We start from the raw sequence: 144,179 nt of genomic DNA on the forward strand, positions 1-144,179 counted from the left end.
ACCTGCTGTGTCTGACAAGCCTCCTGTCACCCTAGCATTCTACCCCTCACAACGTCGTCAGTATGTGTTCTTTGAGCCCTTTTCAACACACAGTCACCATTAGCATGTCTGAAAACGTCTGCACACTTACTCGCTGCACCGTACTCTGATATGCACCAACACACGTCTGCATATGTGAACTGCTGCCAGCGCCACCGTACGGCGACCGCAGGTGAAATGCACCGCATGGTCATACCCCGAGATGATTTAAACCTGCAAACCGCCCAGCAGAGCTTTATTTCATCATGTATCAGCACTATCCTTAATTTATGAGCATGAGTGTATTTCGTCGTAAAGATACAATATTCCAGCTGCAACACCAGAGGAGAAAGAAATTATGATGTGGTACTTTCCTATCCTCTCTCGTAAAAACATTGGGGCCGGGAGACAGTTAAGTCAATAAAATGAAAATACAGGAAAATAAAGCGAAAATGACGTGCGGTAGGACTTGGCACAAAGCGCTAATTCCTTTTTCAACAAATTTTCAGTGAAATTTTAATTGTTATAGTTGTCAGGTTTCATGTTTTGTCCACACGTGTACTGTGTTTGAGAATGCAAATGACGCTATGAGCACGATGTTACTAACGCTATGCAGAGCCCTACCTGGCGCTTTGTGAGCTCAGTGTTTCTTGCCGCGCTTCTCCTCCGGGTAGAGCAGCTTCTCGTTCATGATGCGCGCGCCCGTCGCGCTGACGCCGTCCTGGTACTCCGTCCTGCCCGTCACGACGCGAGCCGGCAGCTCTGACGCACACAAGCAAACACATGCCATGACGTTAGGCACAAAAACACTGTGTTGGCGGCACTTTGGTGTACCGCACTAAGCAGAAGTAATTTGTTTGGAGTTGCATTTAAAGGATATTCAGCTCGAGGAGATAATGTGATTATACGAGGTGATTTTTTCCACTGTCTACAAACTTTAGGAATTGATCGATGAGAGGGTACGGAAAAAAAGGTCTAATGAACATATCCGGAAATGTATGGTTTCCATGCTAAAGACGATTTATTCACTCATACTTTGTTACAAAATGTTGTTGTTGTTGTGGTCTTCAGTCCTGAGACTGGTTTGATGCAGCTCTCCATGCTACTCTATCCTGTGCAAGCTTCTTCATCTCCCAGTACCTACTGCAACCTACATCCTTCTGAATCTGCTTAGTGTATTGATCTCTTGGTCTCCCTCTACGATTTTTACCCTCCACGCTGCCCTCCAATGCTAAATTTGTGATCCCTCGATGCCTCAGAACATGTCCTACCAACCGATCCCTTCTTCTAGTCAAGTTGTGCCACAAACTTCTCTTCTCCCCAATCCTATTCAATACCTCCTCATTAGTTACGTGATCTACCCACCTTATCTTCAGCATTCTTCTGTAGCACCACATTTCGAAAGCTTCTATTCTCTTCTTGTCCAAACTAGTTATCGTCCATGTCTCACTTCCATACATGGCTACACTCCATACAAATACTTTCAGAAATGACTTCCTGACACCTAAATCTATATTCGATGTTAAAAAATTTCTCTTCTTGAGAAACGCTTTCCTTGCCATTGCCAGTCTACATTTTATATCCTCTCTACTTCGACCATCATCGGTTATTTTACTCCCTAAATAGCAAAACTCCTTTACTACTTTAAGTGTCTCATTTCCTAATCTAATTCCCTCAGCATCACCCGACTTAATTTGACTACATTCCATTATCCTCGTTTTGCTTTTGTTGATGTTCATCTTATATCCTCCTTTCAAGATACTGTACATTCCGTTCAACTGCTCTTCCAAGTCCTTTGCTGTCTCTGACAGAATTACAATGTCATCGGCGAACCTCAAAGTTTTTACTTCTTCTCCATGAATTTTAATACCTACTCCGAATTTTTCTTTTGTTTCCTTCACTGCTTGCTCAATATACAGATTGAATAACATCGGGGAGAGGCTACAACCCTGTCTCACTCCTTTCCCAACCACTGCTTCCCTTTCATGCCCCTCGACTCTTATAACTGCCATCTGGTTTCTGTACAAATTGTAAATAGCCTTTCGCTCCCTGTATTTTACCCCTGACACCTTCAGAATTTGAAAGAGAGTATTCCAGTCAACATTGTCAAAAGCTTTCTCTAAGTCTACAAATGCTAGAAACGTAGGTTTGCCTTTTCTTAATCTTTCTTCCAAGATAAGTCGTAAGGTCAGTATTGCCTCACGTGTTCCAACATTTCTACGGAATCCAAACTGATCTTCCCCGAGGTCGGCTTCTACCTTTTTCCATTCGTCTGTAAAGAATTCGCGTTAGTATTTTGCAGCTGTGACTTATTAAACTGATAGTTCGGTAACTTTCACATCTGTCAACACCTGCTTTCTTTGGGATTGGAATTATTATATTCTTCTTAAAGTCTGAGGGTATTTCGCCTGTCTCATACATCTTGCTCACCAGATGGTAGAGTTTTGTCATGACTGGCTCTCCTGAGGCCATCAGTAGTTCTAACGGAATGTTGTCTACTCCCGGGGCCTTGTTTTGACTCAGGTCTTTCAGTGCTCTGTCAAACTCTTCACGCAGTATCTTATCTCCCATTTCATCTTCATCTACATCCTCTTCCATTTCCATAATATTGTCCTCAAGTACATCGCCCTTGTATAAACCCTCTATATACTCCTTCCACGTTTCTGCTTTCCCTTCTTTGCTTAGAACTGGGTTGCCATCTGAGCTCTTGATATTCATACAAGTGGTTCTCTTCTCTCCAAAGGTCTCTTTAATTTTCCTGTACGCAGTATCTATCTTACCCCTAGTGAGACAAGCCTCTACATCCTTACATTTGTCCTCTAGCCATCCCTGCTTAGCCATTTTGCACTTCCTGTCGATTTCATTTTTGAGACGTTTATATTCCTTTTTGCCTGCTTCATTTACTGCATTTTTATATTTTCTCCTTTCATCAATTAAATTCAATATTTCTTCTGTTACCCAAGGATTTCTATTAGCCCACGTCTTTTTACCTACTTGATCGTCTGCTGCCTTCACCACTACATCCCTCAGAGCTACCCATTCTTCTTCTACTGTATTTCTTTCCCCCATTCCTGTCAATTGTTCCCTAATGCTCTCCCTGAAACTCTCTACAACCTCTGGTTCTTTCAGTTTATCCAGGTCCCATCTCCTTAAATTCCCACCTTTTTGCAGTTTCTTCAGTTTCAATCTGCAGTTCATAACCAATAGATTGTGGTCAGAATCTACATCTGCCCCAGGAAATGTCTTACAATTTAATACCTGGTTCCTAAATCTCTGTCTTACCATTATATAATCTATCTGAAACCTGTCAGTATCTCCAGGCTTCTTCCATGTATACAGCCTCCTTTCATGATTCTTGAACCAAGTGTTAGCTATGATTAAGTTATGCTCTGTGCAAAATTCTACAAGGTGGCTTCCTCTTTCATTCCTTCCCCCCAATCCATATTCACCTACTATGTTTCCTTCTCTCCCTTTTCCTACTGACGAATTCCAGTCACCCATCACTATTAAATTTTCGTCTCCCTTCACTACCTGAATAATTTCTTTTATCTCGTCATACATTTCATCTATTTCTTCATCATCTGCAGAGCTAGTTGGCATATAAACTTGTACTACTGTAGTAGGCATGGGCTTTGTGTCTATCTTGGCCACAATAATGCGTTCACTATGCTGTTTGTAGTAGCTAACCCGCACTCCTATTTTTTATTCATTATTAAACCTACTCCTGCATTACCCCTATTTGATTTTGTATTTATAACCCTGTAATCACCTGACCAAAAGTCTTGTTCCTCCTGCCAACGAACTTCACTAATTCCCACTATATCTAACTTTAACCTATCCATCTCCCTTTTTAAATTTTCTAACCTACCTGCCCGATTAAGGGATCTGACATTCCACGCTCCGATCCGTAGAACGCCAGTTTTCTTTCTCCTGATAACGACGTCCTCTTGAGTAGTCCCCGCCCGGAGATCCGAATGGGGGACTATTTTACCTCCGGAATATTTTACCCAAGAGGACGCCATCATCATTTAATCATACAGTAGAGCTGCATGTCCTCGGGAAAAATTACGGCTGTAGTTTCCCCTTGCTTTCAGCCGTTCGCAGTACCAGCACAGCAAGGCCGTTTTGGTAAATGTTACAAGGCCAGATCAGTCAATCATCCAGACTGTTGCCCCTGCAACTACTGAAAAGGCTGCTGCCCCTCTTCAGGAACCACATGTTTGTCTGGCCTCTCAACAGATACCCCTCCGTTGTGGTTGCACCTACGGTACGGCCATCTGTATCGCTGAGGCACGCAAGCCTCCCCACCAACGGCAAGGTCCATGGTTCATGGGGGGGTGTTACAAAATACTAACGCGAATTCTTTACACACGAATGGAAAAACTAGTAGAAGCCGACCTTGGGGAAGATCAGTTTAGATTCCGTAGAAATATTGGAACACGTGAGGCAATACTGACCCTACGGCTTATCTTAGAAGCTAAATTAAGGAAAGGCAAACCTACTTTTCTAGCATTTGTAGACTTAGATAAAGCTTTTGACAATGTTGACTGGAATATTCTCTTTCAAATTCTAAAGGTGGCAGGGGTAAAATAAAGGTAGCGAAAGGTTATTTACAATTTGTATAGAAACCAAATGGCAGTTATAAGAGTTGAGGGGCATGAAAGGGAAGCATTGTTTGGGAAGGGAGTGAGACAGGGTTGTAGCCTCTCCCGATGTTATTCAATCTGTATATTGAGCAAGCAGTGAAGGAAACAAAAGAAAAATTCGGAGTAGGTATTAAAATCCATGGAGAAGAAATAAAGCTTTGAGGTTCGCCGATGACATTGTAATTCTGTCAGAGACAGCAAAGGACTTGGAAGAGCAGTTGAACGGAATGGATAGTGTCTTGAAGGGAAGATATAAGATCAACATCAACAAAAGCAAAACGAGGATAATGGAATGTAGTCGAATTAAGTCGGGTGATGTTGAGGGTATTAGATTGGGAAATGAGGCACTTAAAGTAGTAAAGGAGTTTTGCTATTTGGGGAGCAAAATAACTGATCATGGTCGAAATAGAGAGGATATAAAATGTAGACTGGCAATGGGAAGGAAAGCGTTTCTCAAGAAGAGAAATTTGTTAACATCGACTATAGATTTAAGTGTCAGGAAGTCGTTTCTGAAAGTATTTGTATGGAGTGTAGCCATGTATGGAAGTGAAACATGGGCGATAAATAGTTTAGACAAGAAGAGTATAGAAGCTTTCGAAATATGGTACTACAGAAGAATGCTGAAGATTAGATGGGTAGAACACATAACTAATGAGGAGGTGTTGAATAGGATTGGGGAAAAAAATGGTTCAAATGGCTCTGAGCACTATGGGACTTAACATCTATGGTCATCAGTCCCCTAGAACTTAGAACTACTTAAACCTAACTAACCTAAGGACAGTACACAACACCCAGCCATCACGAGGCAGAGGAAATCCCTGACCCCGCCGGGAATCGATCCCGGGAACCCGGGCGTGGGAAGCGAGAACGCTACAGCACGACCACGAGATGCGGGCAGGGATTGGGGAGAAGAGAAGTTTGTGGCACAACTTGACCAGAAGATGGGATCGGTTGGTAGAACATGATCTGAGGCATCAAGGGATTACCAATTTAGTACTGGAGGGCAGCGTGGAGGGTAAAAATCGTAGAGAGAGACCAAGAGATGAATACACCAAGCAGATTCAGAAGGATGTAGGTTACAGTAGGTACTGGGAGATAAAGAATCTTGCACAGGATAGAGTTCATGGAGAGCTGCATCAAACCGGTCTGAGGACTGAAGACCACAACAACAACAACTTTGTTACAGAGACTGTGGTCTAATACGCGCTGTTACAGTATGCATGGTGTCCGCTCCCGGTATCTGTGTGGTCAGCGCGACAGAGTGTCAATCCTAAGGGCCCAGGTTCGATTTCCGGCTGGGTCGGAGATTTTCTCCGCTCGGGGATTGGATGTTGTGTTGCCCTAATGATCATCGTTTCATCCCCATCGACGAGCAAGTCGCCTAAGTGGCGTCAAATCGAAAGACCTGCGCCTGGCGAACAGTCTCCCCGACGGGAGGCCCAAGTCACGCGACATTTACATTTTGTATACATGGTTTCCTCCTAGAGGGTGCTATGGCTACAGCGAATCATCAGTATCGGTGCAGCCGGAATGTGTGGGCCAGGATAACTGGCGATAGTATTTTGGGACCAGTCTCCTTTCCACGTTGCCTAACAGGGTTCTTGCCGGTGACTTTGCCATTGATGATTCGAAGGGTTATGTGGCTGCTACATGATAGTGCTCCAACACACTTCGACCTCAACATCCGGGTGCATCTCAATCGTGTCTTCCCTGGTCGATGTATGTGATGAAATGGTACAGTTGCATAGCATGCTCGTTCACCGGATCTCAATTCGTAAGATTTCTGGTTATGGGGCCATCTCGAAAGTATCGTGTTTGCAGAGCCCATTCCAAATTTGGAGACACTGCCTCTCACCCGTCACGGTAGCAGTATTGCTGTGCAGCGCCATCTGTCGGACATTTTGTGAACTTTGTTGTTTTTTTGTTGTAATAAAACTTCATGTCATTGCAAGCACGTGTGTCAATTTTTACCTCTCTATCTACATTATTCCGTGGTTTATTAAGTTTTCAAATTTACACTGACATTTTGATCACCCGGTACTTGCAACGCCACCTTCGTCCAGCGCTCAGCCGAAAGCGGCGACATTTCATGGAACAGCAGCCCATCGTCCTGCATGAAAATGCACGATGCAGAATCGCTCGGAGATACCGGTCTACAAAATATTAAAAGGGGCCGATATAAAGTATAGAGGATGTCGTTAAATATGAATGGATGTGTAGTAGTTACCGACGAGGAGTCTGAGGATAGGTGAGAGTTTTGACCAGGGTAGTATGTGCTTTGAGCTCGCTGCTGTCAAGCAGAGCAGGTAGTGTGCAGTGTCGACTCACAAGACGCGTGGGCAGAGAGCGAGGGCGTGCCGCGGTCGGCAGTGAAGGTCAGGCGGCAAGCAGGGCGCCGAGTCAGCCGGATTCCACGGCAGTGTCACGCTGAGGTCAACAGGCCAGCCACCGAACACGAGCACCACAGCCAGTACGTTACATATGGCGGGCGTGGCCGCTCTAGTAATGAAACATAGCCATCACTGTCTAACACAACACCACTTAAACACTATACATGTATATAGTTTTCCATTTTTGTTAGCCGGCCGCTGTGGCCGAGCGGTTCTAGGCGATTCAGTCCGGAACTGCGCTGCTGCTACGGTCGCAGGTTCGAATCCTGCCTCGGGCGTGGATATGTGTGATGTCCTTGGGTTAGTTAGGTTTTAGTAAATGAATCGAGTTCATTTACTTCCGGTACGATGGACGTGGAAGAATTATGGGTAAATTTTAAACACATCGTAAATCACGCATTGGACAAATATGTGCCGAAAAATTGGGTTGCGGACGGAAAAGACCCACCGTGGTTTAACAGCGCAATTCGGAGAATGCTCAGGAAGCAAAAGCAGTTGCACTCGCGGTACAAGAGAGATCGGGAGAATGAGGACAGGAAAAAGTTAGTAGAGATTCGTACTGCTGTAAAAAGAGCGATGCTCGAAGCATACAACCACTACCACCGTCATACCTTAGCAAAAGATCTTGCTGAAAACCCAAGGAAATTCTGGTCTTATGTAAAATCGATAAGCGGGTCGAAAGCTTCCATCCAGTCACTCACTGATCAGTCTGGCCTGGCAACGGAAGACAGTAAAAAGAAAGCTGAAATTTTAAATTTAGCATTTGAGAAATCTTTCACGCAGGAGGATCGTACAAACATACCGCCGTTTGAGTCTCGTACAGATTCCCGTATGGAGGACATAGTGATAGACATCCCTGGGGTTGTGAAGCAGCTGAATGGGTTGAAAATAATTAAATCTCCAGCTCCTGATGGGATTCGAATTCGGTTTTACAGAGAGTACTCTACTGCATTGGCTACTTACTTAGCTTGCATTTATCGCGGATCTCTTTCCCAAACGTTAAGTCCCGGGCGACTGGATAAAAGCGCAGGTGACGTCTGTATATAAGAAGGGTAGACGGACGGACCCTCAAAATTACCGACCAATATCCGTAACATCGGTTTGTTGATGGATTCTCGAACATATTCTCAGTTCGAATATAATGAATTTCCTTGAGACAGAGAAGTTGCTGTCCATGCATCAGCACGGCTTTAGAAAGCATCGCTCCTGCGAAACGCAACTCACCCTTTTTTCACATGATATGTTGCAAACCATGAATGAAGAGTATCAGACGGATGCCATATTCCTTGACTTCCGGAAAGCGTTTGATTCGGTGCCCCACTGCAGACTCCTAACTAAGGTACGAGGATATGGGATTGGTTCCCAAGTATGTGAGTGGCTCGAAGACTTCTTAAGTAATAGAACCCAGTACGTTGTCCTCGATGGTAAGTGTTCATCGGAGGTGAGGGTATCATCTGGAGTGCCCCACGGAAGTGTGGTAGGTCCGCTGTTGTTTTCTATCTACATAAATGATCTTTTGGATAGGGTGGATAGCAATGTGCGGCTGTTTGCTGATGATGCTGTGGTGTACGGAAAGGTGTCGTCGTTGAGTGATTGTAGGAGGATACAAGATGACTTGGACAGGATTTGTGATTGGTGTAAAGAATGGCAGCTAACTCTAAATATAGATAAATGTAAATTAATGCAGATAAATGGGAAAAAGAATCCTGTAATGTTTGAATACTCCATTAGTAGTGTAGCGCTTGACACAGTCACATATTTGGGCGTTGTAGTGCGAAATGAAGTGGGACAAGCATATAATGGCAGGTGTGGGGAAGGCGGATGTTCGTCTTCGGTTCATTGGTAGAATTTTGGGAAGATGTGGTTCATCTGTAAATGAGACCGCGTATAGAACGCTGGTGCGACCTATTCTTGAGTACTGTTCTAGCGTTTGGGATCCCTATCAGGTCAGATTGATGGAGGACATAGAAGCAATTCAGAGGCGGGCTGCTAGATTTGTTACTGGTAGGTTTGATCATCACGCGAGTGTTACGGAAGTGCTTCAGGAACTCGGGTGGGAGTCTCAAGAGGAAAAGAGGCGTTCTTTTCGTGAATCGCTACTGAGGAAATTTAGAGAACTAGCATTTGAGGCTGACTGCAGTACAGTTTTACTGCCGCCAACTTACATTTCGTGGAAAGACCACAAAGATAAGAGAGATTAGGGCGCGTACAGAGGCATATAGGCAGTCATTTTTCCCTCATTCTGTTTGGGAGTGGAACAGGGAGAGAAGGTGCTAGTTGTGGAACGAGGTACCCTCCGCCACGCACCGTATGGTGATTGCGGAGTATGTATGTAGATGTAGATGTAGATGTAGAAGTAGTTCTAAGTCAAGGGGACTGATGACCTCAGATGTTAAGTTCCATAGTGTTTAGAGCCATTTCAACCATATTTTCTTTTTTGTTTTGCTTTGTTTCGACTGGTACTTCAAGAAGAAGCAGTAAATGGTCATTCCGAGTCTGCTCCGTCTACACATTTTTATGACTGCTTCACGTGCCTGCAACGCCAACAGACGGCATCCAACGTCGCGGTGAGCTGTGGCCGTAATGTCTTGGTTTACCGCTGTACAAACACCGACATATAGGCAACGGAGTCAGGTGGCATTCGAGTCTCCTCAACATTTGTGCAGAAAATGTGGGGACTTGGACTATGTCGACATTATTACGACATGCTTCCAAAATGGACCAACGTCCTCTTAATCTTTTCTTGGTTGTCGAAGGACAAACACCGGTAGACATCCATCGGGGAATGACGCTACACCGAGGGTATCCACTTGGGACATGCCCTACTTTACTTTCTTTTCTGTGGAACATTTGTCGTCCAGTATAAAGTACTGGGTTCGATTAGTCAAATATTCCTCGAGACAATCAGCACAGCCATTCTCCGACATTAACCTAAATTCAATTATTATAAAATGCTATAAAATATAAATAGACTAGAAAACATTACAATTTAAATAGTGCAAGATAAGATTAAAAAAAATGTAAATGTCGTGGGACTAGGGTCTCCCGTCAGGTTGACCGTTCACCAGGTGCAAGTCTTTCGCTTTGACGCCACGTCGGCGACTTCCGCGTCGATGGGGATGAAATGATGAAAATTAGGACAACACAACACCTAGTCCCTGAGCGGAGAAAATCTCCGCCCCAACCGTGAATAGAACCCGGGCCCTTTGGATTGACGTTCTATCGTGCTGACCACTCTGCTAACTGGGGCATCCGATTGACAACGATTTTCAGAAGTTACGAGTGCTATAGGCCATAGCCAGCGGCGGAGAGAGAAGTGTTTGCTCATAAGAAATGGACATCAGGGAAAGGAAAGGTGCATCAAACCTCAAGAGTCAAGTGAAAGGAAACTTGCAGCCAGATTCGGCATGAAAGTGTCACCCCTGATGTAGACAGACAAACAGCAAAAAGCTAAAGAGACTAGCGTAGCAACAAGCAGGAATGGTTGTTCAACATCTCCCTGCATGAATTATCCTAATCTCCCTAATTGCAATGTATATCGTAAGTCATGCATTAAACAACTCCAGGAATAAATGTCACAGCAACAGCTTTATTAGTGATGCTCTGCATTGCCGTAATAATCCATTATTATTCAGTGGCTGACTGACATGTATATTCGCCCACCTTGCTGCGCTGCTGAATACATTTTAGATGAGATAATTATTTTCTCCGTATCGTCACTCTTACTGGCACTTGAACATTAAGAGTTGCCACAGATTCTGCAGCACTTTTTAAATTACATTAGTCAGTTAAAGGGCTGCTGTTTTTTAGGTATTGCAACAGTTAATTAAGCAAAGAGCAACGTGTTTTCGTCCTTGTGGGAATTATTTAATTATTCGCACTACTTTAAAATTGGTATGCTTTATTGTATTTTATATCAATTACATTTAACGTCACAGTCAAATGGTTATTTCGTTTCTTCTTATTGTGTAAATATTGCGTAAGGGAAGCTATTGTAACTAGTTGTGAAAACAGTAAATTAATGGACAGCGACAGAGGTCGAGGAACTCATCATTTCTTATTCTGTGGCGGCCAGAAACCATCAGCACCCCTCCCTTAAGATACAGAAGACTCCATGAGATTTTTAAAGACGTTTTGGTGTTGTGGACGACCAATGTTTGGAAATATCGTCGGTAATCTACGTTTAGCAAAGTGGTTGCCATTGGAATTCTTACACTACCACTGGAGTGTCTACCCAGATTGAAGCTATGTACAAGTGATTTTTTTTTTTTTTTGGTAGAGCTAATTGACTAGAAAATCATCGAAAGCACACTGCACTTTGCAGTTTCTCACAGTCTCCAGAAAATGTAATTCTTGACTATAAAAAACGATACGGCCAGTGATAATGTTAATTTGTATTTAGTGAAATGTTTCCAATTTCAGAATGTTGTAGTCAGAAAGTGTGGATTGCAAGAAGCTGTAGTGTCGTGGAATCAACTGCCACAGTGGAAACGCTACTGACGTGCTGCCCTACACCCAAAGAATCCGGCAGACAATGCCTATTGGCTGGGGTAGTTTAAGGGCAAGTCCAGCAGCAGAAGCAACATTCTGTTGTTTAGATGTGTTTCTTGCGCAAGAAAACGATTAACCTAATAAACGAACACAAAGAGAAGTTTGCCGACGAAGCAGAAGTACCAACATGAGTTGCTTGGGCATTCCCGAGGGACTAGTCATAGAAATGGTTGGCGAGACGTCAAGATGTCGTTTTGAAATCCCCACAATATTTTATCGGCACAGATGAGCGACATGTTCACGTTCGACGGACACACTGATGAGCTACAAATGAAGCCTCCCTTTCATGCCTGTCTAATAAGCACGCATGGGTCGACAGCAGCCCGCTCTTATTCCGAACTTTATGAAACTAATTCAGGTCTTCCTATACCCGTACGGGGAGGAGATGGTGAAAGAAGTGAATACTTTCAATAAATTTCGGAATAAGACGAGCAGACTGCACTATTCACTTAGATATCGGTCAGCTGCGCCGATGAAATATTGTGGGGGTTTCATGATGATATGCGTCGTCTCGCTGGTGAACCATTTCTATAATAGTACTAATGGTTGAATGACTGGCTATGGTGTCAGAAGTGGTCTTGTAGGGCAGAAAGTAGTTTTCTTTTTTCTATTTCCTTGTTGTGATATTAGGTTTTATTCATTGTAGTACTATCATAAGATCAATGACTTTCATTGCAATTTTTAAAGTGTCAGGTAATAAGAATTATTATACAATCGTTTTTATTAGATTATCATCTAAGGCTAAATCCCAAAAACACGAAGGCGGGCGCATTTTACTTAAGGAACATTTACATCTACATCTACATGGCTACTCTGCAATTCACACGTAAGTGCCTGGCAGAGGGTTCATCGAACCATTTCCATACTACTACTCTATCATTCCACTTTCGAAAGGCGCGTGGGAAAAAGGAACACCTAAATCTTTCCGTTAGAGCTCTGGGTGGGTGACAACAAAATATTTTCGCATTCGGAAGAAGAAAGTTGGTGATTGAAATTTCGTAAATAGATCTCGCCGCAAAGATAACCGCCTTTGCTTCAGTGACTGCCACCCCAACTCGCGTATCATATCATATCAGTGACACTCTCACCCCTATTGCGCGATAACAAGAAACGAGTTGCCCTTCTTTGCACTTTTTCGATGTCCTCCGTCAATCCTACCTGGTAACGATCCCATACCGCGCAGCAACATTCCACCAGAGGCCGGACAATAATGTAGGCTGTCTCTTTAGTGGGTATGTCGCATCTTCTAAGTGTTCTGCCAACAAAGCGCAATCTTTGTTTCGCCTTCCCCACAATATTATCTATGTGGTCTTTCGAATTTAAGTTGCTCGTAATTGTAATTCCTAGGTATTTAGTCGAATTCACAGCTCTTAGATGTGTGCGATTTATCGTATACCCAAAATTTATCGGATTTCTTTTAATACCCATGTGGATGACCTCGCACTTTTTTTGGTTTAGTGACAATTGCCACTCTCCAAGAGGAAATCACGAATCCAGCCACACAACTGGGACGATAGTCCATATGCACGCAATTTGGTTAATAGTCGCTTGTGAGAAACGGTATCAAAAGCCTTCTGGAAATCTAGGAACATGGAATCGATCTGAGATCCCTTGTCGACAGCACTCATTACTTCATGGGAATAACGAGCTAGCTGTGTTGCACAAGAACGATATTTTCTGAATCTGTGTTGGTTACGTATTAATAAGTCATTTTCTTCAAGGTAATTCATGATGTTAGAGTACAGTATATGTTCCAAAATCCTACTGCAAATTGATGTCAGTGATATGAGTCTGTAATTCAATCGGCTACTCCTATTTCCTTTCTTGAATATTGATGTGACAACGGAGAAGCTCGGTAGGAACTGGACGTCACGTGGCAAGACAAAAGGCTTCAACGTTGCGCAACACTTGTGTGTATGCGAATTACTCTTGACCGTACACTGTCCTTCAAGAAACATTCCCATAATACCAGGCAGAATATCAATGCAAGGGTCAATATTTTGAGGAAGCTAACAGACATCACCTGGGGAGCTAAACCTCACAGCCTCACAACTTCTGCTCTTGCATTGAGAGTTTCCGCTGCAGATTACGCCTCGTGTGCGTGGAATGTATCTACAGACACCAAGCAGGCTGTCACTGCAGTCATTGAGACAGTCGCTATGCAAGAATCCAACTGTAGTCGACAAGTCCTTCCACATTCCGTCACTGCCGATGCAGAGAGGGCAAAGCACACCAATGATCCCTGTTGTCCACTACACGATCATCATGCTGTAGATTGCTGACTGAAATCCAGAAAGAACTTTATCTCTAGGACTGGAGGTAACACGGGCGTCCAACCAGACGTAAACCCGTCGGCACACGGACCGTGCCTCCGAACGTTGAGCGTTGAGCGTGCCGAGTTTCTGACGTCATAGCGTGGAATAGCACGCTCGGGAGTCTTTCCGAACGTGCAGAGCAGTATCTGGCGTGTCAGATATTCTGAGCCCGCGTCTGAGCGTTGACCAATGAGATAGCACAACGCCACCTACGTCACAAGCACGCCGTCTCCCTTCAGTACAGAGTTGTGAGGCGCCATATTGGCATTCGTTTCAAGCCTGTATGTATATATGCTGTTTCTGAGCACCAGCAAATCGAAAATCACTGAAAACCCGTTGTTAAGTGTGTGATTCGTTCCAATAAAATAATGAGGAACATCATATTCGCGGCAAAAGAATTATTGTAACTTCCGTCTTATGAGAGTAAGAGTATTTGAAGACAGCGAGACACTAAAGATCCACCCAAAACGCATTGGTGCAATTTGTTATAATTAAATTTAAATTAGTAACATATCTACGATTAAGGTTTTCAGCAACACGTAACACAATTTGATTAGATACAGCAGGTACGATGTTTGTTTAGCGAAGTAGCCGGCACGGTAGCTCAGCGTGTTCGGTCAGAGGGTAATGTGCCCTCTGTAATAAAAAAAAAGAAAAAAAACTGAGTTAACAGATCAACAACGAACTTAAATGGATATCTTACGACGTCCGCCCCGAGCAGATGCAACGAACAAAAGCGAACAAAATGAAAATTTAAAAAAAAATTAAAAAAAGGGAGTAGCGTCACTGTCCCGTATGAAGTTGTTTGTTGGGGCGGTGGTTCGCGTCTTGACACTTCGAAATTTTTTTCCTAACATTCGCGTTTTTATTAGGTTCTGATACTTTATTATTAGTTTAATATAAGTATATACTATAATATTTGATGTTATGTAAACCTTTTTTGAGGGGTGACTTTGTTCGATTGGCTTAATCTACAGGACAGCTTCCGCTACTTGTATAAAGATATTTTTCTCCTTTTTCTTTTACGCATTTACAAACATTCTGCTACTGGGGAGGAACAGTGATCAAGTAAGAATGACCTTGGGGTTTTACCAAAAAGGAGGAAATCATGGTTCAAAAATGGTTCAAATGGCTCTGAGCACTATGGGACTTAACAGCTATGGTCATCAGTCCCCTTAGAACTTAGAACTACTTAAACCTAACTAACCTAAGGACATCACACAACACCCAGTCATCACGAGGCAGAGAAAATCCCTGACCCCGCCGGGAATCGAACCCGGGAACCCGGGCGTGGGAAGCGAGGAAATCATGAAAAAATGTTTATCTTATGCGGAGAAGTACTCCAAATTTGTAACACTCTGTTTGCAATGCAACTTTTATAAGCCTGTGTCCTTATTTATTGGACTGGTACTTCCCTTTTCGTGAACGATGGAATAAATGTGCGTTTTAATAGAGCTAACGTGGGAATTTTACGCGCACCCGTTGAGTAAACAGTGTGATTTACGAGCTAGAAACATCCCTCAACTGCCGCTGGAGTGCGTTGCGATCGCGTATATCACGTTGTACCGTATGCACAAGTCGCATCGTTCCTGAGCGTTCAGCAGCACGTTGAACTTTGCACAGTCAACCTTAACGTTCGACAGCACGGTCCGTGTACCGACAGCTTAAGAGTAAGCTGCCGCCAGATATCCCTGCAGATGAAGCTGTAGCCCCAAAAACGAGCTGCTCTATCCTGTTTGGAGATCACTCAGACGTCTTAGGTGGCGTGCCCAGCTGTAAGACCAACATCAAAAATGATGCACTCTTCCAGCTGATGAAGACATGTCCTGCGAGTGCGGGACCACAGAAGATGCGGGCCACTTGCTCGTGCTATTGGAACAATCACGCACGACAGAGAAAAATAACGGGACCATCAGATTTAGTACGTGCTCGAAATGCTAACCGGTCAGGGAAGAATTGAATTAGGCAGTGAAATGTCGGTCGTGCTCCCCGCCCGCTGCCGCGCCTGTATTCCCACGTCCCACCCGGTCTCCATCTCTCCACCCTCCTTACCCTCTCCCGAGGTGGCTTCCGCCAGCTCCCCCTCCCTGATGATGTCCTCCTCCCTTCCATTTACCCCTCCTATCAACTTTGATCCTCCCCCCCATTCCCTGTTTCCTTTCCTTTAGGCACCGTCCCTCCCTTCTCTTTCCTTTTTCCCCCGTCCCCCGTCCTCCACCCCTCTTCCCCCGGGCTTCCCCTCCCCCTTCCTCCCTCCCCCACTCTCCCCTGCCCATGGCATCTCTGCTCTCCCCTCTCCCTCTCCCACTCCCCTTCCTCCTCCTCCTCTCTTGGCAGGTCCCCGGACTCGCACACACTCAGTGAACATTCGCGCGCCGGAGGTCATCGCCATTAGTGTCTCGTGTGTGTGCCTTCGTTTGTGTTTAGTGTTTGTTCGCCGAAACGCCGCCACTGTTCACGTGTACCGTCGCCATCATCCCTGTTTTGTGCGCCGTGTCCACTAGTGTCAGTGATGTTTTCTCGTCAGGCGTGAACGGCTCCGTGTTTTTTTGTTTTTTGGTGTCTACATTGTTTTGCCCACCATTTTTGATTGTATTCTCTGTGTCCCCTCTATTTATTACTTTTTGTAAATCTCAAGGCTGAAGAGCGGCGTACTCAGTTGCTGACAGCCCGCCTTGTGAAAGGTGATAAAAATTACAATAAAGAAAAAAAAAAAGTCGGCCGTGCGACATGTGTCGGCTTCCTTACCGCCACCCTCCTTCTTCTCCGTGGTGTGCGGCTGCTTGGAGACGGTGGCGGCGCGCGCCGCGAGGCACGAGGGCGCCTTCATGCGGGGGCGGCACTCGTCGCCGGGCAGCGACGCGCCCTGCGCGGCCGGCGGCGCCACGCCCCCCGCGGCGGGGGCGGCGGCCACCACGGCCGCGTACTGCTCCGGAGGCAGGTCGCCGTCGCGGCAGTAGTCGGCCTGGTAGGTGGTGCGCAGCCGGTCGCGGTACACGCGTGCGATCAGGTCCTCCGGCGGCAGCCGCTCCAGCACTTGGAACAGGAACGGGTACTTCTCCTGCAGCTGTGGGCACACCGCGACACAACCGCGCAGCGTCACTCAGGGGCAGAGAACACACTGATTAGCTAGAACATTATCACCTGCTATCAGTATAAACCAAGTAGGGACTGCAGCGACAAAACCTACTTGGCCAGCCCAGTGCAACGGGCACGCTCACTACGATTAGCTCGGTGAGCAGGCCACAACAGTAGGTTTATATATGAACTGGCACAACTGTAATCACTGCAGAGTAGATTAGATTAGAATTAGAATAGATTAATAAAATAGATTAACCTTGCTCATAGTTATGCCAGTTTAAGAAAATTATTGTAACAATGCTTCTGTTTCATGTTGTATCATATATAGACCCACTAATTAGTAAAGGTGATGGGTTTTGTTGTGTCATTATATTGTATTGTATTGTGTTAATAAAGATTTTTTTCTTTTTTTCTTTACCCCTAAGGTAAGTCTTTCCGCTCCCGGGATTGGAATGACTCCTTACCCTCTCCCTTAAAACCCACATCCTTTCGTCTTTCCCTCTCCTTCCCTCTTTCCTGACGAAGCAACCGTTTGTTGCGAAAGCTTGAATTTTGTGTGTATGTTTGTGTTTGTTTGTGTGTCTACCGACCTGCCAGCGCTTTTGTTTGGTAAGTCTCATCATCTTTCTTTTTAGATATATTTTTCCCACGTGGAATGTTTCCCTCTATAATATTCATATATATATATATATATATATATATATATATATATATATATATATATATATATATATATATATGGACTCGCATTCAGGAGAGCGACGGTTCAAATCCGCCATCCTAATTTAGGTTTCCCGTGATTTCCCTAATTCCTTCAGGCAAATGCCGGGATGGTTCCTTTGAAAGAGCACGGACGATTTCCTTCGCCATCCTTTCCTAATCTGATGGGACAGATGATTTCGCTGTTTGCGCCACTCCCGCAAACCAGCCAAAATCTGTACTGCGCCGCGGAGAAAGGCTGGCGGCAGCTCCATTATACTCTGTGGAACACGGATATGCACATCCATGGGTCCATAACAGCTCGTACAAGTCACCATGATGCCCAAGTAGTATCGTATACTTGTTGCAGACCACGACACCCCTTCATGACGATCAAGTTTCACAATGGCAGTGGCATTTTTCAACAAGGTAAAGCACCATGACACAAGACCAGGAGTGTGATGCAGTGATTCGAGGAACACACTGGCTGGTTCAAATTGACGTGGCCAGATCTGAACCCAGTCGAGCACATCTGGGGTGGGACTGAACTTGGCTTCAGAGCTCATTGCCTCCTTCCCGGAATTTATGAGAATTAGGTGACTTGTGCGTCCAGATGTGATGACAACTCCCTCCAGCGACCTACCAAGGGCCTCATTGCTTCAGTGCCACGAGGCGTCGCCACTGTTACTCGTGCCAGAGGTGGACATACCGGCCATTAGATATGTGGCTATAATGTTCTGGCTGATTAGGCTGATTAGTGTATACACACAGGGTGATTCTTATTAACGTGTAAAAACCTCTGAAGCAACGAAGATGACTCTGAGACAAGTAATTCAATAAACGACACATGGGGCCTTAGTTGGTAGGAAATAACCAAAATGTGGGTAAGAAATGTTGAAGATGTGACGTACAGCGGTGGAGCTTGTCAACATGTTGCATCTGGTCATCCCAATCTAAGCCAAGTATTCATGTCGTAGTGGCTCCGGGCCTAAGTGCGCGGCAATAGCGCGTGGGGCTCAGGGTTCGAGTCTGGCGGGCAGTATTTTTTTCGCTCAGTTGGACAATTAAGCGTTTGCATTGAGGTAAGATTTAATATTCTATTTATCGTCTCGCAGACTCCGTTGGTTTATTGCAATGTACTGTGCAATAAAAATCTACAGTACTGCGTCACAAGTAAGTGAGTGTAAGCTTCCGAAATGCGTTGTTACCAGTAAATGACCTATGTTTTCTTTACTAAATAATGTCTGCAAACAAAAAATAGAAGGGACAAAAGGAAAGAAATACAAAGCAAGAGTAGCTTTTCCTTGGTCACACCAAGGAAACAATGTCGTAACTTCTATCTTCACAACACATCGGCGTTGAAATCTGCACCATTTGTCCGAATGAAAGTACTCCATCGCTCAATCATCCCCTTCATGCGCAAGCCCAACCGCTGCATTTGCGGCCAAGTACGTTATCTGCTGAAGTCACGTGTGTAACATTTCTCATCCACTTTTGCGGTATTTCCCGACGTTTGCGGCCCAATGTGACTCATATTAAATTACTTGTCTTAGCAATATCTGTGTCGCTTCAGAGGTTTTTAAACGTTCATAAGAATCACAATGTATAATTACATATAATGGCAATATATAGAAAAATGCATCGATGTTTCCTAAACATCGATTGTTCCTTGCAAATGACATTGTTTCCGAAAGAAACTTTTTACACTGTCTATAGTATCACCAACATCGAGTCACTGAACTCAATAATAGACTGGAAAGATTTTGTAGACGAAACCAAACCATGACTCGTGATGACACGACAGCCATGTTAAGTCGGGGCATGCTTCTGGGAAGAGCTAGTTTCACTCTCGGCTTACTGTTAAGTGACATCAGAACGATGTTTCCAGAATGAGATTTTCACTCTGCAGCGGAGTGTGCGCTGATATGAAACTTCCTGGCAGATTAAAACTGTGTGCCGGACCGAGACTCGAACTCGGGATCTTTGCCATTTGCGGGCAAGTGCTCTACCAACTGAGCTACCCAAGCACGACTCCCGCCCCGTCCTCACAGCTTTACTTCCGCCAGTACCTCGTCTCGTACCTTCCAAACTTTACAGAAGCTCACCTGCGAACCTTGCAGAACTAGCACTCCTGAAAGAAAGGATATTGCGGAGACATGGCTTAGCCACAGCCTGGGGGATGTTTCCAGAATGAGATTTTCACTCTGCAGCGAAGTGTGCGCTAAGGCCGTGGCTAAGCCATGTCTCCGCAATATCCTTTCTTTCAGGAGTGCTAGTTCTGCAAGGTTCGCAGTTCGAGTCTCGGTCCAGCACACAGTTTTAATCTGCCAGGAAGTTTCATCAGAACGATGTGTCACTAGATTCACTCTGTCACTAGACCTTGTGAATCGTGACATATTCGGAAATAAATGTCCAAATAATTGTGAGAAGCAACCATACAAATGTCACTGCTGCTCATCTCACTTACGGAAATGTAATACACTCCTGGAAATGGAAAAAAGAACACATTGACACCGGTGTGTCAGACCCACCATACTTGCTCCGGACACTGCGAGAGGGCTGTACAAGCAATGATCACACGCACGGCACAGCGGACACACCAGGAACCGCGGTGTTGGCCGTCGAATGGCGCTAGCTGCGCAGCATTTGTGCACCGCCGCCGTCAGTGTCAGCCAGTTTGCCGTGGCATACGGAGCTCCATCGCAGTCTTTAACACTGGTAGCATGCCGCGACAGCGTGGACGTGAACCGTATGTGCAGTTGACGGACTTTGAGCGAGGGCGTATAGTGGGCATGCGGGAGGCCGGGTGGACGTACCGCCGAATTGCTCAACACGTGGGGCGTGAGGTCTCCACAGTACATCGATGTTGTCGCCAGTGGTCGGCGGAAGGTGCACGTGCCCGTCGACCTGGGACCGGACCGCAGCGACGCACGGATGCACGCCAAGACCGTAGGATCCTACGCAGTGCCGTAGGGGACCGCACCGCCACTTCCCAGCAAATTAGGGACACTGTTGCTCCTGGGCTATCGGCGAGGACCATTCGCAACCGTCTCCATGAAGCTGGCCTACGGTCCCCCACACCGTTAGGCCGTCTTCCGCTCACGCCCCAACATCGTGCAGCCCGCCTCCAGTGGTGTCGCGACAGGCGTGAATGGAGGGACGAATGGAGACGTGTCGTCTTCAGCGATGAGAGTTGCTTCTGCCTTGGTGCCAATGATGGTCGTATGCGTGTTTGGCGCCGTGCAGGTGAGCGCCACAATCAGGACTGCATACGACCGAGGCACACAGGGCCAACACCCGGCATCGTGGTGTGGGGAGCGATCTCCTACACTGGCCGTACACCACTGGTGATCGTCGAGGGGACACTGAATAGTGCACGGTACATCCAAACCGTCATCGAACCTATCGTTCTACCGTTCCTAGACCGGCAAGGGAACTTGCTGTTCCAACAGGACAATGCACGTCCGCATGTATCCCGTGCCACCCAACGTGCTCTAGAAGGTGTAAGTCAACTACCCTGGCCAGCAAGATCTCCGGATCTGTCCCCCATTGAGCATGTTTGGGACTGGATGAAGCGTCGTCTCACGCGGTCTGCACGTCCAGCACGAACGCTGGTCCAACTGAGGCGCCAGGTGGAAATGGCATGGCAAGCCGTTCCACAGGACTACATCCAGCATCTCTACGATTGTCTCCATGGGAGAATAGCAGCCTGCATTGCTGCGAAAGGTGGATATACACTGTACTAGTGCCGACATTGTGCATGCTCTGTTGCCTGTGTCTATGTGCCTGTGGTTCTGTCAGTGTGATCATGTGATGTATCTGACCCCAGGAATGTGTCAATAAAGTTTCCCCTTCCTGGGACAATGAATTCACGGTGTTCTTATTTCAATTTCCAGGAGTGTATATCGTTTTTTTTATCAGATGGAAGTCACAAAATTGAACAATCTCAGTCCTGAGAAAAGAGCGCTCTTATGTATAAGTAACATCGAATATTGGTAAACAATTTGTATATTGTGTATTAAATAGGGGACCTACAAACGACGGAGCGGCTTCGTCCCAGCATAACCCTCAGTGGTTCACAACCCCTCAACAGGCCACAGCAGTACACCCCACCCTATCGCCGCCGCACACCAAACCCAGGGTTATTGTGCGGTTCGGCCCCCAGTGGACCCCCCTCTCATACCAGGCGAGCGTAGCCCCAAATGTTTGCGTGTAGAGTAATTATGGTGTACACACATGTGGAGACAGTGTTTGCGCAGCAATCGCCGACATAGTGTAACTGAGGCGGAATCAGGGGAACCAGCCCGCATTCACCGAGGTAGATAGAAAAGTGCCTTAAAAACCATCCACAGACTGGCCGGCACACCGGACCTCGACACTAATACGCCGGGCGGATTCGTGCTGGGGACCGGCACGCCTTCCCGCTGGGGAAGCAGCACGTTAGACCGCGCGGCTAGCCGGGCGGGCTTTTCCAAACATACTTCTATTGCATTAATAAGAAAGCTTCAAAATGTTATACAAATGCAAAAGTATACAAAAAAAGTATTATAACACAGCACGGCGCAAACCTACTTCTTACACTTCTGTAACTCCCCGTCTCTAACCATTTTTTTTCTTCTTTTTCTTTATTGGAATCCAATTTCCTCCACCCCCAGAGGGGTGTGGCGGGCTGGCAGCAGCGTAATATGCTGCTCTACAGCCTACAGAAATATTAAAAAATATAATGAGAATAGGAACAAACAAGAAAAACAGGCGATAAAATGGTGACATAGTAAAAAACTGTGAAATGGTAGATAGTTGTGGAATTTAAAATATAAAAACACTGCGATGACGATGCGGTTGAAGACACACAAGTAGTAGACAGGCAAAATTAAAAAAAAAAAAACATGGCGACAGTCTAGTTTCTGTTCGCACGAGATAAAAAACACAACTAGCGACATTATGGCAGCTGTTCGCAACACTGGCAGGGGACGCACATCACTAAACACTCATTCATACCAGCACTACATAGGTGACACGGCGGCAGACGGGGGGGGGGGGGGGAGGACCTGGACCTATGAAGGGGAAAAAGGGGGGAGGAAAGGGAAAACCAAAAAGGGGAAGCTGATGGAGGGAGGGGACATAGAAAAGGGGGGGCTGGGCGGACACGAGAAGGAGTGGGAAAAGCAGTGGAGGGGAGAGAGAAAAGACTCGACAGAGAGAAGGGAGGCAGAAGGAGGGTAGGCAGGGAAAAAACGGGATGGATGGGGGAGAAGAGGGAGCCTGGAAAGGACAGAGGATAGGACGGGGAGATGAGGATCCGAGTTGATAGGAGGGATAAATGGAGGGAGAGAGAGCGCATCATCCAGGAGGGGGAGTCGATTGAAGCCACCTTGGAAAAGGAGATGAAGGGTGTAGAGGTGAAGGGTACGGGAGGCACAACAGTGAGGGGGCGGCAGAGGGCGGGGGTTGGAGCAACTAGGGGATGAGGGGGATCAAGGCGACGGGAGGTGTAGAGGATTCGGATATGTTCGAGGAAAAGGAGCAGATGGGGGAAAGGAATCAGGTTGTACAGGATCCACGTGGAGGACGGGAGGTGTATACAGAAGGTGAGGCAGAGTGCATGGACCCATAGGATCTGGAGGGACTTATAGAATTTGGGGGGGGGCGGATATCCAGGTGGGACTGGCATAACAGAGGATAGGACGGATTAAGGATTTGTAGGTGTGGAGGATGGTAGAGGGGTTCAACCACCATGTCCGGCCAGAGATATGTTTGAGGAGTCGGAGGAAGTTATGGGCTTTGGAATGGATAGTGCGGAGATGAGGGATCCAGGTGAGGTGATGGCCGATAGTGAGGCCAAGGTAGGTGAGGGTGGGGGATAGGCGGACAGGACGGGTGCAGATGGTAAGGGAGAAATCCAGGAGCCGGAAGGAGCGAATGGTACGACCTACGATGATTTCCGGGGTCTCGGAAGGATTGATTTCCAGGAGCCACTGATTACACCATGCGGCAAAAAGGTCAAGGTGATGCTGGAGAATGTGTCAAGACCGTTGAAAGGTAGGAGCGAGGGCAAGGAAGGTGGTGTCATAGGCATACTGCAGGAGGTGTACTGGAGGGGGTGTTGGGGCATATCTGCTGTGTACAGGAAGTAATGGAGAGGGGAGAGGACAGAGCCCTGGGGCACACCTGTGGAGGGATAGCTCTAACCATACGACTTTCAGCAACAGTGTATTTCATATTAGGATCTGCTGAAAGCTTTTACTGCCAATTGGTCATTATCTGACATTTAATTATAACAAATCGTATTGTCGTATCACGTATCGATACCGTGCCATGGGCGTCTTACTTTGGTGACGGAATGGCAAAGATTATTTTCGACACTGACTAATCGCGCGGGGTCGGGCAGACCCAATGGTGCACACCCGATAAGCCACACCTCCAGCGGCTCCGTACCACAAGCGCCTCCTGCTGCCACTATATAGGACCGTCGGCGGCAGCCGCTCCACTCACTTGCACCATTACGCTACGACACTTTCGTTTGTGATTAGGACAGCGAGTCTCTTCCTAGTTTCTATGGTATGATCTAGAATCCAGTTCGTGCTAATTATTTGTAATGAATCATCGTTCACTTGGAGAAACACAAGTTACATAATTCTTTTGTTTGTTGTGTTATCTTGTTCGCTAATCGTTTCTGCTCCTGTTCAGCGTTCCTACGACAACTGCTTGCACTCTGCAGCCCACCTCTCCTTACCCTTGTGAACTAAGTCGAAAACAACATGTACCAAACAAAGGAAGTAGGTTACAGTACGCTTGTTCGCCCACTGCTTGAATACTGCTCGCCGGTGTGGGATCCGTACCAGATAGGGTTGATAGCAGAGATAGAGAAGATCCAACGGAGAGCAGCGCGCTTCGTTACACGATCATTCAGTAATCGCGAAAGCGTTACGGAGATGATAGATAAACTCCAGTGGAAGACTCTGCAGGAGAGACACTCAGTAGCTCGGTACGGGTTGTAAGTAGGCTGTTTATGTTTTCTTTATGTAAGTAGGCTGTTTATGTTTTCTTATTGGCAACGTTACGTAGCGCTCTATATGAAAATCACTGGCTGTGCTGTGTGCAGTCTGTGGCTAGTTTGCATTGTTGTCTGCCATTGTAGTGTTGGGCAGCGGCAGCTGGATGTGAACAGCGCATAGCGTTGCGCAGTTGGAGGTGAGCCGCCAGCAGTGGTGGATGTGGGGAGAGAAATGGCGGAGTTTTGATATTTGTAAGAATGGATGTTATGAACTGCTATATATATTATGACTATTAAGGTAAATACAATGTTTGTTCTCTATTAAAATCTTTCATTTGCTAACTATGCCTACTAGTAGTTAGTGCTTTCCGTAGTTTGAATCTGTTATTTAGCTGGCAGTAGTGGCGCTCGCTGTATTGCAGTAGTTCGAGTAACGGAGATTTTTGGTGAGGTAAGTGATTTGTGAAAGGTATAGATTAATGTTAGTCAGGGCCATTCTTTTGTAGGGATTTTTGAAAGTCAGATTGCGTTGCGCTAAAAAAAAAATATTGTGTGTCTGTTTAAGCACAGTCTTGTATAATTGTTGAAAGGGGACGTTTCATATGTCGACCCTTAGCGGAGGATACCTCACTGGAATCTTCTGATTTTTTCTTGTAGTTTGTGTAATTAGTGTAGATTTTGTTTATTGCTAGCATGTAATTGTAGAGAGAATTTCCTTTGTAGTTGTAGTTTTTCATTCTTGTACATTAAAACAGTTGTGTCATGCATGTAGATTTGCACCAAGTATTTCGCAGCTGCGCTTGCAATTAATTAGATATTATTTTCAGTGCTATGTTAATGTGTTCCCCTATTTTGGCTCTTCAAATTGTGTTTTTCTGTGTTGTCGTGTGAAATATTGTGACAATAATGGCGTAATACTAGGCTCCAAAGTAAACTGAGAAATGACAGTGAAGACGAAAGCAGTGTGTTAGCGCCACCGTGTAATGAATTAACTAATGTTCAACATAGTAATTTGGTAATTGTGCATAGGGAAATGGAGCAGGCGGCAAACAATGGCGTAGGCAGTGAAACAATTAGTGAACAGGGAAGCATTATCGATCGATCGCTCGGCAACAGCTCGCCTCAGGAATCCGAAATGACAGGACACAGTTTTACAAATACTGTAGATTCAGGTTTTGCGTCCTCACCGTTTTCTCAAATAAGTCAAGACACATTTTCTGCTTCTCAAAATGTGAATGCTGCTGGTGCAAATGCACTGCCGAAAAGCGTAGAGGAACAGATTCCAGACACTAATGCATTGTTATTACAATTAATGCAACAAATGGGAAAAAGTCTTCAAAAGTTAGACACAATGGAACAAAATCAGAGACAAACACAGCAAAAGCTCCAAAAGTTAGACACAATGGAACAAAATCTTCAAAAGTTAGACACAATGGAACAAAATCTTCGGAAGTTAGACACCACACTTGAACAAACACGTGAAGATTTAACTACTGAGTTACATAACATTGAATCGAAATGTCAAAAAGTCTGTAATGACGTAAAAACACAAATTTGTGAGCATTTTCAACCTATTTTTTCGCGGCATGAAAATGCATTACAGAATCACGAAGCACCCATAAAAGAACTGCAAACCATTGTTCATGAGAATCATGAGACCTTGTGGGCTAAAATTGACTCAGTTGCATCTACCGACTGGTTACGCAACTTGCAAAAACTCATGAAAACTTAAAGGACACAGTAGATTCGATTTCAACACAAATGGACACATTGAAACTTGGTTCAGAAAAACACACTGAGGAAATGTGTTCACTATCGGAGAAAGTAGCCGAACTTTCGGATCAGGTCACTAACTTATCTACAAAGGTATATGATGATCTGAATGACACAAGACCTGTAGCCATCACTGACACAGCAGAGTGCGAACAAATTAGGAAATTCAAACAAAATCAGAATCAAATTAATACGCAACACCAAAGAGAAATCCGGGAAGTAGAAGATCAGCTGACACAGGTAATACAAGAATTACGTATTTCAGAGGCCACTCGCGCTCCAATACGGGAAGAGGGACATAGAAATACGGAACAGCCACAAAATAATAACTCAGGGCACTTTGGAAATTATGAAAGAAATTGGCAAGGTACACCGAATTTTGAGATGGAACCGCCGACACGACGTAACAATGACCGATATGCTACTCGCCGACACGATGATTTTGACTATAAGCTGTTGATTACTACACGTAAATTTAAAACGTTTAAGAATTCTGGCAACGACATTCATCCACAAGCGTGGCTCCATCAATTCTCTCATTGTTTTCCTCCCAACTGGTCATTAGAGCACAGATTAGAATTTATGTGTGGCTACATGGAGAATGAACCAGCTGTAAGAATGCGATCGGTCATTCACGATTGTCACAGTGAAGGAGAATTTTACCATGCGTTCCTCTCAGCATATTGGTCTCAAGCTACACAAGACCGAGTAAAACATAGCATCATACTGATGAAACATTTCGAACAATCTGAATTTTCCAGTCTTGTGAAATATTTTGAAGACATGTTGCACAAGAATCAGTACCTGTCAAACCCATACAGCCCCTCAGAACTCATCCGCATTTGCTTAATCAAACTGCCTGAACATTTACGACATATTATTATAGCAGGACGTTGGAAAGACGACATTGAAGCTTTTCAGGGACTGTTACAAGAACTGGAAATTGACACTGACAATCGCGGAACGCAAAAACAGAAGCACAACAATTACAGATCACATCCGTCACAATTCCGTGACGACAGAAACAATAACTGGACACGACAATTCTATTCTTACAACGTAAATCGTGACCAAAAGAGACACCACCCGTATGACAACCACTGGCAGAGTAATAGTTACAGAGAGAGATCGCATTTCCGTAGTAATGAATATGACAGAAACACTCATAGAAACAGACAATTTGGCAACCAGAACAATTATTATCACAGGAGACAGAATAACTTCAGATGCAATGGTCCACCGTGCAGTGATAATTCAGGGAGAAATTCTCCACCACTTAACCGACAAGAAAGAAACTACAGGAACTACCGACATGACGACAGACGATGTGATCGTAACGACAGACGTGAATTTCATCAGAACTGGCGGGATTTAAACAGGGCTGGGCCCTCTCGGCAAGGCGAATTTGTAGAAGTTAGGTCTCCTAATCCCAATAATGACGCGCGCCAACAAAGAAACAGACAATGACTCGCACCGCAGACAGCCACTTGCGCCTGCTGGCTCAGGGAAAAATAACATTGACGCTAACCTTGAGCAAAATTCCAGTATTCTTTACGTACGAATACTGCATGATAATTGCATTCAAGTTGAAACTCTGCGTACTGAGAAGAGCAAAGGGTTACACCACATCTCACATGTAAAACCGTTTATTGAAAGATAATCTGCTTTTTACCTTTGTCTTTGCCATAAAACGTTTCACTTCACGTTACTAGTATGCTTTAGAAACTGTTACCTTGCAACAATGTTTGAAGTATCCAGTCAAGAACCAAGAGAACTTATTTAAACAGAAATTATGAATGCATTGTTATTGCGAACAGCCGACACAGTGTTATTGTGTGTGTACATTCTCGCTTGTTAGTTGCACGATTACGTAACGACTATTAGGCTCATATACTTAGAACATTTACCAGTACTGCTAATGAGATTTTAATGCAACATTTTGGTTTACTTGAAAATACATTCTGGATTTAAGGTACTTTCTGTGAGATACCAGATGACACAGTGGTTAGTTTATGTGACAGCTACATGATTTTATCACAACACTACTAATGAGTGACAATTTACAATGTTGCTTTTGCGGTGTATCTGTTTTATATCTGCACAGTTTTTCTGAATTATTCTGGAAAGTAAAGCATGTTTTAGTAGTAACTTTTGTGGTATAGCTACAATGAGACATCCTTTTCAGTAGCACAACAATACGTTACATCACAGTCATCACAGAGATAAGCGTAATAAGTAAGATATCTATACGCAAAGAATTTCACTTTTGTTTATCATGAGGTAAGTACATTGGCTTCTGCAGAATTAGCTTTCGGAGGAAAATAACTACGACACTTCCACAGAGATTATCTTACAGCAAGACGTACATTTAGCGCTACAGGACACGTATTTGAGTGATTAATTTTGTACTTAAATCATTTATTTTTAAAGATATTTGAAGTACAATGATACAAAGGTTTTCCGTGATACATTTCATTCCATTGCTGTAATCTGTAACACCTGAGGGTATAATTACATTAATCCTCAGGGGGGTACACGCTTACTTTGTGTACCATGTGTTTGGCAAGCACAAGGAGCCCTAGCTAATATGGTATTTGCTTATACAACTTTACACATCGGTACCATATTTCTCCAACACATAATTACACAGCCATCTGATTATTTAACAGAGAAACAAACATTTTTTTTACTACATCAGTGACACATGTTTACGCAATTACACAGTTGGGTAACTTCACACTTACGAAATTGTATTTTGTCTGTACTTTGTGAACTGTTCATATTTTTTCGGACCCATTGTGATATTATGAGAGCTTTGAATGATATACACTCCTGGAAATTGAAATAAGAACACCGTGAATTCATTGTCCCAGGAAGGGGAAACTTTATTGACACATTCCTGGGGTCAGATACATCACATGATCCCACTGACAGAACCACAGGCACATAGACACAGGCAACAGAGCATGCACAATGTCGGCACTAGTACAGTGTATATCCACCTTTCGCAGCAATGCAGGCTGCTATTCTCCCATGGAGACGATCGTACAGATGCTGGATGTAGTCCTGTGGAACGGCTTGCCATGCCATTTCCACCTGGCGCCTCAGTTGGACCAGCGTTCGTGCTGGACGTGCAGACCGCGTGAGACGACGCTTCATCCAGTCCCAAACATGCTCAATGGGGGACAGATCCGGAGATCTTGCTGGCCAGGGTAGTTGACTTACACCTTCTAGAGCACGTTGGGTGGCATGGGGTACATGCGGACGTGCATTGTCCTGTTGGAACAGCAAGTTCCCTTGCCGGTCTAGGAATGGTAGAACGATGGGTTCGATGACGGTTTGGATGTACCGTGCACTATTCAGTGTCCCCTCGACGATCACCAGTGGTGTACGGCCAGTGTAGGAGATCGCTCCCCACACCATGATGCCGGGTGTTGGCCCTGTGTGCCTCGGTCGTATGCAGTCCTGATTGTGGCGCTCACCTGCACGGCGCCAAACACGCATACGACCATCATTGGCACCAAGGCAGAAGCGACTCTCATCGCTGAAGACGACACGTCTCCATTCGTCCCTCCATTCACGCCTGTCGCGACACCACTGGAGGCGGGCTGCACAATGTTGGGGCGTGAGCGGAAGACGGCCTAACGGTGTGCGGGACCGTAGGCCAGCTTCATGGAGACGGTTGCGAATGGTCCTCGCCGATACCCCAGGAGCAACAGTGTCCCTAATTTGCTGGTAAGTGGCGGTGCGGTCCCCTACGGCACTGCGTAGGATCCTACGGTCTTGGCGTGCATCCGTGTGTCGCTGCGGTCCGGTCCCAGGTCGACGGGCACGTGCACCTTCCGCCAACCACTGGCGACAACATCGATGTACTGTGGAGACCTCACGCCCCACGTGTTGAGCAATTCGGCGGTACGTCCACCCGGCCTCCCGCATGCCCACTATGCGCCCTCGCTCAAAGTCCGTCAACTGCACATACGGTTCACGTACACGCTGTCGCGGCATGCTACCAGTGTTAAAGACTGCGATGGAGCTCCGTATGCCACGGCAAACTGGCTGACACTGACGGCGGCGGTGCACAAATGCTGCGCAGCTAGCGCCATTCGACGGCCAACACCGCAGTTCCTAGTGTGTCCGCTGTGCCGTGCATGTGATCATTGCTTGTACAGTCCTCTCGCAGTGTCCGGAGCAAGTATGGTGGGTCTGACACACCGGTGTCAATGTGTTCTTTTTTCCATTTCCAGGAGTGTATTTGGTATGGGATCACGATTTTTAAAGTACATTTGAGGCAGATGACACTTTTGACATGAACAGAGAATTTTTTTAATTATTGGAGGAAGCTACAACGATTGTGAGAGTTGACTGAGGTGTTATGATGTTATTATTTCGATGACTATGTGTATTATGCTGTTGCGGTATGTTTATGATCAATAAGCTGATGCTATATGAGTTATTTGATTAAGCTACGTATCTGTTATGATGAAATATTGAAGAAGTGTCAACGAATAAGGTAAGGAATAATGAGGAGTGTTTAGGGACTCTGACTTGTGAAAAAGGTTGTTGGAAACCAAGAATCGTACTTTAAGAGTTATGAAATGTGTGTAAATGCGTGAATGTATCACAATGCCGGCGAAAATTTTTTGGACACTGTTATATTTATAGGATTTTGTTTCTACAGATTTGTAACGCAAATTCTTGACCGGTGAAATATTTTTATATGAGACTGTCACTGTAGTGGAAACTGCTGTCGTAAATATTTCCGTAAGAAAGTTAAGTGACCACCTGCACGTAATGCGTCGTGGGCATCCAGCTGTGTCAGACGCCTGGAGAAAAAGCCATTAGAGTGTGCCTTTCCAGAGCCTCAGGTAGAAAAAAAAGGGAGGCCATTATCCTCGCTGTTGACATTCCTTTGTAGAAAGCATCGTAAATACGACACCCTCAAACTTGAAAACATGATAACACTGTGGAGCTCTTAATTTATGATATTTACTGCAATGCCTAATGAAATGACGAGAAATATTTTTATGTCTATACACCTGATTATGACTACTGTCTTTCTAGTTGAGAGAAATGCCATATGGCTTGCTTTATGTATTTATTTGCTCATTTTCTTTAATATCTAGTTTCGAGCTGCACTGCAGCATTGTTTAAAATACAATTTTATGAATGTACTAATATAGATATTTTATGCCTACAGATCCAGTAAAGAATAACTTTAAAAAAAAAATCGAAGGAGCACAAAAAGACATTTCCCTTCACAGGACTTGCATACATAATTTTCTTTTCAACTACTTGGTAATATTTTTCGTAGAATAAGTTGTGGTGCACCACTTTAATTGCATAGACATTAAGATGTGAATATACATTTCCCTTATCTGCATTGTTGTTTTTACTGTAATATTTTTTCTGCTTGAGATATGTCATGTTTAGGTATAAGTTATAGCATTTGCTACGGCTGTTTGCCAGGCAGAGTGCTACTAAATTTCACTTTGTATTACTCTGTTAAGCTAGTTTTACTACTGATTTATTTTTCTTGTTTGCTGCTCATTGCATATTAGTTGTAATATTGTTGCTTACTTTGCCAATTTGAATTTTTTGTCATTGCTGTTCGTGTTAATTGTTTTGTGCTGCTGCATTGCCTCGTCCCTTAGTTTAGCATCTGAGCTCAGTACATTTAAGTTAGCTTAAGAAGGGGTAGACTATATAAGAGAATGAGTTGCGATGAATTTGAAGAAATGCACTGAGAGGTTATACGAGAAAAATACAGAAAGCATGCTTGGATAGGATTTTTTTGGTGGAAGCAAAGGTTGAAATAAGACGAAAGATCTATGGAATGAAGTTTTGGGTTGGACTGCAGTATCAAATGTTACACTGAAAACAAACCCTGTCCTTTCCTTTTGGTGTTATCCCACTATGTGTTTGTGTACCCTCGTGTATTTGTTTTCTTCCTGTCTCTGTGTAGTTTCATAGAATTTTTTCTTCTTCTAATACTAAGCTACATTCACTATGATGAGGAATACTGTTATCCTCAAATATAATTGGCATTAATAGTATGTTATTTACCTTGTAAATATGCTTAGACATTATTTATTCTGTTTTGTTTTAATGCTCATGTGTGAAGTTGATGTTTCAATAATTATTCTGATCTTTTATGTATTTACTTATGTCATAATTCCTGTAACACTGATGTATATGTCTATTTCTGTTCTTTTGTAAAGCCTGTATTACTACAAATGTTATCTGTATTGTTATGTTTTTAATGATGTATTTTGTACCTTTGTTATTGTATTCTTATGTTATAAAATTGTAATTGACACCAGTTCATCAAATTAAGTAACTTGTAAGTTACATTTCACTGCACACCTTTCTGTTGGTCATAGTATATGGACAATATGTGAGAAGTTGGGGCTCTTAGTGTTTACATGTGTGTTAATAATTCAGCAAGGGACTGGATAACAGCATTGCTGGTTCGAAGGACAATTCCAAAACCTTTGTGAGTGCACAAGTGGTGGTTTATGGACTTGCTATATTCTCTGCAAGACTCTTCGATGGTGATTGTGCACCTGCACAGTCTCAACAGATGGCTGCTGGCCGTCTCTATAAGGACTACAGTGGGTCTGCGTCTTTGATGACCCACCAATACCATTATTTCTACAAGGACTACAAGGACTACAGTGGGTCTGCTCCTCTGGTGGCCCACCAATACCACAATCTCTACCACGACTACAGTGGGTCTGCTCTGTGATGACCTACCTACCAATCTTCTTCAAAACGTCGAATGACTCTGCTGTGGGTTTGCTCTGTTGTGGCCCATTACCTGTCAGCATGTCAAGACTCAGCACTGTCTTTCAGTTGGAAGGACAACACTTACTTCTTCAAGACTGCATGGAAATCCACTACTTCCGTGTGCATTGTCTTTTACTGCTCAGACTTTGAAAAAAAAAAAACACTGAAATTTTACTGTGATGAACAATCTGGACTGTCTTTATGGACTGTGAGAAAATTTTAGCTTTTGACCAACATTGTATAAATAAGTGTGTGCATTTGATATCTTTGTTATTGTAATTATGAAAAATTTTTTCAAATCATTATTGGCCACTGCCCAAAACAATTTGTAAACTTTTTTGTGGGGAGCATGGGGGCTATGTAAGTAGGCTGTTTATGTTTTCTTTATGTAAGTAGGCTGTTTATGTTTTCTTATTGGCAACGTTACGTAGCGCTCTATATGAAAATCACTGGCTGTGCTGTGTGCAGTCTGTGGCTAGTTTGCATTGTTGTCTGCCATTGCAGTGTTGGGCAGCGGCAGCTGGATGTGAACAGCGCATAGCGTTGCGCAGTTGGAGGTGAGCCGCCAGCAGTGGTGGATGTGGGGAGAGAAATGGCGGAGTTTTGATATTTGTAAGAATGGATGTTATGAACTGCTATATATATTATGACTATTAAGGTAAATACAATGTTTGTTCTCTATTAAAATCTTTCATTTGCTAACTATGCCTACTAGTAGTTAGTGCCTTCCGTAGTTTGAATCTGTTATTTAGCTGGCAGTAGTGGCGCTCGCTGTATTGCAGTAGTTCGAGTAACAGAGATTTTTGGTGAGGTAAGTGATTTGTGAAAGGTATAGATTAATGTTAGTCAGGGCCATTCTTTTGTAGGGATTTTTGAAAGTCAGATTGCGTTGCGCTAAAAAAAAATATTGTGTGTCAGTTTAAGCACAGTCGTGTATAATTGTTCTAAGGGGACGTTTCATAGGGTTTTTGTTAAAGTTTCGAGAACATACCTTCACCGAAGAGTCAAGCAATATATTGCTCCCTCCTACGTATATCTCGCGAGGAGACCATGAGGACAAAATCAGAGAGATTAGAGCCCACACAGAAGCATACCGACAATCCTTCTTTCCACGAACAATACGAGACTGGAATAGAAGGGAGAACCGATAGAGGTACTCAAGGTACCCTCCGCCTCACACCGTCAGGTGGCTTGCGGAGTATGGATGTAGATGTAGATGTACCAAGAGTGGCATGTTTATGATAATTCTTCAATGAGCCGTTTGCTTGCATCGGCATACTGTTCTAATCCGCAAGATATAAGGCGAAAACGACGAAATACGACAGGATTCAATATGACATCTACAAAGTTCATGATTCGTCGACTGATATCGAGTTCTGTGGTCGCACTGAGTGACGCGTCTCTATGATGTCATGATAATCTGGGAGTGACATTAGCTTCTCCCACACTGCCAAATTGTTCTTTTATACCGAACAGATACATTCACCATTTATTGATACTATGGGACCGAGTTTGTGTGTAGTTTCAATTTCACTGTTAATAGTGCTTTGCATCTGCTAATGCGTCTTTGCAAGATCAACCTCGCAATTATTCTCCTTTGTTTGCATTTGCAATTTTTACACGTCACCTTTAAACACGGTCGCAAATGATACTTCTCAGAAATCTTACTTTTGTACTAGAGATTTTTGCTTTCACTTTCACATTTAATTTGCTGAATGGCAAGAGCACATAGCGACACAAAATAAGCCACGCAGTAGCATGAGAATTTTTAAAGCACAGTTATATGGCCTTAAGTTTAGCAAATATTTGGGCAATAACTCGTTTGAAGTAAAATACTTCCATCTTTACACCTGACGAAAAAGAGATCTGTACATGTCGTAAGACAACAAAACTGCTAAAAACTATTGCTTTTTTCCTTATTCCAGGTATTAAACTCCGCACGAACAGAAGAAAATAGCTTTAACATTTCTACGAACCATTTAACAGATTAAGTCATGTTAACAAATCACAGAAAGGAATTTTCCGAAGGGAAGGAGGGTGTCAAATTAAAGACATGTGAAAAGTACATATACAGGGCTATTACAAATGATTGAAGCGATTTCATAAATTCACTGTAGCTCCATTCATTGACATATGGTCACGACACACTACAGATACGTAGAAAAACTCATAAAGTTTTGTTCGGCTGAAGCCGCACTTCAGGTTTCTGCCGCCAGGCCAGGAAGTGGGAGAATACAAGGTCTACCTGTCAGGAGTCAAAGCAGGAATAGCACAATGATGTGTAGGGCTTTACATGGCCTCCACGCTTTCCCGACTTAACCCCATGCGATTTCTTTCTGTGGGGTTATGTGAAAGATTCAGTGTTTAAACCTCCTCTACCAAGAACTGCGAGCTCGCATCAACGATGCTTTCGAACTCATTGATGGGGACATGCTGCGCCGAGTGTGGGAGGAACTTGATTATCGGCTTGATGTCTGCCGAATCACTAAAGCAGCACATATCGAACATTTGTGAATGCCTAAAAAAACTTTTTGAGTTTTTGTATGTGTGTGCAAAGCATTGTGAAAATATCTCAAATAATAAAGTTATTGTAGAGCTGTGAAATCGCTTCAATCATTTGTAATAACCCTGTAGTTTGTATCTATTATTTTGTTTCATTCAGCATACACTCACAACATTTCATACACAGGCAAATGTAATTAGTTTGTTTAATCTTTGCCTCATACCACAATAATTTTTCCGTGTAGCAGCTGTTACTTCCTCTATATGCGCTTTTAATCTAAAACGAATGTATATAGTACCGATAGTCATATTGACTGTGATTCGTGTATGTCTTCACAGTTAACAGCAGAGACTAGCGTATGTAGTTTAACAAATGCACTGGTTTGCTCACCAAAGAAAGAACACAATTAACAAGTATGTCATAATAATGTTTTGAGTTCAAGGTGAATGTCACTAGAGCAGAAGGAAAGTGTTTTTCTGTGCCCTACATAGTTCTAAAGATTGCTACTGATGGGGTAGCGAACCGTCTGCCTCAGTCTTGGTAGTAAAGACAGCTGGCTTTACCACTGGTATCTTACAGTGTTCGTTGTCGTCTGTGCGTGTACATGTAAGATACACCATCATCATCATCATCAGCCAATTCAATCATTAGATGATGTGGCCTCTTCGAGTCGTGGATTCAGGTAGGCTTTCAGCAGTCTTCTCCAAGTGGGACGGTCTTGGGCAGTTCTCTGCCACGTGTTACCAGCGATCTTCTTGATGTCTTTGTCCCATCTGTCTGGTGGTCTTCCTCTAGGCCTCCGGTGCTCTCTCGGACTCCACTCCAGTACTAGCTTCGTCCATCTGTTGTCTTTTCTTCTTGCGACGTGGCCAGCCCACTGCCATTTCAAGGAACCTACTCTCTCTAAGATGTCATTAACCTTCCTCACAGACCGGATGTCATCTGCCCATTTCCTGTCCTTTCTTGTATAGCCCAGCATTGATCTCTCCATGGCTCTCTGTGCTGTCCTAAGTTTCCCTTTTGTGAATGAGTTCAGTGTCCATGTCTCGCATCCGTACGTCATCACAGGAAGAATACATTGATCAAATACTGCTTTCTTCAGATTTACTGGCATTTTTGATCTGAATACTTTTGAATTCTTCCCAAATGCTTGCCAACCAAGCTTGATGCGTCGATAGATTTCTGGTCTTATGTCTCCCTTCATATTTATAATCTGGCCAAGGTAGACATATTCACTGACCTCTTCATTCATCAACACACAGTGAATATTAGTAATTACTGATTATGTAGCCAACGGCCTTGCCGCAGTGGTAACACCGGTTCTCGTCAGACAACCGAATTAAGCATTATGAAGATACACCACGACAGAGTAATAACTTCTTTGCAATTTCAACATCTTAACATCATCAGAAGAATCTACGATCTGAGGCTTTCCCGGCGTGTATGATGCTTCTAAGATTCTCTGATGTATTGCCGAGTGCAGTCGTCGAAGGTACACGATATTTAGGCGAACAGAGGTTTTGCCATCATCAGATACTAGCATCAGTACTACCTGATGATGGCGGAACGGTTGTTGGCCGAAACATCGTGGACCCACGACGATTGCATCCGGCAGTACACCAGAGAACTTTGGAAGCATTAGAAGAGATCTGTACATGTCGTAAGGCAACAAAACTGCTAAAAACTATTGCTTTTTTCCTTATTCCAGGTATTAAACTTAGCACGAACAGAAGAAAATAGCTGACACATAATAAATAGCTGACACATAATAAATAATAAAAACCAAACTAAACACCGTCAGAACAGGCCCCGGAAGGCCCAACTGTCCCCACCGACCACCGTGTCATCCTCAGCAGATAAGCGTCACTGGACGCGTATATGGAGGGGCATGTGGTCACAACTCCACTCTCCCGCTCGTTGTCAGTTTTCGTGATCGGAGCCGCTCCTTCTCAAGCAAGTAGCTTCTCAACTGGTCACAAGGACAGAGTGCACATCGCTTGCCAACAATACTCGGTGGACCCACACGGTCATCCATCCAAATGATAACCAAGCCCAATAGCATTTAAATTCGGTTGTCTGACGAGAACCGGTGTTACCACTGCGGCAAGGCCGTTGGCTACATAATCAGTAATTACTAATATTCACTGTGTGTTGATGAATGAAGAACCTCGAAATAATTAATACCTTCGCTACTATAACTGTACTCATCACTGTGCCTCAGAGCAAATGAATTCACTAACACAGAAAGAGCTCATATTCTCAATATCATCTACATTGCTCTTATCACTCACATTAACATTGTTCTTGAGCAACACTATTTCTGGAGGAGACTGAAACTATAACATGTGTGGGTTATTGTTCCAAGCAAAGCTTGAGCTGGTCCAACTGGTGGTGTAATCCGAACAAGTTGCCTTCGCTAATCTATTTTCACTAGCAAATGGACAAGAAAACTCAATCCACTAGTTTCAGCGTCGTCTCTCAGAAGCTCTAATAATGCAATTTTGCGTATGATGACATTATTGGAGACCGTGGCTGTTATTTGAATACAAAATGTTGATGGTGTTGAAACAGCAACCAGCCACAAATTTACTATCAGTTTCTTTATTCAAAAGGTGCCGTTACCGGTTTCGAATCATTACGATTCATCTTCCGACGGTTTTCAGGCTTTCATTAGAACATGTGGTGCGCTTTTTACAGATTAACTGTCGTGAAATGGAGGTTTAGAGTCTTTGTTTTCATAATTTTCGTCCAACAGATGCGAATACATTCCCACTGTACTGTTATCGTTGCACACGTAAATTCTTGTATGTATCAAAACATGTGGTGCATGTTAGAAATCTATTCTGTGACAAATCTAAAGTGCTCAGTGAGAAAAATTTACGTGTGCAACAATAAGAATGCAGTGGGAATGTATTCACATCTTTAAAAAAACGCACCACATGTTCTAATGAAAGCATGAAAACCGCCTGAAGATGAATCGTAATGATTTTAAACCGGTAACGTAGGTTTGGAATAAAGAAACTGAAAATAAATTTGTGGCTGGTTACTGTGTCAACACCATCAGCTCTATATTAACTCCGGACCGACACATGTAGCTGTCCTTTGTAAAATGATCCCTGCAAATGACGCTATATGTCGACGGATTCCAGTATTGCCTTCGTATTGCATGTACAGTTTCTAGGCGTGAGTGACGAAACCTAAAAAGATTTTATATATCTTCATAGATTTATTTGAATATCTATAACAAGATTTTATTTCCATTATATTCAAGTATATGTAACTTATTTTTAGAACTAAATTTCACTTCCTGTCGTCAATCAATTACTGGATTAGTATACAACACAACCATTTTTTCAGTCTGACGGTGTTTCTTGCCTGGTTGTATCGATAGAGTTTTACTGTATATTACACCCGTTTTACAAAGTATACTGAAGGGCATCTGTAGAATTATCATTTGTGTGTTACTGATCGTTTTTACTAAAACAAGGGCTACGTTGATAAGACAGATCCTCAGCCGTCATGAAATTTGACAATGGAGGGAAGTATGGGAGTTGAAAACTGCAGCGGCAACCAAGGCATGAATAGAATAAGCAGCTTCAAATGAATGTAGGTCTCAGTAGTTTTGCAGAGACGTAGAGGCATGCACAGGATAGGCTAGCACTGACACCTGCATCATCTGGATCACGACAACGCAACTACAACAAAACTAACGTAACAATTACTACTACTCCCAGTATATGTCTAAAGTATGATGAAGACCGGATAGAAGAGTTTCTGGTACGACTGGCCCCACGCAAGGGGAGTGACGACTGAGCGCGGGATTTTCCGCAGAGGGTCTTCGCAGGCGTAGCTGAGGCGGTTAGGGAAGACAAATGGCGGCTACAGTGAACGAAATATAAGGAGGAAATCGCATTTTCAGGGAAACTCCGTAACAGACCTTAAAACATGACACAATAAAACCAAATACACTATGAAACAGCGGCGATAAGACGAGTTATTTGCAAGCGCGATTCTACGACAAGTAACATATTAAGAAAGTTACTTTTACTTTTAATTATGGACATTACACAACAGAAAATTGAAATCAACAACAATTAAACAACTTGAGCCATTACATCATATGAAGCATCAAACGAAAGCTGAGGACATAAAGAAACACTGCTACAGGCTACATTTCAAAACCTGCATGTACTTCGAAAGTTGCTGATGTATTTATAAAATATAGATAGTCAAATGTGCCGGAGACATGAATACTCCACAAGCTACAGCAGTATGAAGATCACATGAGTTATCTACTTAACGACTAGCTACAGTTAACCATTAAAGATACTTTAATGATTATACTAGTATATGTAAACGACCATAATAAAAGTTATGTTGGATCGCTACAGAAGTGAATAATAAAAACGACGCATGTGCCCTGTAGCCGTTTGTTCTTTTGCAGCCACGTGCTCTACCGATTGAAGTATCCAAGTAGGACTCGTAATTTCCCCTCACAGCTTCACTTCCGCCAGAACCTAATCTCCTACTTTCCAAACTTCAAATAGTTCTCCTGGACACCTGCAGGACAATCGTTCCTGGAAGAAAGGATACTGCAGAGAAGTTTGGAAGGTAGTAGAAGAGGTACTGGTAGAAGAGAAGCTGTGAGGTTAAGTCGTGTGTCGTGCTCGGATAGCTCAATTGCTGCAGCACTTACCCAGGAAAGTCAAAGTTTCTAGGTTCGTGTCCCGGTCCAGCAGGCGGTATTAATGTGTCAGGAAGGGGCTTCTTATTTACTGTAAAACAATCTATTTGAAACTGAATGGACGGAGACTCACAAGGGGAACACGGCAGGGTTCCATAGACCTAATACCCAGAAACTTCGCTCAGTGGAAGAGGAGCCAAAATGAGCGGACACGTGTCTCGGCTTATCCGTAGTTGCTCGACCATTTCTTAGGAAACGACAGTCAAAGTTTTCGAAAGCTTTGTGTGTTTTTGAGCGAGTAAATAGCTAAGCCAACGCGGTGGCATAGTGCCTAGCGTTGCGGTTTCTCACTATTTGCGTCCGTTTACGAAACGGTAGTATTGTTTTTTTTTTCATTTTTCTACTCATGTCCGTAGAGGATTACTACACGAATGTTTCTTATCAAGTTAGAGGATACAAGTGCGTTATATTAAGGGTAAAATTTCATCTGGGTTCACAATACCTGTCATACATTTATTGTATGATACGTGTGTGCGTATCGTATTTTCAAAGGTTCACATTCTTGTATTTCATTATTATATCAATTCTTAATTCTAATATGAAATTCTGATGTTTATTCTTCAGGAAGATTGTGTGCATTTGGATTATACGGATCGTAAAAACATTCGAAACTTTTAAATTCGGAACAGAATGAGCATCGCGCGAAGGCAGGTTTGCCACAGCGACATTTCGTCGCAAAGTCTCGCACGGGAAAGAAACGTCGTTAACGTTGCGATTCTTGAAGTTTTTCCGGCGCACTGAATATTCTATGAGGTTTCGGAATTGTAGCCGGATCATATTAACTTCTTGCCACAATATTTCAGCCGGCAATCGTCCAGCCATCTTCAGGTGAGTATCCGCAATACTCACCTAAAGATGGCTGAACGGTTGCCAGTCGAAATATTGTCGTAAGAAGTTAATATGATCCGGCTGAAATCTCGAAACCTCATACAACGTCGTTAACGTTGCTGAAGAAGTCGCGCGTTGGTAATAATTTCGCGGCAAAGCACACATAAAGGATAACTTTACCAAGAACTGGCACTTTCAATCGATTACGAATGAAGACAAACTACAGGAATTTTACCGAAAATAATTTCGAGTAATGTTTTCTTTCATTTATTATTTTTTTAAATTCATTCACCAGACATACTATAAGTAGTCCAATAACGACAACGTTATTTCAGCACACATTGGAAGACATTCGCGTAGTAACTTTTTGCGGACATGGATAAATAAACGAAAAATAAAAATACTAATCGTATTTCGAACACGGGAAGGTGGAAGGGGTGGGGGGGGGGGGCGCAAAAGTGTGAACCCACGACTCTAGACACTAATCCACTGCTTCGCATGAACTATCTGCTCGTTCAAAGATACGCAACGTAACTCGAAAACTTTGACTGTCGTTTTTTCAGAAACAGTCGCGGCATACGGATAAGCCGAGATATATGTTTCCTTATTTTGGTCTCTCTTCCACTAGCGAGGTTTCTGGGAAATCGGGTTAGTTCTTTGAGGGCCAAGTAAACGCTATAAAAATTTGTCCTAGAGCGGGATGGACAATAATTTACGTATTTCATATATGATTGACTTGTAACACTTTATTTTTATTATTGTGATATGTTCTCTACGGCATGTTTGTAAGAATTCACCTTAACAACAACAAAATATTAGCATTAAATGTGGTCACCGGAGCTAAACACAGTCCCAGTACGGTATACAAGTTCGACAGTTGGTGGTTCAACTTTGGTATAACTTTCTTTAAGTTTTCGTGGAATCTCTTGAAACAGTTTTTGCATTCTCTCAGGCGCAAAGGTACTTTGCACACTGAATACACCCACACAATTTGGACCGGGATTTTTCTTGAGCCGAAAACTGCACATCTTCTATTGGAGAACTGTTCCACTTCAATCTCCTTGTGCACAATCAATGCATTTGCTACACAGCAGTCTACAATGTGAAAGAACAATCTCATCTACCATTTCTTGTTTTTTCTGTCTGTATCATTGTCTGACTTCAGTATATCAAAATTTTCGACGTAGTTCATGCTGCAATTGTAATCTTCCAACACAAGAAGGCAAGTGATATTCGATATTGTTCCATCTTCCATCTTGCCACTTACTGTGGAGACATATTATGGTGTATGGCATGTGGAAATCATTCTGGCTGCCTTGTTATCACTGCATCTATAGATAACTTCTCCAGAATTGCTAATTCTGTAATCAAATTTCCCTCTCTCAAATTCCTTTTCATCCTCGAGTTTTGGCATTTTTTCCACTTCTGGGATTTATTATTCCACAAATGTGCAGACGATTGAACTTGACATTCTGAAACGGATCACATGATATAAAATAACTATCCATAAAAATAATTGTTTACATGAAGGTCACTGATTAAATTTAGAACCACTTGCCATCCAAAGCCTCCTATTGGAGATTGTGAAACATTTCCTGTATAAATATGAAATTTCAAGTTGTATGACGATTCATCACATAACATACACACTTTGTATCCTCTCTTTACAGGTTTGTCTCTCATGTACTGTTTGAGAGATGATTTGCCTTTGAATTTAATCACTGCTTCATGAATAGCGAGATTCTGATGTGGCGTATAGCAGTCTTGGAATTTGCTGTTCAAATGATCTAGCCACGGATGTAGTTTGAATAGTTTGTCATAATTGTAACGGTTACTGCCGGGAGGCACAGAATTATCACTGAGGTGCAATTTACTCAATAACCAACTAAATCTTTTTACTGGCATTAGCTTCTATATAAAACTTTCACCAACGTCTAGATCAGTGCCGCAGTATTCTCTGTTGGGTTTTTCAGTGATTCACATGTAAAGATGTATTCCGACAAAAGTTTTTATTTCGTGTACGTTGGTGGGGACGAAAAATTTGCTTGTCTGCGTTGCATACAAACTGGTTTGATACGCTATGTGGTTTACAAATGTTTCATCAAAACACTCCCAAAATAAGAAAGCTGGCTTTGACTCAGTTTGTTCTTATTTCTGAAACCACACCACCTTTTGCAGTAAACAATGGCACTTATTTCCTAGCTCCAGCTCATCGTGACTGTTGATGGAACAGCGAGCAGCACTGAATTGTTTTGACTTGTCTCGTCACTTTCACAGTTATTCTCTCAAGGGAAACTCCCCATCGCACACCCTTCAGATTTAGTAGTAACATGGCGTAATGGGTAGCCCGTCAAAACCTGAACACAGATCAAACACGGAAACAGGAAGAAGGTGTACTGAACTATGAAAAAAAAAGCAAAATAGAAGCAGTGAACGGTCCAAGCACAAGATGTGGAACATCAGGCGCATCGCCAAAACTCCCAACGCCGTGGTTATGTGGCCACGGTGCTGAAATACGAAGGGGGACATCCGTGTTCAGATCTCCTTTATGCCCTATAAATTATTGTGACAAAATTATGAACTGTATGTATGGTCACTGTGTCTGTTCGCTGTGTTCAGATTTGTGTCTGTATCGTGGTGTAACGCCCATTTGCAACAGCGAAGTGTACGTACACACTTCCTATTCGTTCTCAAAAGTACCGCATGTTATGACTCTTGTGTTCCGTCTGGGAAGTTTTGACTCTTCCTTTGTTGTAACATAGTTCACACCTGTTTATTTGTTGTTTTCGTTTTTGTGAGAGTTGTATGCGGCATCTCGCTTTCTCTCAGTATTCATCACATTTACTTGCGACGGTAATGTATTCTTACCACAGCACTCATATTCTACAAGCAGTGTATAGTATGACAATTGCTAAGACGACAGAAGGAGAACAGACACGTCAGTGACCGGACGGACAGTTCATACTTTTGTGAAAAAAAAGGGATACGATGAAAATTTGAACACGGATTTCTCGCTTCGTAGTCCAACACCGTGACCACACAACCATCAACCCGTGAGATTTGCAATATACTCGGTGTTGCACATCTTGAGCTTGGACTGAAATTTCCTGGCAGATTAAAAGTGTGTCAGGCCGAGACTCGAACTCGGGACCTTTGCCTTTCGCGGGCAAATGCTCTACCAACTGGGCTAGCCAAGCACGACTCACGACCCGTCCTCACAGCTTTACTTCTGCCAGTACCTCGTCTCCTACCTTCCAAACTTCACAAAAGCTCTCCTGCGAACCTTCCAGAACTAGCACTCCTGAACATGTCGTGAGTCCTTCTTGGGTAGCTCAGCTGATAGAGCACCTGCCCGCGAAAGGTAAAGGTCCCCTGTTCGAGTCTCGGTACGGCTCAGGTTTTCAATCAGCCAGGAATTTTCATATCAGCGCACACTCCAATGCAGAGTGAAAATCTCATTCTTGAGCTTGGACTGGTCACTGTTTCTATTTTGCGTCTTTTTCACAGTTAAGTACACCTTCTTCCTCTTTTCATGCTTGATCTGCGTTTAGTTTTTGACGTGCTATCCACTAGGCCATCTAACCACTAAATCTGAGGGAGCTGCGATGGTGAGTTCCTCTTGTCAGAATCACTATTGCTCGACGGACGACTGTAAATAACATTAGACGTTGCTCAATGTGAAGTGAATGTCGCATCATTGTCATCACTTTCATCACTGCCAGCGTGTTGTCACTAGAAGGAATTTCATCAAATAATATTCGGTAACATTCTTCCTCTGTTATTATTTTGTGGCGAGACATACTGGATAGAGAAGAAGGGCGGTGGTTCGCGCCATTAACCATACAGAGATCCATTGTGAAGTACAGATAATTCTGTTTGAATAAAAAGTACTATAGCCCGCCCGGCTAGCCGCACTCTCTAACGCGCAACTTCCCGAGCGGGAAGGCGTGTAGGTCCACGGCACGAATCCGTCCAGTGGATTAGTATCGAGGTCCGGTGTGGCGGCCAGCTTGTGGATGGTTTTTAAGGCGGTTTCTCATCTACCCCAGCGAATGCGGGCTGGTTCCCCTTATTCGGTCACAGTTACACTATGTCGGCTATTGCTGTGCAAACACTGTCTCCACATAGGCGTACACCATAATTACTCTACCACACAAACATTTGGCGTTACACTCGTCTGGTATGAGACTTTCCCGGGGGGGGGGGGGGGGGGCGGGAAGAGGGAGGAGTAGGTTGGGGGGGCCGGACGTGGGGGGGGGGGGGTTCCACTGGAGGCCGAACCACACAGTAACCGTGGGTTCGGTGTGGGGTGGCGGTGGGGTGGGTGGGCTGCTGTGGCCTGTTGTAGGGTTGTGAACCACTAAGGGCTACGGCGGGACGAAGCCTTTCCATCGTTTCTAGGTCCCCGGTTTAATACACAATACACAAACAGAAAGTAATATTAGTTGTAGAGTTATGAAAGGTCAGCACATAAATGTAATCAATTACTTATCAAAAATAGCCGTATAGAGAAGAGCTACAGAGAGAAAAGCAAGACTCATCCACGAACTACTCCAACAATGTATGAAATACCAGTTGGTGTAGTAAATACGGGGCAAAATTGTTGCACTGTGATTTTCCTGGCATCTGGTGAAACTTCATTCAACAATTAGTTGTTCAATTGAGAGAACTACCGCCGCTGAGCGCTAAACTGAGAAAGTTAATGTGGTTAGTGATGTGAAGGTCGATGGAAGCATGTCATGACCTCACACAAATGCAGGATGCTTTTCGATCGGTACCTCTGGGATTTGCAGTGGGACGATAGAGGCTAGCACGAGTGGGGTGCTTGTAGGAATCTGGAACATTCTATAATAATTAGTATTGGAATACTTAAGTAAATAACTTTTACTTAACTTTGTCCTGCTACTGCATTCCACGAACATAACTAATAACCACTACCTTTCTTGAATACAAATGACCAATTAACAAACATTAACTGGATTATACAAAAAGCAAGATAGCACAGTTCTGGTATTACGTGCGTAATACATGCGCGGACTAGAGGCTGCGAACCTAGCAAGCTGAAGGCTATTCTAATCTGACTTCGCTCTCGATCTGTAGCTGACTTGGTCGGTGCGATCTGCAAGTCCCTGTCCGTGCCATACGGCGGCGCTGCAAGCGCCAGCGAGTCCAGAGAGGTTGCAAGTGCTGGACCGCTATCGATTATCGCAACCTCTAGCGTGGCGTCTAACGTTGACTATATATGACGGTAGTACCTGTTCCCGAAAGAACAGTTACCGTGGATGGCCATGCAGCTTTGCTAGAAATGAAATGATAATTAAATGGACACCCTAGCTGCAAGCAGGCGTTGATATACTTCAGTGGGGACATGTTGAAAACGTGTGCCCCGACCGGGACTCGAACCCGGGATCTCCTGCTTACATGGCAGACGCTCTATCATCTGAGCCACCGCGGGCACAGAGGATAGTGCGTCTGCAGGGACTTATCCCTTGCACGCTCCCCGTAAGATCCACATTCCCAACATGTCCACACCACTACATTCGTAGTACGCCTTATAGATGTTTGCCCATCATACTCATTACTCGTGGCAGATTAATCTACCAAGTCCCGTACGAGTTCGGGCATAGCGTGTGCGTTCGCACAAGAAGGTCAATGACCGGGAAGCCATATTTTTAACTATATATGACGGGGAGCGTGCAAGGGATAAGTCCCTGCAGACGCACTATCCTCTGTGCCCGCGGTGGCTCAGATGGGTAGAGCGTCTGCCATGTAAGCAGGAGATCCCGGGTTCGAGTCCCGGTCGGGGCACACATTTTCAACATGTCCCCAATGAAGTACATCAACGCCTGCTTGCAGCTAGGGTGTCCATTTAATTATCATTTCATGTCTAACGTTGACACCACAGCCACAGTGGCCACCGCGTCTACGTATGTAGTAGGTTAGAGTGATGCCCGCCCTCCAGAGAGTTGAGGCGCCTGGCGTGTTCTCCTCGTGGCAGGCAGCCAGCTGGTGCGGGACCGACCTTGCGCAGGTAGTGGCAGGGCTGGTCGTAGAGCGAGGTGTCGGCCACGGGCGGCGCGCAGAGGCTGCCCGTGACGCCGGGGAAGCCGGTCATGCCCTTGCAGCCGCACTGCGGACACGGCTGCGACGCGGGGTCCACCGTGCCGGGCCCGCCCCTGCAACAGCGCCGTCACACGCACCGCGTCTACTCTGCAGACGAGGCACAAGGCTACGGGAGACGCTAGATTCACCTCGGTAAGATGTCACCGTGACGACACTGTTACGTGTACCGAAGCCCACGAGAAAGGCAGGCCGCGGTGCGTACGTCACGAGGGTAGCCCCGAGCGCGTTGCTCGCTCAGCTCAGCAGACAAACCACGTTTCTACACCTGTTAACTCGCGACTAGGTGTTTACGTACTTACGAGAATTACATCTTCTACTGAAATCTGCTATTACAGTCTGTGGTGTGGGGTTGATCTGTTATTCTGTTATTCTGCGCAACGGATTAATCTGAGATGTACCCTTTACCCTGTGGCTCCTGCAAGGTGCAACTTCCACCCCCACAATACTACAGAAGTCAGACAGACGCTCCTAACGTTCTAAAGAGAAATGCCTGAGAAACTTTCAGCAATAAATATCTTCTGGAGTCGTCTGCTATAAGGAAATGACACAAAAATTCACAAAATTTCTTACGTAACTAGTGGGATACTTGGGTACTGGAGTAGTGCTAGTTAGTGTAACCAAAACATGAAACTAGCTAAAGTTATTATTTATTTCGCAAAAATTCTGAGAAATCACAATGGCACTTTTAGTTATGAATTGAAGAAGTTATATCCTGGTTCTTTTCGGAATGTGAAGTTACCTCTTAAGGATAGGATTTGCTAATGAAATTTCTATACAAAGTTTAAGATGGTTGTTTACTTGGCAGAATGGCTGAGAGGCGCGCCTACTCAACTTGAATAATTGTCCTTTAGGATGTTGCTAGGTACGGTCGAGGCTGTCGCGTGTGAAATGCAGTGAAGTGTACTGTTGTGGAGGAAATATGGGGCTCGCAATAGCTGTAGCGCACAAGACCGTAAGCTGCGATGACTGCTGCCTGCGCCGCTCGCTGCTGACAAATAAGATAATTCTCGTTCTATCTGGAGTGACCTTGGCCAATCAAACTCTTCCTACGCCTTGATGAAGTCAAGGATTCCTATTCGCCCCTAGTCTAACTAATGGCGTGGTACACCGGTCAGATAACCAGTCCACCGCGATGCCACTCAAAATTCGCTCGCAGGTGTTTAACTATAACACTGTCCGTTCACACCGCACAATAAGTGTGTCGGCCAACACAGTGAACAACGCTTAATCGCAAGGACTCAATATACAGTCGCCCTTCGATTTGCTCTCGACAGAGGTGCTCTCCCAGTGAAGTACTGAGGAGAGACTTGTTCCTCGCTCCAAGAGCAGCAATGGAACGGCGGCCCACCACGCCAGACGTGAAGGGGTACATCTTTCAGTCTCTTCCATTATTCCTTCAGCTCAAGGCGTCAGAAATATCGTCTGCCAATCAGCATTGCTCTTCTAAAACGGGAGAATGGCGTTTCGTTTAAGGCGACCAATCCGGAAACCTGTAGCATTGGCGTTTGGCGTTTGCTGTCTCCAGGTGAAAATCTCTGAAACTGCGTGCTATGTGTAAAGAATGCGTAGGCTTGCCACTCCCACACAATGTAGCGGAATTTGCTTTTAAGCCGAACACAGGGTCATTCCCCCCTTTTCACTCGGGCGTACACTGTCTGCTACATGGGCGGTCACCGGCTGACATAGGCTGGGTCGTCCTCTGAAGGGACTGGCGTCCCGTTGTGCGGTTTCTCTCCTGAACTAAAAGCTTCTGTGACCGTTGTGTCTGGAATGTATGTGTGTACGCCAGCCTCGAGTATTTCAACCGCGGTGCGCTTACTTGTTAATTGCATATCGTATGCATGAATTCATACAACATTGACTTTATCTTATCGAGTTTGGGTTCGAGTGAAGCGTCTTGATGTGCGGAATATGATTGTGAGGGCGGGATATGAAAGCAATGAAGGTCAGGGGTCCACGACATCTTACAACAGAGACTTACTTATTACTAGTAATACACGCATCAAACAAAGTTTTGCATCAGTTCGGTTCCGAGAGTTCTGGAACCTGTAGAAAAAATTGCAATAGAGATCAACATAAACATCACTTCCGCCCTTTTTATTTCTCATGAAACATTGCATGTTGTACGACGATACAGCGAGGTCTTCAGAGGTGGTAATCCAGATTGCTGTACACACCGGCACCTTTAATAGCCAGTAGCACGTCCTCTTGCATCGATGCATGCCTCTTTTCATCGTGGCATACTATCCGCAAGTTCATCAAGGCACTGTTGTCCCACTCCTCAACGGCGATTCGGCGTAGATTCCTCAAAGTGATTGGTGGGTCACACCGTCCATAAACAGCCCTTTTCAATCTATCCCCAGGCATGTTCGATAGGGTTCATGTCTGGAGAACACGCTGGCCACTCTAGTCGAGCGATGTCGTTATCCTGAAGGAAGTCATTCACAAGATGTGCACGATGGGGGCGCGAATTGTCGTCCACAAAGACATATGCCTCGCCAATATGCTTCCGATATGGTTGCACTATCGGTCGGAGGATGTCGTCCACGTATCGCAAAGCTGTCAGGCCGCCTTCTATGACCACCTGCGGCGTACGTCGGTCCCACATAATGCCACCCCAAAACAGCAGGGAACCTCCACCTTGCTGCATTCGCTGGACAGTGTGTCTAAGGCGTTCAGCCTGACCGGGTTGCCTCCAAACACGTCCGACGATTGTTTGGTTGAAGGCATATGCGGCACTCATCGGTGAAGAGAACGTTATGCCAATCCTGAGCGGTCCATTGCGCATGTTATTGGGCTCATCTGTACCGCGCTGCATGGTGTCGTGGTTTCAAAGGTGGACCTCGCCATGGACGTCGGGAGTGAAGTTGCGCATCACGCAGCCTATTGTGCACAGTTTGAGTCGTAAAACGACGTCCTGTGGCTGCACGAAAAGCATTATTCAACATGGCGGTGTTGCTGTTAGGGTTCCTCCGAGCCATAATCCGTAGGTAGCAGTTATCCACTGCAGTAGTAGCGCTTGGGCGGCCTGAGCGAGGTATGTCATCGACAATTCCTGTCTCTCTGTATCTCCTCCATATCCGAACAACATCGCTTTGGTTCACTCAGAGCCGCCTGGACACTTCCCTTGTTGAGAGCCATTCCTGGCATAAAGTACCAATGCGGACGCAATCAAACTGTGGTATTTACCGTCTAGGCATGGTTGAACTGCCGACAACACGAGCCGTGTACGTCTTTCCTGGTGGAATGACTGGAACTGATCGGTTGTCGGACCCCCTGCGTCTAATAGGCGTCGCTCATGCATGGTTGTTTACATCCTTGGGCGGGGTTAGTGACATATCTGAAGAGTGAAAGGGGCTGTGTCTGTGATACAATATCCACAGTCAACGTCTCTCTTCAGGAGTTTTGGGAACCAGGGTGATGCGAAACTTTTTTTGATGTGTCTATAATAAAATACCCAACTTTGCACTATGCTTTAATTCGAGATCAATGCTCGACAGGAATGGTATAACGGCTTGTTTACAGCAGTTACTCTCTTCTGCTTAACAGTCCTCATTTCATACAAGACGTGATGCCTCATGCAACCAATAATCCTAATGGTACAATTTTAATTTTGTTGTACCGCAGTGCAGCCGTAACAAATTGTTGGTTGGTCCATGGACTTCCTATCGTTGAAGGTCAAATAAACAGTAAGACTCCATAATAGTGGATTTCAGTAGTTGTACGTAAACACTAGCTACGAGTTAAGAAGTGTAGAAACTTATTTTTTCTGCTGAGCTGAGCGAGCGGACTCGGGCCACCTTCGTGACGTACCCGCCGCGGCTCGTCTTTCTCGTGGGCCTCGTACGTGTACATGCCTCGTTGCGACCATCTGGGAATGTCTACTGACTTTCGTGGTCGTATCAAGTTCTGAGAAGTGGGAGAAGTCGTATTTGATAGTTTTTAAACTAGTATGTTCTATGAATATATGCAGCCTTAAATATTGACAATATATCGTAAACGCGTCGTTGTTGTTACGATTTGTTATAGCTAAACGTAAGGTAAAAACATAACGGCAGTTTATCTCTTCATGGTGTTTAAAGGTAAAACCGAGATCCAAGTTGCAAGTGTCCACAGTGGCTTAGTGGTTATCGAAAACGCGTCGTTGTTGTTACGATTTTGTTACAGTTAAATGTAAGGTACAAACATAATGGCAGTTTATTTCTTCATGGCGTTTAAAGGTAAAACCGAGGGCCCAGTTGCAAGTGTACACAATGGCGTAGTGGTTAGACTGTTGAGTTATGAAAATGTGTGTAGCTGGTGCATCTGTTTGAGTACCGTTATTTTTAATTTTTTTTTCGATTATCTAAAAGATTCTGGGACCTTATTAAGGAAAGTATGTTCTGCTATATTCGATGTTATATACATGCAGGGTATTCGGAAATTCCCGTTACAAACTGAATAGATAACCTTTTGAATTGGAATCCACGTCGGGAAACGTATCATTTCCGTGCTACAACCATTTGAAGACATCTTGGTAACGCGACAGTTTTTGCAAGTAATTAATTAGGCGTGACCCAGTACATCACTTGCTTAGCAATTCCACTCCTTAATAATCAAAGAAACAAAAAGGAAACTTAATCAGTTTCCACAAACGCTGTTGTGTGCGGCATGTCCTTATAGAACCACCGTCACGCCTGCTGACGATGAAGGTACTCCTTCTCGAAGCTGTTGCGTAACTGTGGCGAAAAGGGTATTCGATGGACTCGGACGTTGTGCACAACGATCTTCATAAAGATGATAAGCCACGAGCTTCGGCATACAGAAGGACCATGCCGGTGTATTCTGCAAACATGTACACAACCATGACGCTCTAACACTCACAGACATGTGAATGAGACTTGACTTCAGTCGATCCGACGTAGGTGCCTCCACCATGACTATCCAGCCGCGTGGAGTGGCCGCTTGGTTTGAGGCGCCGTGGCACGGATTGCGCGGCCCCTCCCGCCCGAGGTTTGAGTCCTCCCTCGGGCATATGTGTGTGTGTTGTTGTTAGTATAAGTTAGTTTAATCTAGGGACCGATGACCTCAACAGTTTGTTCCCTTAGGAATTTACACACATTTGAACATGACTATCCTATTGCATTCTTACCCAGCAAACATATTTTCAAACGGCTGTAGTACGGAAATGGTACGATTCGGACGTGGGTTCCTATTCAAAATATTAAGTACTCACTCCACTCTGAAAGGCTACAAGAGCGTAAAGGGAATTTCAGAACACCCTGTATAAAAGCGCTCTCTCCCAGCAGTGAGTTGTCAGTATCAGTGATTTACAAATCAAGCATGAAACACACATATACCGTAAACGTTCAAAATACGTTCATCATCTGGTAAAACAAAGTACCATTCAAAATAAAAGCACAGAAAAGACTGATACAGTTGAAAAATAATTAATAGGTTATTTAGTCGCAGCCGTGTACTGATTTTCCATACAAGAAAACCCTTTACCTATGCAGACGAAGTGTATTCTGGTGCTGGTACAAGAATGACCTGCTGTTGTTCTTTTCTCATTGCTTCAGTTACTTTCAAGAGCAAAGGAAGAAGTTCATTTTCCTTGCAGTGAATTGTAATTTTTCGCAGAAACTGGAACATACTTCACACAGTCACCACACTTTTATCACTGAGGAAGCTTACTGTTAAGTACTTTTTGTAACAGATAATTGCGGTATGTAAGTAACGGGTATGAAGTTGGTAGGTTCTCACTTTCAAAGAAAGAAAAGATAAGAATCGTTTCCAAACCTGCAGTGAATGTACCAATTGAAGATATGAGTTGTGCTTTAATTCGTGAGCATGAATGGCTACCACAGTCACAACGGTACTCCTTATTTACAACCTTCTGACGATTTCAAAAGAATTTCATGGCAATACTACATTTAATATTCTGGTGTGCAAAGCACGTATAATTCTGAATATTAAACTAGGTAAAATTACGCTACATATGTGGCCCTCAATTAAACAAAAAGATCAATTAAAATGAAGTCAATAAACAGGTCAAATAATAATAGCGATGCACACACAATGGCTGGGTGTTTGCAGACTATTTCTGTAAAGAACATAGCCGTGTTATCCACACAACACTCTCAAGCTCGGCAATAATTAGATAATCAAACCAGGAACCAGTACATTTTTTCACATCGATGAATTGCTATTACCATAACATTCCCTACGTAGTGACATGTATTATCACGATGATGGTGCCAACTCCCAAGTGATACTGTAGGCCCATCGCGATGTTATCTCTCCGTAACCACAAGATGAATGACCGTTCCACAGGAGGCTCTTCGCAGTCGGACTCCATTCGACCACGAAAGTTAATAAACGTACCCGACGGTCGAAACTGGGAATGTATAGGTCATAATAACGTCACGGAGAAGTGTTACCATTGTGAATCCCACCCTACTGGCTCCCAACAGCGTGAGAACCTCTCATTTACATCGCTGACGTTAAGGACAGCAAGTAACGAAATATTACTTACAGTGCATATATTGTGTACTAGGAAGAAAACATGATAAAATTTATATTTTGAGTTTATACAAAGTGCAAAGGATGGTACACCGCTGTGTCACCTCAAGCAGCATTATCATCTCAAACCCAAATGGGCATCGAGTGCAACTGAGCGTGGATCACAGATACGATTCATCCGTTCCAGTGCTGACAAGAAACTCTCTCGGAAACCCATGCCCAGATGTTTCAATGTGTGAGACATCATAAGAATGTCCTGTCAGAGCAACTGTCGGACGCTTACTTTATCGAGGTATGTCACGACAGCAGGGAAATTTACTGTCTTGCGTTATCTTGTTGAAAGATAACGCCGCAGAGACCCCAAAGACACAGCAAAGCCAGAAGCCGTAACACCTCAGATATAAAATGCCTGCTGTCCAACTGCCGGGTACGCGAGCCACAGGGGACCGTGTTCTGTAACACATAAGCCATCACCCGCTTTTGTTCCCACGCGTTAGCGATAGCGCATGAGGAAAGGCGCATCGTGCTGACACGCCTTATCTTTAGGCGTGCTTAGCGTTTCCATCCGTCCAATTTTTGGCGGGACTGTCCAAGAAATCGAAGTACTTTCCACGAACATGGGTGCAGCGACTCGGGACACACTTTTATCCCGTCTTGTGCCGAATTTGCGAATCATGCGAACGAAGAGAACGAATGATGTGTGAATTCCCCCCCCCTCCCCCAAATCATTATACATGGTTCAATATGCGCATTTCCCTCTTAAATTAGTTAAGTATCCAACAGGCTATACGTCCAGTCTGAGTATTTTAGAATTAGAAAGGACCGGCGTTCAGAGAAAATAAGTTTCGTCCTTCCACTATTCATGAAGACAGTTCGTCAAGTTAGTATGTTCCGAAGAAGAAAGTTAAAAGACGTACGGCTTTCAACAAAGACTGCCTAGAAAACAAAGATATTTCCACATGACTGATGACGAAAAACGACTTGACAACGGAGTTGTGATTTGCCCAGCCACGTTTTCGTTAAAATTTGAAAGAGGTAAAGCTATAATGGATCATCAGGAAACAACTATGACACTACAGCAGTGTCGTAAAACTAAAACAATTTGCAATTTTCTTTTTGAAGAAACATACATTTGAAGAAGATGCCATCATACATGCTGCAGTTGCATCTGTTTATCACAGTGTAAAATATGACCTTAGCTACAAATCATTGGAATGTCAAATGAAGTTGGATCATTCATTGTTTCCAGACAGTAATATTGCAATTAAAATTTCGTGGAAGAACTAGGGCAACGGTTATCTCGGAAAATATTCTTGGCCAATACAGTTAAGATGAAGCCGTAAGCGAGCTTCATAAAGCTTTTTATTTTTGTGTCCTCAGATGCTTCAAACTGAGGAAATATAAAAACTTTTCTATATGTAATTCAGTACTTTGATGTTAAATAAAGAATACGCCAGAGATTGCTAGATTTTTATGAAAACTCCGAAGAAATCCACAAAGACATTTTTCATACAATAAAGAACATTACAAAAGATATTGGCTTTCATTTGAATTGAGTGAGTGCATACAGTGCCAACATTGCTACAGTGAACTATGGAAAAAAGCTCGATTTTTTTCTTACTGAAAAACGAAAATACATTCATTTTGAGAGCTAACTGCAGATTTCATAAATAATACCGAGAAACATAGTGTTAAGACATTTCATTACGTTGTAGGGGCATTATTTCTACATTTAATTTAATCCCTCTACATTAAATGTTCAGTCACTGAGAAGATTTTCAGACTTTGTGGAAATAGAATTTAAGGAAATATTACGACACGTCCGTACAAGATGGCTCTCACTATTTCCTGGAGTTGACAGAATTGTATACTGCTGGCCTTCTATCAAGTCAAATTTTAATTTAAAGAGAGGAAGATTGTTCAGTATTGATTTGGCAGTTTGTGAGGTCAAGAACGTGGAGCAACTGAACATGTACGTTTTCAGTAGCGTGTTTTGCCCCAGATTGAAACTTCTGCTAGAAAACTGGAAAACAGCACAGTTACTTCTGATGAGTCGGAAAGAATAATACGTGACATTAAGAGCAAGTTAAATAAATTCTTAGGAAAGAAAATTCATGTAATCCTTGAAGAAATACGAACAACATTAGAGGCAGAGTTTTGAAAATGATGCACAATCTTTCTTGTCACGTTGCAGTGGTTATTTGTACCAAAACTATATGTTTTTCAGAACAATATAATCAGTCTACTTACAAGTTTTTCTCTTAAAGAATAAGAATATTTTCGTCTGCAGGGGCAGTATGTTTTAAAGGTTTCCAACAAATTGAATCTCAGTCTGGATGGACATCAGTTATAACACGAATCCTGTGATTTCCGCAATGCATATGCTGGACTTGATGAAAGTAAACCTGAATATCAGATCTGGATAGATTTCTTTAAGCAGCAGACCATAATTGACATTTCCCATTCTCACCTGTTTAGGCTTATATCACACATATTTTCAATTCTTACCCATAACTCATTTAATGAAAGAAACATCAGTAGGATGAAGACCAGTGCTCAGAAGACAGAAATCGGATGTCTATGGCATTAGCGAAAGACAAAATGGTTCAAATGGCTCTGAGCACTATGGGACTCAACATCTTAGGTCATAAGTCCCCTAGAACTTAGAACTACTTAAACCTAACTAACCTAAGAACAACACACACACCCATTCCCGAGGCAGGATTCGAACCTGCGACCGTAGCAGTCCCGCGGATCCGGACTGCAGCGCCAGAACCGCACGGCCACCGCGGCCGGCAGCGAAAGACAACTTCAAATAAAAGTGGGATATTCTGAAAGTTGTGGTGAACTTTTTAATTTTCGGAAAGAGATGAGGGACAGTGAAGGACTACTGAAAGCAGCAAGGAGCAACATAAAATATGTATTCAAAAATAGCAAACAGTGACCACCTTGACGAAATAAATCTTGGGTGAACAGCCCGGCGTAAGTGTACAAACGGCACAATATTTCGGCAATCGACAATGTTGCCATTTTCAATTGTGCTGATGTATTGCCAAGGGACGGCAGGCGTGAGGTATACATCAGATATATACCTGTCCGACCTCGTAAGACATTGATAACCAGCGACTTTTTTTGCATTGTATTAGCTCCCAGGTCAAGTCAAGGTAGGTGAACGGGTTATGTTCTGCCGATTGCTGTTGGTTACATATCGTGCGGATGGATTTCGCTCACATTATTTTTATGCTACTTGAAAGTGACATTCATGACTTATTTGTTGAGGGAGGTGGTTTACATATTACGGTTGAAAGACAGGAAACAACCTCATTTGCACCACTGTATCCTGTGATGAGAAAGATAACACACGTTCAGTTTCATTCAGTGTCCTGTACGAATCAGCATATAGTGTGAAATATTAAAGTACAAGCTATACAGGCGTCAATTATTTTCCGTTGCGCTGTATTTTGAAAGTATGTGAGGGTGTGTGGCTGTTTCTATTCAACTTCACGAGACAGGTAGCACTTGGATGTGAATCTCGAGACAGTTTGGGTGTGTATCTCAGTGAGGTCTGTACATCGAAAGGTGTCCAAGCGGTTCTAGGCGCTTCAGTCTCGAACCGCGCAACCGCTACGATCGCAGGTTCGACTCCTACCTGGGGCATGGTGGTGTCCTTAGGTTAGTTAGGTTTAAGTAGTTCTAAGTTCTAGGGGACTGATGACCTTAGATGTTAAGTCCCAAAGTGCTCAGAGCCATTTTTTGTGCATCGAAAGCGGGTAAAGCATTGGATGGAGGAGTAAACACGATGCAGCGAACTGCATGGAACTGTACTACAATGGTAGGATCTGTTAATCGATTTGACCTAGGCAATCCTTTCATATTATTGAAATTCTTCTTAGGAGCAGTGGGAACGTCCGAGAACCACGTGCGGGTGCATTCGCCTCGCTGAAGCACGCAGTTCGCACATTCCGGCCTCAGCAGAGTCCGCATAGAGTTCGCTGCCTGCTGATTAAAGGGCTTGCTCTGCGGGAACCAAGCAGAGAATTACAAGTGGAACGTTAGAGGCTCTGTCCGTTCGTCCGCGTAATTTACCTTCCTGCGCTTTATACGAGAATGTAACGGGAAAAAACAGTAATTCGTGTTACAATAGGAAGTGCTTTCTGCCATGACTTCAAAGCGCTTTGCAGAGCATATATGTAGATCTAGACATACGGGAGTTGGATAAAAATATGGAAACATCAAAAACTGAACGCATTACCAGGCCTAATACGGGGTGTTCAAAAAGTCTCTCCGCAGTGCCGTATGATTGTTCGCCTGCCTGGGTTACTTCCCTTAAAGTGGACTCCCCCAACATTCCACTGTTTCGTTTATCTCAGCCAGTGTCATTTTTAGTCGAACAAGTGTTCAAAGCTGGCGGTAAATGCACACTTTCAGTTCGTCAAACATTTGATTCAGTTTTCCCCAAATCGCGATGCTGCGCGAGATATGATTAACAAATTTCGAAGTCCGCGTTCAGTGACAGATGCACCGAGAAGTGGTCGTCCTAGCGTTTTGTCTGACGATACACTTCTCGATATTTCCGATAAAATGTCCATGAGTCCGAACAAGTCAATAGGAAAACTCTCCCAGGTAATCGATGTTAGTGTCAGAACGGCCCACACAGCTGTAAGGAAAAAATTAGAACTTTTCCCATACAAAGTGAAGTCTTGCAAGAACTGAAAAATACTGATCACGGCAAGACACTGCATTATTGTCAATGTTTCAAAAATTCCGTTCAACGAAATGGAGGGGTTTACTCTTAATGAAACGTTTTTCACTGATGAGGCGTGGTTTCATTTATCGAGGTACATGAAATCGCATAATTCTCGTATGTGGAGTACCTCATATCCATTGTGTATTCACGAGGAACCACTTCATTCTGTGAAAATAGGAGTTTGGATTGCAATTTCTAGACGTCGAATTGTGGGTCCCATATTTTTCAACGAAACAATAAACGCACAACGATACTGCAGTGATATTCTGTACCTATTCATAGGAGAACTTGTGTTAAGTGAAATACTGAACGGTTATTTTCAGCAAGATGGTACAACCGCTCATACTGGTCGCGTTTCAATGTCACTGCTTGCTAATGTTTTTGGTGATCACATAATTTCACAGGGACTTTGGCCTCCACGATCGCCTGACCTAACACCACCTGACTTTTTCTTCTGGGGTGCAGCGAATGCAACTGTCAATAAAAACCGTCCAAAATACAGCGATGAATTGTTAACTGCAATATCCACTTTCGCTGCCTCTGTTACAAAGAAATGTTACAGCTTGTGTTTGGAAACACGATTAGACGAATTGAATTGTGTATTCGACAGCAGGGGGAACACTTTCAACATTTAATGTGAAAATTTGTAGGTAAAAATGAATATCAAATAAATTAATAACTTGTATTTCACTGAGTTTCATTTCGGTATATTCAATGCGGCATACGGCACGCGCGGCTAACAACCATACGGCACTGCAGAGAGACTTTTCGAACGCCCCGTATATTGTTGTTGTTGTGGTCTTCAGTCCTGAGACTGGTTTGATGTAGCTCTCCATGCTACTCTATCCTGTGCAAGCTTCTTCATCTCCCAGTACCTACTGCAACCTACATCCTTCTGAATCTGCTTAGTGCATTCATCTCTTGGTCTCCCTCTACGATTTTTACCCTCTAAGCTGCCCTCCAATACTAAAGTGGTGATCCCTTGGTGTCTCAGAACATGTCCTACCAACCGATCCCTTCCTCTAGTCAAGTTGTGCCACAAGCTCCTCTTCTCCCCAATTCTATTCAATACCTCCTCATTAGTTATGTGATCTACCCATCTAATCTTGAGCATTCTTCTCTAGACCACATTTCGAAAGCTTCTATTCTTTTCTTGTCTGAACTATTTATCGTCCACGTTTCACTTCCATACATGGCTACACTCCATACAAATACTTTCTGAAACGACTTCCTAACATTTAAATCTATACTCGACGTTAACAAATTTTTCATCTTCAGAAACGCTTTCCTTGCCATTGCCAGTCTACATTTTATATCCTCTCTACTTCGACCGTCATCAGTTATTTTGCTCCCCAAATAGCAAAACTCCTTTACTACTGTAAGTGTCTCATTTCCTAATCTAATTCCCTCAGCATCACCCGACTTAATTCGACTACATTCCATTATCCTCGTTTCGCTTTTGTTGATGTTCATCTTATATCCTCCTGTCAAGATACTATTCATTCCGTTCAACTGTTCTTCCAAGTCCTTTGCTGTCTCTGACAGAATTACAATGTCATCGGCGAACCTCAAAGTTTTTATTTCTTCTCTATGGATTTTAATGTATTGTAAAAAAAACTCGTTGGCATTAGAAGCCTTCTCTGAATGGATAAATACACGTCCTGTGTGGTTTTCAAGGAATCTTGTACCATTCTTCGCGCAAAACAGTGACAAGTTCAGGCGACGAAGATGGAGATGGTTGGTGGTCCCGCAACCTTCTCTCCAAGTAGAGCATAAAGGCTCAATAATATTGAGATCTGCTGACCCTGTTGGCCAGGGAAGAAGCTACAATTCATCCTCGTGCTCACAAAGCCATTCTCGACAGCGCGAGTTGTGTGAACAGGTGCCCTGTCGCCTTGGAACACGGAATCACCATAGAGGAACAAATATTGTAACACTGGATGGGCCTGGTTAGCCAAATCATACGATCTTTGACAGTAATGCTACCTTGCAGAGTAACCGTGGGGCCCATGGAACAGCACGACATAGCTGTTGAATTTTCACTGAACCGCCGCCACGTTTTACTTTTGGAACGTAGCCTCGCCCCGGGGCTGGAAACAATGTGCAGCAGGACTTACGCGACAAAATGACATTCTTCCATTTCTGTATAGTCCATGATTTATGGTTACGGCAGCACATTTTCTTGTAACGGGCAATTGAATCACTGATGTGTGGTTTTGGAATTCCAACTCGCACGGCAGTTGCCTACTTGTGGAACTCCTTTCTTGTTGTTTTCGTGAGGACAGGGTTTGCTAGAGCGACATTCAGTTCTGCAGTGACTTTTGCAATTTCCGCCATCTTATTTTCGGTCACATTCGAATTCAATGAACGTCTGTCACGATGACTCGACATACACAACTGGCAATTAAAATTGCTACACCACGAAGATGACGTGCTACAGAAGCAAAATTTAACCGACAGCAAGAAGATGCTGTGATGTGCAAATGATTAGCTTTTCAGAGCATTCACACAAGGTTGGCGCCGGTGGCGACACCTACAACGAGCTGACATGAGGAAAGTTTCCAACCGATTTCTCATACACAAACAGCAGTTGACCGGCGTTGCCTGGAGAAACGTTATTGTGATGCCTCGTTTAAGGAGGAGAAATGCGTACCATCACGTTTCCGACATTGATAAAGATCGGATTGTAGCCTATCGCGATTGCGGTTTATCGTATCGCGACATTGCTGCTCGCGTTGGTCGAGATCCAATGACTGTTAGTAGAATATGGAATCGGTGGCTTCAGAAGGGTAATACGGAAAACCGTGCTGGATCCCAACGGCCTCGTATCACTAGCAGCCGAGATGACAGGCATCTTATCCGCATGGCTGTAACGGATCGTGCAGCCACGTCTCGATCCCGGAGTGAACAGATTGGGACGTTTGCAAGACAACAACCATCTGCACGAACAGTTCGATGACGTTTGCAGCAGCATGGACTATCAGCTCGGAGAACATGGCTGCGGTTACTCTTGACGCTGCATCACAGACAGGAGCGTCTGCGATGGTGTACTCAACGACGAACCTGGGTGCACGAATGGCAAAACGCCATTTTTTTCGGATGAATCCAGATTCTGTTTACAGCATCATGATGGTCGCATCCGTGTTTGGCGACATCGCGGTGAACGCAAGTTGGAAGAGCGTATTCGTCATCGCCATACTGGCGTATCACCCGGCGTGATGGTATGGGATGCCATTGGCTACACGTCTCGGTCACCTCTTGTTCGCATTGACGGCACTTTCAACAGTGGACGTTACATTTCAGATGTGTTACGACCCGTGGCTCTACCCTTCATTCGATCCCTGCGAAACCCTACATTTCAGCAGGATAATGCACGACCGCATGTTGCAGGTCATGTACGGGCCTTTCTGGATGTAGAAAATGTTCGACTGCCGCCCTGAGATGCACAGTCTCCAGATCTCTCACCAATTGAAAACGTCTGATCAATGGTGGCCGAGCACCTGGCTCGTCACTATATGCCAGTCACTACTCTCGGTGAACTGTGGTACCGTGTTGAAGTTGCATGGGCAGCCAGCTGTACATGTACACTCCATCCAAGCTCTGTTTGACTCAATGCCCAGGCGTATCAAGGCCGTTATTACGGCCAGAGGTGGTTGTTGTGGGTACTTATTTCTCAGGATCTATGCACCCAAACTGCGTGAAAATGTAATCAATAGTCAGTTCTAGTATAATATATTTGTCGCATGAATACCCGTTTATCATCTGCATTTCTTCTTGGTGTAGCAATTTTAATGACCAGTAGTGTACTTTCGCCCACGTTGTGACTTATCGGATGATGTTCTTCCGCTTTCCCTGTATGTTGTGTGAATATTCGATACTATGCGTCTTGAAACACAGAACACTTCGGCTCCTTTTCTTACGGAAGCACCTATCATCCGAGCACCAACAGTTTGCCCACGTTCGAATTCATTTAGCTCCGACATAATGTAGTCACACCCGCACAGAACACTGCTCCGACCACGGCTGATTCGTGCAACGTAGAGAAGCCACTGTATATCCGTCGTCCGAAGTCAACCACAACACTGCACATCCAGGTTTGGCTAGCATCTTCATGTATGTTCAAGCATGCACTTCTGCCGGCGTCTCCATATTTTTGTCCAGCTCCTGTATGTTTCGGTCATAGAGAGGTACCCTCTCTACCGAGGTTGACGAACAGACAGAACATGCAGAGCGATTCAAATATACAAAGCAGATTTCAATTGTTTATTACAGACGAACTATGAAAGATTGAAACATATTGCTCATGTCACTGCATAGAGAAAGGTTCGAAGTTTTCTGTTCGCAGACACACTATTGCACTCACTTAACATGAGCACCATGCGTTATAATGTATTTGTGCCTTCCCTTCACGTGTTTAAGCCAATCTATGCGATCAGGAATGCTCAGTAGCAGCCCGGCTAAATGTACATTTAACAATTAAACATCAGCAAAGAGCATTAGTGGTGAAATCATAGGAGGCAGTGTTGTGCAACCTTAGGGACAAGATCCGACTATTTGGGAGTAGGATCTTACAAGCTCAGACAGTGTTCCGAGACAAACTTCCGTCACAATGTCAGCAAACGTGACGTCAGATCCGCCTAGCAACAGCGATCTGAACGCCCATTGGCATATACAGGGCTATTATAAATGATAGAAGCGATTTCATAAATTCAATGTAGCTCCATTCATTGACATATGGTCACGACACACTACAGATACGTAGAAAAACTCATCAAGTTTTGTTCGGTTGAAGCCGCACTTCAGGTTTCTGCCGCCAGAGCGCTCGAGAGCGCAGTGAGACAAAATGGCGACAGGAGCCGAGAAAGCGTATGTCGTGCTTGAAATGCAGTCACATCAATCAGTCATAGCAGTGCAACGACACTTCAGGACGAAGTTCAACAAAGATCCACCAACTGCTAACTCCATTCGGCGATGGTATGCGCAGTTTAAAGCTTCTGGATGCCTCTGTAAGGGGAAATCAACGGGTCGGCCTGCAGTGAGCGAAGAAACGGTGGAACGCGTGCGGGCAAGTTTCACGCGTAGCCCGCGAAAAATTGGCTCATGCCACAACTGGAGACCGACAGCGCCGACTTCATCTTTCAACAGGATGGTGCTCCACCGCACTTCCATCATGATGTTCGGCATTTCTTAAACAGGAGATTGGAAAACCGATGGATCGGTCGTGGTGGAGATCATGATCAGCAATTCATGTCATGGCCTCCACGCTCTCCCGACTTAACGCCATGCGATTTCTTTCTGTGGGGTTATGTAAAAGATTCAGTGTTTAAACCTCCTCTACCAAGAAACGTGCCAGAACTGCGAGCTCGCATCAATGATGCTTTCGAGTGGGAGGAACTTGATTATCGGCTTGATGTCTGCCGAATCACTAAAGGGGCACATATCGAACATTTGTGAATGCCTAAAAAATTTTTTTGAGTTTTTGTATGTGTGTGCAAAGCATTTTGAAAATATCTCAAATAATAAAGTTATTGTAGAGCTGTGAAATCGCTCCAATCATTTGTAATAACCCTGTATATATATATATATATATATATATATATATATATATATATATATATATATATATATATGTGTGTGTGTGTGTGTGTGTGTGTGTGTTTGTAGGAAACGAGAGAAGTGTCCCTGTTGGCTGAGGGAGAAAGGCGGGGTCTCCCTTGTCCTTCGGGAAGACAGGGCGAGTCAGTCACGAGGAGCCACACAAAACGCACGGTCGAGTAACCGGGGCGGCTCTAAAAGAACGGTCAGGAGTGCATATTTCAGATGTTAAGCAAGATATAATGTGGAGTTATTAGTTATAAGTACGCCACGTGTCGTGGGTAGTGTCTATCATTATGTAAAGTCAGAAAACTGTGTTAATGTGTGTAAAGGGTTCAATATAACGGCCGCCATATTGCAAATACTGATCCTGTATTAAAACAAGTGTAGTTCAAACGTTGTTGACAATTAACAACTGGTATCCCTAAACACTCCACTTCAGTAGGATCACCACCTACATAGAACCTGGCGACTGAGCGCTACTACTGTGCTACGAGGGGCTTACCGAAGCAGCAAGACAGCAGGTTAGTGATACCGCCCAGAGAAGTACTTTCTTCTCACTACAATGCCACTGAGGGTGTTGTAGCGTTGCTCGAGAAACATCGAAACAGTAGTCCATTTCATTCCATACACGAATCAACAGGTCCCTGTTTATTAACCGACAGCTTCAACAATTCGATTTCTCAGTTCTTGAAGAGTTGCTGCCATAGGTGGGACCACGACCCCACAGGAAATGATCGCAAGGTGTGAGGTCTGATGGCCTGGGAGGCCAAAAGCAATGAACAAGCTCTTGTTATCGACCTCTTCCAGTCCACTGTTGTGGGATGATGATGTTAAGACCACGTCGCACCTCAAGGTGAAATCATTGGAATCTTTGTGGAGTTGAAGAAACAACCAGTTTTGCAGCCTATCCAGGTATGACATCCCTGTAACAGTTTACTCCTACAGAAATGAAGGACCATAAACTTTGTGAACAGAAACGACTCAAAGCACATTCAGTTTCGGTGAGTCTCTTTCATGTTTTACGACGACGCCGGGATTCTGTGACCTCGGAATTCTTACACTGTGACGGTTTTCTTCACCCGATAGATGACACGTCGATTCTTCGGAAAAGTTGAGTCGTTTGTAAAATGTGTCCCCTGCCATATCCTGGAGAAATGAAATGCAAAATTCGCACCTTCTGTTACGGTCAGTGGGACGCAACTGCTGCAGTAACTGCAACTTGTAAGACCTCATATGCAGGGCGTCGTTTCACGACATGCCACATCGTTGTTTGAGGAAACTGGAGCTCCTGACCTGCCCGTCTTGTGGACTTACGGGGGCTCCGTGTGAACTCATCTCCAATACGGTTGACATTTTCATTTTTGGAAATTTGTGGTAAGTTCCTATGGGACCAAACTCCTGAGGTTATCGGTCCCTAGGCTTACACACTACTTAAACTACCTTAACGCTATGGACCACACTCACACCCATACTGGAAGGAGAACTGGAACCTCCGACGGGGGAAGACGCGTGAACCGTGACAAGCCGCCATAGACCGGGCGGGGACTGCGCAGCTACCCCGCACGGCGACGTTTTCATCAGATGGGTGTGGTCGAACAGTGCTCCTCCGTTTGTACATGCAACCTACTTCCAAGAATTTTGTATGCCAGTCATAAATCTCTTGTGCAGACGTGGCTTCTTGCTGAATCGGCAGGGGATTACACATTTCACTTGAATAATGGATTGACTTCCTGCAAATTCCGACAGGCAGAATGACTTCCCTTGTGCTGTAGTCGGCATGTTGCTACAAACAAACAACAACGAAGCTGTGTCAACGGTATGAACTTTCCTTTATCCAGTGAAATGCGCAATGTTTTTTTCTATCTTTTATAGTTGGTCTGTAATGAACAATTGAAATCTGTTGTTTCTTTTTTATCAACCATTATAATGTGCAGCTATTACCTCTCTGCTTGAAATCTGTTCATTCTTTTTTATCGATCGCTGTAATGTGCAGCTATTAACTCTCTGCTTGGTAACCACTCAGCTAGTCTTTAAATCAGCGGCCAACGACCTCTTTGTAGCACTTTCGCACTGGAAAAACATTTCGTTGTTTGGTGCGTTTCCTTGCAAAGCGTTTTATGGTGGCGATAACGTGGAAACTTTACAACCTATTGGCGGCTAACCTACGTCTACATCTACGTCTACACCTTGCAAACGACTCTGAAGAGTGTGGCAGAGGACACATTTCACAGTGTCACATGCTTGCGTTTATGTGCATTACACTCGTGTACGGAGCGCAGGCTGGTACACTGGTTAAACGCTTCTGCGCTCGCATTAATTTGTCTGATCATCTCCACGACGTCCTTATCGGAAATGGAAACGATCGTATGCCGTCAGTGCCCGGGAGTTCCCAGACGGGAAGTTCGGCCGCCAAGTGCAGGTCTTATTGAGTGTGACGCCACATTGGGCGACCTGCGCGTCGACAGTGAGGATCAAGGACAGCACAACACCCTGACCCCGAGGGGCGAAAATCTCCCTCCCCAGCCGGGAATCGAACCCAACCCCCGGTGCGTAGCAATCCAACGCGCTGACCATTCAGCTAATGGGGCAACACGTAGAAGGAACTACATCTCTAGATAACCCGTGTAATAACAATTCTTGAGACTTTTTAATCAGCCTATCACTAGGTAGCTGACGTCTGTATTCAGGTGTCTGCCAGTCAGGTGTCACAGCAACGCTTTGGAATCGGACAAACAATCCTGTGTCCAATCGTGCTGCCATTCTAATAAGGACAATTCCAAAGACTTTGTGCGTGCACAATTGGTGGTTTATGGACTTGCTATCTTCTCTGCAAGACTCTTCGATGGTGATTGTGCACCTGCACAGTCGCAGCAGATGGCTGCTGGCCATCTCTACAAGGACTACAGTGGGTCTGCATCTTTGCTGACTCACCAATACCATTATTTCTAAAAGGACTACAGTGGGTCTACACCTTTGATGACTCACCATTACCATTATTTCTACAAGGACTGCAGTGGGTCTGCAGCTCTGGTGGCCCACCAATACCATAATCTCTACCAGGACTACAGTGGGTCTGCTCTGTGATGACCTACCTACCAATCTTCTTCAAAACTTCGAATGACTCTGCTGTGGGTTTACTCTGTTGTGGCCCATTACCTGTCAGCATGTCAAGAGTCAGCACTGTCTTTCCGTTGGAAGGACAACACTACTTCTTCAAGACTGCATGGAAATCCACTACTTCTGTGTGCAATTTCTTTTACTAATGAGACTTTGTGAAAAAAAAACCGTAATTACTATTATGGTAAATGATTAGGACTATCTTTATGGACTGTGAGAAAATTTTAGCTTTTGACCAACATTGTATCAATAAGTGTGTGCATTTGATATCTTTGTTATTGTAATTATGAAAAAATTTTTCAAATCATTATTGGCCACTGCCCAAAACAATTTGTAAAATTGTGGGGAGCATGGGGGCTATGTAAGTAGACTGTATAGGTTTTTTAATTGGTAACGCCACATAGCGCTCTGTATGAAAATCACTGGCTGTGCTGTGTGCAGTCTGTGGATAGTTTGCATTGTTGTCTGCCATTGTAGTGTTGGGCAGCTGGATGTGAACAGCGCGGAGCGCTGTGCAGTTGGAGATGAGCCGCCAGCAGTGGTGGATGTGGGGAGAGAGATGGCGGAGTTTTGAAATTTGTAATACTGGATGGCATGAACTGCTATATATATTATGATTATTAAGGTAAATACATTGTTTGTTCTCTATTAAAATCTTTCATCTGCTAACTATGCCTATCAGTAGTTAGTGCCTTCAGTAGTTTGAATCTTTTATTTAGCTGGCAGTAGTGGCGCTCGCTGTATTGCAGTAGTTCGAGTAACGAAGATTTTTGGTGAGGTAAGTGATTTGTGAAAGGTATAGGTTAATGTTAGTCAGGGCCATTCTTTTGTAGGGATTTTTGAAAGTCAGATTGCGTTGCGCTAAAAATATTGTGTGTCAGTTTAAGAACAGTCGTATATAATTGTTCTAAGGGGACGTTTCAACTGACTACTAGTTCCCATTATCCCGTCAATGACTCGAAGTCTGCACGCAGCTTTACCTCTACGACATCCGCACTTCATATCTCCACAAACTGCTACACCCATGTATTTCTATGAGTTGACTGATTTCAGATTTGACACATCCGTATTTTTGGTCATAGGATTTTACGTTTCAGCGATTTGCCAAGTGTCTAATTTTATGTTTTTAAACACTTAAAGAAATTTGTCGAAGTTTGTACCATATAGAAGTCTTATCAAGATGTGACTGAGTTGTTGTGGAGCTCTTTTCAGACAGTGTCCACCTCCGTAGCTGAGTGGTGAGAGCGGCAGAATGCCATGCGGGGGAGTGGCCCGGGTTCGATTCACAGCCGCGTCGGAGATTTTATCCGCTCCGGACTGAGCGCTGTATTTCCCTCTTCATCTCGTCATCACTTCATCCTCATCGACATGCAAGCCGTCGCAGTGGTGTCAGCAAAAAAACTAGCACCAGGTGACCTGTCCACCCGACGGCAGCCCCTAGCCACACGCACATTCCATTTCATTATACATAATAGCATCATCTAAAAAAATCTGATGTTAGTATTGATTTTTTCTGCCAGAATATTAATAATCAACGTGAACAAGAAGGTCCCGAAAACAGTCTCTAAGGTCCCGATAACAGTCTCTCGGTGATGACCAGCTGAACGGTTCTTGTTTGGGATAGGGAGCACACTAGTGTGTTCGCTAGTGCCAGTTCTCTTGTAGACGTCATACTGATGCAGTTAAAACTAAGTCAGGAACATGAGTAAACTAGAGGAATATAATACTATTAATTATAATAGTGCCCAAAACTGAAAAATATTTCGCATTTGGAGGGTTAAATTTGGCATGTTCAGAGAAGCGGAACGTAAAAGCGTTAACTAGAGGGAGATACGGTTCATACAACAATTTAGGTGCTCACGAACCTGATCTCGTAATCGCTACAAGCTAGCAGGTTCTTGCTAGAGGGTCATCGCTCCTGGAAAATTTGCAGAACTCTTGATATCGGAATGTCAGGTGTGAAGAATATCAGCTTTCGTAGTTCATGGATCATTGTCATCAACGCCACTGCCGCAAAGTTTTACACTCAGAAAATGCAGGTACATTACAATCACCGGAAGTCGACATGGGAGCAGTAAGACGGCAGTATGTGGACGAGATGCTACCGAGACTTACTTGCTTGTGTGGTACTCCGAACAACTTACCCAGTGTCTCTTGGTGGTTGCTTGGGCCATACGTAGTCCTTCATGTAGGTTGACATGAAGGCGTCCATGATGAAATATACCTGCAACAAAGTCAGGTTCCATCTGTACGTCACGCTTACACAAAGTGCGTAGCACAATCACTTTCTCAATAAAACAAAATTTTCGTGTAATTTTTCTTTGCATCTTCCGTTAGTTCCATGTTACATGGTTCGCTTTGCACGATATTGCATAATGAAACAAAATACATCAGTTTACAGAATGTTAAATTAACTGGAATTTAAACATAGCCGAATGCTGGCCTTTTACAAATGGGGTAGCATAATAGGAAACAATATTTAATGTAATATTTTTTCACAAGTATGCATGTAGCACTTTCACGTTAAATAAGATACAAATTTCTAAAAAAAAGAAATTGTTCTGTGAAATAGATAAGGGTGCTCACAAGGAATTTTTCAGATTTATTTATCTTCACTGTCTGTCAGGCTTTTAATATCATTGGATTAGTGATAAAAATTGAGGAAGCAGCGATATTAACTCTTTTCTGAGCTGAAATCAATTTTAATGAAAACTAATGATGGTCGTGTTTTCTTCTAATATTGTAACTATGGATATCATTATTTGTGCTGAATTCTAATGGCTTATAGTCAGTTCCGTAACAAAGTCTACGCCGTTATTTGTACGAAATAAAAGACACTATTATAAATATGTTTACACGAAAATACATGTTAATACTAATTGCACAGTTACCTAATAGTTAATCCAATCGCCTCCATTATCGGTTATATCTTGGCACCTTAGCCCTCTCTCTAATAAATCATCCACGTTTCCAACCTCTAAATATCGTCTGATCCACTTCGCAAAGAATGTCTTTCACTTTCTAAGAATTTTAGCAGCAGCTCCATATGAAAGCTTTGGTCTCTTTGGATGATTTACAAGGAACACTGCCTCGTGACGCTTCAGATATTTTGCACTCATTTTAAACTGTAACCGGCAAAACAAAGCATTCGACTCTCACACTATTTATCTATACACTGTGCACAAGAGCATTGATTATAGATTCGAGACCCCTACCACAGATGACGCTGCGAATGTTACATTTAAAATTATGGCGTACACTTTCCTGTGGAAGTGACTGTATTCGAGACAAATTTAATGAAATAAAATATGAACGACTCAATTAAGTTGTCTTTAACAACTTATTTTTAATTTAAATTTCATCACTATGTACACCCAATACCGTCTACGATTCTGCTTTTCCCAATAATTCTTGCCCTTGTGTAATATTTATCACTAGTGTTATACTCCTTGATGTATGGAACTGAATATGCTGCGTTTTGATAAAAAAGGTTGAGAATATTTTTAGCAAACGAATCAATAATCTTTCTACAACATTAATTAAACAGATTTTGACTCAATAGTAATACTGACAGTTAATGTAGGCTCATCTAAACTCAAGATATTTAGTCGTTGAGTGATGAGTCGCCGTACATATTTTCCACAAAAAGCCAGTGAACAACCACGAAGAGTAAGAGATTTGTGGTAGCATATTCCTGAGGTAAAAGAGCCTCCCATTCGGATCTCCGAGTGGGAATTACGCCTCAGTAGCTACCATAATAAATGAGGACGTTACGTAGTGTGCGCGTGGAATATTAGAACACAAATGCAGTGTGGCGTACTAGAAAATCTAAAAGTAAAAACGAAAAGGATGCAGGTAGGTATTTTAGGAATCAGTGAATGCGACGGAGAGAAGAGGAGGAGTTTGTGGTGGGGATCAAAGGAAACTGGTTACAGACAAAGGGTTGACTGCGCTAGAGTCAAAAAGAACGTTGATGGTGAAACTGAATGGGTTTCGTAAACACACAGGTATGCACGTCAACAACAGATGTAGGCGATGGTGACGTTAAAGCAGTACGAGATAAAATTAATGAAAAAATGTCAGAGGGCATGAGAATAATCATAATGGGAGACTGGAGAGTGGAATGCAGTCGTTGGCGTTTACAGGGAAGAGAAAATAACGGGAGAGTTGGATCTCGTCAATCGAAGTAAGGGGGCAGAAACATTAATAGAACTCAGCGTTGGACACAATTGTTGCGAATACACTTTTCGCATAAATTTGGTAAAGACCGTTTGCGTAGAAGAAGCAAAGGGATATAACAATCTGTTTGACTATATTTTGGTAAAACAAAGATTTGGTAGTGAAGTTAATAACTCCAAGAGATACTCAGGTGCTAATGCTTATAGCGACCATAACCTAGTACAAGTTCGACAGAAAGAAACAATTGCTAACATTCAGATATATACACCTTTGGACCAGAACAAGATTCATGGAAAGCTATATTTAGAGTACTGCTCTGCATGACTAGGCGTTCTGTATGATAAGACAGAAATGAAACGATTAGAAGCCCTTGAAATGAGATGTTGCGGGACGCTGTTTAAAATCAAATGTATTGACCGAGTAGAACCCCCTGTAACGAGTCAATGAGGAGATAATCGCTAATACAGAACACAGTGAATCGAAGGAAGACTGGTCGGGAACGTCTAACGCAACGAGCCGGGTGCTGAAAACTGCAGCTGAACGGATGGTAGAAAAAAAGAATCGCAGAGCCACACCTAAGCATACGGTAGAAAGTGGATTGCGCAGGATGTAGCAGCGAGGATAGCCAGCGAGGGACAGGAATGGAGACTACTTCAAACGATCCATAAAAAGAACAAATCTGCTGTTACCAATAACAGTCTATTTAATTTCCACTGCGCGCTTCAGAGGTTTAAACTTTCAGCATCAGGTGAATTTATGTGAATTAATACGAGTTGCAGGTGTCGTGTTACGAGTGGCATTGTCGAGTAGCAGCTCACAAAAAGAAAGCACTATTTCAGTATTTGGCTCATAGTTTTTTCTGCGTGTTATAAAAGGAAAATTAGAAATAAATGTAAAAGTAAAAATAAATGTAAAAGTAAAAATCCCTACAGTGGCCACGGGATCATTTTTCTGTCGTGTTGCATCACATGCATTTTGTAGGTAACAAAATAATCAATGATGACGTCTACAATGTCATCAGTGCAAATAATTCACAAAATAATATGGTTATCAACATTGGCAAAAACAAAACACTATTTTGCAGCCAGTCTCAAAGAACTACGAAGGTCTTTGGTTGGAAATGTAAACAGAAGTACAACGTAAATGTCTCCAGTAAACAAAGAGTCTTTTCCCGAAGACTCTGCATAACATATATGTTGTATACATTTCAGTAAGCAAGGACGGCGTGTTAGAAAAATTAAGCGTAAAGATCATATAAAGTAATTGTGTAGTGTGTAACCAATAGTTGAAAATTTATCGCTTATTATGTTACATCGGTAATGTGTGGGTGTTTGTGTGGTTTTCATATGTCTACGTCTGAAGGGTGAAGGTTGAGAGATAGAGGGCGAAATGGAGAGGATGAGAGGGACAGGGAGAGAGAGAGAGAGAGAGAGAGAGAGAGAGAGCTGTTTTGATTACGGCAGAGCTGTAGGCTGTTAAGCTTACATATTCTGCATTCTGTATCTAAGAAACGGCTGAGGTAGCACATTGGTATGTTTTAAATAATATCGAAAGATAGATACACTCTTAAGCTGATATCGGGGAAAAGCAGTTAGTGTGTGAATGGAACTGTTGGATTTTGTGAGTCAGGTCAGTCAACTGCTTATTTAAAAACTGTAATGAAACCACGAAAATAAGTATCTAGCTAATTCTTGATAAATCAGGGGGGGGGGGGGGAAGAAGTTTATGCCTATTCGTCTCTGTGTGCGAGCGCGCGCGAGCTTATGTGTGTGTGTGTGTGTGTGTGTGTGTGTGTGTGTGTGTGTGTGTGCGTTCTTGGGTATAAGTGTTCATAAACGCATATTTAATAATGTAGGCTACTGTTAAAAACAGAGAAATGTTGTCATTTTTGGCATTTAGGATTTTCGCATTTAAAGTATATCAAACCAGTACAGATGATGATGTTATGTGTAGGGAAGTCGCAGTACAAGCTCAGTGCAGTGAGATATATGATCAACTCTTGTGCAGGGTTCAGTCGTGCTCAACATAAACGAGTGTAACGGATTATGTACAGAAAATCAAAAAAATCTTTATTGTTCTCCCATTATACAATTGGTGATCTATCACTAGGAACAACAACAACCGTAAAATTCCTGACTATGTGTCCGACCTGACATAAAGTCGAACGACCACAAAAAACTAACTGTAGGAAAAGTAGATGCCCAATTGGTATTCATTGGAAGAATCCTAAGAAATGTAATTCACTCACAACTAAGGCAGCCTATAAAATCTTCATTTGACTGCTCTTTTCAGCATTGCTCCTTAGGGTGTCGCCTGCTCTAACTCTGCGTGCTGTTGTTGGCAGTTCGTTTCTGTTGGTCGTACCCAATCGGGTGACAGTTTGCAGTAGCCAGTGACAGTTGCTCAATCTATTGTATTCTTTCGGCGGAAAATACTTTTATTTCTGACACAGATAGCGCGGGACTGACGATTATTGGTCTGGCTACCGTGGATTATAAAATTGGTTACTGGTTTTCGTATGTACTTCTTGTACTACAAGTTTCTCGGAATTTGGCAGGAATTCTTCGGATACCATTTCGTATTCGACTGTTATAGTTTGCTTAAGAGTTGGGGAAGACAAAAATGCGGTTGGAGGAAAACTGGGAACGGACTGATCTGTAGCGAAACCCGAAGTCTAGGTTAGGTTGACATACTACAGTTTAGTTGTGAGTTTGCAAAGCCACAGAATGTGAGTGTAAGAAAACTGGTTGTGGTGACAGACTGTTCTGTAGCGTATCCCAATAATGATTTCGAAAACTTTTTTTTTTCTTCGAGACGTCCGGATTTCCGATGTTGGGATTACGCAGGAACCTAAGAGTGCAAGGAAGGAGGCAGGAAGTCCCGTCTACATTGAGGTCATTAGAGATGGAGCACAAGCTCATTTCGTGTCAAGTATGGGGAAAAAAGTCGGCCTTGCTCTTTCAAAGGAACCATCCCGGCATTTGCGCGGAGCGAGTGAGGGAAATAGTGGAAAACCTAAATCTGGATGGCCGAAGGCGGCTTTGAACCGTCGTCCTCCCAAATGGGAGTCCACTGTGCTAAAAACTACGCCACCTCTCTCGGTCCTAAGAGTACACTTTAAGCGTTACGGAAGTCTGTTTTACACGACAACATTCTTTGCAATGTACGACAACATTCTTTGCAATGTATTGCATTATACCTCCACGTAATTTCATACCCTCCGCGTCATGATGACCTTTACCGAGCACTATTTTGCTATTGGTCCCGCCATCTCATATAATCATCACAGCACGAAGAATTACCAACTACATCACCGTAAGTGCACTTTTAGCGTGCGTCAGTTTAAGAACCTCACCAGATAATATTAACAGAGAAGACAGAAAATACCCAAATAAGAATAACATTTTTCTGTTTAGCTAGCGCGGAAACGATACGGAGATGGCCATCAAAATCCAATAACAGACACTATAAAGGGGCGCTTCGTGTCATGGAGTAGTTTACTGTCAAATATCAGAGTATGCACGTTGCAAGAGAAGTCAAGCAGCGAATCACTTCCTCGACATGTCTCATGAAATGATCTTGACAAATCGAGGCTTAACAGGCTTCATTTTTCCCGTGCAATGTACACGAAAAGAACAGAAACGAATTGAAACCTAGCGTTGCCCAAAGAATTCTCTGCTACAGATCGTAATGTCTGCATCTAACAAATGTTTTTTATTCCAGTCTTGGATCACAATATCAATTCTTTTTCCAATGACCGGTTTCAGTCAGTAATGATCGTCCTCAGATCTACAATATAAAAATATATACACCTAGTGAGCAGTGTGCCTTTCAACACAATACAGCATTACGGATCACAATATACTATCATACAACCAGGGAAATGAACAGATAAAAAACGGTAAAACGTACCTTTTCTACCCCATGTCCTAAATCGATAAGACCGTAATGGCATCGTCAAAACATATAAATATACTCGTCATATAGAACACCTTATTTTAGGTCTATATGACGATGCTGTGTTGAGTATTTTATATGTTTTGACGATGCCATTGCAGCCTTATCAATTTAGGACATGATGTAGAAAAGGTACGTTTTACCGCATTTTATGTGTACATTTCCCTGGTTGTACGATAGTATGTTGTGATACCTAATGCTGTACTGTGTTGAAAGGCACACTGCTGACTAAGTGTATATATTTTTATATTGGAGATCTGGGGATGGTCATTACTGACTGAAACCGGTCATCGTCAAAAGAATTGATATTGTGATCAACGACTGGAATAAAAAGATTTGACAGTATTGGATCACTGTTCATATAGGCGACTATGTCGCAGCTGGTAAAAGCATCTAAACTTATGCAACCAAAAGTAAGCCTTCTAAAATACACCTAAAAATCTGACTTCTTCACTGGCGTCTAACGCTTACAAAAAAAGTCAAATGGCAGTTGGTTGATTGATATCAGCATCCACCTTACGTTATCATCAGTATTTGAATGAATGAAATGAATATACAGCGGAAAGAGAGAACAAGAGAAAAAATAAGGACATGGCTTTACTGTTGTAGACAATTTTTCTCGCCCTTCCCGGTGATAACAATGAATTATAAAAAATGCGGATCCATCGGTAGCTGTTAATGTCTGAAAACTATATCGAATATTTGTGGGTGTGAGAGAAATATGAACTTACGGTACTCATCACATTATCGCTGAATCACAGGAAACAAGTAATAGTAACTAAGCAGAAATCGTCGTGGATTAACAAGGTTTTGTATTTTTAGCTAATACGCGTTATCAGCAAGTTATGCGCGTCGATTTCCGAAACTTCTCACTGCACAAATGACTTTTCCAACAAGTTAGCAACAGGACAACATAATATAATTTTCTGAAATTGTTTTGAGACTCTGAATAGCGTGACACAAACAGTCTCTCTTACAAGACTAAAAGCCAAACAGTATACTTCATTTCTATTCCCAGATGTTTTCATTAAACATGTCATTATCTTAGTAACTGCGAAATTGTTGTTAAAATTATATGACGCAAAGCCAACTGCAGTACCAACACTTACTTGTAAATTTGGAAGTTCCTGGGCCGAAAAGATGAGGAGATGGATGTAGGCAAGTTTCGCGCTACTGTATTAGAGAATCTCTGGAAAAGAGTTACATCAGAGATAACACATGACATGGAGTAGACATTTGGTGTCGTTGCAGAATGATGCACTACGAGCTTATGAACATACAGCAATTAAAAAGGAGGAAAACTTTGTATTTTATCGAGCATTAATTCTGAATATTATGATAACTGATCTTATCTTTGATTATTCTTAGCGAGTAAGGATTTTACTATGGAGAAAATCGAACTTATTGTTGTTTCCAACACTTAAATATTCCAGGACAATAGAACGCAGCCCAAAAGCTAACTGTGTTTATATGCTCGCCAAAAAGAAATCGTATGACTCCATTGGATCCCAATCCGAATTTGGGTCTCATTTTCTCTCGGTGTTGCCTGATTATCGACGTAAACGAAACATTCGGCGACCCATTGTTTCTGTAAAATGTATTTCGTATTTAGTATTTTCCCAAACACTTGAACTTCGTCTGCTCTACTCTAAAAAGTACATGTTGTTATTAACAAATAATCAAAGTTTTCATTATAAACATAAAAAATTTCTTTCTCCCCATTGAAGATAAATGAAGGCACTTCTGTTACAACAAATAATGAATTTCGCTATACTACACAGACACGTTCTTGTTTCATGCCCGGTAATACCACTAAGGAATACGAACTGTGGCGGAGTCGAAAAATTTGAGAGAAACGATTATCCCGATTCGTCTCCATTACACAGAGTTGTAGACAGCTGTTCAGCCAACTTTTATAATTATTGCCGAAAAAAACGAAAACGAAAGAGTCATTGATTAACTTGTCACTGGAATACTTGTAGCTCATGTATTACATTATCGATAGGTTTTAGGCTAACCACTACAACTTAGAAAAAGAACATAACCGTTATAAGTATTTCGAAGCGCAATAAATAAGTAAATAAATGTATAAGGCAATGAAATTCAGATGTGGAACTGGATGCCTATACATTGGTAACAAACTGCAAAAAAATGTCTCTGAGCACTATGGGACTTAACTTCTGAGGTCATCAGTCCCCTACAACTTAGAACTACTTAAACCTAACTAACCTAAGGACATCACACACATCCATGGCCGAGGCAGGATTCGAACCTGTGACCGTAGCGGTCGCGCGTCGGCCGCTGGTGGGCGAGCGGTTCTAGTCGCTTCAGTCTGGAGCCGCGCGACCGCTACAGTCGCAGGTTCGAATCCTGCCTCGGGCATGGATGTTTGTGATGTCCTTAGGTTAGTTAGGTTTTGAGTAGTTCTAAGTTCTAGGGGACTGATGACCTGAGATGTTAAGTCCCATAGTGCTCAGAGCCATTTGAACCCATCGTAGCGGTCACGCGGTTCCAGACTGTAGCGCCTAGAACCACTCGGACACTCCGGCCGGCAACAAACTGCAATCGTTAACGGCCGTTCTAACAGTAAGACATTAACATATTACTTAAATGTGTTTATTATTGTTGTTTGGGTGCCGTGAAATATACTCGACTGATACGTCGACGTTTGATAATTCTGTACCTACTTAGCCAGAAGTTCGAAATATAAATTATAACAGATTTTATGAATGACACGCAACGACCTATTTCTAGTTAACATTACGCCAGAATGAGAATGGAAAGTGGCAAAGCGTGCGGTTCTAGGCGCTTCAGTCTGGAACCGTGTGACCGCTACGGTAGCAGGTTCGAATCCTGCCTCGGGCATGGATGTTTGTGATGTCCTTAGGTTAGTTAGGTTTAAGTAGTTCTAAGTTCTAGGGGACTTATGACCATAGATCCCACAGTGCTCAGAGCCATTTTGAAAGTGGCAAAGCAACGAGACTGCAAAGAAGTTCGCTAAACAGCTCTTGCTTTTTCTGTAACCACATCCACTCCAATGTCTTTCCTTCATCGTGACATAGCTCAGTTCTTCTGCTGAACCCCTGTCAGCGGTTTCACTTAGACCAGCAGTTGCTGTAATTTGTTTTTCAGTAAATCTAGTTCTCCCTTTTTGGCATGCTCTTGATAGTTGTTTTTCTTCACATTATATCCTATTTTGCCTAACAGTAATTTTATCGATTTACCCTGTCAGTTATTGCTCAGATCGTGTAATCTAACAGCATTCCAGAAGGGAAGCTCTCAGTAAAGTAATCTAGCGAGCAGAATGAGGCGGCATCCAGATGAAACCGTAATTATACGGTGCGCTGGTGATTAATGGCGGAACCACCGCAGGGCGACAACTACCACGCCACCAGGTTTGCCTGACGCATTGATTAGCACGGTGCTTGCGTCGGTGCGTGTGCGTGCATGTACGTACTTGATGTGTGTTTGTGTGTGTGTGTGTGTGTGTGTGTGTGTGTTTGTGTGTGTGTGTGAGACACCAACCGATTTGCCGGCAGTCGTGCTTCAAGATTGAGTATCCACCCTAAACAGTCTGGGAGAACATTATTCCGATTCTCAATGCAAATTATAGTTTGTTGTTGTTGTTGTTGTGGTCTTCATCCGAAACCTTATTTGCTGCAGTTCTCAACGCTGCTCTACCTGTACAAACCTCTTCATCTCCGAATAACTTCTGCAACCTACACCGTTTGCGACTCCTTACTATGTTTATGTCTTGGTTTGCCTCTGCAAATTTAACCACCCACACCTTCGTAAATTCCTAAATTGATGATTTCTTGATGTCTTAGAATGTGCAACCGATCCTTTTTTTTTAGTTAAGCTGTACCACAAATTTAGTCTCTCCCAAACTCTATTCAGCACCTTCTCATTAATTACGTGATCTACCCATATAATTTCGAGTATTCTACCGTAGCGTCAAATTTCAAGGGATTGTATTATCTTGTCTGAAGTATCTATCGTCCACTTTTCATTTCTGTACAGGTCTAAAATTCCAGACAAAATCTCCAGAAAAGAATTCGTACACTTAAATGTATATTCGATGTTAATAAATTCCGCTTTTTCGGAAATGTTTGCCTTCCTAGAGCCAGTCTGCGTTTCGTATTCTCTCTGCTTCGGCTATCATCAGTTATTTCGCTGCCCAAATAGATAAACTCAACTACTAATTTCAGTGTCTCATATCCTTATCTAATCTCCTCAGCATCCTCTGATTTAGTTCGATTTAATTCCATCGCCATTGTCTTACTTTTGTCGATTCTGAATTTCTTTTCAAGACACTATCCATTCCATTCATCTGATTCCAAGTCCTTTGCTGTCTCTGACACAATTCCAATGTCGTTGGCAACCTTGCCTAAACATTCGTTCCTGCTCCAAATTTTTCTTTGGTTTCCTTTGCTACCTGATAATGTAGGGATTGAACAAGATCGGTGATGGATTACAACCCTGTCTCACTCCCTTGTCAGTCACTGCTTTCCTTTCATATCCTTCGGTTCTTCTACCTTCACTTTATTGAAGATAATCTTTCGCTCCCTTTATGTTATACAAGGTGTTCCACATAAAACCGGTATGCCTTTCACCCGAGATCCAAGTAACAAAAAATGAGTAACAGTAACGTTAAAAAACATGTAGTTACGCATTTATAAGAGATACGTACTGGAAGTGATGGCCATGGGCATCCAGGCATCGCTAACTTGTGTGTTGACGTCACCAGCATCGTGCTGTAATTCTGCGCGCTTGATGTTGTTGATTTCTCTAGTAATGCTCTCATTGTTAGAGGATTGTCAGCATACACTTTGATTTCTTTGTGCCCTATCAATGAAAATCACACGGTTTACGTCCGGGGACCTTGAGGTCCAAAGGCCTCTACTAACAAGACTGTTTTCAGGGAACATGTTGGTGATGTGGCCCATACTGTGGTTGGATGTGTGAGCGGTTGCTCCGTCTTGTTGGAATATTGCATGTAGTTCCTCTGCATCTGTTAATTATGCATAGAGTGAGTCAAAGATCTCTAGATATCTGACATTGTTTAAGATGTAATTGAAACATATGGGACCAATAATGCACATGCCGGATAATGACGTAAAACTTCTATCTTCTCTGAGTGGAGAGGTTCTTTATGCAGAACATGTGGGTTGTCCTGCGACCAGTATCTGCCATTCTGGTAGTTTACGTAACCTGAAAAATGAAACCAAGCCTCAGCTGACATGAATTAAAGCAAGGGTCCAACTAATCGTTGGTAGCCTATGTTCACAGCCAGTCACAATACTGAGATCTCTTTTCCTGACCCTGAAATTTCAACTCTTGCACCACACTCACACAACAGGCATTTAATTTCAAATCTTGTAGTACACGATGACACGACGTACGAGATGGACCAACCTGCTGCGATAACGTTCTTACCGACTAGCGGGGACTTCTCGCAATGACCATGCGAATTCTATCTATAGTGTCATGGGTCCTCACTGTCGAACGCCTATTTCTCCGCACATTCTGAACGGAGCGTACAGCCCTCCTTCCTTGTAGAAATCTGGAATAGTGCTGATCGTGGGGAGTTTCCTACCAGGATACTTCACATGAACCATTTCTTTACACTCCTTGATGGAGCCCCTCATTATGTAACACTACGCGATGTCAATTCGCTGTTCTAATGCATCTGCCCAATTTCTGTAACATCTCAACAATACGAGCTTCTCACAACAACTGACGCTCGAACACGCAGCTGTACTCAACTTTCCGACAAAATGCAGTGTAGCCAACTTTCGAGACAGTGTAGCCACTACACAAGCAGTTCGTCTATAGATGATTAACAGGTACTTGAGGCGTACCTGTTTTATGTGGGACACCCTGCACCTATCAACTTCACTAATCTGAAAGTGTGTTCCGGTTAACATTGGCAAAAGCCTTCTTTAAGTCTACAAGTACTATGAACGTAAGTTTACTTTCTTCAACCTATGTTCTGCTGTGCTTGCAAGGGGAATTTTCTTCGACATGCTGGTCTTGTAATCCGAGAAGAGTTTGAACTTCCATTTATTTGAGAGACAATCACATTGTATAAGACAATCTTGACCGGTTTCTTCCTACACAGCCCATCATCAGATGCTGCAGTAGGAAAACAGAAAAAAACACATGTTAATATCTTTGTCTGCTTGTGAGTTAAGCAAATTGAAATTTAAATCCTTGTCGCTCTTACCTAATATTTATTACATGCGTCACAGAACTAGGTGCAGTAACAAAAATTAGGAAGTTAGGCGTGTGTAGTACAGCCAAGCGGGTCACGTCCCTGACTCTTTGTGCTATGTCCGCGCATCCTCTATAGGGAGAGGATGTTATTCACTTCGGCATAGGTTTACTTCAGGTAGTCTTCTAGTTCCGCGTTATTTTGTGTGGTTTTCCATTTAACATTTACATCTACATCTACGTGATTACTCTGCTATTCACAATAAAGTGCCCGGCAGAGGGTCCAATGAACCACCTTCAAGCTGTCTCTCTACCGTTCCATTCTCGAACGGCACGCGGGAAAAACGAGCACTTAAATTTTTCTGTGCACGCCCTGATTTCTCTTATTTTATCATGATGATCATTTCTCCCTATGTAGGTGGGTGCCAATAGAATGTTTTCGGAATCGGAGGAGAAAACTGGTGATTGAAATTGCATGAGAAGATCCCGTCGCAACGAAAAACGCCTTTGTTTTAATGATTGCCACTCCAATTCACGTATCATGTCTGTGGCACTATCCCCCCTACTTCGCGATATAACAAAACGAGTTGCCCTTCTTTGTACTTAAATTTCGCAAAAAAAAAAAAAAAAAAAAAAACAAGCGAAGAAGTCTGGCGAACGAGGGCGGTCATAAACCGTTGTTTGTTTGTTGCGCGTTCTTCAGTGAAGGCAACATGAGTGCTGGACAGTGACTGAGGTGCTACATGTTCTCCATCTTCCTGAAAAAAGCATAACTGCCTTTCATACTAGTTTCACTGAAACTAGAAGTTCACGAAACTTTGAACAGCAACATCTCTGTTTGAGTATGGTTTCACAGAAAATCGGTCCAATAATCTGACTACCAAATGTGTGTGTGAAACCTTATGGGACTTAACTGCTAAGGTCATCAGTCCCTAAGCTAACACACTACTTAACCTAAATTATCCTAAGAACAAACACACACACCCATGCCCGGAGGAGGACTCGAACCTCCGCCGGGAGCAGCCAATCTGACTACCAAGAACAGCGAACCAAACTACTTTCTTTCTTTTTTCGACTGTCTTTGCTTTATCAGATGGAAGTAATTTCCGAACACACGAGCCGCCGCTCGGTTTCAGGTGTAAAATCTTAAATGCTACAATATGTACAACACCTGTCTGTCTCGAAAGTTGCCAAAATTTTTTTTCCGGCTAGCACAAATTTTCTGCTGGGCAGCCATTTTCTGATCAGCTTCTGAACACTACTTTTTGCAGGAATACTGGAGTTCACGAATTATCCAAGTAAAATTTCACAAGTATTCTTAACTGAATCAGCACAGAAAATGGTTCAAATGGCTCTGAGCACTATGGGACTCAACTTCTGAGGTCATCAGTCCCCTAGAACTTAGAAATATTTAAACATAACTAACCTAAGGATATCACACACATCCATGCCCGTGCAGGATTCGAACCTGCGACCGTAGCGGTCTCGTGGTTCCAGACTGTAGCGCCTAGAACCGCTCGGCCACTACAGCCAGCCCTGAATCAGCACAGATGTGACCTTCAACTACACACACTTCCATTTAGATCTATATTTTGTTCTATACTAACAGTAGATATGTGAAACCGTCGTGTTTGCTGAACTCACTAATCTCCAAAAGTGATAGAATTTTCATAGGGTTTTCAGAGGTAACTTGAGCGCAGCTTCGAACAAGGTATTTCAGTTAAATCGTTTCACTGAAAAAAATTTATAGTGATTTAAGGCTTTACCTAAATCTGTTGTGTCTCTGTTTTTTGTCTGAACACTGTAATCTCCAGAACTACCAAACGAGTTTTCACAAATTCAAATGGCTCTGAGCACTATGGGACTCAACATCTTAGGTCATAAGTCCCCTAGAACTTAGAACTGCTTAAACCTAACTAACCTAAGGACATCACACACACCCATGCCCGAGGCAGGATTCGAACCTGCGACCGTAGCAGCCTCGCGGTTCCGGACTGCAGCGCCAGAACTGCACGGCCACCGCGGCCGGCCGAGTTTTCACAGAGTTTTTACAGATAACTTGAGTATAGCATCGGATATTGTATAGACTTTATTTGCTCAAAATCAGATAACGGAAAAAATATATCATGACTTAAAGTTTTTCCTAAAACCGTCGTGTGTGTGTGTGTATGTTGTTATCTCCAAAACTACCGGACGCATTTTCACCGACTTTTTAAGGTAACTTCAGCGTCGCTTAGGGCAATGTACAGGCTTTATTTCATCAAAATCGGGTAACCGAAAGAACACATCGTGATTTAAAGTTTTATCTAAAACCGTCATGTCTGTTTGTTTGAACACACTAATCTCAATAACTGCTTGACGAATTTTCATGGCCTTTTCACAGATAACTTGAGCGTAGCTTCGGGCGACGTATAGGTTTTATTTCGTCAAAATCTGGTAAAGGAGAAAAAAAGACGTCGTATAAATGCGGAACTAAATCTGTCTGTTACATTTTCACGACTAAACTGCGGAACCGATTTCGATGAAGTATTATGTGGAAAGAGGCTGAACCATAAGAGAAAACTGGCTGTTTTACAAATTAAAAAATCGCTCTAAGAGGGTGAAGTATGGAGTGGAATATCTTTTTCTACATTAGTGAACATAAACCACGGTAAAAAATTATTAAATTTGTTGCAAAATGTATATGTTGTATGATGTATAGCTTCTCCAATAGCACGATGGATAGATGCACGCTCGTGTTCATGCCTCTCTCCTCACACAAACGCACCTCGTTTATTATACGTTGAGGCAATTGCGGGGCTGGGAACACACGTCACAGGCTATGCTGACCCGAACAGGCAGAGATGTGAGGGCAGCTCACGTTATTGCACTTACAGCTGCTTACTTACTGACCATCACTCATGACAACAAATCTACTAACATGCGAGCACACCCCCGGGTAACTGCTAGTTAATAGCATATGTGTGTACGGCCACCACAGACGACTTATTTAGCCATGTATATTACTGTGACCGCGTGACAAAGAAGCAAAGTAAGCAGTGGAAAAATGTGGATTTACCACCACCCACAATGGCGAAGACCAGCCATTGTTAGGCGAGGAGACGCTGAATGCTTTTTGGGATTGGCATGCTGTGGTGCTGTTATATTTTCCTTGTAAGGCGTATATCTTCACAGGAACATTCTAAGAAAATGTCCTGAAGAGATTACGGGAGCCTGTCGGTATTTACGGTTCACATTTCCCCAGCACGTTCTGCACAGTATTCAGTCGATAAGCTGCTTCTCTGGGCTGCCAAATTCTACCTCAGCTCTCGTATTCTCTCGAAATGCCACTCATTGACTTCTACCACTCCCTTCAGATGAACAGATCGTTACATCCAAGGCATTTCCAAAACGACTACGAGGAGAATTAGGAGGCGAACTTTTTCTGAACAGCTGAAATGTAGACTTCTACAACCGACATTACCGTCAAGCCACCTGTCGCTATGAAAGATGTGTCGCGTGGAAGGCTGAATAACAGAGGAGGCCTAACAACATCACCGAGCTTCATGGTCGTTGCTTGACGTTTCGAAGATGATAATTAAAATTTATGACTTGGTGTCGTAGATATGGTTTCTTGTGTGTTCAGTACCACGGCAGTTATTATCTTTTAGATGAACGGTATTACACTATTGGCCATTAAAATTGCTACATCAAGAAGAAATGCAGATGATAAACGGGTATTCATTGGACAAATATGTTATACTAGAACTGACATGTGCTAACATTTTCACGCAATTTGGATGCATAGACCCTGAGAAATCAGTACCCAAAACAACCACCTCTGGCCATAATAACGGCCTTGATACGCCTGGGCATTGAGTCAAACAGAGCTTGGATGGCGTGCACAGGTACAGCTGCCCATGCAGCTTCAACACAATACCACAGTTCATCAAGAGTTGTGACGAGCCAGTTGCTCGTCCACCACTGACCAGACGTTTTCAATTGGTGAGACATCTGGAGAATGTGCTGGCCAGGGCAGGACCTGCAACATGTGGGCGTGCATTATCCTGCTGAAATGTAGGGTTTCGCAGAGATCGAATGAAGGGTAGAGCCACGGGTCGTAACACATCTGGAATGTAACGTCCACAGTCCAAAGTGCCGTCAATGCGAACAAGAGGTGACCGAGACGTGTAGCCAATGGCATCCCATACCATCACGCCGGGTGATACGCCAGTATGGCGATGACGAATACACGCTTCCAATGTGCGTTAACCGCGATGTCACCAAACACGGATGCGACCATTATGATGCTGTAAACAGAACCTGGATTCATTCAAAAAAATGACGTTTTGCCATTCGTGCACCCAGGTTCGTCGTTGAGTACACCATTGCAGGCGCTCCTGTCTGTGATACAGCGTCAAGGGCGAGGCCGTTGGGATCCAGCACGGTTTCCGTATTACCCTCCTGAACCCACCGATTCCATATTCTGCTAACAGTCATTGGATCTCGACCAACGCCAGCAGCAATGTCGCGATACGGTAAACTGCAATCGCGATAGGCTACAATCCGGCCTTTATCAAAGTCGGAAACGTGATGGTACGCATTTCTCCTTCTTACACGAGGCATCACAACAACGTTTCACCAGGCTACGCCGGTCGACTGCTGTTTGTCTATGAGAAATTGGTTGGAAACTTTCCTCATGTCAGCACGTTGTAGGTGTCGTCAGCGGCGCCAAACTTGTGTGAATGCTCTGAAAAGCTAATCATTTGCATATCACAGCATCTTCTTCCTGTTGGTTAAATTTCGCGTCTGTAGCACGTCATCTTCGTGGTGTAGCAATTTTAATGGCCAGTAGTGTACGTTATAATTAAAACTAAAAATATGAAAAAAATCTGTGTGTTCAGTAGCGGTCCGGGCAGTAGATTTTTGGTGGTATGATAACAAGTGTTTCGTATTAGTATGTGATATAATTATTAATCTGTTTAATACCAAGATGAAAAAGAATAGTATGGTGGTTGCAGATAATTCATAAGTTTGGACTGTCGCTGGACGTTATACACTGATTAGGCAGAACAATGTGACCACCTACTTAATAGCTGGTATGTCCATCTGTGTCACGGATAACAGCGGCGACGCGCTGTAGGATGGAAGCAATGAGGTCTCGGTAGGTCGATGGAGAGAGTTGGCACCACATCTGCGCACACAAGTCACATAATTCCCGTAAATTTCGGTGAGCGGCGCGATGAGCTCTGACGCCATGTTCAGTCACATCCCAGATGTGTTCAATGGGGTTCAGATCTGCCGAGTTGGGAGACCAGCACATCAATAGGAACCCGCCTCTTGTGTTCCTCGAACTGCTCCATCAGACTCCCGGCCTTCTGACGTGGCGCACTATTTTGTTGAAAATTGCCACTGCCGTCGGGAAACATGATCTTCACGAAGGGTGTACGTGGTCTGCAACCAGTGTACGATACTCCCTTGCCGACATTGTGCTCTGCACGACCTCCACTGAACCCATGGATGCCCACGTGAATGTTCCGCAGAGCATAAGGGAGCCGCAGCACGGGTCTCCCTGGAAGACGGCGGATTCGCGCCCTCCCATCGCCATGATGAAGAGGATATCGGGATTCATCAGACCATGCTACGCTCTGACGCGGCGCCAACGTCCAGTGCCGACGGTCACATGCCCATTTCAGCCGTAGCTGTCGATGTGGTGGTGTTAAGATTGGCACATCCATGGGTGGTCGGCTGCGGAGTGTTTGGTGCATTGTATGTTCAGACACACTTGTACTCTACCAGGCGTCTAGGCCTGACGTTAGTTCCACCACAGTTCACAGGTTGTCCTGTTTCACCATTCTGCCCAGTCCTCGACGTCCGACATATGCAATAATGTGCGGCCGCCCAATCCCACGACTTCTGGACATGATTTACCTTGGTTTCATCATGTCTTGAAGATACTCACCACAGCACTCCTCGAACAACCGACACGTTTTGCAGTTTCTGAAAATGCTGGTGCGAAGCCTACGGGCCATCACAATCTGCCCTTGATCAGACTCGGAAAAATCGCGCGCCTTCCCCATTGTATTGTATGTTAACCGGGGACCTAGAAACGACGGAGAAGCTCCATCCCCACTGCAGCCGCAGTGGTCCACAACCCCACAACGACTATCGCAGTCCACTTCACCCCTCCACCGCCCCACACTGAACCCAGGGTTATTGTGCCGTTCGGCCCCCGGTGGACCCCCCAGGGAACGTCTCACACCAGACGAGTGTAACCCCTATGTTTGCGTGGTAGAGTAATTAATGGTGGTGTACGCGTTCGTAGAGAACTTGTATGCGCAGCAATCGCCGACATAGTTTAACTGAGGCGGAATAAGGGGAACCAGCCCGCATTCGCCCAGGCAGATGGAAAACCGCCTAAAATCCATCCACAGACTGACTGGGTGACCGGACCTCGACACAAATCCGCCGGGCGCTCCTTCCCGCCCGGAAAGCCGTGCGTTAGACCGCACGGCCAACCGGGCCGGCGCGCCTTCCCCACTCTACACACGATCTGCACGCTGACTGATATTACATGCACCATGCGTTTGTCTGACTGGTGGTCATTTCTCGCAAGGTGACGCTGCTATCGCCTGGACGGTTTATACCGATAGTGGGTTGGTGGTCGTAATATTCTGGCTCATCAGTGCTCTGCGCCTTTGTTTCATTTCTTTTTCGACACTGGCGTAGCCCCCGGATTCGCTCGGTATTGGACTTTTAGGATTCTTAGATCCGTTTCGACGAAAGCTTCCCTCAGACATGAGATTCCTGTAACAGAGTATGAGTGATATTTTGTAATTTCCAGCGTAATACGGATTTTAATTTTTTTTGGCGAATATTTTTATCTGTATGCGCTGCAACTGTTCGCTGCACATTTTTGACATGGTTTTCGCGTCTTCGGAAATACCATTTTCGACTGGTTTTCCTTTGTCCTGGTTAACGTAAATTGCTGACCCGCAGCTGTTCGACGACGTTTGCAGCAGCATGGACTATCAGCTCGGAGACCATGGCTACGGTTACCCTTGACGCTAAATCACAGACAGGGCCGCCTGCGATGGTGTACTCAAAGACGAACCTGGGTGCACGAATGGCAAAACGCCATTTTTTCGAATGAATCCAGGTTCTGTTTACGGCATCATGATGGTCCCATCCGTGTTTGGTGACATCGCGGTGAACGCACATTGGATGTGTGTATTCGTCATCGCCATACTGGCGTATCACCCGGCGTGATGGTATGGGGTGCCGTTGGTTACACGTCTCGGTCACCTCTTGTTCACATTGACGGCACTTTGAACTGTGGTTGATACATTTCAGATGAGTTACGACCCGTGGCTCTACCCTTCATTCGATCCCTGCGAGTTCCTACATTTCAGCAGGATAATGCACGACCGCATGTTGCAGGTCCTGTACGGGCCTTTCTGGATACAGAAAATGTTCGACTGCTGCCATGGCCAGCACATTCTCCAGATCTCTCACCGATTGAGAACGTCTGGTCAATGGTGGCCGAGCAACTGGCTCGTCACAATACGCCAGTCACTACTCGTGATGAACTGTGGTATCGTGTTGAAGCTGCTTGGGCAGATGTACTTGTACACACCATCCAAGCTCTGTTTGGCTCAATATCCAGGCGTATCAAGGCCGCTATTACGGCCAGAGGTGGTTGTTCTGGGTACTGATTTCTCAGGTTCTAAGCACCCAAATTGCGTGAAAATGCAATCACATGTCAGTTCTAGTATAATATATTTGTCCAATGAATACCCGTTTATCATCTGCATTTCTTCTTGGTGTAGCAATTTTAATGGCCAGTAATGTACACCTTCGACAATGGAAATTAAATTTTTTTGATTATTGTAAGGCTTTCTGCCAGACTAAATTTTGGAACTTACTAGAAAATTCTGAAAGAATTTTGAAACATTGTGAGAGATTTAAACTATAGTTTTCAAACTTTTAACTGTACAACTCTATTAACAGTTTTTTTAATAATTAAAATTATTAATAATTATTGAAATTATTGATAACTAGCTTAGTGCCCGCTGCTTCGCTCTCGTTTGCGTAGTATTTACAACAGAAATAATTTTATAAACATTATTAGGCCTACTGAACGATTAATTTATTAAAGAGTCGTTTCTTTTTCTATGCAGTTCTGACAAGTCCGATTTGTCATGGTGACTGTAATAGCTTTCTTTGATTTAGTTCACAAATTGCGAAACCTTGTAAAATTTTCACGCTAATTAAGGCTATAGAAGCATGGTCTTTTCCGAATGTACTTCTCACCACAATGTGATTCTAAACTGGAGTCGAAGGTTTTTGTTAACACTGCCTTTTGAGTTCTTGTGGTGATACTTCTATAGAAAGTTTCATCAAAAAATGGCTCTGAGCACTATGCGACTTAACTTCTGAGGTCATCAGTCGCCTAGAACTTAGAACTAATTAAACCTAACTAACCTAAGGACATCACACACATCCATGCCCGAGGCAGGATTCGAACCTGCGACCGTAGCGGTCGGTCGGCTCCAGACTGCAGCGCCTAGAACCGCACAGCCACTCCGGCCGGCTAAAGTTTCATCCCCCAAGATACAATTCTTTATTTCTTACCGAGAAGTCAGACATCAACTTCATAAATTTATCTCGAAAAATGTTTTAATATACCGCTAACGAAATACTGTCATAAAAATTTTCATCCTCTAATTCAACTCTTAGGTGTTGAATTTCCGAAACTACTGACACTTTTTATTTCTTACCGAAAAGTCAAAGACATATTTTCACACATTTAACTTGAAAATACTTTCATAATAAAACATTTCCATTAAAACCTATACCCCTTACTTCATGTAGTTAGGTGTTGAATTTCCAAAAACACTGAAACACGTATTTTTTTTTTGTTTCCAACACAGAAGCCAAATGCAAATTTTCATAGAGTTAGATTCAAACATGCTTTCATAATGAAATATTTCGATAAAAACTTTTCATCCCCTCTATCATCCCGTTAGGGGCTGAATTTCCAAAAACACTAAAAGATACATTTTTTAAGTTCCTAACCGTGAAGCAAATACCATACCTCTTAGAGGTAGCTTTAAAAATACTTTATCAATTCTTTAGTAATTCATTTTCAGAATAACCTTTCACCCACAATTTAACCTCCTAGGGGTAGAATATCCAAAAATGCTGAAACACGTTTTTTTTTCGGTTTTGACCGAGAAACCAAATGCTACTTGTCAATAGTTTCAGCTACAAAATACCTTAATTGGGAAATATTTTCAGAGTAACCTTTCATCACTTATTTCATCCCCTTAGGGGTGGAATTTCGAAAAATCCCTTCTTAAACGGTGCCTACATTATAAACTCAACACTTTCTCCAAATTTCAAGTTTTTGTTCTTAGCGCTTTCCCGGCCGGTGTGGCCGTGCGGTCTTGGCGCTTCAGTCTGGAACCGCGTGACCGCTCCGGTCGCAGGTTCGAATCCTGCCTCGGGCATGGATGTGTGTGACGTCCTTAGGTTAGTTAGGTTTAAGTAGTTCTAAGTTCTAGGGGACTGATGACCACAGATGTTAAGTCCCATAGTGCTCAGAGCCATTTGAACCATTTGAACCTTAGCGCTTTGGGATTGGCGGTGATGAGTCAGTCAGTTAGGATATTTCCTTTTGTATGTAGAGAAAACGTTATTTTAGACGCTGTCTTTCATATGGACGTGTTCTAAAGATAAGTATTTGTTATTAAAGTGTTTTACTGAAACTGATCTAATGATATTTGCATGTTTTAAAACCATAGAATTGTCGGCTAGGCTTGCTACGATATATGAAACTGGGAGCCGAAAGAAACCGTTGCTCTGTCACGGAAATGCAGAGACTGCCACGAACCACGGCCCCGTCAAAAAACTGGCACTAGCCGCTGCTCGGCGCAGAGGGGTCGGCGAAGCGTGGAAAAATTGGCCTGCCGAGGGTTTCTCTGGGGAACGCCCACGCATAGTCTTCGAAGAAAACTCGGCCGCGCAACGACGCAACGGAAAGGAAGTGTCGGCAGCTGGGAGGCGTCGTACAACTTTGCGACGTCTCCGCGAGCCACGAGGCCGAACGGCGGGAATTCAGGCGTCAATCGTCTGCGATTAATGGTTCTCTAAACAGACTGTGTAATAGAAAAACTTTCCTCCACTGCGAATCCAATTCCTCCTTCTGCAGAACTTCTATTTGCAGGAGTACTACAAAGAATCCCCACCGTTTCTCCGAACTGAAGGCGAAAAATGGAAATAGCTATGACTTTTATAAGATAATCCGAAAATGAAACAGCTAAGGCTGTAAAGAGTATAAGTTTCCACCCTAACTCCGTGGATATATTTCAAGGACATTGTCGGTCGGTAATTTTACTGGGGGAGTCAAAATTTGTTTAGTTGGGGCACAGGGGGGGAGCTTACTCATAAAGAAGCACGGTAACGATGTGCGTAACATTCCTCCCACGTTCTTCTGTAGATTTAATTATATTCTAATCATCATTCATTTTCAGTTGATGTGGTATATAGTAGGAGTTTGTAACGGCCATAATGCAACCATAAAAGTAAATGGTGAACACATGAAGTTTTTCTATTAAACATACAGAGTCAGACAAGGTTGCTTACTGTCAGCTCTACAACACAGGTGTATAGCTCGTCATCAGCGACGCATGGATAGCTGGAAGGTCGAATCTGAAGTGACTGCAGCAAAATATACTATCTACTCTTTGCTGATGGCACTATCCTCAGTGCAGGAAGTGAGAAAGAGCTTAATCATCACTTCTCCAGAGTGAAGACTATTGGTTTAAATTTCAATCTAGAGATTAACAAGTAAATGACCAAACTAATCGTCGTTAATTGACAAGATTTAGATTAAATCCAACCTACAACTTGCTTAAAGGTTATGAAGGTAGAGATTTTGTGTATGTCTAGGATATCTGACCAATTATACAGGAAATTTCGATTAAAAACATAAATAAAACGACAAATCGTCGTTGGCAGAGCATCCATGGTTAAACTCACCAATATCTGGCAGAAACGGGCCAAATCCAAAACAACGAAGATGCGTTTGGTGGAATCGTTGTTGTTCTCCGTGTTCTTTTATGGCTGCGCGTTCTGGACCGAGAAAGCTGTTCAAAGGAGCCGAATTGATGGCTTCCAGGTACAGTGTTCGAAGAATGTGTTACGCTTACCATGGACAGAAAGAAGAACCAATGGCCGGCCGTTGTGGCCGAGCGGATCTAGGCGCTTCAGACTGGAAGTGCGCGACCGCTACAATCGCAGGTTCGACTCCTGCCTCGGGCTTGGATGTGTGTGATGTCCTCAGGTTAGTTAGGTTAAGTAGTTCTACGTTCTAGGGGACTGATGACCTCAAATGTTAAGTCCCATAGTGCTCAGAGCCATATGAACCATATAAGAACCAATGCTTCCACCATAGAAGAGCTTAGCATCACAAGAAGTCTTTTTTCCCGGACAGTCAAAGACGTCCCGTTTCTAAGGCAATTTTGAAAAGGGGATAAAGTACCATTGTCCATGCTAAAATAGAACTCAGAAGACCAAGACGAAAAGCAACAAGTATATATTTGCATTAAATGGAGAAGATTACAGTCCTACCTCTTCACCTTATGTTAAGAAAAGCTGAGCAATGCTGTCGATGGATAACGTCTAGTCGAAGACTCAGTTACATGAAAACTGAACGTGAAATGATATCACAACACTCAGCAGTCAATAAACCGACTAATGACGATGAGTCTGTAGTATGAGAATGGACTGTATTGTATAATTCAGTATCAGCAAAATACGTACCTAAGTACTGATTATCTGAATAGCATTCCAACCCCGACATGTCAAGTTCGCATTAGCATTCAACACTGTCATTACCATCTTCACTATGGTTAATGACATTCTGGATTCTTCCCCATAAGAAGATACTTGAAATATAAGACAAATACTGCTCGTTATTGTTCATACGCAGTTGTTACTTTTAACCACTTGAGTCACTCTTAATCAGATCATTACTTCTTTAATAGCTCCCTATCAACAACCTCGTCACCCATACTGCTAATTAACACCCTTCTTCTCACCATGTTTTCTGTACGTTACTCACCAAGTACAGCTAGGACCCAGTCGTCTTCATAGCCAAACTTTCTAAATTGTGTGTTTGGAATGCCGGAAATGTAAAGATGGAAGAACAGCGGGGCAAGAACTGAGCCCTGTGTTAGTCTATTGATGAGTACCTTGAGGCCACTGAAGACATCCTGTGCACCGATCTCAAATCGCTGAATGTCTATTTTCGCAAGTGGAGACTGCTGCCGAGCCGAAACAAGACTGAAGTATCACGCTTCCATCTTTGCAACCGCTCAGCAAGAAGAGAGCTCAAAGTTATCTTTGAAAGGAAACGCCTTAACCATAACAACTACCTCAAATATCTAGGAGTTACATGGGACAGGACGCTCTCTTACAAGGAGCACCTGACAAAGACTGCAGGCAAAAACAGGACAGTAAAAAACATCATCCATAAACTGTGCGGCAGTACTTGGGGCTCCGCAGCAAACGTACTACGCTCATAAGCAATTGGGCTTGTCTACTCAGTGGCACAATACTGCGCTCCAGTATGAATTAATAGCCGGTACGCAAACAGGACTGATGTGGTACTAAACGACACCATGCACATCAGTGGCACAATAAACTCTACCCCTACTGTGTGGCTGCCAACGCTGAGGCATACACCACCACCAGAGATACGGCGGAAAACTGCTCTCCTCATGGTGATTAACAACCCTCAGCTGTCCATACATAATGACATAGCTGTCCTGGAGCGCAGCAGACTTAAATCGAGAAGACCGCTACTACTCACCACTAAAAAGATGATGACCTCCAACTCTGACATCCATAATCTCTGGAAAAAAACACTGCCAGGAACACTACTGACCAAAATCCCAAAGACTGATGATAAATGAGAAAACGCCCGGCTTCAATCAGTCACGCAAAGTGTGGACAACTCTAAATCGTATACGCACTGGCCACAGGAGAAGTGCTGACGCCCTCTAGAAATGGAGAGAGATATCAACTCCAAACTGCGACTATGGTGCTGAAAAACAATCAGTCCAGCACATAGTGAAAGAATGCCCATTTCGAGCTTACAAGGGAACCTTCACCGACTTCCCAGCTGCAGCACAGGAAGCTATTGATTATACAGGGTGATTCAAAAAGAATACCACAACTTTAGGAATTTAAAACTCTGCAACGACAAAAGGCAGAGCTAAGCACTATCTGTCGGCGAATTAAGGGAGCTATAAAGTTTCATTTAGTTGTACATTTGTTCGCTTGAGGCGCTGTTGACTAGGCGTCAGCGTCAGTTGATGCTAAGATGGCGACCGCTCAACAGAAAGCTTTTTGTGTTATTGAGTACGGCAGAAGTGAATCGACGACAGTTGTTCAGCGTGCATTTCGAACGAAGTATGGTGTTAAACCTCCTGATAGGTGGTGTATTAAACGTTGGTATAAACAGTTTACAGAGTTTTTGGTCCCTTTTTCTTCGAAGGTGCTACTGTAACTGGACTACAGTATCTGGAGATGTTAGAGAATTGGCTGTTCCCTCAGCTCGAACAAGAAGCACAACAATTCATATTTCAGCAGGATGGAGCGCCACCACATTGGCACTTATCTTTCCGTAACTACCTGAATGTCAACTACCCGAGGCGATGGATCGGCCGCCAGGCAACCCGTGACAGAGCACTTCATCACTGGCCTCCAAGAAGCTCTGATCTTACCCCCTGCGATTTTTTCTTATGGGGGTATGTTAAGGATATGGTGTTTCGGCCACCTCTCCCAGCCACCATTGATGATTTGAAACGAGAAATAACAGCAGCTATCCAAACTGTTACGCCTGATATGCTACAGAGAGTGTGGAACGAGTTGGAGTATCGGGTTGATATTGCTCGAGTGTCTGGAGGGGGCCATATTGAACATCTCTGAACTTGTTTTTGAGTGAAAAAAAAAACCTTTTTAAATACCTGATGTATAACAGAAGGTTATATTATGTTTCTTTCATTAAATACACATTTTTAAAGTTGTGGTATTCTTTTTGAATCACCCTGTATTCAGTGTCTGGATGTCAGTTTTTAATTAAAGTGTATATAAAGTGTACAAGAGTAGCGATGTATGCCGTACTATAAATAAATTAAATAAATCATCATGTACATTAATCTCATTTTTCATATTGATTACTGTTCCTAGTAACTCTGAACAACTCAGACCTCTGATTACCTCCACCGTAGTAAACGACCCACTACTTGCACAAAACTGCTTGGGCACTCCGGAAGGAAAGAGAAAAAAAAAAACACGCATTGTGTGTGTTATAGTGACCAACGGCGGCCTTTCGGGTCGCCAGTGAACGTGGTCTCTCTAAGGTGAGTACAAATATCGTTGGAACCGAATGAACTGATCTCAATCCACATAGGAATTAAAATTTGCCATGTTGGCACTGTGGTCCACGATTTTTGCTACAAAATGCAATTAAGCCTCCTGAGGACATCAGCATAATACACTCCTGGAATGGAAAAAAGAACACATTGACACCGGTGTGTCAGACCCACCATACTTGCTCCGGACACTGCGAGATAGTGATGGGGAGCTCGTGAATGAGTCGTTCAAATGAACGCTTCACTCCTGTGAAGTGTGAACTAATCACTCAATTTCAATGAACTGGTACTTCAAACTCTTCACAGATGGCACACTCCACACTTTTTTCTAGTTCACTCACTCTCTTCCCCTCTCCCTCCCCCACGTCACTCATTCTCCCTTCACTTCAGTCCTCCCTGTGCTGCCTGTCGACGAATCGCGCGGTGTTTGTGGGGAACGATAGGTTTAGGAGTGGCGGGGGATGTGAGGGGCAAGGAGAAGACAGCGTCAGCTGCTACCTGCAGTGCTGACATCATTACCCGTGACTATTTGTGCAGTTAAACTTCGCGTCTAAGGGTAGCCTACCGTTGGCAGCGCTTGAAGACAAATGAATATTAAAGATGGAAACGAAGAGGCTATCTGTGTGATCACGCACAGCCAACATGAAAATAAAAGGTTTGTTAATAACACTGAAAGAGGGATTTTACCTGAAATCGTACCAATGACTACACGTGACAGTTTACGTTTTGAATCTAGTGGGTTATTATTGTCAACAAAATAAAATCTACAGGAAAACTTCTGAATAATTACTTAACGTAGGTATATAGACTTTGTGACAGTGTTAAACATACTCATTCTATTTTGGATTAAATTTTAAAAGGAACATAAAATTGGACCGCATTTCGTTGGTAGCCCTATTTTTCAGTCCATGAATACAACAAATAATGTTTCATTTAGCAGATAAAGACTTTTTTGGGCGCTTCACGAGAAAATGTCGAGCAAGATTAAATGTAGTACCTTCTTTATACGTGACAGCCTTCTCTGTTTGTCTTTCCTTTGTCCCCTTCGACCATGCTCTATTTAAGATAACTCAGACGCTGTAAGAGCGTAAAACGTTGCGTGCACGTTACTCCATAGTTCCGTCATCTGTTGGTAAATTTGTGAAGTATTACGAAGCTTTATTGTACGAGCGAGGCGAAGCGAAGCGAGCGTAGCAGCGGCGGACTGGGCAACTTCGCTAGGCTTCCGTACTTCACGAATGAACTACTTCATTTGAACGCTTCACGGCAAAGAGTGAAATGAATGAAGTAGTTCACGGGAATGAACGAGTCCGACCCACCTCTACTGCGAGAGGGCTGTACAAGCAATGTTCACACGCACGGCACAGCGGACACACGAGGAACCGCGGTGTTGGCCGTCGAATGGCGCTAGCTGCGCAGCATTTGTGCACCGCCGCCGTCAGTGTCAGCCAGTTTGCCGTGGCATACGGAGCTCCATCGCAGTCTTTAACACTGGTACCATGCCGCGACAGCGTGGACGTGAACCGTATGTGCAGTTGACGGACTTTGAGCGAGGACGTATAGTGGGCATGCGGGAGGCCGGGTGGACGTACCGCCGAATTGCTCAACACGTGGGGCGTGAGGTCTCCACAGTACATCGATGTTGTCGCCAGTGGTCGGCGGAAGGTGCACGTGCCCGTCGACCTGGGACTGGACCGCAGCGACGCACGGATGCACGCCAAGACCGTAGGATCCTACGCAGTGCCGTAGGGGACCGCACCGCCACTTCCCAGCAAATTAGGGACACTGTTGCTCCTGGGGTATCGGCGAGGACCATTCGCAACCGTCTCCATGAAGCTGGGCTACGGTCCCGCACACCGTTAGGCCGTCTTCCGCTCACGCCCCAACATCGTGCAGCCCGCCTCCAGTGGTGTCGCGACAGGCGTGAATGGAGGGACGAATGGAGACGTGTCGTCTTCAGCGATGAGAGTCGCTTCTGCCTTGGTGCCAATGATGGTCGTATGCGTGTTTGGCGCCGTGCAGGTGAGGGTCACAATCAGGACTGCATACGACCGAGGCACACAGGGCCAACACCCGGCATCATGGTGTGGGGAGCGAACTCCTACACTGGCCGTACACCACTGGTGATCGTCGAGGGGACACTGAATAGTGCACGGTACATCCAAACCGTCATCGAACTCATCGTTCTACCATTCCTAGACCGGCAAGGGAACTTGCTGTTCCAACAGGACAATGCACGTCCGCATGTATCCCGTGCCACCCAACGTGCTCTAGAAGGTGTAAGTCAACTACCCTGGCCAGCAAGATCTCCGGATCTGTCCCCCATTGAGCATGTTTGGGACTGGATGAAGCGTCGTCTCACGCGGTCTGCACGTCCAGCACGAACGCTGGTCCAACTGAGGCGCCAGGTGGAAATGGCATGGCAAGCCGTGCCACAGGACTACATCCAGCATCTCTACGATCGTCTCCATGGGAGAATAGCAGCCTGCATTACTGCGAAAGGTGGATATACACTGTACTAGTGCCGACATTGTGCATGCTTTGTTGCCTGTGTCTATGTGCCTGTGGTTCTGTCAGTGTGATCATGTGATTGTATCTGACCCCAGGAATGTGTCAATAAAGTTTCCCCTTCCTGAGACAATGAATTTCAATTTCCAGGAGTGTATAACGACTGGAAAAATGACTTTAATGTAGAAAAATGCGTAGGTGTGCATTTCATGAAAGGCAAACGCTTGAAAGCAGCCTGTGTCGCAATGACAACCTTCAAAACTATTCTTTCTTGTACGTATTCTGGATCGAAAACATACTGTATAGATTTCTGTATCAAGCGATTGATTACTGGACGTATCAGTCTTTGACTATCTGAAAAGGGATGTCTGAAGTGAGATACTTTGACGAGTTGGAGCAGTAGCACATGATAAGCCATGGTTTTCCGCTTGGTCTCGCCATGCGTGTCCGTTTGAGCCACACAAAGCAATCTAGTCGGTTCCTGTCGGCTTTTTCAGGTGGTTGCCTGCTGCAAGCGGTCTTGGCTGATGCTCCCATATTTTTGCTGTGGAGGAGATTGCAATGATCTGCTTTTAAGGTGCTTTCTGGCGCTCATTCTCATGCGATAAGTTGCAGAAAGTATGGTGAGCCTGCAACTCGCGTCATGCAGCTTGGTGTAATATTGGTTGGAGCATTTGCAGATTTATGACTTTCCTTTACTTGTGGACAACTTAAAGACTATTGCTCAGTGGTTAGTTTCTGATGCATATCGTACAGAATCGAATTTTCATTAATCCATCCGAATAAGAGTCACGTTGAGTACATCACACTCTCGTTTATTTAAATGTATTCATTCTTGTATCGAGGATTACGAAATAATTACCAACCGAACTGAAGCTTCTGCGATTTACTCACATTCCCGTGCTACTGGTGAATCCATGTTTACAGATTCTTCCTTACGTGGTGTTGTGAGAATTTCGTTTTCTGCATTTCACTTAAAGCGCAAAAATATTCATGCGTTCTCTGCCTTCAGCAGGAATGCTAGTCACAGCGAGGCACAATTACAAAACGAAAAAACTTCATTAAGAACCGTAATTAGCACGAAGCCCGCATGCTTTTCAGGTTAATAGGTATAAAACGGCGTTAAGATTCTGTTATTGCTAGCTGTTCATCATTTCTGGTTCCAGATTGAAAAGTGTCAGGCTATCGGGCTAAACAATGTTTGTTCATTGTATATAACTCGCTTATGAGGTGGGTTATCTACACGTTATCACGTGCAGATAATGAAACAGCTAGACCACGATAAAAAAAATCCACTGAAATATTCATTTACGTCCTCAGTTCCTTCTGTTGCGAAAAGTAAGCATTAACCTTAAATATGTTCCTTTGAATGTTGTCAGACTTGGTTATGCATTATTTCTTCAGTCTAAACTTTAAGTAGAAAGGGGCATTTATTCAGGGCATTTTTCTGAAGAAAGCTTTATATCCTTTGACAACAGCAGTAATAGACTACAGTCACATTCAGCCTTGGCGTTCATATACTGGGTGTCCCTCGTGCGAGTCGTCAGGCGAATTTGATCTGTGTTTTGGCATATGTTTGAAATTTAATTTTTGCAGCGTCTAGCCCACGAAGACAAGAGTCGGTTTGTTTCCCTTTACAAATGGCTCTGAGCACTATGGGACTTAACTTCTGAGGTCATCAGTCCTCTAGAACTTAGAACTACTTAAACCTAACTAACCTAAGGACATCACACACATTCATGCCCCAGACAGGATTCGAACCTGCGACCGTAGCGGAAGCGCGGTTCCAGACTGCAGCGCCTAGAACCGTCCCTTTACACACAATGATTTTGAAAGCGGTGTTTTACGTGTCCATTCGTTAGAGCGGTGTTTTACGTGTCCATTCGTTAGAGCGGTCTCAGATTAATTTTACTTCTCGTGGGCCTGAAGTGTTGTAAATCTATTGTTGAGACATTAAATAATTTTAGCCAATAACGCTGCTATAACAGTAGGAATATTTAATTCAGTTCTTCTTGTACATATGAGCTTATTTCGACATCATGGTCATTTTCAAGAACACACAAAAAATAGCAATATTTTCTTTTGTTTACCTCACATCAAAACAGAAAATCATAATGTAAGCCACACAGAACTCGCTATAGAAATATTGCTAATAACACCAAAGGGTCCGAAACTAAATTTTCTGGAAGGAATCGAAATTAACCCTCATAGGCGCAGTTACCCGAACAATATCTTAAATGAACAAACTGAATGAAAACATAAAAATTACATCGACAGCTTTATTGAAATCATCGAATACGATCATGCATAAATAATTTAGGTAAGCGTAGTACCACCGATAAAAATCGAGGATAATAACATCACACAAATCTATGGATTAATCATGTAGGTAAAAATAGAAGGGATGTGGCATTACGTCACAAACTTGAAGCCGATTTCCGTCATCTTAACTAGCCCCAAACATTAGGTTCACCGCATTTACACACCGGTAGTTCATCGCTGTGACACTTCCCCGTGGCGTGACTCTGACTGTGTCGTATTACTAGAGCAAATACACATTCAAAAACAGAAAAACGTTCCAAATTGCCTTCCTGCCACTATGACATTCATGTAAGCTCTATAATTTTTAGCGTTTAAAACAGCTATTGCGCGCACATGACAGAAATAATGAACAGGAAGCACTCTTAACAGTAGTCTGCCAGTGTTCTGGGCTACTTAAAATGTCGGCAGGCTCCATCCACTCTGGCTTCAAAACAACGTACAGCATAAGTCTTCTTTTTACCTCGGAGGGATTAGGAAACGAGAGATGTAACCATAGTATATCGATCATGGAGATAAAAAAAAGAAGGGTGTTGTCGTTTTGTCACAGACTTGGAGCCTACATCCGCCATCTTACATAGCCCAAAATATTAGATGCACCTCATTTATACCTTCATGGTTCACTGCGGTGATACTCTCCGTGACGTCACTCTGACGTGCCTGTGATCAATTTCGACCGTTGGGGATGTCTATTGACTTTTGTGGCCGTATCCTCAATAGCGTCTGGGGCTTTGGTCGTGCGGAGACGTAGCTGTTTCATCAAAAATGCCAGGCTGCATCATTTACGGGTGTACTAATCGATCCTATTGTAATCTAAAGTTTAAAGGAATCGCATTTCATTTGTAAGTGGAGTTGTTTAAGCAATATTTTCTTTTGTTTACATGAATTAGGGCTTCGCTGTTTTCTTTTATTCTTTCCTGTATTTTTCATTGCCTTCCATTCCGCAAATGCTTCGACATCGGTCTCGTCCCCATTCAGCACGTGGCTACGTCACCGCACTGATTGTTGGTTTTGTGTTAGCTAAAGAGCCAACACCGTGTTACGAGTGGAGGCCGAAATGCACGCGTTTTAGCTCACGCAGGCTGGCGTGAGGAGGGAAGAACTATACTGACGTGAGGTCTGGAACATGACAACGAATGAGAATTCAGAAAGTGGACGTAATTAGTTTGATACTTAACTTTAATCCATTAATGATGAACGTCACTCTTGACGGTACATGATTCACAATATTATCTGTTCAGAATACATTCTTGAAGTCATTGTAGTAACTGAACATGGCGCCTTGCTAGGTCGTAGGAAATGACGTAGCTGAAGGCTATGCTAAACTGTCGTCTCTACAAATGAGAGTGCATGTAGACAGTGAAACATCGCCAGCAATGTCGGTTGTTCAACTGGGCGAATGCTAGGGAGTCTCTCTAGACTAGACCTGCCGTGTGGCGGCGCGCGGTCTGCAATCATTGATAGTGGCGACACGCGGGTCCGACGTATACTAACGGACCGCGGCCGATTGAAAGGCTACCACCTAGCAAGTGTGGTGTCTGGCGGTGACACCACAGTTGGTGCAGCTCTAAATTCCTCTCGACGATAATTATTCATTGTTCACATTTCCTCCCTCTTTAAAAAAGATTTTGTCTAGAACACCCGGAGACAGTCGTCACTTGTATGTGTGTGTGTGTGCTTTGCTTCTTTTCTGAAGAAGACTTTGGGCGAAAACGTACTGAATAGTCTTTTCGTAGTGCCTGCGTGCTATTTCACAGTATAGTTATTCCCTCATGAAGTTTGTTGTAAATAAGCGACTGCACTTCAACGGGAACAATGATGTACATAATTACAATACCAAAGAAGAAAGTGACGTTCGTTATGCCAAATTAAGGTTGCCTGTAGCACAAACAGGGGTGTACAATGCTGCAACCATACATTTTGATCACTCACCGATTGCTAGAAAATGCCTTACAGACAGCAAAATAAAATCTGAAACTAAACTCAAAACTTTTCTCTTTGACAACTCCTCCTAATCCGCAGTAGACTATTTATTACTGTGTGTAAATTGTGATGGGTAAGAATTACTGACTAACATCATTCTGTCTTTGATTAAAAAACAAAAGAAAATAAGTGATCAGCATGGAGGCATGTACACAAAAAAATGATGTTAATATAAAATGACTCGTTCCATATCAATACAACTTATGGTGCAAATGATACGTGGAACTAGCTAACTAGCTATTGGTATATCACAGAGCATGGTATAAAATTATATACTTTGCAAATCTCAAAATAAAATTCATATAAAAATGAAGTAGATGATCCAATTGTGATATTTTCGTTTATTCCTGAAAAACTGACAGAGTTATTTTCGAGAAATATTCCGGGAAAAGAAGCAAATAGGCCACTGTAGGAAAGGTAGGCCTATTGTTACACAGGTTATCATTACTAAAAATGACTTACAGCAAAACGTTCATTTCTACGCATTTGATACAATTCCCTTAATCGCATTTACAGTATTGCACAATGCTGAAATGTTTCATAAATTGTATTTTTCTTTATTCTGTAGTCCGCAGCTCGTGGTTTTGCGGTAGCGTTCTCGCTTCCCGCGCCCGGGTTCCCGGGTTCGATTCCCGGCGGGGTCAGGGATTTTCTTTGCCTCGTGATGACTGGGTGTTGTGTGATGTCCTTAGGTTAGTTAGGTTTAAGTAGTTCTAAGTTCTAGGGGACTGATGACCATAGATGTCAAGTCCCATAGTGCTCAGAGCCATTTGAACCATTTTTACTCTGTAAACTGCTATTATTCGTTACACACTGAATGACGCTTCATAGGTAAGATTTCAAAGTGAGAAGATGTGTAAACTACAGTGAAACTAATTCACTGGCAATCTAGTAAAACAGGAACTGTGTTGTGCGCTGAGGTATACCTCTGTGCACACATTTATGGGCTAGCAAAGAACACGTACGTAATTTTTTTGCAAATGTGAACATTAAGAACGTTGTGCATATGAACTGAAAGCTGAAAATGTAACAAACATGAAGCAGTACCAATAAGCAAACAAGCATTACGAGAGGTGTAATAACGCGACACATTTTTTTTCTGAAAGCAGGTTTGTTCTATTAAGGATCCCAATACACCATATTACACTCCTGGAAATGGAAAAAAGAACACATTGACACCGGTGTGTCAGACCCACCATACTTGCTCCGGACACTGCGAGAGGGCTGTACAAGCAATGATCACACGCACGGCACAGCGGACACACCAGGAACCGCGGTGTTGGCCGTCGAATGGCGCTAGCTGCGCAGCATTTGTGCACCGCCGCCGTCAGTGTCAGCCAGTTTGCCGTGGCATACGGAGCTCCATCGCAGTCTTTAACACTGGTAGCATGCCACGACAGCGTGGACGTGAACCGTATGTGCAGTTGACGGACTTTGAGCGAGGGCGTATAGTGGGCATGCGGGAGGCCGGGTGGACGTACCGCCGAATTGCTCAACACGTGGGGCGTGAGGTCTCCACAGTACATCGATGTTGTCGCCAGTGGTCGGCGGAAGGTGCACGTGCCCGTCGACCTGGGACCGGACCGCAGCGACGCACGGATGCACGCCAAGACCGTAGGATCGTACGCAGTGCCGTAGGGGACCGCACCGCCACTTCCCAGCAAATTGGGGACACTGTTGCTCCTGGGGTATCGGCGAGGACCATTCGCAACCGTCTCCATGAAGCTGGGCTACGGTCCCGCACACCGTTAGGCCGTCTTCCGCTCACGCCCCAACATCGTGCAGCCCGCCTCCAGTGGTGTCGCGACAGGCGTGAATGGAGGGACGAATGGAGACGTGTCGTCTTCAGCGATGAGAGTCGCTTCTGCCTTGGTGCCAATGATGGTCGTATGCGTGTTTGGCGCCGTGCAGGTGAGCGCCACAATCAGGACTGCATACGACCGAGGCACACAAGGCCAACACCCGGCATCATGGTGTGGGGAGCGATCTCCTACACTGGCCGTACACCACTGGTGATCGTCGAGGGGACACTGAATAGTGCACAGTACATCCAAACCGTCATCGAACCCATCGTTCTACCATTCCTAGACCGGCAAGGGAACTTGCTGTTCCAACAGGACAATGCACGTCCGCATGTATCCCGTGCCACCCAACGTGCTCTAGAAGGTGTAAGTCAACTACCCTGGCCAGCAAGATCTCCGGATCTGTCCCCCATTGAGCATGTTTGGGACTGGATGAAGCGTCGTCTCACGCGGTCTGCACGTCCAGCACGAACGCTGGTCCAACTGAGGCGCCAGGTGGAAATGGCATGGCAAGCCGTTCCACAGGACTACATCCAGCATCTCTACGATCGTCTCCATGGGAGAATAGCAGCCTGCATTGCTGCGAAAGGTGGATATACACTGTACTAGTGCCGACATTGTGCATGCTCTGTTGCCTGTGTCTATGTGCCTGTGGTTCTGTCAGTGTAATCATGTGATGTATCTGACCACAGGAATGTGTCAATAAAGTTTCCCCTTCCTGGGACAATGAATTCACGGTGTTCTTATTTCAATTTCCTGGAGTGTATTTCCACTCTTTTGGCTACAAAACCCTATTTTTCTACATAATCGCCGTTCAATGCGACGGCCTCTGGGAGGCCTTGTATGTCCACATTGTACCACTCTACTAGTCAACGTCGGAGACAGTATCTTGCCGCATCAGTAACCTCCCCATCATCCGCGTACTGCTTCCCACAGAGTGCATTCCTCATCGGGCCAAACACATCGAATTCGGAAGATGTGAGAGCCAAGCTGTAGGGTGGAGGAGGAAGAACAGTCTAATGGAGTACTGTGATCTGCTCTCGGGTGCGCAGAGTTTGTGAGGCCTTGCGTTGTCATGGAGAAGGAGAAGTTCGTTTGCATTTTTGTGGCCACGAATAAACTGAAGTCGTTCCTTCAGTTTCACAGCTGTGTGCAGCTGGCCGGCGCGCGGGGATCGGACAGGTCTACGCCACCTTCTTGCGATAGTGACAGATGCCTCGTCCATCGACTCGTCATGTTTTTGTTAACTGTGAGGTCTCCGTAGACATTCTGCAAGCCCCTATGAATATTTGAGACCTCTGGTTTTCCGCCAAAGAAACTCAGTGACAGGTCTCTGCCTGGAACACACTTCCGTTACGGACACCGTTTTGAAGACTACATATAGCGCCACCAACTATCGGAACTTCACGGAACTGCATGGGCTGAAGCGGGAGTATACCACGATGTCCCACAATAGATTCCACATTTTTTCAACCGAAATTTTCCAAGAGAAAATATGTGTTGCATTACTTATTGTACGCCCGTGGTTCAAAAAACTTAAGAAGTAACTCACAAGGGGACCCTCCATGCTGTAAATCGCGGATCTTGATGCGCATCAAATATGTTGTAGAGGCATTGTAAGTAGGCTGTTTATGTTTTCTTATTGGCAACGTTACGTAGCGCTCTGTACGAAAATCACTGGCTGTGCTGTGTGCAGTCTGTGGCTAGTTTGCATTGTTGTCTGCCATTGTAGTGTTGGGCAGCGGCAGCTCGATGTGAACAGCGCGTAGCGTTTTCAGTTGGAGGTGAGCCGCCAGCAGTGGTGGATGTGGGAAATGAGATGGCGGATTTTTGAGTACAGAATGGATGTCATGAACTGATATATATATTATGACTATTAAGGTAAATACATTGTTTGTTCAAGCGTGGTGTCTAACTTTTGAAGATTTTGTTCCATTGCGTCTAACTGTTGCTGTGTTTGTCTCTGGTGTTGTTCCATTGTGTCTAACTTTTGAAGATTTTGTTCCATTGTGTCTAACTGTTGCTGTGTTTGTCTCTGGTGTTGTTCCATTGTGTCTAACTTTTGAAGCTTTTGTCCCATTTGTTGCATTAATTGTAATAACAATGCACTGGTGTCTGAAACATGTTCCTCAGTGCTTTCCGGTAGTGAATTTGCACCGGCAACATTCACATTTTGACAAGCAGAAAATGTGTCTTGACTTATTTGAGAAAACGATGAGGACCCAAAACCTGAATCTACAGTATTTGCGAGATTGTGTCCTGTCATTTCGGATTCCTGAGGCAAGCTGTTGCCGACCGATCGATAGATAATGCTTACCTGTTCACTAATTGTTTCACTGTCTACGCCATTATTTGCCGCCCGCTCCATTTCCCTATGCACAATTACCAAATTACTACTTTGAACATTAGTTACTTCATTACATGGTGGCGCTAACACACTGCTTTCGTCTTCACTGTCATTTCTCAGTTTACTTTGGAGCCTAGTATTACGTTTTTCACACGCCATTATTGTCACAATATTTCACACGACAACACAGAAAAGCACAATTTGAAGAGCAAAAATAAGAGAACACATTAACATAGTACTGAAAATAATATCTAGTTAATTGCAGCTGCAAAATACTTGGTGCAAATCTACATGCATGCCACAACTGTTTTACTGTACAACAATGAAAGACTGCAACTACAAAGGAGATTTTCTCTGCAATTATGCGCTAGCAATAAACAAAATCTACACTAATTACACAAACTACAAGAAAAAATCAGAAGATTCCAGTGAGGTATCCTGGCAGGGTCGCCATATGAATCGTCCCCTTTGAACAATTATACAAGACTGTGCTTAAACTGACACACAATATTTCTAGCGCAATGCAATCTGACTATCAAAGATCCCTGCAAAAGAATGGCCCTGAGTAACATTAAACTATACCTTTCAGAAATCACTTACCTCACAAAAATCTTCATTACTCGAACTACTGCAATACAGCGAGCGCCATTACTGCCAGCTAAATAAAAGATTCAAACTACGGAAGGCACTAACTACTGATAGGGATAGTTAGCAAATGAAAGATATTAATAGAGAACAAACAATGTATTTACCTTAATAGTCATAATAAATATATCAGTTCATGACATCCATTCTGTACTCAAAAATCCGCCATCTCATTTCCCACATCCACCACTGCTGGCAGCTCACCTCCAACTGCCAACGCTACGCGCTGTTCACATCGAGCTGCCGCTGCCCAACACTACAATGGCAGACAACAATGCAAACTAGCCACAGACTGCACACAGCACAGCCAGTGATTTTCGTACAGAGCGCTACGTAACGTTGCCAATAAGAAAACATAAACAGCCTACTTACAGCATTTACGCTGAGTACCTGGCTATCCGGTTTTTTAGCGTCGGGCCTTGGTTTTTGAGAAAATCAATTTTTAAGTTCATTGCGCGCTTTGTATACCCGTAACATTACACACACACATCGAGGAAGTCAGCGGAGCGCAGCAGTAAAGCGTCACGGCTTCCGCCGTGGAAGTACCGTGTTCGAGTGCTGGCCGTGTACTTTTTTTTCCAAATTCGACCGAATTTTTCAATTTTATTTCAAAGAATATCCACAAACAATGTAAGGCGTGCGAAATTATAAAGCTATATTCAGTTATTAATTTTTCAAATATTCATTCCGTTTGTGGTTAGCATCATATTCTCCCAGTTCATCTTCTTCCTTTCAAACCTATCAATTCATCATCAATAATGATCTGTCTTTCGGCCAAGAGATCCTGTATTGCGATACATATCTCATCGCCAATTGCAACGGAATTGGCAGAGATCACGCTAGGCGGTGTATTCGTTACGAGATTCAAATCGCGGAGTAGATTTTCGGCGTATTTAATGGCATTTGTGATTCCGCCTTTTGATTCTTCGTTCAACTCCTCTACTTGTCGATCTTCTTCTGGCTGCACTACTGCAGAAACACTTCGTTCTTCCATTTCACAGAATTTTTCTAACACACAGCACTAGAGACGCTTTGCGAGCAACTGACGCTGTAGTTAGATGCGAACGTAAAGGAATGCAACTCGCATCCTCATTGGCCTAGGAGCTGGGGTTCCCGTTACGGCTAACGGTAATCACGGGAGAGGGGACGATAATGGGCAGAGATCGATTTCAGGTAATACAAGAAGCGACTGTTGTACGAACATTTGGAACTCCAACTGCGAACCACAAACGGAATGAATATTTGAAAAAAATAATTACTGAATCTATCTTTAAAATTTCGCACACGTTACACTGTTTGTTGATGTTCTCTGAAATGAAATTGAAAAATTCGGTCGATTTTGAAAAAAGAAAAAGAAAATACACGATCAGGATTCGAACACGGAACCTGCAGCGCGGTAGCCGTGAACCTCAGCCCTGCGCTACTGTGACTTGCTCGAAATATATGTAATGTTCCGGGTATACAAAGCACACAACGAACAAAAAATCGATTTTCTCAAGAACTATGACCCGCTGCTAAAAAACCGAATAGCCAGGTACTCAGGTTAAGCGCCTCTACAACACATTTGAAGCGCTTCAAAATCCGTGATTTACAGTATGAAGGGTGCCCTTGTCAGTGTTCATTGCATTTGGGCTATACTGACTTTTTCCACCACTGTCTCCCATATGTACATCTTCCATATATACGTATTACAGCCACGAGATATTTATTACTGTGAAGATAGGTCTGGCTGCTAGATCATTGTTGCTCGTTTGGCACCATCGAGAGGTCGTGTGTAGAATTTTTTAAGATGACACCTATGGATGTAAGCAACTGCCAGCGCACAACAATAACTGATTAACTGATGATCTCAATAAACCCCACAAATATTTCACCTTGTGATGACTCATACTCAATCTTTCTAAAACCGAAATCAGCAGTTCACACTTAAATCATCAACTCAGCAGACTATGTACTGAAGGTCCGCATGAACGACACTGTGATTCCTTACCAGAGTCACCCAAATTATCTTGAAATGACTCTTGGCAGGACACTTTCAGGAATCATCTCGAAAAACCTTCTTGGACATCAAGCGCACGAAGAACCTCTCCCTATTTAGTACAGCTGAATTTTGTGCTCCATTGTGGTTGAACTGCCCTCACTTAAATCAGTGAGAAGTATCTCTGGGTACATAAGAACTGCTTCACTGTACTGGCTTCCAATACAGCCACATAGCTCCTCATCTGTCAAGAAGACCTGAAGCCGTTTTGGAAGAATATTGGAAAAGAATGAATAGTTTTTACATTTCCTTCCATGAATATGTTCCCAGGTTGACAACAAACCAACTTCGATCCAGAAAACCATTCCTGCAGCTCGCCAGTAGCTAACTGGTAGCAACTTCATCACTAACAGCAAATTACATGAAACTTGGACAACGAAAGCTCCATCTCAAGTGCGACATCTTATTGACCATTCATAGAGCACCAAGAGCTTCGAACTCCCACGGAATGAGTGGAAGAATATAAATCGTATCCAACAGAACACGGAGTGGGTGCATACAACCTACTGTCCAGCCCAGGCCCCGAATGTAGAAAACCGAACAGACCATACGGCACATTGCGGAGAAGCGTAAACTGAGAGCCTACCTGCGTTATCCAAACGACTTTTTCATGGCTACACCATCAACTCATTGGCTGGGGAAGGAGACAGGGCATTAGCATATCTAAATCTCCATCTACATCTACACCTCGTAAGTCAGCTTACTGTGTTGCGGAGGGTACTTTGTGTACTCCTGTTACTTCCCTGCTTTCCTCTTCCAGACGCGAATGGTTCGCGGGAAGAATGATTGCCAATAAGCTTCCGTGTATGATCGAATCTCTCTGATTTTATCTTCATCGTCTTCTCGTAAGATATACGTAGGAGGAACACTGTTTGACTCATCTAGGAAAGGAAGTTTAACACTAAACTATACCGTAATGCGAAACGTCTCTCTTACAGCGTCTGCCACTCCAGTTGGTTGATCATTTCAATGACACTTTTATGATTACTAAATGAACATGTAACGAAACACGCTGCCCTTCTTTGGATCTTCACTATTACCTCTATCAATCCTGTCTGGTAAGGTCCCACACCGATGAGCAACATTCAAGTAACGATTGAACGAGCGTTTTGCAAGCAACTGCTTTTATTGACGAACTGCATTTTCTGAGGATTCATGCAATGAATCTTATTCTAGCATCCGCGTTTCCTGCGATTAGTTTCATGTGCTCGTTCGACTTCAAATCGCTCCGTACGCATATTTACTGGATATTTTATGGAAGTAACTGCGTCCAGTGATTTTTCTGCAATTATGTAATCATACAGTCTTACGGTAATTGGCCTTTCTGTGTACGTATACGCAAACTTTGCATTTGTTTATGTTGGGAATCAGTTGTCACCACCTGCACCAAGTATCGATCCTCTGTTTCTTAATTTAATATATCATTTGTATTTCTGTCTTGAATTTTTTCCTCGCATTTTGGATTGTATTGGGTCGGTCCGTAAGTTCGTAGAGTTTTCACGTGAACGCCTTTTCAGTTGGAATAGAAGTTCCTTGAAAGTTGTTTGATAGCAAAAAAGGAGAAAATCTGAGGGCAGAGATCAGGTGGGTAAGGCGGCTGCGGAGTGACTTCCCAACTCGACTCGTTTACTGTATTTCTTGCCAGTCTAGCAGAATGCGAGCGGGCTTTATCGTGGCTAGCATCGCTTCACGCGCTCTTCCTGGACGTTGTTTCTGGATTTCGTCTGCAAGACGTCTCAGTTGTCGACAATAAATGTCAGCAGTGATGGTTACACCGTGGGGAAGCAATTCGTAGCCCGCCACACCGCCGTTTTTCCACCAAAGGCATAACATTATCTTTTGTGAATATGCGCAGGTCTTTGTGATGTTAGTTGCTGCTTTATTGGGGCTCAGCCATTCCACTCTTTTCCTTACGTTAGTATAAAGACACCATTCCTCGTCAGCAGCATACAGGACAGCAATGGCCGCAGCTGTTCACGAATCAACTCATGACGAGCAAACAGAGGTGCACATATGGTCACTCGCTGGTTTTTGTGATTTTGGTTTAGAGCATGCGGTACCCATAAACCCTATTTTATAACCTTCCCCATTGCATGCAAACGTCACACTATAGTGGAATGATCACAGTTCTTTTATCAGTTCTCGTGAACACTGACGATCTTCGATCCTGCCTCGGGCTTGGGTGTGTGTGGTGTCCTTAGGTTAGTTAGGTTTAAGGGGCTCCGGAACGCCCTATACTTGCAATGTTAAAATAACGCTTATAAATTACATCTTTCCTCACAAAGTATTTGAGGTAGGAAGTTGAACTTTTTACAGATTATTTATTGGAACATGGGCTACAACTTAACACAGGGATTTTACAAAATTTTAGTTCAGTTATTAAAGATGATTTTTTTTCAATTGTAATGAAAATTCACAACATTTTTTTGCAATTTTTTATTTATATATTCAAAAATATACAGTTTTTTGGAAAAAAGGCTGTGTTAAATTATGCAGAAGGTACTGTGTAACATTTACTGAAAGTTTGAAACAAATATGTTTGGAAGATCCTTAGAAAACATGTAATTAGTATGAGAAAATAAAAGTTTTGGGAACCGAGCGACAAAGATTGGATTAACTTTTTAGTGCATTCCAGGTCCATAGGATGGATTATCTTCATCCTCTGCAAAATCCTCCTCCAGCTTCCTCTTGTTCCTCCTCCTGTTTACTCTTGCTTGTATTTCTAGACTCTTTACAGCCCTGTCTGCAGCCCGAAGGCGTTCCTTGTCTAAAGCAAGCATCGCTCGTACCATGTTAGAATGTTATTATTTACAGTAATAACACATACCTTTGGCTTTCCAACATTTCTCCTTTTCTTAAAAGCCTTCAGAGGATTTCTAATAACTTTACTTTTACTCATTATTATACTTCAACAAAACAGAGACTCACTCAAGAAACAGAATTAATTACGAATATTTTCGAGATAACGACAGAGTAAATAAACATGAAACAATCGACAATCACACCAGCGATATATATTGAACCATCACAGGTTAGCCACAACACATACTTTATCTCACATCACTAAAATGTACCTGATGAACACGGACGTTAATAATAACACCATTTGACAGCAGTTTAACAGCGCCACAGTGGGTCACGGCCCATGTAGAACACATTTCAGAAAAAATTTAAAAATAGTTGTAGTCTTCGGAATTGAATAAATTACATATCTATTAAAAGGTAATAGACTTCAGATTCAGAAAACGCAAAAAAGTACAAATTGAACTTTTCATGAATTTGAGCCTTTCCGAAGCCCCTTAAGTATTTCTAAGTATAGAGGACTGATGACCTCAGATGTTAAGTCTCATAGCGTTTAGAGCCATTTTTCGACCATCTTCGTCAGAACCCGAAGGCCTTCCTGAACGTGGACAGTCACTAGTGTGGAAACGATACCGCTTAAAACGAGAAAATCATTTTGCCGCCGTGCCGCCTTCAATATTATCCCCACATACGTTGCAAATGTTTCTGGCTGACTCCACTGCTGGCATCCCTCTACTTAACTCAAACAGAAGAATATGCCGTAAATATTCCGATTTCTCCACCTGGCCCTCCATTTTCTATCTCCATTTTCTATTTCCAAATGACAAAACGAGAAAATGTTAACTCAAATATCAACAGTGAACTGGTAAAGAAAAAATGACAACTGATAAGTAAACCCATAGCAACCGAAATATCAACATGCAAAACAAAAACGATACGAACTTATGCACCAGCCTAAAATGTCTAGTGGACAGAACCAATAATAAGTGCCATGTAAGAGAAAGGATACCCAAGAACTCTAGAAAATACAGAGGCATGGAGCTAGAAAAACCAACCTTTCAAAATATTCACAAAAATAGTAACGGAAAGAATAAAGCTAACAATCGACGAACACCTCCCCGGAAGCGAAATGGGATTCAGAAAAGGAAGATCAACTCTGACCCCAATAGAGCTCCTGATAAAGAACGTGTGGGAAGAACGTGAAGAGATGGAAAAGTTTTACGTAGTATTTACAGACCTCACAGAAGCCTTTGCCTTTATTAACAGCAAACTAGTGACGAAAAAATAATGGAAACCCTAAGTGAAAAAAACATAAGAACACGGATCATAAGTGCAATACTGCGATGGAACGAAATGAGGATCTCAGATAACTTCTCACTATCACGAACGGAGTCCTTCAGGGAGACTGAGTCCTTTGTTATTTACCCTTGCAACAGAAGCAGTTGTAAGAACACCCCAAAGGGAGGGTTTAATCTCATGCACATATGCAGACGATATTGTAAAAGGCCAAAGGACACCTCATAGCTCGGTTCTAGGCGCTGCAGTCTGGAACCGCGAGACCACTACGGTCGCGGGTTCGAATCCTGCCTCGGGCATGGATGTGTGTGATGTCCTTAGGTTAGTTAGGTTTATCTAGTTCTAAGTTCTAGGGGACTGATGACCTCAGAAGTTGAGTCCCATAGTGCTCAGAGCCATTTGAACCATTTGAACACCGCATAGCTACAAGAAACAAGAAACGATACGGAAGACTGGTGAGTTGAACACGTCTTCGAAAGAAATGTGGCAAAAATAAAAATGATGGTGCTCAGAAATGGAAAAAGTGGACCTGCATCAGCAGAGATCTGCATACGGGAGAGAACACTGAAACTCGTACCAGAATTCAACTGCACAGAGTTCACGATACAGACAAATGCAAAATGTTTCACAAAACTTATCACAGAGAAAGGAATGCATGTAATAGTGGTTATCCATGAAACGCAACACACGAGATCCCTCAGCCTAGAGACAACAATGGCAGTATTCAGAGCCAAAATCTCGCCATTACTGACGTACGGCATAGAAATCATCGGACGACATCTCACAGTGAGAAACCTAACGACACTAGAAAGAGTAAAGGGATTTCTATAAAGAAAGCGATCGGAGTTTCGAAATAACGCGATCTTGACTTATATTACTACTGGCGAGGAAATTTTTCTTCATGGAAGACTTACGGACAAATTTCATGCTACCCAACCCCAGCGCTTCAGAACTTCTACTAAAAACATTGGGGAACAAGAGGGGGGCCATACCTCCAGAATTTTAAAACACAGGCGCCATGGTTGACCGAACGTGGACAGAGGAAAACTTCGAGATGAGACACGTGTTCACGAGAATGGAAGTCCACTGTTTCCAGCACCTTATTCGCAGCGATACGTCATTTCAGGAACCATACGCATTTTGTAAGTGTAAATTGTTTCATCGAATGTGCAAACGCTACCATAAATAATTCTGTACCATGGACACGGTCAGAAAATGACTATGCAATTCACAATACGTAAAATTTCTAATTTTGTGTATTGTTATAAAAATGGTTGAAATGGTTCTGAGCACTATCGGACTTAACTTCTGAGGTCATCAGTCCCCCAGAACTTAGAACTACTTAAACCTAACTAACCTAAGGACATCACACTCATTCATACCCGAGGCAGATTCGAACCTGCGACCGTAGCGGTCTCGCGGTTCCAGACTGTAGCGCCTAGAACCGTGTATTGTTATAATTGAACGTTAATCTTATATGGCTATTTGGCTGCAGTAAAAGTATTATTAATATGTCGCTGGCCACTGTGGCCGAGCGGTGCCAGGCGCTTCAGTCCAGAACCGCGCGACTGCTACGGTCGCAGGTTCGAATCCTGCCTCGGGCACGGTTAGTTAGGTTTAAGTAGTTGTAAGTTGTAGGGGACTGATGGTCTCAGATGTTAAGTCCCATAATGCTCAGAGCCATTTGAACCGTTAATATGTCAACTGTGGTGCCAAGTAAATAAAGCACTGTGTTGATTTGGCTGTGATCACAATCTCGTGCCTTTCAACAGCAACATATTTTACACAGCACAAACCACCACAGAGTACAGGGCTATTACAAATGATTGAAGCGATTTCATAAATTCACTGTAGCTCCATTCATTGACATATGGTCACGACACACTACAGATACGTAGAAAAACTGATAAAGTTTTGTTCGGCTGAAACCGCACTTCAGGTTTCTGCCGTCAGAGCGCTCGAGAGCGCAGTGAGACAAAATGGCGAAAGGAGCCGAGAAAGCGTATGTCGTGCTTGAAATGCACTCACATCAGTCACTCATAACAGTGCAACGACACTTCAGGACGAAGTTCAAAAAAGATCCACCAACTGCTAACTCCATTCGGCGATGGTATGCGCACTTTAAAGCTTCTGGATGCCTCTGTAAGGGGAAATCAACGGGTCGGCCTGCAGTGAGTGAAGAAACGGTTGAACGCGTGCGGGCAAGTTTCACGCGTAGCCCGCGGAAAATTGGCTCATGCCACAACTGGAGACCGACAGCGCCGACTTCGTCTTTCAACAGGATGGTGCTCCACCACACTTCCGTCATGATGTTCGGCATTTCTTAAACAGGAGATTGGAAAACCGATGGATCGGTCGTGGTGGAGATCATGATCAGCAATTCATGTCATGGCCTCCACGCTCTCCCGACTTAACCCCATGCGATTTCTTTCTGTGGGGTTATGTGAAAGATTCAGTGTTTAAACCTCCTCTACCATGAAACGTGCCAGAACTGCGAGCTCGCATCAACGATGCTTTCGAACTCATTGATGGGGCTATGCTGCGCCGAGTGTGGGAGGAACTTGATTATCGGCTTGATGTCTGCCGAATCACTAAAGGGGCACATATCGAACATTTGTGAATGCCTAAAAAAACTTTTTGAGTTTTTGCATGCGTGTGCAAAGCATTGTGAAAATATCTCAAATAATAAAGTTATTGTAGAGCTGTGAAATCGCTTCAATCATTTGTAATAACCCTGTACTATTTCCAAGATGGTGCACCAGCCTCAAGCAGAGCAACGCCGCTGTCTCGTTTCGCCACGTCCGGGTACCGGCATTATTTAGACTGCGCAGTGGCCGCCGGAGGCCAGGTCTAAGCCGTCTGTTTGTGAGTCTGCAGTGGAACTGTAAGAGACGCGACCCAGCCTCCATCCCGGCGTAATGTCCGCTTTTACGTGCTAATGACCAACTTTCCCTCGGTGGGGACTCGGTAACAGGGCCGCGGATTGTGACGCCAAGACTTCGGCCTAATGCCAGCCAGTTCGCGCTGGAGAGAGGCAGCGAGTGAACCAGCGGGAGGGATCGGTTCAGCTCTGGCCCCGCAATGACATCCGACCAAACAGTTTGCGCGCCCCGGGCTGCCTCCGTGTGCGTCTAGGGCTGGCTGGCTGCTATTACCGCGGCGGTATCACTGCGCTTCCCGCCCGCGGCACAACACCTGCGCGTAATTTTGCTCCCCTCCCCCCCTCACTCACTGTCTCTCTCTCTCTTTCTCTCTATGCTACTCGTCCACTGCCAGCGAGCGCTCACCGGAGGGGGCAAAAATTATCCTGCAGCCCGGATCCTGCGACTGCCTTCAGCTGTCATTAACGCGGCAGGTTTCTCATGTGCAGCTAGTTGCAGCAGAATCCTAGCACGTGTTACAAAACGAAGACACACTCTGGGACGCATGCGATGCAGCGTAGAGGAGTTTCGCATTTATACAGCGTGTCCGAGGTACAGGCATACAAAAACATTTGTTCATGCATTGCCAGGAGGGAGGTTCAAATGGCTCTGAGCACTATGGGACTCAACTGCTGAGATCATTAGTCCCCTAGAACTTAGAACTAGTTAAACCTAACTAACCTAAGGACATCACAAACATCCATGCCCGAGGCAGGATTCGAACCTGCGACCGTAGCGGTCTTGCGGTTCCAGACTGCAGCGCCTTTAACCGCACGGCCACTTCGGCCGGCGTATTGCCACTTGCCAGGAAAAAACTTAGTACACCCTGAAACACGACGTCGATTTTGATCTGACGACGGCATATGCCACCTGGGGGATAGTAAATGTACTGACAATGGTTTCAATGTCGCCCTCCAAAGGACAGCGTAGCGGGATAGCTGCCAGAGCGCCATCTGTGTCTACCCTTTAACAGGGAATGCTCACAGCCAGAAGAATCAGAGTGGTGGGAATGTGTGAAGCAAACAGCCGACCATGGCACAGAGACGCACACGTAGTTTCTACAGCCAACAGGACGAGTCTGAAAGGGGTCAAACTGTGGCCTTCCGAGTGGCGGGATGGTACTTTCGAAAACTGGCATACAAGTTGGAAGTGCTGCGTCAGTTGTGCAACGATGCTGGACTCAGTGGTCACGTGAACATTCTCACACCTGTAGGTGAGATTCTGGACGTCCACGCAGCCAGACACCCGCCAGGATCGTCGCGTTGTAGGGGCAGCAGTGGCAGACCGTACAGCTGCCACAGCACAGATAAGAGGGTTTGTCAGCCCAGGCGTGTTAACACGTTAACACTAGCCATTGCGAACCGTTTATTAGCAATGGAACTACGGGTAAGCACTCCTCTAGCCCGTCTTCGACTCACACCACAGCATCGACATGGTGTCGTCAGAGGATCCCTTGGAAGAAGGCATGGCGGGCCATGTCCGTCAGCGATGAACGACGTTTCCTCTGCACGCAAGTGTTGGGCGTTTCTGCGTACGACTTAGACCTGGTGACCGAGCGAGGTGGCGTAGTGGTTAGACACTGGTCTCGCATTCGGAAGGACGACGGTTCAATCCCGCGTCCGGCCATCCTGATTTAGGTTTTCCGTGATTTCCCTAAATCACTCCAGGCGAATGCCGGGATGGTTCCTCTGAAAGGGCACGGACGACTTCCTTCCCCATCCTTCCCTAATCCGATGAGACCGATGACCACACTGTCTGGTCTGCTTCCCCAAACCAACCAACCAACTTAGACCTGGTGACTGCTCCCTCGTAGAGTACATTCGTTCTACACATACTATGATGTGATAACCTACAACTCACGTTCACCTTTGGTGTTTCTGGAGTGGAGCTAACCATCAGTCGATAGGTGCAGAATGTGGTTAGACCCCTTGAAAGGTGGCTACACTGAGCCACAGCGCCAAAGATCGCGCCAGAGAGTATTGTTCCGCTGCCTCCACTGGCAGTGCTTATTGAGACGTAGCGGCAGGCAGTGCTTGCCGGGAAGTTGTGGTGGACACTGCTTGTCGTGAACTCAGAGTGAGATGTGGTAGTGGAAAAGGTGGCTACACTGAGCCACAGCGCCAAAGATCGCGCCAGAGAGTATTGTTCCGCCGCCTCCACTGGCAGTGATTATTGAAAAGTAGCGGCAGGCAGTGGTTGCCGGGAAGTTGTGGTGGACACTGCTTGTCGTGAACTCAGAGTGAGATGTGGTAGTGGAGAGTGTTGTTCCATGTTTTATGCAGTGGTTTGATGGGAGAGATAGCAGATGTTGTTCTAATGGAGATATTGTAATGGTCAGAGTGCATTTCGTCAATATATATGGAGGTATTTTCTTTTATTCTTTTATTCTTTCAGTGACCTGAATAATGTGTCATTACAGGTTCAGTCAACAAAGCATCTGGCGTGTGTTCTTGTATTAGAGTGTAATTTTGGTTTTCTTGCACAATTATAGTATTTGTAATTTTCTTTTATCACGTCAGTATAATTGGTATTTAAAACTTCTTGTCTTGTTGAAGAAGAACCGTGCCAGATGTGCGTTGAGTCATACTACCACATACAGAACAGCTACACTTGTGCTTTGTTGGTTTCGTAGGTTTTATAGTTGCTGGGGACTTAATTAATTAACAGTGTTAACGAAAATTTTCTTACATTCTTTGTTGTCATTCTAAGCAGTCAGATTGCGTACTAATACTAGTCAGGGCCAGCCGTTTACGAGACTTGCGTAATCGGACTTACAGCTACTAAAAATATTTGCATTATTTATATAAAATAAGCCCCCATGCACGTGGCGACCGCTGCTTCGGATCGTCCCTTGGAATCTTCTGATTGTAAAAATAGTAGACCGTAGCATTGTTGTAGTAATTTGTAGTTTAGTAATTGTAGTCTATTTTGCATGTGTAGATTTGGTAATTGTCATTCTTCTAATGGTATTTTCTTTTTTTTTAGAATTTGATTTGTTGTCTTGTATACGCGTTTGACGCTTTTGTGCAATTATTTTAATTGTTCGTTAATCGTGTTTGAGGGAAACATTTCGTGTGAATGGTATTGTTGGAGAGAAGGAGTCATTGCGTGTAATTTTCGTACAGTGACGAGCTTTGTATGTTTTGTAAATGATTACGCGATCTATGAAAAAGGCAAAAATGATGGATAGTGAGAATGACGAAATTGTTAACATGGTGAACTCGCCAACAGAGGAAAACAGTATCATGAATAATGAAGTGGAAAACAATTTAAGACGTCGGGAAAATAGTCCGGAACCATTTCAAAATTTTTCTCAATCAGAAAATTCACAGAATACGAGATTAACGATAGAAGATTCTGAAATAGTATCGAACACAGATAGCTTTATGGCTATGCAGAAGGAAGTTAGTTTTGCGGGAAATGTTAGGGGCGAAAATAATTTCGTACAAGTTAACATGGAGCAGTTGATGAGTGCAATATTAAATTTACGATCTGAATTAAAAACAAATAGGGAAACAATGGCAACACGGTTAGACTCACAAAGGGAAACAATGGAATCACGGATAGACTCACTGGGATTGCAGTTAGGATCTGAATTAAAACCAGAGATAGGAACAATTAAAACAGAGATAGGAACAATTAAAACCGAGATGGGAACTTTGGGATCTGAATTAAAAACTGATATGGGAACTTTGGAAACACGGTTAGATTCACGAATAGGGACATGTTTCAAAAATATGAAAGATGAATTAAAGAAAGAAATTCGAGAAGAAGTACAACCGATTTTGAATGCTCACAATAATAGATTGGTTGCAGTAGAGATTAGACAAAGGGAACAGGATAGAGAACAGGAAGAAAGAGATCGCGTGATAGTACAGAAATTTTCAGAGTTAAATTTGCAACGTGCACACGATAAGAAAGAAATATTTGAGAGAATCGAGGAATCCGTACGAAATGACAGAATAGATAACCTAACACAACAGTATGAACAGTTAACTACTAAATGTGTTAATACTGAAACTCGAGTCGCGACACTTACGGAAGACGTAAATAAACAGAAAGAACAAATAGGTGATTTATCGGAAAGAGTTGAGGAAATTTCAGACAAATTGACAAATCTTAGTTTAAATGGGGACAGAGATTCAGATGATACAGCACCATTGCCATTTGCAGAAACCGAAAAGTACCAGAACATAAATAAGCATGTTGAAAATCAGGGAAAATTTAATGAACGCGTTAAAAGGGAAGTTGAGGCGTTACGAAAGCAAGTCAAGCAAATTGAAGGCGAAATCGTAGGAAAAGATAGCAGAAGAAATTTAGAATCACAGGTAGCAGAGGGGTTTGAAGAAAGTAATTTGTTTCGTGTACGGGATGCAACAAGAGAGCGCCAGGCGCGTGAATTTAACAATAATCGACATTCGGACTGGGACAGACGCGGTAGGTCTTTGTCGCCACGAGGCGAAAACTTTGACTATAAACATTTTTTGACTGTTCGGAAATTTAAGATCTTCCGCAATTCTAAGAATGACATACATCCATGTGCATGGTTAGATCAATTTATGTACGCACTCCCACCAAATTGGCCACTAAGTCACAAACTGGAATTTATGTGTGGATATTTAGAAAACGAACCGGCGACGCGGATGCGCGCACTCATTAGAGATTGTAATAATCTGAATGATTTTTATCATGCATTTCTATCGGCATATTGGTCCGAAAACACGCAAGATAGAGTCAAACATAGTCTGATTATGCAGCGTAATTTCAAACAGTCTGAGTTCCGCACGCCGGCAGAATATTTTGAAGACATGATTCGAAAGAATCAGTTCCTTTCCAACCCTTATAGCCCGACTTAATTAATTCGCATTTGTTTAACTAAGCTGCCACAATCCATAAGACAAATTGCTTTAGCCGGAAGATGTAAAGATGACATTGAGACTTTTAAGACTTTGTTGCAAGAACTTGAGTATGACAACGACGACGGGACTTCTTGTAACTTTTTCAGTAACAGTAATTGCAATAGATTTTCATAGAAAAGGGATAGTGATCGGAACGGGCGTTATATGGGTAACTTTGAGAATGACAGACGTAACAGACAGGACAATAGATACCAGCCTTATGACAATAACAGACGTTCTAACAGAAATTACACAGACAATTATAATAACGGTAATTCCTACCGGAATGATCAATCATACGGAAACAGTAATCGGTATTATCAAGACAGAAATTATTCAAACAGTAATAGAAATTCTTACTACAGAAATAATCAGGGTAGTAGATACAACAATAATTTCAGAAGTGACAGTCGAAATTACACAAGAAGTAGCTATGCAGAGAGACAGGAAAACAGAAATTTTAATAACAGACACAACCAAGAATTTGTATCTAACAGACAGGAGGGACCTAATTGGCATCCTCCACGTGACAGAACTTCAGAGAGACAAGTGCAAATCGTAGAAATGGATCCGCGAAATGACGCGAATAATCAAAGACGTGACGCAAACAATCGACAATGACTAGCAGCTTCGGCTTCTGGCAGCAATATAGACGGTTCAGAAAGTAATGACACTACGACTTTACACTACGTACGCCTGGAAGACATGAGAGACATTTTGTTAGACGAAAAGGAAAATAATATAGACGCATTTTTACATCCTGTTATTGAAGTATGTGTGGGGAAGAATAAGTTCACTGCAGTTTTAGATTCTGGGAGCCCATTGAACGTCATTAGTGAATCAGTTTTTCGCGTATGTGAAAGGACTATTGCCTGTCCTGTGTTACCTATTTCTAAAACTACAATTCGAGGAGCGATTTCTGGAAAAAGTGTAGAAGTTAAACAACAGACCAACTTAAATTTCATTTGTCAAGGATACGAATTTTCTGCTAATTTTTTATTGTTCCATTACTCAGTACACAAATTATATTAGGTATGGAGTTTCTTAACGCACATAAGGCAATTTTGAACTTCAAAGAAGGAAGTGTGAATTTGACTGTTGCCGGAATGCCGATATGTTTGAAATTTTTCGAGTGTTTAGCAAGATCTGAATCAGATACAAAATGTTTAAGGTTTCTTACTTCTGATGTTTTCGTTGAGCATTATGACGACAGTGTGTTTATTCATGACAATGACAATAGATACAGAGACGCGATGGATGATATAATTAATAGCGAAGAATTAATTAATGAAAAGGTTAAGAAAGCTGAAGTGCCAGTTGACGTTGCAAGAGAAGAGCTGCACCACATTTTGACTTCACATGCTACAGTATTTAGACATCACACAGGAACTATACAAGGCTTACAATATTTATTTAAGGTAAAAGAACACACACCATTTCGGGGGAAAACGTACGCTATTCCTTTGGCTTACAGAGAAAAGGTTAAGAATGAACTTCAGTACATGTTAGATCAGGGCATTATTGAGCCTGCAGTCAGTCCTTATACTAGCCCATTACACGTTGTTCTTAAAAAGGATGGATCAATTCGTTTGGTTCTGGATTCCAGACAGATAAATAATATCATCATTCCTGAAACTGACCGTCCACAAAATTTAGATGAACTTCTTCAACATTTTCATGGAATTAAAGTTTTATCCACGATTGATATGCGCGCAAGTTTTTGGCAAATAGAACTCCACCATGATTGTAGAAAATATACTGCCTTCTTAGCCTTTGGTAACTGTTACCAGTTTCGGAAATTACCGTTTGGACTTACTGTATCTTCAGCAGCATTCATTCGTAGTTTAAATGAAATTTTACCTGTTTATCTTCGTGACAATATTACGTCTTATGTCGACGACATACTTATTGCTAAACATTCTTGGAGTGAGCACAACAAAATTTTGGATTCACTATTACGTATTTTTGCAAGAGTTGGCATTACAGTGAACTTAGAAAAATCTGAATTTGGTCGTTCTCAGGTGAGATTTCTCGGTCACATTATTTCTACAGAAGGTATTCTTCCTGATCCAGAAAAATTAGACGCTATTCGTAACTATGCTGTTCCTACTACAAAACGTGATGTTCGTAGTTTTCTTGGTGTCTGTAAATTTCTTAGACGCTTTGTTAGATTGGACAATTTGGCCACACCTCGTTTATGTGAACTCTCTGGAAAGAAATCTAATTGGTGTTGGGATGAGGAAGCTCAGTCAGAATTTGAACAACTTCGTGATGCTTTAGTTGCTGCTCCACTTCAATCACACGCGGATTTATCTAAAGATTTTTGTTTGGCGACGGACTCATCATACAAAGGCCTAGGTGCACATTTATTTCAAGAGATAGAAGAAGACGGCGTTGTAGTCCAGAAAACTATTGCATTTGGAAGCCGTGTTCTCTCTAAATCTGAAAAAAATTATTCGATTACGGAACTTGAAGCTTTGGGTGTTGTTTGGGCTTTTACAAAATTTCGCACATTTTTGTTTGGCAGACATACTAAGGTTTACACCGATCATCGAGCTCTGGAATTTCTTATGTCGACAAAATTAACTCATGGCAGATTGTCACGATGGGCGTTGTACCTACAGGAATTTGACTTTAGTATTGTTTACATACAGGGTTCTTCATATATTGTTGCTGATGCTTTATCACGTGCACCTATGGGTTTGAAACAAAGTGCTGAAGAGGACTGCAAGGAAAACAATTATTGTTTGATGTATATTCAAGGTGTTGCGTTTGAGAACTTTATTTCGTCTTCGCTCCAGGACATCGCTAAGGAGCAAAATAAGGATCCAATCTGGAAGGACATTAAGGAGAAGTGGAGGAGAAAGGAAAGCGTAGCGATTAGACAGCATTATTTAGTTCGCAATGACATTCTTTTTAAACGAAAATCGGTCGACAACTCTGTTTGGTTAGTTTGTATTCCTGATGAGTGGGTTAATAAGTTGATTTGGTATACGCATTTCAGTTATGCACACTTTGGTCCCAGAAAATGCTTTCATAAATTACGAGAAAATTGCTACTTCAATAATATGGAAAAACGTATTCGATTTGTTCTTGCCAAATGCAAATTATGTCAAAAGGCTAAGCCGCCAACAGTTACTCACAGAGCACCGTTGTTTCCTATCATTCCAGCGAAATTAAAGGACATGGCTGCAGTTGATTTGTTCGGTCCAGTGGTTCGATCTACTAATGGTTTTGCGTACATTTTCGTAGCAGTGGAATTGACATCAAAATATGTGTGTTTTACACCGTTACGCAAAGCAACAGCTCGTTCAGTATCTAACGCTTTCATCAAACATTTTCTTAAAGAAGTTGGTCAAGTTGATAAGGTTATATCAGATAATGGATCACAGTTTCGTTCTAAAATTTGGCTTCGTACTCTACGGCGTCGTAAAATTAAACCAATCTTCATTTCACTTTTTCACCCTCAATCTAACGCTTCAGAGAGATGGATGAAGGAAATCAATAAATTGTGTCGTCTTTATTGTCATCAGAATCACAGAACGTGGGATCAGTATCTTCATATTTTTCAAAACATTCTGAATGAACTCCCTAATGATTCAACTTCTTTACCGCCTATACTGATATTAAAAAACAAAGCACCGACAAATCGCATATCTGAAATCGTTCCTTTTCCGCCTTCACGGAAACTGCGGCATTCTGAAATTGTCAACCTGGCTCTACGAAATATTACATCTGCGGCTGCTAGAAGAGAGAAATCAGCTAAGTGTCCTGGTCGTTTAAAAATCTTGTCAGTTGGTCAGAAAGTGTTAATTAAGTCTCATCGTTTGTCTCACAAAGGAAAAGGCTTGTGTCGCAAATTTTTTCTGCTTTATAACGGCCCATATAGAATTCGCAAAATTATTCATGATAACACTGTCGAAGCAGAAACTCTGAAATCACGATGCTCTAAAGGAATACATATATCTAACGTTAAAATTTTTGTGGAATGACATACTTTCGGGAAACCAACAGTTTACGTAAACATGCAGAGAGTACAAGGATACCGCGCTGTGTTTTGGCGGCGGCAGATACTCAAAGCAACAGTCAAGTCTGCGCGCCGCACAAGGCAGTCGTTGACCGCAAACAATCACTTCCTACGTCACGCGCCTACAGCTGATCGAGCGCTCAGTGCGAATGCACTGACAGCCGTAAACAAATACACAGTCTTTCTCCGAATAAAATCAGTATAAAGCTATAATGACTTGATGAATTATGTTATTAACATTCAGTATTTTTCAGGATACGGTTCTATAAGATATTTAAGAACTTCAGGTAAATTCTGTGTGTCTCTGACGTTAAGACGACTTGCTATCGAGAAATTTTCAGGAAGAATGTAATTTCCAAGAAGAAACTAATAAACTAAAAAAAAGGTAACTATTAATGAGTTTATTTTTTAGGTAACATATTTCCACTTAGGTACGTACTTTAGATATAATTTGCTGCTCGCGATTACGTGATTCATACTTTGTACTAATTTCATGTTCTATGAATTTACTTGTGAAGCGACGTGCTTGCGTACGTTAACTGATTTTGACAATGATTATTAATGAACTGGGTTGTAACTTGTGTATATTATGCATCGCTTGACTGCACTGCTTTTTCACTGATGTCATATTTTTTTAATTATGTGCCTGCTGTGCTTATTTATTTAAATTATAATTGTCACCTGATTAATTGTGCTGATGTGGTTAGGTATGTAAGTTATACTTTGTGATTTATCTGCTTGCGCCTTCATGTTTATTTATTAAGATTACATATGAACATTCATTTGCTTACACTGATATGATGCTACTGACCTGTTTATTACGTAAGATATATGTTTACTGCTATGCGTATGAATTGCATATTTATACATTTCTGTTTGTTGTCACAACTACTCTTTAATTTGGTGTATAGAAATGCTGTTGTACTGTGTATGAACATAGAGTTTAGGTTACACTATGGTATTAGTTACAGATTGTTCGCTTGGCAGAGCCTCGTTGTAAGAATTGTGCTGCATCCCCTTGTTGACATTCTGTTCACCACTGGTATATTTACTCGCTATTGCTTGCTTTGCTTACGCTCAGTGCCTTATATTTTTAAGATAAGAAAATGAACTGCTATAATTCGACGAACGACATTAGTACAAGAAACTTCATAGAAGTCACATGAGCTGGAGGTTTTATGAAAGCTGTATAAATGTATGCCAATAGGAAGTAAGCTAACGACATGACATACCAACACAGTTATTACACTGCATTTTTCGTGAGCAATTGAAATAGGAAGTGACACTTGACACAAGAAATACTCCACATGTTTGCTTCTGTTTGCCATAATTCTTGAAGTGGTGTACACACTGTGAAATATTAGCATCATTCACACTCCGTAATCGTACTTAATTACTGAGAGTTATTCGAACTAAGTCTGTTAGAGGTCATGTATGCATTCTTTGTTTATAATTCATAATGAGTAGAAGATTTTGGTCAGATGGATTACACAGAGGTTGTGTGTTGACAGTGTGTCTTCGGATTGTATGGGATGATGAGGTTTGCATTAGGATTTTATCTGTACTTATTCGAGGAGACTGACTAGAGGAAAGAGTTGTTATGGAAGTGAAATGATACTGGCAATAAGGTTTATATGTATCGACGTATTGAAGAGGTATTATTGAGGTATTGAGATTATATGAAGTTGATTGGAGTTTTGGTGTATAAGAGGTAAAGTAAGTGAGGTGCATATTTTTTTTTGTTGTTGTTGGTCTATATGGAACAAGGAGGATGAAGATAGCAGACTAGAACACTAAAATGGAAGGAAGATTGTCTACACACACTTTGTTAAATCACTAAGCAGTATGTACTTTTTTTTTTGGAGAGAGGAAGTTGCATATCTTGGCACACTGACAGTTGTTCAGTAACAGTACATTTGATCTGGCTTGGCAAACATTGGTCTTGACATGATGACTATGACGTTGACTTAACTATTATTGACTGTTATACATTGCTGCCACTACCACTTGATACACATGATGAACATCAAATTTTGACAGAATTGCAATTACACAGTTAACACTATTCAATTACACAGTAGTACTTAATGTGGATGAAAGATGAGTGAGTGTGTTTTGTGTGTTTTCCTTTCCTAATCCTACCCACCTATCTCCTAAATATTATTTTATTTGTTTGTAGTGGCTTGCACTAACACCCATAAATATTATAGGTTTACTGATGTTTATGTACTTGTAATAGTTAATATGACAATTATCTGACATCATTTGTGTGTTTGTTATGATTTGTATGTTTAGTGTAAAAGCATTTGTATGTGTATTCAAACTATTATTCATGCTTGAGCTGTCTGAGTAGTGATGGTGAATATTATGAACTGTTACCTGCACTTTTCAACATGATGTGTGACACTTAGAAATGTTTAATTTCTGTTGATGAACAGTGAGATCAGTGATAGTGAATATTATGGACTGTTACTTGTACCTTTTCTACATGATTGGTGCCAATAGGACATGTTTAATTTCTGCTTATAAACTCGGATGAACAGTGTGATCAGTGATAGTGAATATGATGGACTGCCCTCTGCACCTGCTCATCATTGCTGGGTGCAACTGATGGAACTGCCTTTATTGAAATGATGTCACTTGTTGCTCTCTGCACCTACTCAACAATACTGGGTGCACAGATGGAGCTACTTCTATGGAAATGATGTCATTTGTCGGTGTCTGCACCTACTCAACATTGCTGGGTACCACAAATGGAACTGCTTCTACTGAAATGATGATACTTCTTGCTGTCTGCACCTACTCAACATTGCTGGGTGCCACTGATGGACTGCTTCTACTGAAATGATGTCACCTGATGGTGTCTGCACCTACTCGACATTGCTGGGTGCCACTGATGGACTGCTTCTACTGAAATGATGTCACCTGATGGTTTCTGCACCTACTCGACATTGCTGGGTGCCACTGATGGACTGCTTCTACTGAAATGATGTCACCTGATGGTGTCTGCACCTACTCAACATTGCTGGGTGCCACTGATGGACTGCTTCCACTGAAATGATGTCACCTGATGGTGTCTGCACCTACTCGACATTGCTGGGTGCCATTGATGGACTGCTTCTACTGAAATGATGTCACCTGATGGTGTCTGCACCTACTCAACATTGCTGGGTGCCACTGATGGACTGCTTCTACTGAAATGATGTCACCTGATGGTGTCTGCACCTACTCGACATTGCTGGGTGCCACTGATGGACTGCTTCTACTGAAATGATATCACCTGTTGGAGTCTGCACCTACTCGACATTGCTGGGTGCCACTGATGGACTGCTTCTACTGAAATGATGTCACCTGTTGGAGTCTGCACCTGTTCCACAATGCTGGGTGCTACTGCTGGAACTGTCAACTACCTGTTATGAAAGCATTTTATGTGAATATTTGTATAAACTGATTTTTTGTGTATTACTGTTTGTGAAAAGTTATAAGACTCTTACCTGCTCATATTCGTCATTGTTGACGCTATCGATTGAATTGTTTAACCACATAATACTTGTGTAAACTATTATGTAAAGTCACATGTATGAAAGAATTTGTATTGCTTAGTGTATTTTATATATTAGGCTAGTGAAAGGTCAGTGCAAAGCCAAAATTTTATCTAGTTATATGATATTTACGTATTAATATTATCTTTTATTTTTGTCTGTATTTTTTTGACGAATTTGGTGGTATTTTCACCATCAACGCTGGCAAAAATACTATCAAATTCTAGCCCGTGGAGGAAGGGCATATGAAAGGTGGCTACACTGAGCCACAGCGCCAAAGATCGCGCCAGAGAGTATTGTTCTGCCGCCTCCACTGGCAGTGCTTATTGAGACGTAGCGGCAGGCAGTGCTTGCCGGGAAGTTGTGGTGGACACTGCTTGTCGTGAACTCAGAGTGAGATGTGGTAGTGGAGAGTGTTGTTCCATGTTTTATGCAGTGGTTTGATGGGAGAGATAGCAGATGTTGTTCTAATGGAGATATTGTAATGGTCAGAGTGCATTTCGTCAATATATATGGAGGTATTTTCTTTTATTCTTTTATTCTTTCAGTGACCTGAATAATGTGTCATTACAGGTTCAGTCAACAAAGCATCTGGCGTGTGTTCTTGTATTAGAGTGTAATTTTGGTTTTCTTGCACAATTATAGTATTTGTAATTTTCTTTTATCACGTCAGTATAATTGGTATTTAAAAATTCTTGTCTTGTTGAAGAAGAACCGTGCCAGATGTGCGTTGAGTCATACTACCACATACAGAACAGCTACACTTGTGCTTTGTTGGTTTCGTAGGTTTTATAGTTGCTGGGGACTTAATTAATTAACAGTGTTAACGAAAATTTTCTTACATTCTTTGTTGTCATTCTAAGCAGTCAGATTGCGTACTAATACTAGTCAGGGCCAGCCGTTTACGAGACTTGCGTAATCGGACTTACAGCTACTAAAAATATTTGCATTATTTATATAAAATAAGCCCCCATGCACCCTTTATCTGCCATTCCAACGAATAATGTTCGCCCACACACTTCCTGTGAAGCTCAACGTGCTCTGCAAGACGTGCACCAACTTCCTGGCCGGCACGATCTCCAAACTTGTCTCCAGTCGAGCACGTGTGGGATATTATGGGGCGCAAAGCGACTCGTGCGACTCGCAACTGACAACTCTTCCATAACTAAGCAAACAGGTCTAGCAGGCGTGGCATAACGTATCCCAGGACAGTATTCGCCATCTCTACGATCGACTGGATGCCAGAGTCAACACCTGCTTTGCTACCCGTGGACGCTACACCTCGTATTAATATGGGTGTTTCAACATAGTCGATACAAGGTATCTCAGAACCGCTTGTGCAGTTGATCTGTAAATGGTTGTTTGGTTGATTTGGGGGAGGGGATCAAACAGTGAGGTCATGGGTCCAATCGGGTTAGATAAGGATGGGGAAGGAAATCGGCCTTGTTCTTTCAAAGGAACCATCTCAGCATTCCCCCGAAGCGATTTGGGAAAATCATGGGAAACCTAAATCAGGATGGCCGGAAGCGGGTTTGAACCGTCGTCCTCCCGAATGCGAGTCTAGTGTGGTAAGCAAGGCGCCACCTCGCTCGATGATCTGTAAATGTAACCATTTCAAGTACTCCATATGCACTGTTGTAACAATAAATATTGACTTAATTGCAAATCTCTAAAAGGGTGTACTGATTTGTTTGCAGCAGCGTATTTCAATAACCATTAAGTTTTATAACATTATTTATCCAACATTATACACAGGAGCTCAAACATTTGTACACATTTTGGTACAGTTCAGTGTGGAACCGTCTGTATCTCAACAGATACCGAAACGGCACTCCACGGCCGGCCGTTGTGGCCGAGTGGTTCTAGGCGCTTCAGTCTGGGACCGCGCGACCACTACGGTCGCAGGTTCGAATCCTGCATCGGGCATGGATGTGTCTGATGTCCTTAGGTTACTTAGGTTTAAGCAGTTCTAAGTTCGAGGGGACTGATGACCTCAGATGTTAAGTCTCATAGTGGTCAGAGCCATTTGAACCGGCACTCCACTTCTCGCCACATGTTCGTAAGCATAAAAGATGTTATAGTCTATACTGTGGTGTAGATTCGTCGCCTCAAATCTTCCAGATCTTGAACGTTTGTTCTGCAAACAACGTCCTTGATAAACCCCCATGCACTGAAATCCAGGGAGTCAGATCGGGAGATCGAGGGGACCAGGCAATGGTCCCTCCATTCCGATCCAACACTCAGGAGACTTCTCGTGGGGAAATGTGGTAACATCCCTATGATAGTGGGATGGGCCATTGTCATGCTGGAAAATGACGCCGGGTGGCACAGTTTGCCAACATGTCGTGATAGGTGCGCCCTGTCACTGTAGACTCTCATGGATCAATCACACAATGTTTATGTAATCCCCACTGTACATTAACTTTTGGTATGTCGCTTTCGCATTCAGTCACTTCTCCTGGAGTCTCACTTCCCCATATTCGACATCTACGTCTGCTAATTTCGCAAGAGACGTGGAAGGTCCATTCATCACTGAACAGCAATGCGTTGAGTTAGTCGTTGTTTTCATCAATACGATACAACATTTCAATAGCAAAATCACATCATATGCGGTGATCCTCAGGCTTAATGTAATGCAAAACTTGGAGTTTGTATGCGAAAGTTGATGTTTGTAAGCACATCCGAAGAGACTTGTGAACAATATCGCGCACCGTCGAACTGGAAACGGCTAGCCCCCTTCTAGCTTGTCTAATGAATGGGATTCGAGCGAATGCTTCGCGTACACATTCCACGATCTCTTCATTCGCATGCGTCTTAGAATCTCGTTTTCGAAGAGTTCTGTTCCACTGATAAATGGATTTTCTTGTGAGAGGATCCACGTTTCATTAACTTTTTGCACACCGCTCATGACGTGTTACAGATATTAACTCTACTAACCATAACATACACTGCAATTTTCTTTGTGGTGTTCAAATGTTGACTGTCAGGAGAACGTGTGCCTGCTTCACAGCAAACAGTTGTGGGCATGCGCGCACCTGCGCCATGCGACTCAGCGCTGTTCATGAAATGGTGAGGGTGACATCTTGGAGAGTGTCTCTATCGACCCCGTATATACCCAACAACAAAAAATGTCAGGTTCTTACATTCAAAGTAATTATTTGTGTATACCTCTAGCGTGGATATCCTGTAGATGATAGCTGAACAGAACTCGCTAGACAACACTTGGTGACGAATTCTGGGATGGGCTGGACGCAGCATGCGATTAGGTCCACATATTGCTCATATTCTTAATTCATATTCATTCATTTAAAATTCTGTGACCCTTGTTGCAAAAAGCTCGACTCATTTGAATTCAAACCACAGTGAGCTCGTTTACCGAAACCTGATCTTGATTTATAGGTTTCATATTCATGCGACACCATGGCGTGTCTATTTCCTTTGTGTTCGTTTCGCTAATGTACTATTCCAGGCGATACATTACGACAAGGCAAATAAAGCTTGAAAAGGTTATCAAAAATATTTCAAATGTCTCTAAGCACTATAGGACTTAACATCTAAGGTCATCAGTCCCCTAGACTTAGAACTACTTAAACCTAACTAACCTAAGGACATCATACACATCCATGCCCGCCGCAGGATCCGAACCTGTGACCATATCAGCCGCGTGGTTTCGGACTGAAACGCCTAGAACCGAAATGGTTATAACCCAACAACATATACATCTACATCCACACCACATTCTGCAAGTCACCTAAAGGCCTGTGGCGGGGGGTACTTTTTGTACCACTAACTGAGCCCTCCAACCACTTGAACTGAAGGCTGACACAGTAAGTGCGTCATAGGCTTAATCGTGTACAATATTCACTACTTTCATTTATACGAAATTCGTAATAGTATAACTGGAAAAGATTTCAAATGATGTTGATATTTCGCATCCAGGAATATGTGATGCTAAGAGCTTTGCCTTACTTCGTAATTAGTGCAGTCGTTTTCTTCTATGTATATTTGTTTCATATAATTCACGCACTAACTGTGTCAGCTTTCAGTTCAAGTGGTTATCAAGTTAGGCCAATGAACACGTTTTTCTGATTACCGCATTTCAACAAACATTGAAGACGTCTAATTATTATCGTATCTGTGTTCTGCAATACATGTTTAAAAAGAGAATTTCAGTTTCTTCACGCTACCTTTACCGTTGATATCGCCGTTCCCAACTTCCAAAGTCCCTACGTCGATTATGTCGTACTCTTTCTTTATTTAACACTATACATGTGACAATGTCTATGTGCATTTCAGCTGACTGGTAAATGCATTACGGAATATAGAAGCAGCCATTACAGAGCTGAGATGCAGTCAAATCTGTTGCGCAACTGTGTTGTGACAGGAATGTCGTTCCTGGACATGGTGCGAAACTGGACGTTTCCAGTGATATCATTTTCATGCATGATGCCACGCCTCATTTTCACCTTGAGGTGTGGCGTTGTCTTAACACCACCATCCCACAGCGTTGGAGAGGAAGAGGTGAACAACCAGATCTTGTTTATTGCTTTTGGCCTCCCAGGACACCAAACATGACAACTTCCGATTTTTTTGCTGTGCGGGTACGTAAGAGACGGAGTCTTTGTCTCTACTTGGGCAGCTACTCTTCAAAATCTGAGAAATCGAGTTGCTGAAACTGTTGATTCAATAGACGCAGATATGTTCATACGTGTATGGAATGCAATAGACTACGTTTTCGGTTCCTCGAGCAGTGCGTGGTGGTCATATTGAGTGTACGGCATAGTAGAGTTTGCGAACATAGAACTTTGATCTCGCTTCTATACAGAGACATTTAGGGTAAGTGGAGCTAAAAGTACACATGGGGCAAGAGACAACAAAGGACTTGGAAGAGCAGTTGAACGGAATGGATAGTGTCTTGAAAGGAGGATATAGGATGAACATCAACAAAAGCAAAACGAAGATCATAGAATGTAGTCGAGTTAACTCGGGTGATGCTGAAGGAATTAGACTAGGAAGTGAGACGCTTAAAGCAGTAAAGGAGTTTTGCTATTTGGGGAGCAAAATAACTGATGATGGTCGAAGTAGAGAGGATATAAAATGTAGACTGGCAATCGCAAGGAAAGCGTTTCTGAAGAAGATAAATTTGTTAACATCGAGTATAGATTTAAATGTCAGGAAGTCGTTTCTGAGAGTATTTGTATGGAGTGCAGCCATGTATGGAAGTGGAACAAGGACGATAAATAGTTCGGACAAAAGAGAATAGAAGCTTTCGAAGTATGGTGCTACAGAAGAATGCTGAAGATTAGATGGGTACATCACAAAACTAATGAGGAGGTATTGAATAGAATTGGGGAGAAGAGGATTTTGTGGAACAACTTGACTAGAAGAAGGGATGGGATGGTAGGACATGTTGAGAGGCGTCAAGGGATCGCCAGTTTAGTATTGGAGGGCAGCGTGGAGGGTAAAAATCGTAGAGGTAGACCAAGAGATGAATACACTAAGCAGATTCAGAAGGATGTAGGCTGCAGTACGTACTGGGAGTTGAAGCAGCTTGCACAGGATAGAGTAGCATGGAGGGCTGCATCAAACCAGTCTCAGGACTGAAGACCACAACAGGAACAACAGTAATTGGATGAAAATGAAAAAAAAAAAAATGTGTGAAATCTTATGGGACTTAACTGCTAAGGTCATCAGTCCCTAAGCTTACACACTATTTAACCTAAATTATCCTAAGGACAAACACAAACACCCATGCCCGAGGGAGGACACGAACCTCCGCCGAGACCAGCCGCACAGTCCATGACTGTAGCGCCCGAGACCGCTCGACTAATCCCGCGCGGCGATGAAAATGAAACCTTCTCACTGTTTTACTAATACGTCAAACTAGATGTTGCATGTATAACTGATATAGTATTGCTGCAAGTCCTTTTAAAAATATTTAATGAAACCAAAACTTTTTACCTCCACTTACCCTACAATGTGTTCCTGTCTTTCATAGTTTGTCTGTAATAAACAGTTTAAATCTGTTCTTTCTTTTCGAATCGCCCTGTTTATTATTTAAAATGTGTTCAAATGGTTCAAATGGCTCTGAGCACTATGGGACTCAACTTCTGTGGTCATAAGTCCCCTAGAACTTAGAACAAACCTAACTAACCTAAGGACATCACACACATCCATGCCCGAGGTAGGATTCGAACCTGCGACCGTAGCGGTCGTGCGGTTCCAGACTGTAGCACCTTTAACCGCTCGGCCACTCCGGCCGGCCACTTAAAATGTGTGCCACCACGTACTTTTCACTTTTAATCATGTAAAGCTTATCGATGTTTAGTAAAATATTAAATACAACTCTTCTACAAAACGAAATGTTATAAATGTTAAATGTCTCAAATGCCTGTTGCTGGAAATATGCTACATACCCAGATACACGTGACAGGTATAACACATCTTAGATATGGCTGTATGTACTCTATAACAACTTATTAACGATTACAAAATATGAGTTTAGATTTTTCTTTCAAGCAGAAATATATTCAGGCATTACGGAGCCAGCCTGGCCTTCCCGTAGTTTTCTATCTCTGCCCCTATCTCCCTGTCCGGTCGAGTTCCGCTCGGCCGCCCCCGTAGCTCCGCGTCGCAGTGTGTGTGTGTGTGTGTGTGTGTGTGTGTGTGTGTGTGTTTGTGTATGTGTGAGTGAGTGAGTCGCCGCGGGCGGGTCGTGTGTGCGGACACGGTCGGGGGAACGCGCCTCGTCTGCGCTCCACACTGAACGGCGATAAGGCGCGCCCAGCCGTGACTGCCGATAGCTCACCAGCCGGCATGGGGGCCGACGTATTTCATTGCAAGTCCTCAAACGGGGATCCTGTCTCTACGTCTGCACCTATACTCTGAAAGTCACCTTATGGTTTGTAAGGGGTACTCAAATGAAAACCGAACACCGGCCACAACAGGACCGTGGAATGGTTCCATTCAAAAGTAATCACCACACGTGTTAAGACATTTATCCCTCTGCGAGACGAGACGATCAATCCCTGTTTCTTAGAACGCGGTCGGCCACTCACGGGTCTTCAGTCGCACCCACTCTTGCATTTCCTCGTCCGACTGAAACTGACGTCCATACATGTCTTCCTCTAGGTTGCCAAAGACGCGAAAATCACACAGTGAAAGATCCCAACTAACTAAATGGTTGAAATGGCTCCGAGCACTATGAGACTTAACATCTGAGGTCATTAGGCCCCTAGACTTACAACTACTTAAACCTAACTAACCTAAGGACATCACACACATCCATGCCCAAGGCAGGATTCGAACCTGCGACCCTAGCAGTAGCGCGGTTCTGGACTGAAGCGCCTAGAACCGCTCAGCCACAACGGCTGGCTAACCAACTAAATCGCTGAAGTATATCCTTCATACAATTGACAACGTGAGGGTGAATGTTATCGTGCAAGAGGATGCTTCCGTGTGGCGGGTGTTTGGTTTTCAACTGTTCTCATGTTATTGGTCCAGCTGTCATTACATCGCTAGTCCTCTGTCCTGTCCTGTTTGTGACTGTTCTGTGGGAAGAATGTCTGATGATAAGTCACCATGCAAACGCCGAATTACTCTGATTTTCTCATACTGGGCATTTCGTGAGCTGTACACCATCTTTCCAGAAAGTTCTGAAACTGAACCTATTCCTGGAGAATAAGCGACGTCTGTGCAGCAACTACTGAGGCAGTTTGAACTAACAACTGTAAACAGCAAATGCGCATTTGAACGGACAGTGAACATGCGATCGTGGAGTGGAGCAATATATGTAAATCATTTATTTGAAATAGAGATTGGAATAAGAAGGGGGAGGGATGGGCGGGAATTCAAATGTTCAAATGTGTGTGATTTCTTATGGGACTTAACTGCTAAGGTCATCAGTCCCTAAGCTTACACACTACTTAACCTAAATTATCCTAGGGACAAACACACACTCCCATGCCCGAGGGAGTACTCGAACCTACGCCAGCATCAGCTTCACAGTCCATGACTGCGGCGCCTAAGACCGCTCGGCTAATCCCGCGCGGCTGGGAATTAGTGACTACCAGCTGCACAGGGCGTTGTGGTAATGCAATGGCGGAAGTTGAAAATTTGTATCACACTGAGACTAGACCCCATATTTACTGTTTCTCATGAGCATTTGCCATAATCGCTTCAGCCATTCGAACACTGTCCCTGATCGGCTCAAATTTCCAACTTATCGCACGCCCCATCGTCATGAGCGTTGTCCCTCATTGGAGATGCCCGACATAACAGACACCACTCAAATGTATACATATCTCTAAATCAAGTGCCGAAAACATTCTCCAGAATGTTTTGAAGAAGAGAACATGGTGTGCAAAGATTATCCCGCACATCTTGACTCCCGAACTAAAACTAGGATTGGGCGCATGCTGCGACTTGATTGAAATGCAAAATACTGTTCTGTGGTGGTTTTTTCCAGAAAAGAAAACTGCAGAAATTCACATGAAGTGTCGTCACTTTGATGACATATCCGCGTCTCTTCAACATTTACTGTTTCTGTATCCCACTTCATTGCGTATTGATTCTCTTAAACTTCAGCCTACTCTTCATCACTATTAAATTGTTACCTGAGTCTATATCTGTTCCTGGGAACCCATGAAATTCAGTATCTGATTTCGGAGTCTCTGTCTGCCCATGTTGTAATCTAACTGAAATCTTTCCGTTACGCCCAGGCATTTCCATGTATATCTCCTCCTCTTGTGATTCTTGAACAGAGTATTCGCTATCACTGTCTGAGATTTATTACAGAACTCAGTCCGTTTTTCTCCTTCTCATTCCTTGTCCCAAGCCCATATTCACCTGTAACCATTTCTTCTGTTCCTTCCCCTACAACTGCATTCCAGTCTCCCATAACTATCAGATTGTCATTTCTCTTTACGTACTGTATTACCCTTTCAATATTCTCATGTACTTCCTCTATGTCTTCCGCTTGCGACGTCGGCATATATATACCTGAACTGTTGACTGTCGTCGGAGTTAGTGTGCGCGTGAGTTGAACAACATCCAAAGAAGGACCTTTCTGACAGTCTCATGCTGTTTTGTGAACATCTTACGCACTGTACTGTGGGGGTGCGGCAGGAGAGCGGGGAGGGGGGGGGGGGGGTTTGACCACCTGAAGCATTAATATCTTCATCTAAACTTTACTGTATTTTTAGGGTTCTGTGCCTCAATCTGTAAAAACGGAGCCCTTACAGTATCGCTTTGCTGTCGGTATGTGTGCTTACCTATCAATCTGTCTGTCGACTGTTTAAGAATGTTTTTTCTCAGTATCCAGTGGACCTATCAATGTCAAATTTATGCACACATCAAGGTCTAGGATCACTTAGTGGTGTAAAAATTTAAGGTTTCTAAGTTAGTTCAATCAAAAGAGACGGCTATTTATGTCAAATTATTGATAATCGAAAACGCACTCATCAAAACCTAAAGGGTACTTCCCGTTGATCTAGAATCATGGAATTCGACAATAAGCAAGGTTTCACAGTACTAGTAAAGGAAAAAATTCGACAATTGTTAATTTGTAATAACATAATAAGAAAAAATCTTTTTTGTCATTTTTTCCCGTATGTCCGTCTGTCCGTCTGTTAAGACCGATTTTCTCAGGAAGGAGTGAAAGTTTCTAGTTGAAATTTGCCGGCCAGAGTGGCCGTGCGGTTCTAGTCGCTACAGTCTGGAGCCGAGCGACCGCTACGGTCGTAGGTTCGAATCCTGCCTCGGGCATGGGTGTGTGTGATGTCCTTAGGTCAGTTAGATTTAATTAGTTCTAAGTTCTAGGCGACTGATGACCTCAGAAGTTAAGTCGCATAGTGCTCAGAGCCATTTGAACCATTTTTTGAAATTTACGTCACTTGTTTTGATATTCTAAAACTCACCAACTTTTCGTTGGCCTAGAATCACGAAATTTGACAAAAGGCAACGTTTCACACTACAAGAAAAGAAAACCTCCTAGAATTGTTAATTTGTACGTATATCACACATAAAATATTGCTTTTTGTCATTTTTTATGCATCTGTCAGTCTGTTCCTCTGTAACCGGTTGGCGTATTAAGTTCAGATTTATGTCATACTAAAGTCTATGGCCCCCTGAAGGTATAAAAAATGCGAGGTTATAACTCAATGCGATGAAAAGATTTGTCCATTTATATCACATATTTTGAAACTAGCAAACTTAGTCATCAAAACCTGTAGAGTACTGTAGAGTACTCCCTGTTCACATAGAATTGAAATTTGTTAAGAAGCAAGGTTTCACAGTATAAGTAAAGTAAAAAACATAGTATAAGTAAAGTAAAAAAATCTCAAACTTGTAAAATTGCAACTGCATCACATAAAAGTATCTTTTTGCCAGAATGTGATTTTCACTCTGCAGCGGAGTGTGCGCTGATACGAAACTTCCTGGCAGATTAAAGCTGTTTGCCGGACCGAGACTCGAACTCGGGACCTTTGCCTTTCGCGGGCAAGTGCTCTACCAACTGAGCTACCCAAGCACGACTCACGCGCCGTCCTCACAGCTTTACTTCTGCCAGTACCTCGTCTCCTACCTCCCAAACTTTACAGAAGCTCTCCTGCGTACCTTGCAGAACTAGCACTCCTTAAAGAAAGGATATAGCGGAGACAGGGCTTAGCCACAGCCTGGGGGATGTTTCTAGAATGAGATTTTCACTCTGCAGCGGAGTGTGCGCTGATATGAAACTTCCTGGCAGATTAAAACTGTGTGCCGGACCGAGACTCGAACTCGGTAGGAGACGAGGTACTGGCAGAAGTAAAGCTGTGAGGACGGGGTGTGAGTCGTGCTTGGGTAGTTCAGTTGGTAGAGCACATGCCCGCGAAAGGCAAGGGCCCCGAGTTCGAGTCTCGGTCTGGCACACAGTTTTAATCTGCCAGGAAGTTTCATATCAGCGCACACTCCGCTACAGAGTGAAAATCTCATTCTGGAAACATGCCCCCAGGCTGTGGCTAAGCCATGTCTCCGCAGTATCCTTTCTTTCAGGAGTGCTAGTTCTGCAAGGTTCGTAGGACAGCTTCTGTAAAGTTTGGAAGGTAGGAGACGAGGTACTGGCAGAAGTAAAGCTGTGAGGACGGGGCGTGAGTCGTGCTTGGGTAGCTCAGTTTGTAGAGCACTTGCCCGCGAAAGGCAAAGGTCCCGAGTTCGAGTCTCGGTCTGGCAGACAGTTTTAATCTGCCAGGAAGTTTCATCTTTTTGCCATTTTAACAGAACTGCATTCTTTATCCGTCAAAACCATAATAGATGAACATTACTACATACAAATATTAAATATAAATAGTAGTCAACTTTTAGCACGTAAATAATAATGTTTTATTAAATATTCTCTGTAACTGAAGTCTTCTGCTCGCGTTTTTTGTATGTCCGGTCTAGTCTGAGGACCTACTGCAGAGATTTTTTTATACCGTCTTGGAATTACCGGGAGAAACATCTTGCCAGTGCCTATAAAGATAAAAGGTAAAAACTGTTGACACTCTAGACTCCGGGGTAATGAACATAATTTTGTACGGGCCCTCCAGTGCGCGAGTCCTATTCGCACTTGGCCAATTTTCTTTTATTTATGGAGTCTAGGTACTTTCTGGACTGGTGAGGTGTAAGGGGAAAATTATATGTTGTCTTCCCCTACTAGGAACGGGAGCTCTCGGAATTTCAGCAGTAAACTTCTGCATGGTCTACAATCCCCCCGCTGTAGCATATGCCACTGGAGTTTTGATACGTCTAACGCTCTCTTGCTTTCTAAGCGAAGCTGTGACAAAAAGTGCCATTCCTCATTGTTTCTCCTATTAATCCCCCTCCCTTCTCTCCGTCCACCGCCACACTCCCTGTAAGGCACCTGACTGATCAGAAGTACTCAAACTACTCGAGACTCAATTCCATCCACCACCAGAACTCACAGCAGCTTGTACACACTTCAACAGCTCTTAATGCTACAGTCTCATCTGCCAGCATCGACAACTTACCACTCTAACTTTGAGATGGCTGATCTTTGCCGCTGGGACTTAACTATTCGTACAGTACATGCGCAGAGGCCGTTTTCTCCATGCGTCTCCCACCCCTCCGACAGTGGACTTCTCGCGGTGCGATCTTAATAAAGAGCTTCTTTGTTGAATTAAATTTTCTTTGATTTCTTCCAGTGTATCGCAGCTTGACATCTTCTTTTCCTACAACTGGTCCATGTCGACATTCCGATTTAGATCCCTACAAATGGTCACTCCTAGTTGTATTACAGATTTTACTGTTACCAACAGTTTGTCACCAATAGCGTAATCATACAGTAATGTTCTGTCGCTGGTGGAAGGCTAGAGCAAGAGGGCCTGGACGAGCAATTTGCTTTCGAAAGCGGTTTGATCCAGGGGGAACAATGATCACATAGGCTACCCAGCAGTGGCTTCGTGTCTTAAAATTTGGCACTTCAGATTACGGCAAGTTTCACTTACTATGTTAGTGACAGTTATGCCTCGTTGCCACCATGAAACAACAGGTAAGCAACGACGAATTTTTTGAATTGTGTACGAACTTGTAACACTCCCCACTTTTTTTAAAACGATAACTTCGCTAGTCGGACGTAGGAGATGGGTCGTTCACAGTGTAAGTAGGCTGTTTAGGTTTTTATGTTGGTAACGCCACGTAGCGCTCTGTATGAAAATTACTGGCAGTGATGTGTGCATTGTTGGAATTTTTGCTATTGTAGTGTTGGGCAGTTGGCTGTTAACAACGCGTAGCGTTGCGCAGTTGGAGGTGAGCCGCCAGCAGTGGTGGATGTGTGGAGAGAGATGGCGGAGTTTTGAGAGCGGACGATCTGGACGTGTGTCCATCAGAAAAACGAAATCTGTAAGACTGGATGTCATGAACTGACATAGACACAGAAGGCATATGCGCTTACAGCCTGCCAGCTCTCAGGGGCATATCCAAAGCAAAGGGACGCATAGTGCGGCTGGGAAGCTTCAGCCCAGATTTCGTCTCTAACAAAAGTTGTTATCCATGAAGTGATCTATCATCCTTACTGATGAGCCCGCTTAATAGCTTGTTAGTCCGTCTTTGGAACGAAATACATCAGTGATTCTGCGTATCAGGGATCTGACAGTTTGTTAATAGGTTTGTGGAGGCATGTGGCGTTAGATACCTACGCACAGGTCAAAGTTTCAAATGGCTCTGAGCACTATGGGACTTAACACCTGAGGTCATCAGTCCCCTAGAACTTAGAATTATTTAAACCTAACTAACCTAAGGACATCACACAATCCATGCCCGAGGCAGGATTCGAAACTGCGACAGTAGCGGTCGCGCGGTTCCCGACTGAAGCGCCAAGAACCTCTCGGCCACAACGGCCGGCCGCATAGGTCATACAATTCGCATAAATGACGGGCTACTGATCTGCGTAACCGGCGATGGCGCCCGATCCGCCAAGGCATCAACGTGAGTTCACTACAATGCTCCTCGAACGACTGTAGCACGTTTCTGGCACGAGAGACTGACAGTTATACTGCCCAAAGATGACACTGTCGTCAGGGAAGACATCAAACATCAAGGGGTGCGAGTGGCTCGCAGCTGTCAGCATGTCTTCGATTTCTACGACAGGTCCCAGGCAAGCGCAGGAGAATGTCTCCCACAGCATAACACTGCTCGCACCAGCCTGCTTGCGTGGCGTGCTGCACGTTTCGAGCCGCCGTTCACCTCTATGACGGCGTTTGTGGAGACGAGCAGCGACCTAGTGTAGCAAAAATGTGATTCACCCGAAGTGCCGACATGTTTCCATTAATCCACGGTCGAATTACGATGGTCCCGTGCCCACTGCAATCGTAACTGACGATGTCGTTAGGTCAACATGTGAAAACACAGGAGTTCATTGTTCAACAATTTACGATGAACGGAGTGCTCCGAAACAATTGTGCGTGCAGCAGCATTATGCTGTTTTGGCAGAGATGCCACAGACGACCATTTACAGAGCAGACAAACCTCAAAATCCTACGTTCTGTGAAGAGTCGTGTACGTCCAACCACTTAGGGCCTAGTAGTAGTTTCACTGCCCGTCTACCTCTTTCCGTAGATAGCACGTGAACATTCGACCAGATTCGTCGTTTTGGAAATACTCGTTCACGCTGTAATGTCTGTTGCAGCGGTCTCTCCGCGATATTTTCAGAAATTTTATAAATTATATAACTCAATACATATCTCGAAATATCTCTTCTTATCTTACCGATTCCTAAACTTTAATATACGATGATTATCAATGCAAAGTAGTTTCAAGCCCTATTATTCCTTGGAGTGTCCATTTACTTCATGGAATAGCTTCTCTGCTATCTGTTTTCTCTTATGAAAAGAAGGAAGGAATGCTTGCCGATTAGCCGTGAAAGAAGGAGGATGTATATGTAGGTATTGTTGAGCTAGTCGCCATCTTGATGAGATTCTGTATAACAAGGAATTTAATACATGAACTAAACTAAAGTAAGTGTGTTCCCGTATTATTTAACTGATTATTATTGACAGTGTCTGCTTACTACGCTGTGTTGCACGGGATCAGTGGGGAACGTCTGATTTACACTGGACGAACCTGCCGTTTTGTATGCTCAAGATATCCAGTTACTTCAAATAAATAGGCTAACACGGTCTTACCAGCAGATCTCCGGTCTTCCCTGTGGTGTCACCGCCAGACACCACACTTGCTAGGTGGTAGCTTTAAATCGGCCGCGGTCCATTAGTACATGTCGGACCCGCGTGTCGCCACTGGCAGTAATTGCAGACCGAGCGCCACCACACGGCAGGTCTAGAGAGACGGACTAGCACTCGCCCAGTTGTACGACGACTTTGCTAGCGACCACGC

General features: G+C 43.4%; 1 protein-coding gene and 3 non-coding genes across 4 annotated transcripts; 1 reads left to right on the forward strand and 3 right to left on the reverse strand.

Moving 5' to 3' along the window:
- Positions 1 to 658: 658 nt before the first annotated feature.
- On the reverse strand, positions 659 to 69,626 carry LOC126092682 (uncharacterized). The gene is made up of 4 exons (XM_049908404.1): positions 69,559 to 69,626; positions 47,351 to 47,504; positions 16,669 to 16,987; positions 659 to 780 (listed from the first exon to the last, which is right to left on the reverse strand). Exons 1-4 carry the CDS (start codon positions 69,624 to 69,626, stop codon positions 659 to 661), a joined length of 663 nt encoding a protein of 220 aa, XP_049764361.1.
- On the reverse strand, positions 46,711 to 46,784 carry Trnat-ugu (transfer RNA threonine (anticodon UGU)). The gene has a single exon. It is a non-coding gene; the product is annotated as a tRNA-Thr (tRNA).
- On the forward strand, positions 47,062 to 47,136 carry Trnat-ugu (transfer RNA threonine (anticodon UGU)). Its single transcript has one exon. It is a non-coding gene; the product is annotated as a tRNA-Thr (tRNA).
- Positions 69,627 to 139,768: 70,142 nt separating the features above from the next.
- Positions 139,769 to 139,843, reverse strand: Trnas-cga (transfer RNA serine (anticodon CGA)). Its single transcript has one exon. It is a non-coding gene; the product is annotated as a tRNA-Ser (tRNA).
- Positions 139,844 to 144,179: the final 4,336 nt, after the last annotated feature.

This window comes from Schistocerca cancellata, chromosome 7 (genome assembly GCF_023864275.1).
Source record: "Schistocerca cancellata isolate TAMUIC-IGC-003103 chromosome 7, iqSchCanc2.1, whole genome shotgun sequence".
Taxonomy (NCBI): domain Eukaryota; kingdom Metazoa; phylum Arthropoda; class Insecta; order Orthoptera; family Acrididae; genus Schistocerca; species Schistocerca cancellata.

Excerpts from the sequence above, each read along its gene's own strand:
- LOC126092682 (XM_049908404.1), bottom strand. The coding sequence starts at position 69,626 with ATGGACGCCTTCATGTCAACCTACATGAAGGACTACGTATGGCCCAAG. Across the intron at positions 16,988-47,350 it reads CCTGCCACTACCTGCGCAAG|CTGCAGGAGAAGTACCCGTT; the intron begins GTCGGTCCCGCA and ends GTGTGCCCACAG. Across the intron at positions 781-16,668 it reads GGAGAAGAAGGAGGGTGGCG|AGCTGCCGGCTCGCGTCGTG; the intron begins GTAAGGAAGCCG and ends TGTGTGCGTCAG.